Source organism: Mobula birostris, chromosome 9 (assembly GCF_030028105.1).
Source record: "Mobula birostris isolate sMobBir1 chromosome 9, sMobBir1.hap1, whole genome shotgun sequence".
Classification (NCBI taxonomy): Eukaryota; Metazoa; Chordata; class Chondrichthyes; order Myliobatiformes; family Myliobatidae; genus Mobula; species Mobula birostris.
This window is the reverse complement of record NC_092378.1, coordinates 135,977,815-136,121,993: the sequence shown is the minus strand read 5'-3', so window position 1 is coordinate 136,121,993 and position 144,179 is coordinate 135,977,815. Positions and strand designations below refer to the sequence as shown.

Below are 144,179 nucleotides of genomic sequence, written 5' to 3'. Positions count from 1 at the left end.
TTAGTCCACCTTTGGTCCCCACCTGGCACTCAGCTCTCACCTGTGGCTCCCCGTAGCTGTTTGCATGCGACAGCGCCACACCCCAGGCAACGGCTTCGACAAGCCGGCTAAACCAGGTGAGGGTAGCCGACGGGTCTCAAACCCTCGGTGAGATAGGGAGTTGTCTATCCCAGCATGTGAAGACAGACTCCAGCGGATTGAGCGGACGAGACCAATGGAAGGTCCAACGGTCAAGAAGGTGGTCTCTGCAAACGTCGTGGAACGTGTAGAGCAGGACAAGACACAGAAAACGTCCTGGTCATCCACTGCGCCTAGTCCCATCTCCAGCCATCTCGACTCTGTCTTGCCACTGGATCCAGATGGGAATTGGGAAGAGAGAGTGAGGCTGACGCTGCGCAACTCTCCCTCAAATCCAAATCATGCGCTGGTCTCGACACCATCTGGTGTCGAAGTCCTCATCGACATCGACGATGGACGAACAACATCTATTTTATCAAATAAATAAAAAATTCAAAAAGCAGCATGTCGAAATGGAGGCTCAGACACAGTGGTGGACAGAAAGAAAGAAATATTTACAATAAATCCCAGGGACTGCCAGGTGACGTACTGTTCCTCATAAACACGAGAGAGATTCTGCATATGCAAGAAATCTAGTGTAACGCACACAAAATGCTGGTGGAACTCAGCAGGTCAGGCAGCATCTATGGAGAGGAATAAAGTAGCTGATGATTTGGGCCAAGACTCTTCACTATTCCTCCTGCTTACATTGGGCATTGTTGGTCTAATATAGGAGGCCAAAGACAGAGGGCAGAACGGGAGACAGGCAGATAATTCCAATGATAGATGCTGGGTGCTCAAGGTTACCTTCACTGCCAAACAGAGCTGGAGTGGGTAGTTTATCTCACAAGGAAAGGTTTGACGGTCTTCTATCCACTAGAATTCTGAAGAGCAAGTGGCGGAAGAACAGTTCCCTGAACTGTAGTGAGGATTTTGTTAATGTAAATGTAGAATGGGTGTGGCCTTCATCACAGAACTGTCTCAAGATGTAGACAGCACTATCTATTAGTATACAAATCTTTCTTTGACCCTACCGAAGCCTTAACAAGTTCAATTGAGAAGGACTGTGAAGCATCATTCTTAAAGTCATTTACCTGCAGAAATCCATAAGACCATAGGACATAGGAGCAGCATTAGGCCACTTGGCCCATTGAGTCTGCTCTGCCATTTCATCATGGCTGATCCATTTTCCCTCACAGCCCCAGTCTCCTGTCCTATTCGTAGATCCTTTCATGACCTGACCAATCAAGAATGTTTCGAGCTCTGCCTTAAATATACCTAATGACTAGACCTCCACTGCCGCTTTTAGCAACAAGTTCCACAGATTCAGCACTCTCTGGCTAAAGAAGTTCCTCCTCATCTCCATTCTAAAAGGGTGCCCTCTATTCTGAGGCTGTGTCCTCTGGTAAAAATTCATTTTCATCTTACATCCGCTGCCGGAGGACATGCAAGTTGTGGGTTCACCACAGACCACTGTCAGCAAGGTTGCATCATTACCCTAACACTTCTCTCAGTCTTTCTCAGCCCATTGCCATACCTGATGTCCAACAAGCTTCCCTTTGGAGTGAAGATAACATGCAGCACAAATAGGGAAGCTATTTGATCCAGGTCACCTCCGTTCCACGTCAAGGTATCTCAGTTATTAAGTTGCATGTTGATGATTCTTGTACATGGGTATATTGAGAGGTCAAACTCCAAGATACCGCTACTTATTGAAATATACATAGGAACGGGCCTTACGTTTAATGTTGGCAGAGTAATGGTCATCTCCAAACAGCTTCTTCTGTCAGCACGGCCCTCTGACAGTAAAAGTCCAGCGGAAACTATGGACTGTTTCTTGCCTATCAGTAGCCATATGTCAGCAAAGGCAGGTGTCATTGATGAAATTCAGCATCACCCACAGTTCACAGGACTGTCCGATGTAAAGAGTGGACCCGAAATCTAGCACAAAGCCCACAGTCTACAAGGTGGGAGTGATCCCTTGCCTCCTGTAGAACTCTGAGGCCTGGGCGATCTAGAGCAAGTACCTCAAATCAATCAAATCATTGGAGGGTTACTTGGTCTCTTCTCATTTATACTATGAGGGAGGAGGTACAGGAGACTGAAGACCTACACTCAATGTTTTAGGAACACCTCCTTCCTCTCTGGGCCAGCTGGTGGTGTAGTGGCATCAGTGCCGGACTTCAGAGCGAAGGCTCCTGAGTTCGAATCCAGCCGGCTCCCTTGCACGCTTTCCATCCATCCTGGGTTGAGCGTCGAGCTAGCAACTCGGCCTCGTAAAAATAAGAAAGCCTGATAAAAAAAAAGGCCGTCATGACAGCATTTTGATGACTCCACTTGGAGTTAAGGGAGTTAACTCGGAGTTAACTTCTTCTTCTTCCTTACTCTCTGGCATCAGATTGATATACAATCCATAATCACTACCTTGCTATTCCTCTTTTGCATTACCTAATTATTTGAATAATAACTCATAGCTATTTATGTATTTTGCTGTCACAAAACAACATAGTTCATGACATATACTAGTGATAATAAGTGTAATTATGAAGTTTGTCTTGTAAAGTCCTGCAAAATCACAGTACAATCAATGGTAGGTGTGTCTAAAACTAGAGGGTGTAGGTTTTCAGATGAGAGGGAGTAGTTTTAAAGAGGATCCTCAAGGTAAATTTTTCATTCAGTGAATAGTTTGTATCTGGAATGAGCTGCCAGAGGAAGTAGTGGAGAGAAGAGTGATGGACATCTTCAACACTTCATTCATCCAGGCTGTTGTCCCCACAAATCAGCCACTATCATTCCTACACCAAAAAAATCAGGACTCTGCACCTTCAGAGCTAAACGACTACCACAAGTGGCACTGATGCCAATCATCCTGAAGTGCTTTGCACGGCTGATAACGGCACATATCAAAAACTCAATTCTTGCCACTTTGGACACTTTCCAATCCGTTTACCAATAGAACCGCTCTTCGACAGATGTCGGAGCATCAGCCAGGCACCTGGCTTTGACACCTAGAAAACAAGGACACTCATGTCAGAATGCTGTCATAAGTTTCTGGATATCAGTTTCACATTCAACACTTTGTCACACGGACGCTGGTGAACAAACTCCTTCTCTTTGGTCTAAGTACACCACAGTGCAACAGGGTGCTGGGCTTCCTGATGAACAGACCTCAGACAGTCAGGATGCACAACCACTCCTTCCTCCCCATCATCCTCAACACGGTGCCCCCAGGGATGTGTACTGAGCCCATTGCTGTACGTTCTGCGCAGACAAACACCCAAGTAATCACATTGTCAAGTTCGCCAATGACACCACAGTGGTGGGACTCATCACTAACAATGATGAGACGGCCTACAGAGAAGAGGTGGTCGAGGCCTGGCGCCAGGCAAATAACCTCTCCCTCAATGTCAACAAGACAAAGGAGATGGTTATCGACTTCAGGAGAACTTACACCATTCACGCCCCTCTTTACATTGGCGACACAGCAGTGGAAATTGCGAGCAGCTTCAAAATCGGGGAGCGCACCTCTCATGGGTCCAGAGCACATTCTACACCATCAGGAAAGCTCACCAATGCCTCTACTTTCTGAGAAGGCTGAAGAGAGCTGGACTATGCACATCTATACTCACCTCATTCTACAGATGCACAGCAGGAAGCATCCTAACAAGCTGCATCACTGCTTGGCACAGAAACTGCACTACAATGGACAGGAAGACCCTACGACAAGTAGCCAAAACTTTCCAGTGCATCACTGGCACCAGCCTACTGATATGAAGAACAAACCTGTATACACAGAAAGTTGGTGGAAGAGGGTCAGTAACATCATGAAGGATCCCACCCAACCTGCTCATGGACTGTTTGTCCCACTCCCATCAGGAAGAAGGTTACATAGCATCCACACAAAGACCATCAGAATCAGAAGCAGTTGCTTTCCCCAAGCAGCAAGGCCGATCTCCAGCCACTAACCCACCCCTCCACACCCCAACCTCCACTACTTTATCATTTCCTGCCATTCACCCTATGAACTCCTGTGAGTAGTATCACTTTATGAACATACAACCAATGTATACAAGCCATATAATGTATTTATATGCATTCTGCTTTTTAGTTCTTATTGTTGTTCCTTATCTTATTGTGTGTCGTTTTTTTGTGCTGCATTTGATAGTGGCTACTTTTTATAGCCACTGTAACAATTACAGTGGCTATAAAAAGTATTTAGCCCCCTTGGAAGTTTTCATGTTTTACAACATTGAATCACAATGGATTTAATTTGGCCTTTTTGACACTGAAAACTCTTTCATGTCAAAATGAAAACAAATTTCTACAAATTGGTCTAACTTCATTACAATTATCAAACACAAAATAAATGATTGCATAATTACTCACCACCTTCAAGTCAGTATTTAGTAGATGCACCTTTGGCAGCAATTACAGCCTCGAGTCTGTGTGGATAGGCTTTGCACATCTGGATACAGGAATTTTTCCCCATTCTTCTTTACAAAACTGTTCAAGATCTGTTAGATGGGAATTGTGAGTGAACAGCCTTTTTCAAGTCCAGCCACAAATTTTACATTGGATCGAGGTCTGGTCTCTGACTTAGCCACTCCAGGACATTAACTTTGTTGTTTTTAAGCCATTCCCATGCAGCTTTCTCCCAGAGAGAATTGCCAACAACTGGGCACTGAGGATATCACCTTGACTGGTGATGAAATGTCTGCAAGCTAATTGCCCAGCTCGGTGAACGCTGCAACATCAAATGACATTAAACAATCTTGAATCTTGAATATTGAACATTGAAGAGGCATCTGAAATTACTTGAAATGAGTAAGGCATAGACGAATATGGAATTAATGCAGGCAAATGGGATTAGTACAGATAGGTATGATAGTCAACATAGACATGATGGGCCAAAGGGCCTGAACTACACTGTAGAACTTTATGACTCTATATGTGAAACAATGTTTCCCAGGTCAACATCCTCAGTGATAAGATCCTAATTACTCTCAGTCAATTTAGAAAGGCAGTCCTTGGCAGTCATATAGATGATACTCCCAAGAAAGGAATTCCATTCAAGTGCTTTCATGGCAAGGTATTAATTAAAAGCCTGAGAAAATAACTTAGGGATATTTTGAAAACTCCCCATTTACGGGTGAGAAACACTGACAATGGAGAGAGATTGGGAATGGCACTGAGGGCCTCAAGTCAGTTTGAAATGATGGCAACAACACCCAGAATACATGACAGAATGATCATCGCACCTCCCAACTCAATGTGTGGCAGTGTGTGTCAATCTCAATTTGACCTCATCTGCCAGCTTAGAATGCACAGGGCTGGTGCAGAAACAAGTTACCTTTGGCAGATTCAGGCAGAATCCCAAAGTAAGGTAGAAAGAAAATGTCAAACAAGAGAAAATCTGCAGATGCTGGAAATCCAAGCCATACACACAAATTGCTGGAGGAACTCAGCAGACCAGGCAGCAGCTATGGAAAAGAGTACAATCGACGTTTCAAGCAGAAAGCAGCTTCCTTTCCTCCACCATCAACGTTGCTCTCAGCCACATCTCTTCCACTTCGCGCATGTCTACCCTCACCCCATCCTCCCGCCACCCCACCATGGATAGGGTTCCTCTTGTCCTCTTGTCCCAGCCTCTGCATCCAGCACATAATTCTCCATAACTTCCACTATCTCCAGCAGGATCCCACCACCAGGTACATCCTTCCTTCCGCCCACTTTCTGCTTTCCACAGGGATCGCTCCCTATGCGACTCTCGTGTCTGTTCATCCCTCCCCACTGATCTCCCTCCTGGCACTTACTCTTGCAAGCGGAACAAGTGCTACACCTGCTCCTACACCTCCCCCCTCACTACCATTCAGGGTCCCAAACAGTCCTTCCAGGTGATGCAACACTTCACCTGTGAGTCTGTTGGGCTCATCTACTGTGTCTGGTGCTCCCAGTGTGGCCTCCTGTATATCAGTGAGATCTGACGCAGATTAGGAGACCGCTTCATCTGAGCACCTACACTCTGTCCACCAGAAGAAGCAGGATCTCCCAGTGGCCACCCATTTTAATTCCACTTCCCAATCCCATTTGACATGTCAGTCCATGACCTTGTGTACTGTCGCAATGAGGCCACACTCATGTTGGAGGAACAACACCTTTTATTCCATCTGGGTAACCTCCAACCTGATGGCATGAACATTGATTTTTTGAACTTCTAGTAATGCCCCCCTTCACCATTCCCCATCCCCGTTCTCCTTTCTCACATTATTTCCTTACCTGCCCTTACCTCCCTCTGGTGCTCCTCCCCTTCTCCTTCTTCCATGGCCTTCTGTCCTCTCCTATCAGATTCCCCCTTCTCCAGCCCTGTATCTCTTTCACCAAACAACTTCCCCGCTCTTTACTTCACCCCCACCTATGATCTTGTGGCTTTCCTCCCCTTGTCCCACTTTCTTACTCTGACGCCTCATCTTTTTTTTTCCAGTCTTGATGAAGGGTCTCGGCCTGAAACGTCAACTAGACTCTTTTCCATAGATGTTGCCTGGTCTACTGAGTTCCTCCAGTATTTTGTGTGTGTTGCTGAGAAAGAAAGTGCTATTAGTTTGACGTGAAATGTACAGTTTATGAACTTAATGGGACTAATCTATCTCATACTTTATTAGTAGGTGTGGTAAGCTATTTGCTTCAAGAAAGCAGCACATCATAAGAATCAGGTTACATTAATAATCTGTCAGATTTCATTCTGTTCATTTTTTGATTTCTGCAAGTGTAATCTTATCCAAACAACATATTCTTTTATTTTTAATAAACAGTCAACTCTGACTGATAAGCCATTTAATGAAATAAAACCCATGTTGCATCATCTGATCTCTGATTTCAGTTTACAGAAGTCAGTGCACTCTCAAAAAGGCCACTCTGCCCATTCTTCTTGTGCTAGGATTGTGGAAGATTGATCCCATTCACCCAGTTCCCCTAAATTTTCCCACTGTCTTGTAAGTGTTTCCTTCTCATGTCTTTTACCACTGAAGTTGTCTCCATTTCTCATTAGGGAGTATGTACCATGAAACCCCAGCTCCTTGTCCAACAGAGACAGGTGGGATCACAAACTCAAGAAGGTCTGCAGATGCTGGAAATCCAAAGCAACACATACAAAATGCTGAGGAACTCAGCAGGTCAGGCAGTATCTATGGGAAAGAGTAAATAGTTTACGTTTCGGACTGAGACCCTTCAACAGGACTAAGAAGGAAGAGTATAGGTAGGATATAATGTTTAAACAATGAGTTTTGAGTGTGATTTCATCTCTGTTTGTTACCAGTGCTGCACAACTTTAACTGAGAAGGCAGAATCATCATGTGATGATAAACTATATCAATGGAGTTTGAACTGTATGATAGTTTAACATGATCTAGCATGGTATTGAATTACCATTGATTTAAAACACTGTAACAAAGTTTGATCCATTGTGGATACAATCAATTAACTTACGTCCAAAACTTTGCCACATCTTTTGTTTGCTGTCGGTGTTTTCACTGAGGTGAAACGCAGCATTGGTCAGATGCAGAACCTGCCTTGGCAAGCAGGCATAATCACCCCTTCAGAGAGACCCCCTTTGTCCTCTTCTCCCCTCCTCTACCTTCTCCATAACTTAAAACTAACCTGCTTTCTCTCTCTCTCCAATTGTGATAAAGATTTCTCAACTTTAAAAGTTGATTCTGTTATAAGTTCAATGTAGTCAGGAATGGAATAAGCTGTATGGATGACATGCAAAACAAAATCTTATCACATAATCTTCATACATATAACACACACAAAATGCTGAAGTAACTCAGCAGGTGAAGCATCATCAGTGGAATGGAATAAACTGTTGACATTTCAGGCGGAAACCCTTGCTTTCCAGTCCTGATGAAGGATCTTAGCCTGGTACACCAACTGTTCATTCCTTTCTGTGGATGCTGCCCGACCTCCTTGAGCTCCTCCAGCATTTTCTGTGTGTGACTCTGGATTTCCACCATCTGCAGAATCTCTTGTGTTCATGCTCTTCAACAAAGTGACAACAATGTCTGTAAGGAGTTTTATGTCCTCCACGTGACCCTGTGCGTTGCCTCTGGGTTGTCCAGTTTCCCCCCATAGTCCAAGGAGGTACCAGTTGGTAGGCATATTGGCCATTGTAAATTGTCCCGTGATCAGTCTAGGGTTAAATTGGGGGTTGCTGGATGGTGTGGCTCAAAGAGCCGGAAGTGTCTGTTCTGAGCTGCTAAGGGTTTCCATCATTAAAGATCAAAGGCTGCCATTTAATTTGTCTTTCACTTCAGTGCCACCGGAATTCACGCCAAAGTCACCCAAATGTACAAAATCACAAGTTATTCTCCCACTTTAAGGATCAGAATGAGGGGAGGAAATGACGAAAGGAAGAGAGCTTTCTGACAAAGATCAACTCTGGTTTTGTATGGTGTCCTTCTCAGCCTTAGACCAGCCCTTTACTACAACTGGGCATGAACGCCCTGCCACTGACACCCGCCATTGTGCACATTATTTAACGGTCTTGGCTGCCTGAAAACAATCAAAACCATGAGCGCAGCAAAAGTAGTTAAACCCTTCTACGTGATAAGTCCATACAAAATGCTGGAGGAAGTCAGGCAGCATCTCTGGAGGGAAATAAGCAGTCAACCTTTTGCGCCGAAACCTTTCATCAGGACTGGAGAGGAAGGGGGAACAGGCCAGCAAGAGTAGGTCAATAGTCAGTAGTTCAATTTAATATCAGGGAATGTATACAATTCTTGCTCTTCACAGACATCCACAGAAACAGAAGAGTATTCTAAAGAATGAGTGACAGTAAGAAAGATTAGAACCCCAAAGCCCCCTTCTTCCCCCAACACACACCAGTAGCAGCAAAGCATCAACTCTCCCCCTCCCCAACTTACTTCAGTAAAAGGCATCATCACCCCCCACCCGTCAAGCAAGCAATAGCAAAGCCTGCAGGAGAGACCATGATCTGCAGAACAACAAAAACTACTCATTTACCCAACAATTCCACATATTACATATCACAGGCTCTCTCTCTCCCTAATAAAGGGGAGAAGGAGTACATGCTGGCAAGTTATAGGTGAAACCCAGTGAGAGCGAAAGGGAATGGGAATGGGAATTAAAAATGTTTGGGCACCAGGAAGTTCCTCCTTTGGCAGATGGAATGGAGGTTCTCAACAAAGCGGTCCACCAATTTACGACAGGTCTCACCAATGTAGAGGAGGCCACATCAGGAGCACCGGACACAATAGACAACCCCAGCAGATTCACAGGTGAAGTGTGGCCTCACTTGGAAGGACCGTTTGGGGTCCTGAATGGAGGTGAACGGGCTGGTGTCGCAATTTGGCCGCTTGCAGGGATAATTGCTGGGAGGGATGAGTGGACAAGGGAATCATGGAAGGAACAATCCCCACGGAAAACGGAGAGGGTGGGGGAGGTTAAGATATGTTTGGTGGTAGGATCCCTTTGGAGATGCCAGAAGTTGTGGAAGCTCATGGGGGTAGTAGGTAAGGACAAGATGGGGTGAGTGTGGATGTTCAGGAAATAGAGGAGATGTGGGTGAGGACAGCTTCAATGGTGGAGTAAAGAAAACCCAGTTCCTTAAAGGAGGAGGACACCCCTGACATCCTGGAAGGGAAAGCAACATCCTGCAAACAGATGTGGCAGAGATGAAGGAACTGAGAAAAGGGAACAGCATTTTTACAGGAGATGGGGTGGGAAAAGGTATAGTGGAGATAACCATGGGAATTGGTAAGTTTATATAAGATGTCAGTTGATAGTTTGTCTCAAGAGATTGAGACAGAGAGATCGAGAAAGTGGAGGGAGGTGTCCAACATGGACTGAGTGAATTCAAGGACAGAGTGGAAGTAAGAGGCAAAGTTGATGAAATTGACGAGCTCAGCATAATTACATGAAGCAGCACCAATGAAGTCATCGATGTAATGGAGGAAAGTTTGGGGAGTATTATTGGGGAAGGCTTGAACATGGACTGTTCTACGTCAGGCATATCTCAGACCTATGTGGATGGAAACTGGCTGGTTATTGAAAAAGACGTGGAGAGCTTTAAGGCTTTCTTGATGAAGGATGGAAGTGTATAGGGACTCCACGCACCCTTCTACCCACCCATGAGAACAGTGTTACACCTCCAGGATAGGCCCCCAGTCTCCAGGCTTCAGCCATTGGGCCTCAACTTCCAGACTTCTGACTGACCTTTGGGCTTCGATCTTTGACATTGACCCCTGGACTAGCTGACGACAGGACTCCAATCTAGAGATTTGAACTCTAGGCACACTGATTCACCAGTGCTTGTGCCTCTTGCTCGCGTGAACAACTGATCCCAGAAACTACCGACTTGGGGCAGCCCAACATCCATGGTTGTCCCTCATCACCCTTCCATGTGGCTGGCCTTCGAGCCCATAGCAGAGCAGCAATGCCCACATCGCTGCCCTTCTGGTGCAGTGCAGAGGCCTAGACGGTGGATGCCCTTCAGCACCCGTCCATGCTGCTGGACTTTGAATGCAGAGCAGGGCCCCAGATGTCAACTGTTTATTTCCCTCCATAGATGGAGTTTCTTTGCCAAGTTTCTTGCTGACTTGCCAAGTTTCCCCAGCACATTGTGTGCATTGTTCAAGATTTCCAGCATCTGCAGAACCTCTTGTGTCAGTGTACTTGCAGCATTTTCTGTTTTTGTTTCAGACTTGGTGGCCTGTTTGGATATCTGCACACGCTCCCCCGTAATCTGTTTGCAGAATGGTTTCCAGCGAGGGAATGCAATTAGCTTGTGCCAGGTTGCACTGAGCATAATGAGCATTCCTCCAGATTGCGTATTGGTAAACTTAGACATAAAGTTGTTTATGCATTTAGGAATTTATCTCACATTTGTTTCTAATGTTGGCAAATCTTGTGGAATGTCAGAAAACAGTGCTTGGCTGAACAGTGCAGCGAATGATGTAGTGGAACAACTAAATACAAACAAAATATTTGGAGAAGCTTTCAAACACTTAAAAATATTAATTGATTGCATCCACAATAAGTCAAATTTTGTTAAACTATTTCTTCTATTGTTAATTTAACACCATGCCAGATTGTGGTGAGTTACCATGAGATGCAAGATCCGATACTTGTCAGTGCAGTCTACCTTACACAATACGTTCTCCTGCAACTTATAACCATATAACAATTACAGCACGGAAACAGGCCATCTCGGCCCTTCTAGTCCGTGCCGAACTCTTACTCTCACCTAGTCCCACCGACCTGCACTTACCCCATAACCCTCCATTCCTTTCCTGTCCATATAGTTGTCCAATTTAACTTTAAACGACAACATCAAACCTGCCTCAACCTCTTCTGCTGGAAGCTCGTTCCACACAGCTACCACTCTCTGAGTAAAGAAGTTCCCCCTCATGTTACCCCTAAACTTTTGCCCTTTAACTCTCAACTCGTGTTCTCTTGTTTGAATCTCCCCAACTCTCAATGGAAAAAGCCTATCCACGTCAACTCTATCTATCCCCCTCATAATTTTAAATACCTCTATCAAGTCCCCCCTCAACCTTCTACACTCCAACTTCTGATTGTTCAGATTGTTTCTGGATCTTTTTCCAGAAGTTGCTGGTGAACGGGGTACTGCACCACTGTGGATTCCAGTCCATTAGATCCTATGTATTCCACAGCTTCACCCTATGAGCTCTAGTTCAGGCCATTTCTTGGCCAGTATCAGTCATCCATCTGTGATGGTAGTCCAGCTCATTTTCTTTTCTTTCTAGGGCACATCCTCTTGCTCTGCATTACACAGTCCTTTTGTCAATGTTCTTTCCCTCTAACTGCTCCTATTGACTCATGGTTTAGAGCTTATCCTCAGGGTCACCCTATCAGTGACACCCCCCCCCCACACACACACACAGATTTACAAGTTTCTTTTTGTCTCATTTTAAGTTCTGATGAAGAGTCTCCGATCAAAAACATTGACCCAGTTTCTCTTCCCACAGATGCTGCCTGGCCTGCTGAGCACTTCCAGCAGCACACACAAAATGCTTGAGTAACTCAGCAAGTCAGGTAGCATCGGGGAGTAAACAGTCGACATTCGGGGCCCCAAATATGTGTTGCTCAAGATTTCCAGCATCTGCCAATCTCTTGCGTCGAGTATTTCCAGCGTTTTCTATTTTTGTTTAAGACTCTGTCGCCTGCTTGGAATCTGCTCACGCTACCCTGTAACCTGTTGCCAGTATGTATTCTGGAAAAACTCAAGTCGATGGGCAACAAAGGTAAAAGATTCCAAGGGTTGAATAGATCCCTCGAATAAAGGAATTTGTTTGTGGTTGTTGGAGATCATTATCCCTGCCCCAGGACAACATTGTTCCTCAGGGCAATGTGGCATGCATCAATGACCTTCTTCCTTCCATTACATCAGGAGCAGGGATGTTCATTAATGCTTGCACGATGCTCAGTTCCATTCACAGCTCCCCACCAAATGTAGCAGCCCATGCCTGCATGCAAAGGAACAGGCAACATTAATGCTTGGTTAATGCAGTAGGCACCATTTCCATCAATTAACCAAGGCAAGGGCATTATCATGGCCCACTATCAGAGGGGGCCACCACTGGGGCCAGATGAAATGAATACAAAAGTAGGAAGGTTACACTACTGATATAAGGCACTGGTGAGACTTTATCTAAGGTATTGGGTCCTTACTTAAGTAATGGTATAAATAGGTTGAAGCGGTTCAGAGAAGGTTTACTAGACTATTACCTGAAGTAAGAACAAACTGCTGGAGGAACTCAGCAGGTCATCCTCTAGCACATGACTTGTGTCCGCAGGTTCTAGCATCTGCAGCCTTTTGTGTCTCTATAATACCTTGAATAGATGGATTGTCAATTGAAAAATAAGCTTTGACAAACTAAGCATATCCTTGGGGATTAAAGGAGTGAGTGGGGACTTGATTGAAACATATAGGATCTCAAGGGACATTGTGGATGTGGAAAGGATTTTCCCCTTTTGTGGGAGAATTTAAAGTCAGGGGTCACTATTTGAAGTGTTGTTGTTGTTGTTGTTGTTTGTCCTTCGTAGTCGAAGATGACCATGGCTTCAAAGTCAAATGGGAGATTGGTGGCTGTGGGTCCGGAGGTGACTGATGAGGCCAATCCGGGCCCTGAAGGCTCGCCCACATGTGGGACACAAGTGGGTGGGTGCTGTCGTGGCAGTGGATGCTGCTCGGGCCTTGCGCACAGCACGCTTTCGTTGCGCCTCGATGATGCGCCTGACTTCAGCTGCACGGGCTCCCGTGGTGATCTTGCTGCGCCAAGCTGGACGGTCGAGGGCAAGTGTCTCCCATGTGTTGATGTTTTGAGAGACGCTTTCAGGCAGTCTTTGTAACGTTTCTTCTGCCCCCCAACTGAGCGCTTGCCCTGACACAGTTCCCTGTACAGCAGCTGCTTAGGCAATCGGCTGTCTGGCATTCTGACCACATGTCCAGCCCACCTGGCTTGGGCTTTCAGCAGGAGGGTGTAGATGCTGCAGAGCCCAGCTCGTTCCAGGATTTCCGTGTCGGGGACTTTGTCCTGCCACCTGATGTGGAGGAGTCTGCGGAGACAGCTCAGGTGAAAATGGTTGAGCTGTTTGGCGTGTCAATGTTGAGGTGACATATTTTCTCCCAGGTATTCGAGAGAGTTCAGAACACGTTTCCTTGGAGGGTTGTGGAACCAGAGCTTTTGAATAGTCTAAAGGCAGAGGTAGGTGGATAAGCTTAGGGTTACTGTGGATAGACAGGAATGTGAAGGTTATAGTCAGTTCTGTAGATACAGAAGCTTGAAGGCACACACTCAACGATTCAGGAACAGCTTCTTCCCCTCTGACAACCAATTTCTGGATGGACATTGAACCCATGAATGCCATCTCGTTACTTTTTTATTTCCTAATTTCTTGCGCTACTTATTTAATTTAACTGTTTAATGTACAGTGTATAAATATACTGTAATTCAGCTTTTTACTATGTATTGTATTGTACTGCTGCCACAAAGTTAACAAATTTCACAATATGTGCCAGTGATATTAAACCTGATGCTGATCTGATTCAACCATGATCTTATTTAATAGTGGTGGCTTGAGGGCTCATTATACATGTTAATGCTTTGCCTTTATACAAATAATGGACCTCTGGTTTGTATGTTCTCTGCTTCCTGCCATAATATTACAGGGCATACGTATATAGAAGTGAATTTCCTTTTCACCAGGTTTACCAATTACCTGCCCATAAACAACCAGGTAAATTTTTCCACACTGCTCTTAAACACTTTCTTCACACAAGCCCCTTTGCTGCATTGATTTGATGTTTTACACTTCTCTTTCCTTCTGTACTTTAATCGTGAGTTAAATTCTGGGTGAGTTTCTATACAGCATGGTGGAACCAATGGAGAATGAGATTGGGCTTTTCAGACACCTTCCCTTGTACCAGTATGTACTGTACCTCCAGGACTGAGACAGGCATGAATTTTTTCTATCCACAAATCAGCATGTCATGAAGAGAGATGCATCTTGTTTGCTTTACTTGAAGATTTGTAGATTAATTGCAAAAGCTGGCAAATTGAGGAAAAGGAATGAAGATAAAGAGACAAATAAAAGGGCTATTGGCACGAGGGACTCTACCGACACCAATGTGGTGAACAATTACGAGGGAAGATAATCTGCATCGGATTCACCCATCTCTTGTGCAGAACTTAGATTGGGTCTATGCCATTTCCAATATATAACTCAACATTCCCAATAAGGAAATGTTGAGACATAAGGGAAAGACCTTCATGTGGACTATAAAAGGCAAATGGTAGGCGAGGAGTGGGAAGACAGGGCAGGTGATCCCTAGGCTGGGAGTAGACACTGCTAGCCCTTAAACATGAACTTCAGATGAGCACTCTGACTGCACTGGTACTGTAAATATGAATACAAACATTCTTCAGACATATAGGAAAACAGATTATTATCTGAATGGTGGCCGATTAGGAAAAGGGGAGGTGCAACAAGACCTGGGTGTCATTATACACCAGTCATTGAAAGTGGGCATGCAGGTACAGCAGGCGGTGAAAAAGGCGAATGGTATGCTGGCATTTATGGCCAGAGGATTCGAGTACAGGAGCAGGGAGGTACTACTGCAGTTGTACAAGGCCTTCGTGAGACCACACCTGGAGTATTGTGTGCAGTTTTGGTCCCCTAGTCTGAGGAAAGACATCCTTGCCATAGAGGGAGTACAAAGAAGGTTCACCAGATTGATTCCTGAGATGGCAGGACTTTCATATGAAGAAAGACTGGATGAACTGGGCTTGTACTCGTTGGAATTTAGAAGATTGAGGGGGGACCTGATTGAAACGTATAAAATCCTAAAGGGATTGGATAGGCTAGATGCAGGAAGATTGTTCCCGATGCTGAGGGAAGTCCAGAACGAGGGGTCACAGTTTGAGGATAAAGGGGAAGCCTTTTAGGACCGAGATTAGGAAAAACTTCTTCACACAGAGAGTGGTGAATCTGTGGAATTCTCTGCCACAGGAAACAGTTGAGGCCAGTTCATTGGCTATATTTAAGAGGGAGTTAGATATGGCCCTTGTGGCTACGGGGATCAGGGGGTATGGAGGGAAGGCTGGTGCAGGGTTCTGAGTTGGATGATCAGCCATGATCATAATAAATGGCGGTGCAGGCTCGAAGGGCCGAATGGCCTACTCCTGCACCTATTTTCTATGTTTCTATATACAAGAGAGTCTTCTAGGACTAGGAGCACTTGTGAGAACCGGGGAGGCTCTGAGCCATGTACTTCCCTCGGGCTAGTGATCCTGAAATTATCCTTGAGAGGAAGTCAGGTGAACAACAGGCATGTGACTGAAACTGACTATCTACAGAAATGTGGTCTCATTATTTACCCTCTAGCTGGGTAAATGATGGGGCAGAGCAGTGATACAACCCTGCTGCTCTGAAACAGCTCCCTTACTCACAAAACAACTCTGCTTCCTCTTTGCAACTCGGCCAGTAAATCATTTATCTCTTAATCAGTAGATTATGGGTCCAAACTTCGCTCCAGGGGCTTGAGTAAGTCAAGTCTAAACTGATTCTTCAGTCGAGCAATGAGCCCAGTGTAATCCAGGATAAAGATGTTTTGAAGATACGGCAATAACGAGCACCAGCTATAAAGAGACAGTATCAGCAGAGACGAGTGTCCAAGATCTGAGCTGTGTAACTGGGAATTAGTTCTGTTAAATCGTATCAAGCGATTTGGTGAGTTAAAACACTTTTACTGTTCTGAATGTATAATTTGTGTGTGAAATATGTTCAGTAGTGTTGTAACTGAGAAATGTTCAGAAATTACAATGTGATATAGAAGTAGAAAATAAATGCGCGAAAGAACTTACAGATTGTGATCCTGTTGTATACAGGTCAGTTTTTTAATGTAAGTATCGCGAATCGACTTTCCATGGACGGCCCACTATTTCATCCAACGAACCAAGAAACAAGATGGCAGGCCACCCAAGATCAAACAACCAGCACAGGAGCGAAATGTTTCAAGACATAGAGGATTTAATACGGTCGGATGTATATTTCTCATTCGAAGGATCTGAATTTGACTTTCTGGAAGAACTGATTATTTTTGCAAAGACTTTGATAAGAGACTGACTGAGATTTACTTTGTTTAAAGGTTCTGATGTTGAAGGTTTGTCGTGAAAGGAGTTAAGCTGTGTATTTACATAGTTTTGGGGTTGAATTTGATTTGTAGACATACTCATCAGAACTGAAACTGAATTTAACTATAATACGTAAGAATAGGAATTCAATTAGTTTTCTAAATAGGGATAAATAAAAAGGAAAGGTTCATCTGTAAACCTTTAAATAGGGAATACCACTAGATCTAATTAGTCATAGAGAAATTGGAGTAGTAAAGGTTATTCTAATGAATTTCACTGATTCTAACTAAAAAGAAATTTGGGTTTTGTGGTTATCTGAGATTTGGAACCTAAGACAGAATGTTGGAATTTTGAATTGTTCTTACTCAGGTAAATATCTTGTATATATTGCTATTTTTTATAAACAAAACTCTCTTCCACTTTCTACTGCGTCCGGTACTCCCAATGTGGCCTTCTATATATTGGCGAGACCCGACGCAGACTGGGAGACCGCTTTGCTGAACACCTACGCTCTGTCCGCCAGAGGAAGCAGGATCTCCCAGTGGCCACACATTTTAACTCCACATCCCATTCCCATTCTGACATGTCTATCCACGGCCTCCTCTACTGTAAAGACGAAGCCACACTCAGGTTGGAGGAACAACACCTTATATTCCGTCTGGGTAGCCTCCAACCTGATGGCATGAACACTGACTTCTCTAACTTCCACTAATGCCCCATCTCCCCCTCGTACCCCATCCGTTATTTATTTTTATACACACATTCTTTCTCTCACTCTCCTTTTTCTCCCTCTGTCCCTCTCACTATACCCCTTGCCCATCCTCTGGGTTCCCCACCCCCTTGTCTTTCTTCCCGGACCTCCTGTCCCATGATCTTCTCGTATCCCCTTTGCCTATCACCTGTCCAGCTCTTGGCTCCATCCCTCCCCCTCCTGTCTTCTCCTATCATTTTGGATCTCCCCCTCCCCCTCCCACTTTCAAATCTCTTACTAACTCTTCCTTCAGTTAGTCCTGACGCAGAGTCTCGGCCTGAAACGTCGACTGCACCTCTTCCTAGAGATGCTGCCTGGCCTGCTGCATTCACCAGCAACTTTGATGTGTGTTGCTTGAATTTCCAGCATCTGCAGAATTCCTGTTGTTTTTTTCCAGAAGTGTGTGTTTTTAATTCACTGTCTCCTTCTGATACCTAGAGCTTCTTCTGATGGCTCACTGGCGCCTAGTGTAGCACTATGTAAGTAGATTTTCTCATAAAGAGTCCAGCGACCAGTCACACAGGATAAGACGAGCACTACCCAGGTGTTACATCATTCTGTTACTGATTTTGTCTTTCAGATCAAATGGACAGAAGGCCTTGCTGTCCTTTCAGGTGAGGTAAACAGAAGGATTATTTTAATAACTGATGTGATCATTATCATATTGTTTGTGTGAGCTTGCTGTAGTCAAATTTCAAGATGAACTTCTTACATTTCAACATGAAATGTATTCACATGTATTCCTTTGGATGGGAGTTGCTTTGTGATTTTCTGTAATGGATGTGAAAGGTGCAATAAAATTATCTTCCTTTCTTCCTCATTCATTGAAATGGCTCAGATTCCCTGTAAAAGGTTGCCAAGCAGTTATGATTCAATTGAACTGAGCTAGAACCACACAAAGAGGGTTGTCAAAAATTGTACGGGGAACGTAGTCTTATATCATGGGTGATGCACCCTAATGATAAGGCTAAAGAAATTACAGTAACACTGGTCCACTGTGCTCCATTCCTTCATTTTCACTAAGCTCCAGACACAATCATGGGTCCAACAATTATTTGCTAGGCAGAGGCAGAAGACATTCGGAATGAAGATGTTGTAATTAGAAGAGTTAGGTTCAAAGAACTTATCTCAAGCAGATACTATCACAATATCATAGAATTGTACAGTAGAGAACTGGCCCTTTCATTCTATACTGATTATGATGCTTATCTGCACTAATCCCATCTGCCTGCTTTAGTCTTGCACCCTTCTATTTCTTTTATTAGCTACAGGACTGTGCAAAATTCTTAGGCACATATATATAGCTAGGATGCCTAAGACTTTGGACACTGCTGTATTTGTCAATGTGGAGCAGACAACCAGTTTGTAAATCTGGCAGGAGCAAAGCATGTTGGGAAGGGCAAGGGTAGAGCACTGCAGGAGGGGTGTGGGACAGGTGGCAGAGAAAGAGTGCCAGGGGCAGAGAGTGGAGGGGATGGGGAGGCACGGATGCAGACTCATCCAGCCCTGAGCCCTGAGAGACCAGACAAGACAATTTGATTCCAAACAATTGGTTTATTGTTATGGAATTTCTCTTCCTGCACTCTCCCCTCTCCCTTCCCCTTTTCCCATTCCCCTCTCCCTGTCCCCTTCTACTCTCAGTCCACAATAGAGACTCAGGAAATTAGTTTTTTTTGTGGTAGAGAAGTACAGTGCAATATATAAAATTACAGCAGTACTGTGCAAAAGTCTTAGGCACCCTAGCTACATGTGCCTAAGACTTTTGCACAGAACTGTAAGCACATGCCTTCCTCTGGCTGTTTATTCTAGATAACCACTAACAACCATGAAAAACATACCCTACAAACCCCCTTTACATTTCTCCACTGTCATCTTAAATCTGTAGCCCCTAGTCCTAGACAACTCTGGCTCTCTAACCTGTCTACACCTATCATAATTTAGAAAACTCCACAAATTACCTCTCAACCTCCTTCTATCCATACCAATATGTTACCTATTATACCATGAGCTTTTATTTTCTGCGATGACTTTTGGTGCAGCACCTTATAAAATGCCTTCTGGAAGTAAAGAGTATAGTACATGCAACAGTCCCCTTTATGCAAAACACATATTATATCTTCAGATGGGTCAAACACAATTACCCTTCCACAAAACCATGATGACCTTGATAATCTGGAGATTTTCTAAGTGACCCATGGATAATGCCTTTAGTATTAGCTTGTAACAGGTTTCTAATGATAGCTGGTTACTTATTGTATTTGCTGAGATACAGCACAGAATCGGTCCTTCCAGCCCTTCAAGCGACAACCCCGGATTTAACCCTCGGACAACTTGCAATGAGCAATTCTTCTACTAACCGGAACTTCTTTGGACTGTGGGAGGAAACCTGGGCAACTGGAGGAAACCCATCTGTTCACAGGGAGAACGTACAAACTCCTTACAGGCAGCAGAGGGAAATAAACCCAGGTTGTTGATACTGTAAAGTATTGCGCTACGCTATTATGCGTCCTGCATAGTTATTGTTGCAACCTAGAGAACAAAGCAATGTGCATGCATAGCAAGAACCCGCAAAGAGCAATGTGGTAATGAAAATAAATCTATTTATTAATGTTAATGGAAGAACAAGTATTGGTCAATATACTGAAGAGAAATGACCATGCTTCTTCGAGACACTGACTTTGGATCTTTCATATCAGAGCGAGTAATTAAGGTCTCAAGTTCCTGGGTGTTAACATCTCTAAAGGTCAATCTTGGGCTCAACATATTGATGCAATTACAAAGAAGGCACATCACCAGTTATATTTCATTTGGAGTTTGAGGGGATTCGGTACGTCACAAAAGACTCCAGCAAATTTCTACAGATGTGCTGATTGCATCCGTCTGGTATGGAGGGGCCACTGCACAGGATTGGAAAAATCTACGGAGGATTGCAGGCTCAGCCAGCTTCATTACGAGCAGCTCCCTAGCTTCGAGGACATCTTCAAAAGAGGATGCCTTAAAAAGGTGCTATCCATCACTCAGGACCCCCATCACCCAGGTTGTGGCTCTTCTCATTGCTACCATCTGGGAGGAGGTACAGGAGCCTGAAGAAACACACTCAACATTTTAAAAACAGCTTCTTCCCCTCTGCTATCGGGTTAATTAGCCAACCCTCACTGCAGGAAGGACGTGGAAACCATAGAAAGGGTGCAGAGGAGATTTACAAGGATGTTGCCTGGATTGGGGAGCATACCTTATGAGGATAGGTTGAGTGAACTCGGCCTTTTCTCCTTGGAGCGACGGAGGATGAGAGGTGGCGAGGTGTATAAGATGATGAGAGGCATTGATCGTGTGGATAGTCAGAGGCTTTTTCCCAGGGCTGAAATGGCTAGCACGAGAGGGCGCAGTTTTAAGGTGCTTGGAAGTAGGCGCAGAGGAGATGTCAGGGGTAAGTTTTTTACGCAGAGAGTGGTAAGTGCGTGGAATGGGCTGCCGGCGGTGGTGGTGGAGGTGGAAACAATAGGGTCTTTTAAGAGACTCCTGGGTAGATACATGGAGCTTGGAAAAATAGAGGGTTATTGGTAAGCCTAGATAGTTGGCACAGCTTTGTGGGCCAAAGGGCCTGTATTGTGCTGTAGGTTTTCTATGTTTCTATGTTTACTACCCCACTATTTATGTTCTCTACTTGCTCTACTTAATTAACTTATTTTGTAATATTCTGTATATAATATCTATATATATATATATATATACAGTAAATAAATTAATTATTACTTAAATATATAAAATAAGTACATACTGCATAAATATTTTCTTATTGTAATTGATAGCTTTTTAATTATTGCTGCTGCTAAACAACAAATTTCACGTCTGATTCTGATCCAACCTGAAAGAAATTTCCTCTGACATTGACTTAGATTTTAGTGCTCAAGTGTCTGGAGTGAGATCTTAACCGCAACCGTCTGAGCCGAAGGTGACACACAAACACCATAATAGGACCCATAATATTAGGTTCTGCAATTGAACTGCAGCCAGTATGAATGGAGTAAGATGCAAGGTTATACTTAGAGATATCCAAGGTAATTTTAGCATTAGTGCACTTGGACAGGGAGAAGCAGAAATCATCATACTAGCTGCCTGGTATCAACAACATGAAGTATGAGGTACATTTATATTCTAGAGCTGAGACGCTCTAACATCAGTTATAAGATCCCCTCGCTCTGATTCGCCGGCTGGTGGCGCAGTGACATCAGCGCTGGACTCCGGAGCGAAGGTTCCTGAGTTCGAACCCAGTCGGGCCACTCCCAGGCACGCTTTCCGTCCGTGCCAGGTTGAGTGTCGAGCTCACAACTCGGCCTCGTAAAAGCAGGATGTGGGGGACCACTCACAGAATCTTTCCTCCAAGACAACCACCTGAAAAGTTGTCGCCAAGGCTCTGGCAGAGTATGGCACACAAAAAAAATCTCTGACTCAGGTTCTCCCATGTGTAGATTGGGCACATGCTGAGTCAAACCTAGATATATGTAAAGTTGTTCCTCCTATCAGCGCAATACATCAGACTGATTTAATGCATGACTTGTGGATTGGCTTGGGTTGCATCCAATCATTTCAATTTGGCCAGGAAAATTTGGATGTAGTCGGAGTCAGTCATGAGCCAATTATAATACTCTCTGCTGTCCACCTCCTCATAATTCACAAGTTTTATTGCCATGTTTCCATGATAGAACTCAGCATGATCACCAGATTGAGACGTTCATATAGTCATTTAATAAGCACTAACAATGTGTGAACAGCATACAAATTATTTCATTGTTGAGTGGCAATATAACTCCAGAAAATTTCACTGCTATTCAAGAAATTAATTTATGTTACACTCCTCAAAAAAGTGAAAATAACTTTTGTGCTAGGATAGTCAATTTGTGAAAGAGCTAATTCCAATTAATAAGCTCCAGACTTTTTCCTACAAGAATTAGTGTGCCCTAGTACTGTTTCTCTCGCATTCACTGTGGCCAAGTGACTTCATCTGTTGTGCAACATACAAATTAACTCATCGTGAGGTTTTCAATTATGCTTGTTTGAATGATGGCAATGCTGTTTCCTTACAGAAAAACCTAGCTTTTGCTAGCACTGAAGACTTGGGGTGAGTAGTACTTAAAGGGTTGGTCACATCTTCCCTGCAATCCTAGGCATATTGCTACATAACTCTTTCTCAATAATACAAGGGTGTCCCTTTACCTCAGAATACAAGGATGTCAGAGATGAGGGGGAACCTCTTTAGCCAGGGGATGGTGATTCTGTGGAATTCCAACTCCGGAGGCCAAGTCATTGGTGTATTTAAAGCAGAGGCTGATGGGTTCTTGACTAGTAAGGGCATCAAAGGTTACAGGGAGAAGGCAGAAAAATGGGGTTCAGAGTGATAATGAATCAGCCATCATTGGATGGTGGTGCAGCCTCAATGGACAGAGTTGCCCGATTCTGCTCCTATGTCTTATGCTCCTACAGTCAACAAACCTCAAGCTGACAGATCCAAACTGGGACAACAGCACTCAGTAATTTCAGCAAGTTACCCCTCAGTAACTAAGTGGCCAGAAGAAACCCTGTGGTTCCGTGTTCGTGAGATCAGAAATGAATGGAAAACCCAAGAAAGACTTCTGACAACAGAGATTTATGGCAGCCAGATGTTGGGGCGGTACATGAAAGGACATGAGAGCTCTCCGTCAATACTTCGGGAAGCCGCGCAAAGCCCTTTCCAGATGTGATTGTAGAATGTAGAAGCAGCTATACTTCAGTAGGAGCTCGAGGTGACTTGGTATGTCACCAAAGGCTCTATAAAATTTCTACAGCTGTATCTTGGTGAGCATCCTGACTGGATGCATTATCATCTGGTGTGGAGGCACCAATGAACTCAAGGGTTGTAGAATCAGCCAGCTCCATCATGAACACTGCCTCCTCACCATTGAGGACATCTCTAAAAAGCAGCATCTGTCACTAAGAAGCTTTCACCATTCAGGACATGCACTCTTCTCATTACTGCTGTAAGAGAAGAGGTACAGGAACCTGAAGATGCACACTCAATGTTTTAGGGACAGCTTCTTCCCTGCCCCCTGAGATTTCTGAACATTTCATGAACCCATGAACACAACCTCATTACTTTGATCTGTTTTTGCACGTTATTTATTTACTTGTTTATTTATTTATTTCATATTTCTTATTGTAATATATATTTTTTTGTATTGCATTTGTACTGCAGCTGCACAACCACAAATTTCAAGACATTTGTCAGTGATAATACACCTGAATCTGATTCTGACGTTAACATAAATGGAAGGTACCCTAGTTTGCCGGTAGATCTTTTTTAGCTATCTGACATGCAGGAGGAGCCACGAGGTTCCATGTTTGGTGAGGGAAGGTTTCAGAGTGAAGGTGCCACTACTTACCTTTTGGCAGGTGTTTGCGTTTTGCTGGACAAACCTCAAGCAGTAAGTGAACAGTGTCTGCACTGCGTTCACCATGGAACTGAGGGTCACTCACACTCTCAGATACTTTGCCTTGGCGTCCTTACAGGCAGTTGCTGCTGAGATTTGCCGCTTATCATTTGGTCACCCCCTTTATTACAGAAATCAATAAAGAATCTACCATCAAAGCGAGAAAACTTTGTTTTTTTGATAAATGTCCTCTTATATTCACAACTGGAAGGTGAATTTTACTGCAGTGAGGGGTCCCAGAAGTCTAGGGCTGTCTTACCTTACCTATACCACCCTGGTAACTTTGTACCAGATTAAGCTTTACCCAACTCTTTAAGTAACACTCACCTTGAGTTGCTTACAAATTTTGGTAGGCTACTTCGACCGCAGCAAAATTGCACCATCCTAGTCCTATTATTGAAGTATGTATAGTACTCAGTCATTTCCAACCCACCTCACTCGCCGACGTGGTGCTGGCTGTACTACAAGGTGAAGAGAGATGCTACTAAGGACAGTGTTGAAGCACAGCTACAACGCCTCAACCATTCAGTTCTTGAACCAAGCTACACATCCCTAATCACCACCTCGGTAAAACATCTCGGCACTTTGCACCACAATGGTCTTTGCTTTTGCTTCTTGTATTAATTGAGTTCTTTCTTGTATAATTTACATTTAATTTATGCATTTCTTGTGAATCCACTGACTGTGATGTTATGTGTTTGTGAGGGTGTTGCAAGAGAGATCTTCACTGCATTTGTGGATACGACAATCAACTCTACTTTGGCTGACTGATGCATAAAATTTGATCCCTATTGCACACCGTTGCTGAAAAAGAATTGTTTTGTAAGATTTTTTTTAAACTGATGCTAAAAAGTTTTGCATTTTTATTACTTAGAGCTTTTTAAAAGAGTGTTAAAGAAGTCACTAGTAGCATTTAATTACAAAAATGGTGCAGATTAATTTCTATAATCTGATTTCCCTGGAACATAGGAGTATTAGGGGAGATTTGATGTACAAAGTTATGAGGAGAATAGATAAGGTAAAGGTAAGCAGGCTTTTTCCACTGAGGTTGGGTGAGTCTAGAAATAGAAGTCATAAGTTAAGGGGGAAATATTTAAGGGGAACCTGAGGCTGAATTTCTTCACTCAAAGGGTCATGAGTTGCCAACAGGAGTTATGGATGTGGGTTTGATATCAACATTTAAGAGAGATTGCATAAGTACATGGATGGGAGGGGTATTGAAGGCTGTACGGATTGATGAGACTAGGCAGTATAACAGCTTGGCATGAACTAGATAGGCTGAAGGGACTGTGGAGGTTTATGACTTAATGACTGTGATTTCTTGTATTGCCTAGGCAATTCTAGATTGATTAATATCGTACAAATTATTCTCAGGGTGTTAAAATCACTCCAAGAGCAATAAAGGCCTGGTTACACTATTATTTACTGCAGAAGAATGGGGTGTGAATTTTAATTAACTGGGATTGACAAATGTGTTTATCAGAACCGTTTGTGGGTTTACAATGAGTCATAGGCTGCACCCACTTGTGCTTTATGAAAAAAAAATCTTGTTCTGCCCTATGAATGCAGCCAAATGAACATCTTGTAGCCTAACATGTTTGTTTGGGTTTGTATTGATCTTCACCAATCTGGCAGGTGGAATGCATCTGGTGCTGAGGGGACGTGTATGTTTAGGAATACACACCTCATTCCTAAAAATGGGCCATCCATGTCACATTTCTCAGTTGCCCTGAATAACAATTCTACAGTTCTTCTGGAAAGATATGAAGCCTTTTTATTTTGCTATCTTTAGCCACAAATCTGCACAAAAGAACCAGGTCTTCATTATATTGTACTTTATTTTAATTAAATTATCATGTATTATAAAGTTACCAGATTTCGCAACATATGCCAATAATATTAAACCTGATTCTGATTCTTATATCATGGATATGTCCATGACAATAAACTTGAAATAAAGTTGAACAAGGAAAACAGGTCTCGACTGTTGACCAAGAAAATCAGTCTGTAACTAAAACAGGTACATGATACTAGATCTCAGAATACAGCCATGGATAAGAACAGGGCAGTGTATCACAGGCAGTCAGATTAAAAGTAAGTTCTGAAAGCACCATCTCTAAAAGGAAACTGAGTAAGTCTGGAAGGCCTCATTGTAGTTGCCAACTTTATAGATGGTATTGTTCCCATACAGAATAGAGGTGTAGCTGCACATTATCCCAATAAAGGATTTCATGTTGTTAAACAGGTGTCAAAAATCTCTCTGTGTATAATTTATAGGAAGAATTTTACACTTACAATCATCTATAGTTCTATGGCCTCTGAAAAGCAAAAGAACTGCAGATGCCAGAAACCTGAAACAAAACGGAAAATGCTGAGTCAAACAGCATCTGTGGAGAGAGATAACAAGCTGATTGTGAGATAAATTGTGTTTATCCGCACTGAAGATGGAAAGAAACAAGCATGTTTTAATTGACAAAGTAGGGTAGGGTGGACAGAACAAAGGGAACAACTGAAACCAGGTGGAGATGTGGCACAATTATCTTCAGTTCCATCCAAGAAAGAAAAATGAACTTTTTTAATGATAACTGATCTCTCCAGAGGAAATTAAATGAAAAGTCAATTAATTGACAGAATCATGAGATGTAGACCATAGCAGTTGTTGAAAAAGACGGATGCAAATACTCAGTAGATCAGGTAGTATCTGTGGAGAGAGAAAAACTGAGTTTCTGTTACAGGTGGATGATATTACACCAGAACAGGCCAGTTTTGACACAATGAGGAATGGTTGATTTTCTAAAAGTGTTGAATTCAACACTGTGAGCAATCTGTGGAGTCCTCGGAAGATGAGATACAGTACTGTTCCTCAAGTTTCATTGAAATAATGTTGGACACAAAAGGCAAGGAGATCAGATTGGGAGAGGAGCAGAGAATTAGAATGAAATATAATTGGCAGCACAAGGAAACCATTGATGTTCTTCACAGAGGTGTTCTTCAAAGGAGTTCTCAACTTGAGTTGTGATTTTCCAATGTAGAAGCGATCACCTTGTGAACATTGAATGCAAAACAACTAAATTGGGAACACAGAAACCAGAAAGTCTACGTACACTGATCTCACTGGATGCTGCCTGGTTGGACTCTGCAGAACTTTGCAAAGTACTAGTGTTTCAAACTGATTTGTTTTCATGGATTAGATGATGTTTTACAGTGAAGGAAATGAGTTTTCTGTCCCATTCACTGCTCCCAAAGAAAAGAAAATATCTGGGGTAATTTTAATCTGATTCAATGGATTGGAATCCCAAGGGAGTAGCAGTAACACTGACATTACACCCCCCTCAATATTAACCTCACTGCCCAGTAACACTGGGTGGATTTAACCTGAACCGTAAAACTTCATGATAAGTAGTTAGGTTAAAGTCATTCCTAATAACTGAAGGCTTTTGACAAGTTTCTAAAGACCAATTAAGAAGAAAGAGTTTTTCTCATCATTTAGCTAGTTGCTGTTTAATTTGAGTTTGAATGATTAGCAGGAGGATAGTCGCTAAAACCAGCATTAACAGAAGGATGACCAAGCTGCTTTACACTTGAGAATTGACATCAGAAAGCACAATGATCCATGGTGATAGGATGAGGATTCTTGTCTATGAGTCCCCCACCCCACGCCCAGCCTTATCCGCATCATTGGTGGAAAGTGGTGATTATATACTGAGTGGAGGTCTGCACTCCTTTTTATTCTGGCTTCTGCTACTTTCCTTTCCTGATCTGATGAAGGGTCCCAGCATTGTTATTCCTCTCCGCACCTTGTGGTGCATCGGGCGGCAACCTTGCCATTTCTTCTGAATTTTGTCTGTTTTTACGAGGCCGAGCTGCTAGCTCAATGCTCAACTCAGCACGGATGGAAAGCGTGCAAGGAGCCGGCCGGATTTGAACCTGGGACCACTCACCTTGAAGTCCGGTGCTGATGCCACGATACCACCGGCTGGCAGCCTGAAACATTGACTGTTTATTACCCTCCATAGATACTGCCTGACCTGTTCCTTCAGGAACTTGTGTGTGTTGCTCAAGATTCCCAGCATCTGCAGGTCTTCTTGTGTCTCTGATTACATGTGTTTTTTGCCCAGTGCAATAACAATAACACATTAGTTATCCAGGACAATTCTCCCGTACTTCTCAAAAACTCATAGTGTTACTAGTGATCTCAAAGCAGGCCACACATTCTCCCTTGATCACAGTTTGCACTCTGTATACACTGTGAGTGTGTGGTGCGTGGCCAAGTGGTTAGGGCGTTGGTCTAGCTATCTGAAGGTCGTGGGTTCGAGCCTCGGCTTGGGGCAGCTTGTGTATCCTTGAACAAGGCACTTAACCACACAATGCTCCAGTCTACCCAGCTGAGAATGGGTACCGGCAAAAATGCTGGGGGTTAACCTCATGATAGACTGGCATCCTATCCGGGGGTGGGGGAGGGGATGAATCTTGTACTCTCAGTCGCCTCACGCCACGGAAGCCGGCATAAGCACCGCTTGAAGGGCCACAAGGCTCGTGGCAGACCTTTAATCTCCAACACACTATGAGTATCATAACCACAGATTCAGCAGCGCAGCAGAAACGGTAATTGTGCTCATGAATATGCACATGTCAGCTAGTTATTATTTCATTGTGATAGCATTTAACTCCACTCATTCTGTCGTAGTATTTGTCGAGGCTTGGACACAGCAATGCCTGCCTGCATTCTGCCTTGCCTGAGAAATTAGACTGTCGAGTCAACTGACTCTGAAGACTAGCGGTATTCGTTTTATTCTTAGTTGTGCTGTTCAGCAGCAGTGTAGGCTTCATCTTCCATTTGAGAGTTTTAGTTAATGGCCCGTTTTCTTTTACCATTAACACTGTTCGCATTAAAGTCTGTGATCTATCAACCTACTTCAGTGTCTTTCACTCCACACTTGGGTCATATCTGAACCTGGTGACGGTAAGTGTATCTGGGAGATAGCACAGAGGTATTATGTACATAGAATGAGGTGTGGGATATCTGTGCATGAGCAGAGTATGAAGTGGAGTAGATATGTGTGATGATTTGTGCTGTGTAGATATCGTGTCTGTAACTGGGAGATAACACAGAGGTTATATGTGCATGGAATGAGGTGTGGCATATCTGTGTATGAGTAGAGGATGAAATGGAGGAAATATGTGAGATACTATGTGTGTGGTATGAGCCTCAGTGTCTTTCATTCGCTCACCATGGTATGGAAGGATAGCTCATGAATTAAATGAACAAGCCTACTTTAATTAACAAAAGACTTACATTGTACAATGCAGGACGTTTGACAATGGCCTTCTCTACGGAGAGAGAAAAAAACAAGGAACTGAGGAGACTCATTGGGTCAGGCAGCAAGTGTGGGGGCAGCGAGATGGTCAACATCTCAGTTCAAGACCCTGCATCAGAACCCAAAACACTGGCCATCCCTCCGCCTTCACAGATGCTGCCTGACCCACTCAGTTCCTCTAGCCATTTAGGTATGTTATTTCCTCCAGGCTCCAGCATCTGCTGCCCCTTGTGCCTTCTCTACAGAGACAGCCAGACTTTCTGGCAACGGTACGGCAAAAATCTGCAGTTCTGGAAATATGAAATAGTGAAAATACTCAATAGGTCAGTCAGCATCCACAGTAAGAGTAAAAGAGTTAACCCTTCCTTTCATCAGAGTGACTTTCAGCAAGTTCTATACAGTACACTGTTCACACAGAGAGCAGGTGAACAGATGGTCACATGTTACAGTTCTTAAAGGGACACACACAAAATATATAACACCAGAGAGCATGCAGGTACGCGTGAGCGTGTGTTGTAGAATGAAGGAAGAGAGGTTCTAAAGGTAATTGTGTGGTCCTTGCTCAGACTGAGGACCACACCCATCAAAATCAGTTCAATGGACAGCTGTGAACAGGAATCAGGAAGTGCCAGTCTGATTGATGTGAGCCCCTGAAATGGGCTAAATCACACGTTCCTGAGGAACATTTGCCTTGTCGGAAACACAAAACAATACGTAGGAGACTGCAGGGATAAAACGAAAAGGAAATTAACCAGTCCAACAGTGCCAACAGGTTTTTATTCGCTTATCCTTGAGGAGGAGACTTCGTTGTACTCGGGGTTGTACATTTTGTGGATGGTATTTTAGAAAGAGAAAAACTACATCTTGAGTATATCATTCATATGATATCATTCCAATGGTTTCAACAGAACTGGCAGCAAGTCAGATATAAAGAGAAATTGTGTAAATTCTGCCTGTTCATTCTACCAGCAAAAGCCTTTGCCTAATCTAGAGTTTCCAGCACTTCTCGGATCGTGTTTAGCTTCCAGAGATTCACTTTGCACACAAGTTATTCATCAGGTTAAATGATAGCTGCTCTCAAGCTGCCAAACAGTAAAATGCAAATTGCATCTGTCGCAGAGATGATAGGATCTTGTACTGATGCTGCTGTGAACTGCCTGTGTCAGTCATCTTTCCTCCTCCTTGATGACTCATAAGAGCAGTCCACTCAACCAGTTAAGCCCGTTCCATTATCCAGTCAGATCCTGGGTAATCGGTATCTTAACGTCATTAACTGCTGTGGTTCCCTAACTCTCAGTACACTTGCCCAAAAACAACCTGTCAATCTTGTTTTTGAAACTTTTAACTGATCCTGCAGTTTACCAGTTTTAATCAGAGTTCCCTACTCCCCTTTTGCTTCTAAACATCATGACTTATTGGGATAATGCCCGATATCCTCCGCCTATCAGAAGAAATAGTTCCTCTCTATTTGCTGTAGTCAATCCCATGATCTTAAACAACTCCCAATTAATTGTTCTCCCGCATTAGATAATATTGGGCATTTATGGATGAAGAAGGCTCGGCCTACATTTTACAAAATACACTGACCGCTCTCTGTTCATTATAACCCAAGCAGCTTTATCTTGCTCCACTGGTTCTTCCAAAAACCTAACACACATACAGAACCGAGGAATGCAAGGTGTGAGCAATTGAAGGGCAACACCCATACATAACTACCTGCGCGGTTTCTGAGTCCTTTAAAAGAATAGAACCGCTGTACCCTGCCACGCACGTCATAAAAGGCGACTAAGGACGGCTGAGCATAGGGTTAGCAGCCCTATCCTGTAAAAATAATTACAGTATTGCTACAGAAACGTTGGCAGCATCAGAACCAATCCAGCCAGTCTTGGGAGTGGCAGAGCCTCTTTTGGAGAGACGCGTTATGTGGAGAAGTGAAAGCCGAATGGAAGCTCCTTCACCGAAAAACCTACTGTCAACCAAGGAGACCTTCAGAATTGGCATCTGGAATGTGAGGACCATGTATAAACCTGAAAAAACCCGACAAGTTGCAGAAGAATTTCAGAACTATAAATTAGATATTTTGGGACTCTGTGAAACTAGATGGACAAATTCAGGGCAAGAACAACTCACTTCAGGGGAAACTATCATCTATTCAGGACACATGGAAGAGGATGCACCGCACACTGAGGGAGTAGGATTAATGTTATCAATACAAGCAAAGGGATCACTTTTGGCTTGGGAAACATCAGGACCCAGGATCATGTGGGCATCCTTTCGCACCAGTAATAGGAGAATAAGGCTAAGTATTGTGTTAGCCTATGCCCCTACAAATGACAAGGACACCATTGTCAAGGAAGATTTCTACAACAGACTGCAAGTGCTCCTGGAGAAGCTGAAAAGAGACATCACCATCCTCATGGGAGATTTTAATGCTAAAATTGGAAATGACAACACAGGATTTGAAGAAATTATGGGGCAGCATGGACTTGGAGGCAGAAATGAAAACGGAGAGCTATTTGTAGACTTCTGTGCATTCAATGAAATGGTAATCGGTGGCAGCATATTCCCTCACAAGCAGATCCACAAGGCAACATGGATTTCACCAGATGGTCGAACAAAAAACCAGATGATCCATACAGGATGTCAGAGTGTTCAGAGGTGCTGACGTGGCATCAGATCATCACCTTGTTATTGGTCAGCTTCAACTCAAACTTAAAAGGAGCTATGCTGCAACAAGCAAAATGAAAAGCTATGCAACACAACTTCTGAAGGACCAGGAGAAAAGACAACAATTCAACTTCGTATTGCAGAACAGATTTCAAGCCTTGGAAAACCTAAATGAAGAATCAGGTGTTGAGGGGATCTGGGAACAAGCCAAAGCTGTCTGGATCAGTACATGTGAAGAAGTTCTAGGTAAGAATGTACCATGGATTTCTGCTGAAACACTCAGAAAAATAGAGCAAAGAAAAGTAAAAAAGGATGCATTTAACAAAAGCAAAACAGGAGCGTCAAAGACTGTTGCACAGAAAAACTATGCAGAAGCAAAAAAAGAAGTGAAAGCAAGCATCAGAATGGACAAAATAAACTATATTGAAGACCTAGCAAAAGAAGCAGAGCAGGAAGCATCAAACGGGAACATGAATGGACTGTACGACACAACCAAGAAACTATCTGGCAAATTTCAACCAGTGGAAAGACCAATTAAGGATAAAGAAGGACAGGTTCTGACAGGAGTTAAGGACCAGACTAAAAGATGGGCCGAACATTTTGAACAGCTCCTAAACAGACCATCACCACCAGAACCACTTGTCATCCCACAAGCAGAGAACGACCTAGAGATAGAGAGTGGCACTCCTACCAAAGAGGAGATCAGAATGGCAATCAATCTCCTAAAGGATGGTAAAGCTGCAGGACCTGATGGTATACCTCCAGAGGCACTCAAGAGCAGTATAGACATATCTACTGAAATGATGCACAACATCATAAAAAAGGTCTGGGAAGCAGAAGAAGTACCTAAGGACTGGAGAACAGGACATCTAGTTAAAATCCCTGAGAAAGGAGATCTCCAGGAATGCAAAAACTACAGAGGGATAATGTTGCTTTCAGTGCCAGGGGAAGTTCTGAGCAGAATCATTTTAGAGAGATTGAAAAATGCAGTGGATGAGAAGCTTAGAGATGAACAAGCAGGGTTTCGACAAAACCGGTCTTGCACTGACCAGATTATTACTCTTAGGATCATCATTGAACAGTCGCTGGAATGGAACTCATCACTGTACATTAATTTTGTAGCTTATGAAAAAGCATTTGACAGCCTGGACAGAGAGTCATTGTGGATATTAATGAGGCACTTTGGGATTCCAGAGAAGTTAACTAACTTGGTAAAGAAGATCTATGAAGATATGGAATGCAGAGTAATCCATATCGGTCAGTTGTCAGATACTTTCAAGGTGAACACTGGGGTAGTACAGGGATGCTTACTGTCCCCCTTTCTCTTCCTGCTGGCGGTGGACTGGATTATGAAGCAAGCAACAGAGGGCAAGAAGAATGGAATACAGTGGACATTGTTCAGACAGCTGGATGATCTTGACTTTGCTGATGATTTGGCACTGCTGTCACACAGCCATGCCCAGATGCAAAAGAAAACAGATCTTCTAGATTCCACATCGCAGAAAATAGGGCTACACATTCATGTAGGGAAATCAAAATTACTAAAAGTAAATCCAAGAAACAACACAGTTATCCTGACAAATGCTCCTCTAGAAGAAGTTAAGTCATTTGTCTATCTGGGAAGCATTGTCAACAAGGAAAGAGGTACAGATGAGGATGTAAGGTCCAGGATCCAAAAAGCCAGAGGGACCTTCATAATGCTACATCCAGTTTGGACGGCAAAAGAACTAAGGTTAAGAACCAAATTGAGAATCTTCAACTCAAATGTCAAATCTGTCCTCTTATATGGCTCTGAAGCTTGGATACTGACATCAGAAGTAATCAGAAAACTCCAGGCCTTCATCAACAAATGCTTGCGGCAGATTTTGAGGCTAACAGGGACAGACAATGTGAACAATAAAGAATTATTACAAAGGACCAACCGGACACCAATTGAGACAGAGATCAAGAGAAGAAAGTGGTGCTGGATAGGAGACACGCTGAGGAAGCCCCCGAACAGTATCACCAGACAAGCTCTCACATGGAATCCTCATGGCAGTCAAAGTCAAGGTAGGCCCAAGCCCACATGGAAGAGGGAAATGTTAGCCGAAATCAAGAGAGTGAATATGACACTGCCACAGCTGGCGAGACGTGCACAAGACAGGGTGACCTGGAATGAGGTTGTTGATGACCTATGCTCACTGTGAATTGAAAGGCAGAAGAAGAAGAAGAAGAAGAGAAGAAGAAGAAGGGGAGGTGCAAAGGCTTTCGGTACACCTCTACCCACCCAGTATCACGGTCCGGTCCATGGACTCCTCATTCCAGTAATTTCCTTTTCCCCGTGGTCCACCAGGTGCCTTGATTAAGGCACCTGTTTCTCATCTGAGCCTGCAGCGTAAAAGCTACTTGGGGCTGGACTGTCACCTGAATAAATGCAGCTGTGCCCAACTTGGGTCCCTGTTCATTGTAGACTCTAAGTGGCTTTGGTGCTCCAGGTTGATTTGTGGATTTGGTCATTTTCGTGTCCAGCTGAGTGGCCAGCCGTTTGCTGCCACTCCAAGCCAAAGGTACAAATTCTGCCATTTCCATGGCCAGCTGAGATTTGCTGGCCGGTGGCTGCTTCTCCGAGCCGAGATTCGAATGGACTGTTGTGGTTTGGATTTCATCGTCTCGTATCCAGCTGAGTAGGTAGGCCGTTTGCTGCTACTTGAATGGACTGTCGTTGTTTTGCCGTCTCATATCCAGCTGAGTAGGCAGGCCATTTGCCGTAACTCGAGTGGACTGACATTGTTTTGTCATCTTGAATCCAGCTCAGTAGCCAGACTGTGTCCGAGTCCAAGCGCAAGTCCATCTTCCGAGTCCAAGCCCAAGTCCATCTTCCGAGTCCAAGCCCAAGTCCATCTTCCGAGTCCAAGCCCAAGTCCATCTTCCGAGTCCAAGCCCAAGTCCATCTTCCGAGTCCAAGCCCAAGTCCATCTTCCGAGTCCAAGCCCAAGTCCATCTTCCGAGTCCAAGTTCAAGTCCAAGCCCTGGCTCCTTATTTGTTCAAGTCCACGTCCAGGTTCCAAGTTCGAATCCAGGTTCCATGTCCGAGTCCAAACCTGAGTCCTAGTCCTGGCTCCTTGTCTGAGCCCGGGTCCTAGACCTAGTCCTGGCTCCTTGCCCAAGCCCAAGTCCAACTCCAGGCTCCGTGTCCAAGCCGAAGTCCAAGTCCAGGTCCTACCGATTTGTTATCCAACGTTCATGTCCATGTTGGCTTTTTATCCCCGTTCCTTGGCCTTCTTAATAACCATCAATAAATAAATTTCTGTTTATTCTGCCTCTGTGTCTGTGTCCTGCGCTTGGGTTCACTCCTATCCCCTGCTCATTGCAACACCCAGCTCTTTGCTGTGTTTGCTGGATGTTACACCAAGGTTGAAACATGCATGTAAGGAAGGAATTTGTCTTTCTAGAGTACAGACAGATGTGGCAGCCAAGGTCCCAAAGAGGTTTCCATAGAGGGAATTAAATAACAGATTTAAAATTTTAAGCTTACACTTACTTTACTTTCCTCCAAAAAGTCCACAACCTTGCCGTTGGGTTTGGAGGCTTGCCTCCTTCAATGACCTGGAGATCTATAGTGGCTGGAGTCTGGGCTTTATGCTTTTGCTTTTGGTAGGGTCACCCCTGCCAAACAGGTCAGCGGGTAGAGGACAGGCTAAGGGTGGTCCACTGGTCCTCCAGGTTTGGGGGTTCATCTCAGGGTTAACAACTCTGACTGGTGAAACGAAATTGCAATGAACAATCCTTCTACGTCTGCATGCAATGGTGTTTTTCATTCTCCACCTGGGTCTTGCATGACTGACAGCAGTGAAAACCAAAAGGAAGCTGCTGTCATGATGAAGGAAGCCCTGAACACCGCCTGAGATGCAGGACCTTCGTTGTAGCACTAAATACCAGTGGCATAACGGGCAGGAAGCAAGTTACTTTGCTTTAGAGCTTCTCATCACCGTGCTGATCCAGAAAGGTTTGGCCAAGTTTAGACGATTAAAGCAATGTCTAGACTGTGGTTTGATTGTCACTTTCTTCTGTTGCTCACAGATACACAATATATGATGTGCTGCTAGTCAGATATCCAAATGCTTTTATAAAAGTGGTAAATGCCGAAAACAACCAGCAGGTCAAGCAGCATCTGTGGAGAGAGAACTATTATCTAGTAATTTTCCAGGTTGAAGACCCTTGTCAGACAGTTCAACGTGAAAAAATGACTGTTTTAATTTCCAGTGTTGTTTCTTGGCCTGCTAAATGTTTCCAATATATTCAGTTTTAATTTATGTGTGTTTTAAAAAAAAATATTATAGACAATTCAAAGCAACTTTGTACAAAAGGGATAAAGATATTAACCAGATTCACAGCAGGTAAAATGATAAACCGAATATGTCAATTGCTGCTCATAGCAGCCTGTTCATCCTGCAGTGAATGGTCTTCTAGCTATTTTACATGTTTTCCACCCATCACAAACACACCAGGAGGGAAGACTGGATTTTGTGAAAACATTTGCATAATCAAACAAATCTCTGGTGTTCTGCAGGTTTGGCCCCACCCAAAAACTGCTGCTGGGGGTGGAATCCACCTCTTTCCTCGCCCACTGCTGGAATGCTCCGAGTCTCTGGTGTGCCAATTGCCATGAAAGGGAATCCAAACTCAGTTCAGTCACCTGGCTTAAATCAATGTAAAGAAGATGATTTAAAAAAGACCTCTGCCAATATCATTATGCTGGAATGTGAAAAACTCACTACAGAGTTGCTTTCCTCCTGGGGTGTCTACAATTATAAACTGGTTTGTGTAAAAAAACACCAACTTTTTATGGGTTGAGGAGGGGCGAGACCTCTAAAATAAACTAATAACTGCTAACTGCAGCCATTGCCATTTTACTGACAATGTCCTGATAATACAAGCCTCACAATTCATAGCTGCTTGAACGTAACTCGACCTTTGAGCTCTTGCTTTAGAGAAAGACACTGTGTCAGCTTAGGAAAGAAGTAGGGTCAAAGAAAAGTAGCACAGAAACAGTCCTTTGGCCCATCCTAGTCCATGCCGAAACCATTTAAATTGCCTACTCCCATTGACCTGCACAGGGACCAGAGCCCTCCATATCCCTACCGTCCATGCATCTATCAAAAATAGTCATAGAAAAGTATAGCACAGAAACAGGCAATTTTTTGTTAAACCAAATTTTTTTGCATTGTTTTCAGTACTCAACTGCTTTTGGGGGGGGGGGGCATACTTATTTCAAGGCAGTCGATATAGTTTGATCTTTCTTCTCTAAATGTGTGACGGTGGATTATTTAAGGCCCGCAAGACTAAAACCACTGAAGATGCCGAGGTCTATTTAATTTAAAGATTGCAGTCTAACTGGGGGCATTGCCGAGGAGTTAGGTGATAGTTCACTTCAGTTGTATTGAAATGGCTGAGGCATTTTTAAGGGGTAAAGCAGCATCATCAGATGTTAGCTTGAATGCAGAATTGCAAATTCTTTGAAAGAGCAATGCAAAGATCTGGTGCAAGACACTCTGGATTTGTGCTATAAGCTATGGTGTCATGAATTAGGTAGATGATGGAAGTCTTGGCTTCACTCAGCTTGCACCAAAGGACAAAGGAAAGAAGTGGTCAGGGTGGTCCATGTTCACCTTGAAGTACAATCCCATAAATAGCAGCGCACTTGCACCAGAAAATTAATGACCTTCCCACCATAGTTCTTAAGACCCTAGTAAAGACAAATTCAGACACCCAGATCATAGCTTCTGAAACTTCTTTGTGGACACAGCTGAATAAGAAAACACATGGCTAAATATAAAACCCAGTAAGTCTGAGCCATAGATGCAAAAATAAGGCAATTAAAATAGTTTTTAAATAAGGACATAATTTCAAGAGAACTGAATAAATTAACAGTGGGTTATCCACTAATATCATTTTTATAGAATCACATTACATAATTCAGTATTTCTGTGAATACTCAGACTTAATGCTTGAAGTCCAAAGAGATTAATTCCTTTTAATAAAAGTATACTATGAACTCATTGTTATTCAGTATCTATTTTATACAGTACAATATATCTCCATCTAAGTTAACAACATATTTGTAGCATTAGTGATCCGTGAATGAAAAAATAAATTAAACTAAATTCCTTCTGTTATATGTTGTAACTCCAAAACATGAAACCAATCGAAATACAGTAATAACAGAGCTGCGAATAACGTATCCAACTCGTTTTTACTTTAATCAAGGTGCACACAGCTGACATGGTGGTGTGATGACATATACCATTCACATACTTTTACATATAACCCATAATGAATTATTTAAATGAACAAGAATGTAATACATTTACAATATCTCTCAAATGTTACTGAAATATTAAATAGACAACACTCCTCCCTGCTGAGCTATAGACTCCATCTCAATATAGAATGCATCTCAACAGTATACTATGTTACTATAGAGACATCCACAATATAGTAAATTTTAAATTGTCCCATTCAGACCTAAAGATTTAATCGCTGTGGAGGATTACTTACTCTTGTGGGATAATGTCTTCCTGACAAAGGGGGCGGAGGTGGGGGGGGGGGGGGGTCACTCTGCTTGGCAGGTGAGACGCGACTGTAAAACTTTCTCAGGTTCTGGTGCCTCTTCCATGGTGGTTGTAGGAATTGACTCTGGGTCTGCAAGCGTTCATTCCGACAGCCCTGGACACCATTCTTCTCCGATCTCCAAGATGTTCCATCAACGCTACGTTTCCCTGCAGCGGTAAGGAAACATGATGAAAGGCTATGGGACTTTCATCTCCTTCACTCTCAGCACGTGACATGACTGCACCTAGACCATAAGGCACAGTGAAGCTTCAGTGGACAATGTAAATCATAGTGTGTGATTACAATGTCTGCCAACACTATTTTGTTTGCCTTTATGAAATCCATCTCCCACTGCTTTGACCATTGGCATTTCTTCCCTATGAGTAATAATGAGTTCAAGGCATGGAGCACAGTATCCAGTTTTGGCCGAAACCTGTTATAGTAATTGACAAATCCTAAAAAAAGAAGACAACTGTCACATGTCCTTTGGCTTGGAGCGTCCTCCACTGCTTCTTAACACTATCTTGAGATTTTGGAGATGTTCTTTGTCATCCTTACCGAAACAATCATCTCATCCAGGTAACATTGATTACCCAGACAGCCTTCCCGATCTGACTTATTGCTTTCTGCCAGGATGCAGATGCAAATGTTACTCCTGTTACAGTGATAAAGCCCTTTATGAGTGTTCATGGTGAGAAAAACTTTGGACATTTCCATCTCCATCTGTAGGTAGGCCTCAACTAAGCCCATTTTGCTGACGTTTTTTTCTCTAGAAAAGTGTGTGAAAATATCATCTATCCTAGGAAGAAAGTATCGGTCTACTTTCCATACTGGGTTGATGTTGACCTTAAGATCACCACCGATCCAGACAGACCCATTCTTCTTGGCTACTGGGACCACTGGCATTGCCCATGTACTCCACTCAACCTTGGAAACAATTCCTTCAGTCTCCATGTGATCTAGCTCACTGTCTACTTTATCACAGATGGCATAAGGAACCAGACAGGCTATGCAAAACTAGGTTGTGACCTATGTTCCTTCTAAGCTGTGCGTGTGTGTGCACGCACACACGTTTTTCAACCAATGCACAAAGGAAATTAATGTGTGCACGAAAGGTTAGTTACCTAAAATAACATAGTAATTAATAATTATACTTATTGAAAATAATCTCTTAGCTAAATGTTTCTGTTAACTAGTTGGTTTTTCAAATACCACAATGCACATCATTGATTCACTTCATTTCGCGCGAGGCAAAATTAACAAGATAAGAAAGCAGTATCTGGGAGACGATGTTTCGTGTAGTGACAAAGTTAAAGTTTTGCTAAGCCAACAACGTGAAGAAAACGTCACAGTAGATACAAGTTTGCGGTTGACTTTTATAAATAGCTTTTGTGTTCTTTTAGAAGAAAGGTTTCCTGAAGATGAGGTACAAGAATGATCAGCTTTTGATTTCTCTGCAATTGCAGATTGTGACTTCACATTTGGCGGTGAACAAGTTAATGCCTTATATCTAAAACATCGTAATTTTCTAGCTGAAAATACTGTAATAGTTAGACAGTTTAATGATCTCAAATTTTCCATGCAAGAAAAAATTAAATTCAAACTGATTTCAAACTTTGCTCAAATGGTAGCATTTGTATTTCAAAACAGTTTTGCGACCTTGCACAGTTGATGGACATTGGGGGAACCTTTCTTGCGGCTGGTGCAGACTGTGAGCGAGGTTTTAGCCTAATGAATCAACTCAAAAACAAGCTGAGAAACCGTTTAGGTGAATGTCATTTCGATATGTTAATGAGAATCAAAAGCTATCAATTGGATGGAAGTTCTATTAGTCGAGATAGAGTTTACAAAGAATGGGTAAATGCCAAAGACAGGAGAGAGAAAAAAAACTGAGTGACTTAAATATGTATGTTATTTTGTGCAGTTTTATGTCAAATATTTTGTAAACCTACATAGACTGTACCATGTGTGCATTCAGTGCGCACATACTTTTGTCACAGGAAAAAAATTTGCACAACATAAAATTTTTGCGCACACTGACTACTAAAAATTAGAGGGAATATTGGTTGTGACATTTTCATTTAACACTATTTTATCATTGATATGTTTGAGTTTTCCAATGCCATCCTTGAACACTGTTGTGGCATTATCCAGTACATTTTGTAATTTGCTTTCAGTTGACTCCATTAAAGGTGATGTGGTATGCAAATAGCAGATGGATCTCCAATCAAGTTGTAGTTGTCTCAGCCAATCACATCACCACAATGCTGGTTCTCCTGTTTTTACCACATGCAAGCCCAATATGGCTTGTTGGTTGTTGTATTTTTCAGTTACGCATGTCATTCCCACAGGAGTTATATTTTCTCCTGTGTAAGTTCTTCATTGGATATCTGCAGACTTCAGTTAGTTCAGTATCTTTGAAATGCCACTCAAACTCACTTGTGGAATGACTGAAAAAGCAGTGCCAGTGTCATTTCTATTTTAATTAATATGCCATTCAGTTCTGGTCTAAGCCATATTGCTTGACTGTTAACAACAGGAATTCTGCAGCTGCTGGAAATTCAAGCAACACACATCAAAGTTGCTGGTGAACACAGCAGGCCAGGCAGCATCTCTAGGAAGAGGTACGGTCGACGTTTCAGGCCGAGACCTTTCGTCAGGACTCATTAACGAGACCTGACGAAGGGTCTCGGCCTGAAACGTCAACCGTACCTCTTCCTAGAGATGCTGCCTGGCCTGCTGCGTTCACCAGCAACTTTGATGTGTGTTGCTTGACTGTTGTTAGTTTTCACACTGTAAATCTCAAGCTACTCAGTCCTGGGTCACTCTCATCATTACCAGATTTTTCATGAACAGCATGCAAGTTAGTGCTCTTTTTGACACTATAACTTGACTTTTTACCTTTTTCTCTTCCCTATGCAATCCATTTATTTTTGTCTGCCCAATATGCTCTTTGTACACATTTTCTGCAAGTTTTGCCTTTAAATCTGCATTGGTCCAGTGTATGTTTGCCCTGACATAATGATTACATAGTTTGTTCAGCAAGGCAGGTTTTTGTTTAGATGTTGCAATTTTGTTTACGCATGTTCTCACTCCTGGCTGTAACTCAACTGCATCTCTGCCTGCTGCTTCCATTGATAACAGCAATTTCAGCTGCTCTTTTAAATGTATGCTGTGCTTCAGTTAGGAGCCATATTTGAATGCTTTCTTGTAAGATTCAGCAAACTAAGTGATCTCTCAGTGCATCATTAAGCCCATCACTGAACAGACAATGCTCAGACAACTTTTTCAATTCAGCCACATAAGCTGAAATGCAGTCCCCTTCCTTTTGATTCTGCTTATGAAACCTAAAATGTTCTGCAATCAACAACGGCTTCGATTCTAAATGTTCCTGTATTACTTTCGTGATATCATCAAAGCTCATTTTGACTGGTTTGGTTGAAACAGTCAAACTTTTAAGCAAACTGTATGCCTTTAAGCCAATTGCACTCAGCAAAGCTGGAACTCGTTTCTCTTTAGCTGTTTTATTTCCTTTAAAATACTGCTCAATTTGCTCAGTATACAAAATCCACTTATTTCTTATGGAATCAAATACTGTATGTCTATCTTTCCAATGTTGCCAGCCATTTCTGCTCATTTCTATTTATGTTCATTATCACCCAGTACTCTTTATGAATGGCTTATGAACCCGTGAATTGTCCATTTTCTGCATTTTTTAACTGAACCATGTTCTCTCTATCCCATCCAAAGAGACACTGCTTTTTTAAAACTCGAACGTCACACTGCACTTTCTTTAAAGCTAGTATGTCTCACTACACTTCAACAAAGGTTGGTAGTCATCTCAGATTCATTTCAAAATTACCTCGTCCCCACTGTTTCATTTTGTAACTCCAAAACATGAAACTAATGAAAATAAAGCACGGAGCCAGGAATAATGTGTCTAACTTTGTTTTTACAAGTATGGACATCTGTTGTGGTGCCATGATGAGGTGTGCCAATCACGTACTTACTTTTAGAGATTACATGTAATTAATTATGTAAAAGAACAAGAATGCTTAATCAAATAATATATTTACAACATTACTCAAATATTACTGAAATATTAAATACACAATACCCACCACAAGTTAATACACCTTTTTGGGACTTTTGATATATCCCAGCACACATCGAATGCACAACAGAACTTTGCAGTCTCCTGCATGAGTCCATTTCCTCCAATCCCATGAGCAACCTCATTAAGAGAAAACTCAAATCTAATCCAATAATGGTTGTCTTATTGTAAACTCATTCATTGAAAGAAGGATTCACTGCAAAGGGCCTATTGTGTAGGCCCAATTTCCCTCAGTATGGATTGCAAGACTCCTAAGTTATTAAAGCAATTGCAGGTAATGATAGCCTATTTCTCAGGGGGCAGTGGATATACAGAATGAGCTACCAAAGGAAGTAACAGAGGTGAGTACAGTTACAATATTTAAAAGACATTTGGACAGGTACATGGATGGGAAAGGTTTAGAAGGAAATGGACCCATTGTAGGAACTGCTTCTAGCTCAGGATGACGCCCTAGTCGGTGTCAACAAGTTGGATCAAAGAGCCTGTTTCTGTGCTCTATTACTCTACGGTGAACTGCCGGGGTTATTATGACAATCCAGGAATTTCCAATACTATCTCTCATTCAGATTTGAGCTCATGTTGCCAGATCTTTGGATTGCTAGTAAATGTTGCTGGAAATCTATAAAGAACAGAAAACGCTGGAAACTCTAGGCAGGTTAAGCAGCATCTCTGGAAAAGGAAATGGGTTGTGGTCCCTTCATCAGAAAGAGAAAGGGAAAAACAATTACTTAGCTTTCAGTCATTAAAAAAAAAGGTTGGAGGAAAAATGGCTGGAACAAAGAGAATGTCACTGGTAAGCCAACACCAAAGGACAGTTCGAGTCAGGTAATGCATTTTGTCTTTATTATGTTTTAATAGTGGGGATGTGGGACAATCCCAGCAGGCCAGGATATACAAATGGGAAGAGAAAAACTGAGTCAAAATCATAGATGCCTGGCTGGTGGAAATGGACAGTTCTGATACAGACACAAAGAAAGAATGATCCTTTGCATTACAGGCCAGTAAACTGTATTGAATGAATCAGATTCAGAATCAGATTTTTTAACACCAGCATGTGACGTGAAACTTATTAACTTAGCAGCAGCAGTTCAAAGCAATACATAACATAGAAGAAAAAAAACACAAAATAAAATACAGGTAATAATAATAAATAAAAAAGTAAATCAATTACATATATTGAATAGATTTTTTTTAAACATGCAAAAACAGAAATACTGTAGACTAAAAAAAAGTGAGGTAGTGTCCAAAGATTCAAAGTCCATTTAGGAATCAGATGACAGAGGGGAAGAAGCTGTTCCTGAATCACTGAGTGTGTGCCTTCAGGCTTCTATACCTCCTACCTGATGGTAACAGTGAGAAAAGGGCATGCCCTGGGTGCTGGAGGTCCTTAATAACAGACGCTGCCTTTCTGAGACACTGATCCCTAAAGACGTCCTGGGTACTTTGTAGGCTAGTGCCCAAGATGGAGCTGACTAGATTTACAACCTTAAACACAAAATAATCTGCAGATGCTGGGGTCAAAGCAACACTCACAACACGCTGGAGGAACTCAGCAGGTCAGGTAGCATCCGTGGAAAAGATCGGTTGACGTTTCGGGCCAGAACCCTTCGTCAGGACTGAAGAGGGAAGGGGCAGAGGCCCTATAAAGAAGGTGGGGGGAGGGTGGGAAGGAGAAGGCTGGTAGGTTCCAGGTGAAAAACCAGTCAGGGGAAAGATAAAGGGGTGGGGGAGGGGAAGCAGGGAGGGGATAGGCAGGAAAGGTGAAGAAAGAATATGTGAAAACACAATGGGTAGTCCCTATAAAGAAGGTGGGGGGAGGGCGGGAAGGAGAAGGCTGGTAGGTTCCAGGTGAACAATTCCCTCCCCCTCCCTTCCCCTATCCCTATGTCACTCTGTCCCCTCCCCTAGCTGCCTATCACCTCCCTCATGGTTCTGCCTCCTTCTACTACCCATTGTGTTTTCCCCTATTCTTTCTTCACTTTTCCTGCCTATCACCTCCCTGCTTCCCCTCCCCCACCCCTTTATCTTTCCCCTTACTGGTTTTTCACCTGGAACCTACCAGCCTTCTCCTTCCCACCCTCCCCCACCTTCTTTATAGGGCCTCTGCCCCTTCCCTCTACAGTCCTGACGAAGGGTTCCGGCCCGAAACGTCGACCGATCTTTTCCACGGATGCTGCCCAATCAGCTGAGTTCCTCCAGCGTGTTGTGAGTGTAGATTTACGACCTTCTGCAGCTTCTTTCGGTCCTGTGCAGTAGCCCCTCCATACCAGACAGTGATGCAGCCTGTCAGAATGCCCTCCATGGTACAACTATATAAGTTTTTGAGTGTATTTGTTGACATGCCAAATCTCTTCAAACTCCTAATGAAGTAGAGCCGCTGCCTTGCCGCCTTTATAACTACATTGATATGTTGGGACCAGGTTAGATCCTCGGAGATCTTGACACCGAGGAACTTGAAGCTGCTCACTCTCTCCACTTCTGATCCCTCTGAGGATTGGTATGTGTTCCTTCGTCTTACCCTTCCGGAAGTCCACAATCAGCTCTTTTGTCTTACTGACGTTGAGTGCCAGGTTATTGCTGTGGCACCATTTCATTAGTTGTCATATCTCACTCCTGTATTCCCCCTCGTCACCACCTGAGATTCTACCAACAATGGTTGTATCGTCAGCAAATTTATAGATGGTATTTGAGCTATGCCTAGCCACACAGTCATGTCTATATAGAGAGTAAAGCAGTGGGCTAAGCACACACCCCTGAGGTGCACCAATGTGATTGTCAGCGAGGAGGATATGTTATCACCATTCCGCACAGACTGTGGTCTTCTCGTTAGGAAGTCGAGGATCCAATTGCAGAGGGAGGTACAGAGGCCCAGGTTCTGCAACTTCTCACTCAGGATTGTGGGAATAATGGTATTAAATGGTGAGCTATAGTCGATGAACAACATCCTGACATAGGTGTTCGTGTTGTCCAGGTGGTCTAAAGCCGTGTGGAGAGCCATTGAGATTGCATCTGCCGTTGACCTAGTGACAAAAGGCAAATTGCAATGGATTCAGGTCCTTGCTGAGGCAGGAGTTCAGTCTGGTCATGACCAACCTCTCAAAGCATTTCATTACTGTCGATGTGAGTGCTACAGGGTGATAGTCATTAAGGCAGCCCACGTTATTCTTCTTAGACATTGGCATAATTGTTGTCTTTTTGAAGCAAGTGGGAACTTCCGCCTGCAGCAGTGAGAGGTTGAAAATGTCCTTGAATACTCCCGCTAGTTGGTTGGCACAGGTTTTCAGAGCCTTACCAGGTACTCCGTCGGGACCTTCTGCCTTGTGAGGGTTCACTCTCTTTAAAGACAGCCTAACATCGGCCTCTGAGACAGAGATCACAGGGTCATCAGGTGCAGCAGGAATCTTCACAGCTGTAGTTGTGTTCTCCCTTTCAAAGCGGGCATAGAAGTGTTGAGTTCATCTGGTAGTGAAACAGTGGTTCTTTGTATTATCAGTCCAATAGCTGCATTGCTATAGAACTTTTCTTTTAGTTGAAGTCAAACAAACTAACAAACAAAATAAAATGTGTTATGTTACAAGGTCTCATTGGAGAACTTCTCTTCTTTAATCATTAAGGTTAATTATTAATGAGTTGTGGTTTTCAAACTAACAAAACAGTCCTAATTCTCTCAGAAAGCAGAGTGTGATTTAAGAGCAACAAACCCAACTTTAATGCTGATGTTAAAAATGATAACTGTTCCATAGAGCCTGCAGCATGTTTTTGCAGATATTAGCCATGATCTGAAAGCTGGGCTGATCAAATTTTCATTGTTCTGCTGAGGGCGATCAAAATGTGTCCACTTTCACCCACAAGGAAGCAGCAGCAATAAACATTGATTCCTAATTCCACATAACAGAGTACATTCTTGTATCAGCCAGTTGTCTGGAGTATCTGTTTCCATTTTTCACAATATTTTCCAAAGGATTCAAAATGGTCAAATGCTCAAGTGTAAAGGAAAATGAAATAGTTGTTACTCCAGATCTGGTGCAGCACCAACAAAAAACACTATAAGATAAAGAACACAATAAAAAACACTATAAATATAAACACATATGATAGCACATATGTATAGATTTACTGTATGTCCAGAAATTGACTCTCGCTGCAAGAGAAAATCTGCAGATGCTGGAAATCCAAAGCCACCCACATAAAATGCTGGAGGAACTCAGCAGGCCAGGCAGCATCTAGGGAAAAGAGTACACAGTCGATGTTTCCAGCCGAGACACTTCATCAGGACTGGAGAAAAAGAGGGGAAGTCAGAATAAGAAGGTGGGGGGAGGGGAGGAAGAAGTACAAGGTGGTAGGAGATAGGTGAAACCAGGAGAGGAGGAGGGGGTGAGGTAAAGAGCTGGGAAGTTGATTGGTGAAAGTGATAATGGGCTGGAGAAGGGAGAATCTGATAGGAGAGGACAGAGGACCACGAAAGAAAGAGAAGAGGGAGGTGATGGGCAGGTAAGGAGATAAGATGAGAGAGGGAAACAGGAATGGGGAATGGAGAAGGAGGGGTGGAATTACTGGACGTTTGAGGATTTGATGTCGTGCCATCAGGTTGGAGGCTACTCAGACAGAACATAAGGCACTGCTCCTCCAACCTGAGTGCGGCCCCATTGTGGCAGTGGAGGAGACCTTGGACAGACACGTTGCTATGGGAATGGGAAGTAGAATTAAAATGGGTGGCCACCAGGAGATCCCACCTTTTCTGGTGGATGGAGCATAGTTGCTCGGCAGAGCGGTCTCCCAATCCACATCAGGTCTCGCCGATATACAGGAGGCCACACCAGGAGCACCGGATAAAGTAGATGGCCCCAACAGACTCACGGGTGAAGTGTCGACTCACCTGGAAGGATTGTTTGAGGCCCTGAACAGTAGTGAGGGAGGAGGTGTAGGGGCAAGTGTGGCATTTGTTCCACTTGCAAGAATAAGTACTAGGAGAGAGATCAGTGGGGAGGGACGAGTGGACAAGGGAGTCATGTAGGGAGCGATCCCTGTGCAAAGTGGAAAGTGAGGGGTAGGGAGAGATGAGTTTGGTGTGGGGTTTCATTGGAGAATGCAGAAGTTATGGAGAATTGTGTGCTGGATGCAGAGACTAGTGGGACATTAGGTGAGGATGAGAGGAACCCTATCCCTAGTGTGACGGTGGGAGGATGAGGTGAGGACTGATGTGTGCAAAATGGAAGAGATGAGGGTGAGGACAGTGTTGATGGTGGAGGAAGGAAAGCCCCTTTCTTTGAAGATGGAGTATATCTCAGTAACTGAGAGAAAAGGGCAGCATTTTTACAAGTGACAGGGTGGGAAAAAGAATAGTCCAGATAGCTATGAGAGTCAGTGGTTTTATAAAAAATATCAGTAGATAGACTGTCTCCAGAGATGGAGACAGAGAGATCGAGAAAGGGGGTGGAGGTGTTGGAAATGGACCATGTAAGTTGGAGGCAACGTTGATGAAGTTGACGAGCTCCACCTGTGTGCAGGAAGCAGCACCAATGCAGACATTGATGCAGCCTAGGAAGAGTTGGTAAGCAATGCTGCTGTAGGCTTGTTCCACAGAGCCAAGGAAAAGGCAGACAGAGCCGGGATCCATGCCAGCGCCCATGGCTACCCCTCTGGTCTGAAGGAAGAAGGAGGAGCTGAAGAATAAATTATTGAGGGTGAGGAGCAGTTCTACCAGACTACTACCGCAAAGTCTCTTCGAGGGATGTCTATTCCGAAGAAATTCAAATCTTCCCTTCGATGGGAGTTCGGTGAAAATCTCTCTCATTGCTCCCCCTCTGTGATCTCCGACTCTTCGACCATGTGCTCACTCAGACCCACTACCACAGCCATATCCCCTTCCTGGAAACCTCCATATGGCTTCCAGGTCCATTTTCAGACTTCTCGATTCAGACTCACAGAGGGCTCTCCTCCATCTGGCGGAACTGCTACAAGGTTGACTCTGACAGGAAATGATAAAGTAGTGATGGTGGGGAAGGGGGGTGGTTTAGTTGTTGGAGGTGTCAATCAGCCCTACTGCTTGGGGAAAGTAACTTTTTTTGAGTCTAGTGGTCATGAAATAGATGCTACGTAGCCTCCTCCCTGATGGGGGTTAGACAGACAATCCATGATATCCTTCATGATGTTACTGGCCCTTTCTTGGCACCTTTCCATATACATGTCCCTGCTGGCAGGCAGGCTGGTGCCAGTGATATGTTGGGTAGTTTTGCCTACCCGCTGTAGAGCCTTGCTGTCCACTGCAGTGCAGTTTCCGTACCACGCAGTGATGTAGCATGTTATGATGCTGTCCACCACACATCTGGTGAAGATGAGTTTGTTTTGATCTGGATGCATCGCACAACACTCCTTGGGTCTCTGAGAACTCACTACAAAGGGAGCACATGAGCCTTTTTCCAAACTGGAAAATGGCTAGATAAATCAAAGCCCTTCCTGGCTATAAATTCAACAATAACCTGAAAGGCTGGAAATAATTAACAGGTCAAGCAATATATATCTGTAGAGAAAGAAATATAGCTAATATTAAAGGTCAGCGGTGTTTCAAACAGAGGAATATTTGTCACTGTTTTTGAGCTCTAATGATTTCCTTTGGCATGTTACCTGAAGAAAGTATAGGTGGGAAATCTTTCTCAAGTGGTCATAGAGTGATAAAGCCATAGAATTACACAGCACAGAAACAAAACCTTTAGTTCACTAGGCCTATACCCATACCACCATGCAGTAGTACCTACATGAAGCCTGTTTTCCTTTCATATCCCTATCACTGCTGCATCCCCACCCCAGCTCCCGATTCTCTTCCCGCCTTCCTACATTAAAGGTGTTTAGAATAACCACTTAACCCAACAGCTGGTAAGTCTTTGGCACATGAGAAGAAACCGCTGCACACAGGGGAAACCACGTGGCCACAGGGAGAGCATGCCAACTCCACAACGACAGCTGCAGGGCTAGGGGTTAAACCCAGCTCTCTGGGACCATGAGGCAGCAACACCATCTGCTATGGCGCTGTAGCTCTTTATTGTACCAACCTAACAACTGCAGGGAGGTGAGCACAGGGGTGATCCACGCTCTTGCAAATGTGCCCAACTCCATAAATGCTCTCAAGACTCTCGTCTTGGAACAATAAAAAGAGTCCTCTAATGTCTGCCTTCTCGCATACAGGAAACACGGTATGTTGTTTCGTTAAAAGGTTTGATCTTTACTCTGTGTGGAGTTTGCACGTCCTCCCTGTGTGTTCTAGTTTCAACACGTTTGCCATAGACTTGTTGGTTATAGGTTAGAATCATAGAGCACTACCACACAGCAACAGGCCCTTTGGCCCATCTAGTCTGTGCTGACCTATTATTCAACCTACAACTACCATAGCCCTCTATACACTATCTGTCCATATATTTACCCAAACTTATAGAGTCAAAGGCTAATAGGCACCTACGTATACTAGGTGTATTCACAATAGCCAATAGTTAATTCGCTACTATTTCAGCCCAATGAGCCTGGGATACACCACCCTGCAACCCACCTATTTAATCCTAGCCTAATCACAGGACAGTTTACAATGATTAATTAACCTACTAACTGATAGGTCTTTGGACAGTGGGAGGAGACCAGAGGAAATACGCACATTCACCGGGAGGAATATACAAATCCCTTATAGACAGCGGCAGGATTGAACTCTGATGCCCCGCGCTGAAATAGCATCGTGCTCACGTCGACACGACCACCGCACCCCACAGCAGGTGTTGCTGCTGTACAGGTGCAGGTGAAAGCAGTTGCTATCATTGGCCTGGCCTGACCAAACAGTGGTAATGGCTGAAGACTTCTCAGTCGGGGTGGAATGTGCAAATGATACCCAGTGAGGGTATATAGAACATAGAAAGCCTACAGCACAATACAGGCCCTTTGGCCCACAAAGCTGTGCCGCACATGTTCTTACCTTAAAATTTACCTGGGGTTACCCATAGCCCTCTATTTTTATATAGTGGCTATCCATGTAAGGTCAGACAAAGAGATGGGCTTCTGTGAAAATCTAAGCTCTCAATCTATAAAGCAAAGGACAATAATTCACAGAAAAGGTCTTCATATAATGATTCATATACTTCCAATTGAGTAGAATAACATTTTGGGACCAAAAGAAAATATTGTAATAATATATTTGCATTAGAAGAGATTGCACTCTGCAGTGACCCATAAGATGACCGGATAAGAAGTTTTGGTATCAGATGAAGGGTGTTGAGCCTAATACCATGAAAACATTTGTATCTATTGTATTTATTGCTATGCATGGTACTTTAGGAATGACTTCCCCAACTCTGCTACGCCCTTACAAGCAAATAGTATTCAAGATTCCTCTGTTGCTCATCAAGAATGTAATCTCTCCAGTTTAAGATGAATCTACTAATTCTATCCCAGTTCATGGCTGTAGGATTCTGTACCTCCATATGGTCACAGTCTCAAAATGTGGGGTCAGCCATTCAGTACAAAGAGAAGAAACTTCTTCATGCGCAGGGCAGTGGGATATTTGGAGGCTCAGTCACTGAGTATGTTGTGAGTGGTTTTGGACCCCTTGTCTAAGGAAGCGTGTGCAGGCATTGGCGAGGGTCCAAAAGAGATTTGTGACAATAAAAGAGCTAACTTATCAGGTTTAGATGAACGGTCGGTGGGGGTGGGTGGGGGAGGACTCTTACTGAAACCTATCAAATGTCGAAAGGCCTAGATAGAGTGGACGTGGAGTGTTGTTTCCTATAGTGGGGGAGCCCAGGACCAGAGGGCACAAGCCCAGAATAGGAGGTTGTCTCTTTAGAACAGAGATGAGGAGAAATTTCTTCGGCTAGAGGAATCTGTGGAATTCATTAACACAAATGGCTATGGAGGCCAAGTTATTGGGTATATTTAAAGCAGAGGTTGATAGATTCTTGATTAATAAGGGTGTCAAATCATGGGGGAAGGCAAGAGAATGGGGTTGAGAAAAATGATAAATTAGCTATGATGGAATGGCGGAGCAGACTCGATGGGCCAAATAGACTAATTCTGCTCCTATGACTTATGCTTGTATGGTCTCAAGTTCAAGGCAGAGATTGTTAGATATTTGGATACAAGGGGGATCAAGGGATAAGGAATTGGTGAGGGGAAGTGACACTGAGGAAAAAGGTCAGCGACAGTTTAGTTGAATGACAGAGCAGGCATAAAAGGTAAAATGGCCAGGTTCTATTTCTAATGGCCAGCTTTTTTTTAAGTACTGACATAACTTGCTTCTCTTTTTCCAAAGATGAACGTGAAATAGAGACATTTGTCATCCAGGAACTGATTAGTTCCATTAGATAAGGCAGTTCTGATTTGACTAGCTTGATGAAGCTGCTCAGTGATGTCTGCAAAGCAGATCTCTATTCAGTTCATTGACTGTGGTCTGGTTCTGACCTTCTCTTGCTCTGGTTGCCCCATTGTCCAGAATTCCATCATCTGCTCCATTGGTGGGGTTATGTGAAGATAAGTGCACCGGACGCGTACAACTGTGTAGAATTTGGTGTCAGTAGTTTTAGATATATTTATAGGGCAATGTCATGTAAGATTGGATGCGAGTGTGCACTACCTGGGGAAGGCCATACCACGTCTGCAAGTCAAAATGAAAATAACAACTGTCTGAAAATAAATGTCAAAAAGTAACTCTCAGTGAGAATGATTCGGGAGCCTAAATGTCATGGGTATCATAGGTGAGTGAATTTAATAATGGGATGAAGAGAGACAGCAATGTATACAGCTTAGAGTACAACAGTAAGATACAAAAAAAATTCATGTATGAACTGAGTAGGAAAATGGATTTCAGTGTAGGAAAGTATGCGGTAATCACTCTGGCTCCAAGAGATTATAACCAAGCACTTTGTAAATAATAGAAATTTAGTATCAGTGATTATGGAAAGAAGTGTGGGGCCTGTGGACATAAATTATTAACATGTCATGAACAGGTGTAGAAAATACTCAGAAAGGTTAAGGTAATGTAATGATAGACCGTAAAGTATGGATTGGAATGTAATTACCCGGGAGTTACGCTACAGTTAAGTAGAGTTTTAAAGCATAAGACATAGGAGCAGAATTAGGCCATTCGGCCCATTAAGTCTGCTCCACCATTCCATCATGGCTGATTTATTAACCCTCTCAACCCCATTCTCCTGCCTTTTTCCCATAACCTTTGATGCCCTTACTAATTAAGGATCTATCAACCTCTGCTTTAAATATACCCAAAGACTTGGCCTCCACAGGCATCTGCGGCAATGAATTCCACAGATTCACCACCCCCAGTTAAAGAAATTCCTTTTCATCTCTGTTCTAAATAAACGTCCTTGTAATTTGAGGTTGTGTCCTCTGCTCCTAGATTCCCCTACTATAGGAAGCATTCTCTCCACCTACAGTATTCTCTATCTAGACCTTTCAATATTCAATAGGTAACTGATAGATCTGACGGTACCCAGATCACTGTGTGCATTTCTGGGTATCACACTGTGGGAAGGATCAATTAGTCCTGAAGGGAGTCTAATTTGAAGGAGTTGATTTCCTGAAGTTTAGATACTCAGTGGATGACTTGATTGAGGTTATTAACTTTAATCACAGGGAACTCAGAGAGGATGGAAAGAAACTACTTCTGTAGGTTGGAGGATCCAGGACTTGGGAACAAAGCACAAGAATTAAAGCCAGAACCGAGAGGAGTAAAGTTAGGCAACATTATTGCACACAAATGTGGAAAAGAGTTTAAGTCTCTTCCCCAATGACGTTTGGTCAATTGGTAATTCTACTTCTTTGATTGACAGCTTTTATTACAGAAATACACCGCAATTGCCAATGGCAGGAGTTGAAACGCAGTTCAAGATGGTCCCGTTGAGTGGTGGTATAGGCTGAGAGCCCTAAGAAAAGTTGGAAGTGAAACAAGTTGCAGAAAACTAGGGAAGGGGCAGAAGGCTTCCATGATAAATCATGAAATAAAAACATTATCACTGTTTGCTTGTATTCCTTCCCCTTCCCCTTCCCCCAGGTTCTTATAAACACTAGAGATTTCACAGATGCTGGATATCCAGAGTAACACACACAAAATGCTGGAGGAACTCAGCAGGCCAGGCAGCACCTATGGAGAGCAATAAAGAGTCAACATTCCTACAGGACCCCTATCTTCTTATTTCGGCTTCTGCCTCCTTCCTTTTCAGTCCTTTCATATCCAGTCCAGTATTTTGAAAGGCTATCTTATTCATAATAAGAGTTAGGCTGTGATCAACCGCTGTAGGGAAAGATTATGTCCTGTTTACCCATTCTGTTGGAAGTTACACATAGTTTTGTGTATTGCTCTGTAAAGGCTGTCAGAGATGACTTCACCACATCAGACGTGGTCAGACCTGGCAGGTGATGGAAGTCACAGAACTTCGCAGTCACCTCATTCCCACCGTTCCCTCAGTTCATTGGTACTTTGAGCACAGTGGAGACCTGTTCAGTTCCAGCTGGCCCTGTCTCTTCATGGCATCACCTGGAAAGACGATGGAGGCAAGTAATCAAAAGAAATGAAAGGAAGAGGGCAAATGATTTGCTCATGAGAGAGAATAAAACTTTACTGTCATACTGAGGGTCTGATTGGTGCAAATTGGCTGCAACTTCTCAACACCTAGAAGAATGGACTGTTTTATCAAGAATAGTGAACACCCGAGACAATCCTAACTCCTTTGTGTAAACTGGCCAAATTTCTAATAATTAATAATAATGTATCATATTAACTAGCAGCTAGAAGAATGAATGCAGCAAAACCAGACCTATAAATGGTAACAGGAACTCCAGGAAGTCGACACCATATAACCTGCCTACCACTTGTTTGAATATATTATAAAAATGACTTCTAAAGCTAGACTTTGCAAACACTATACTGATTCCTTCTTTTACAGGGACATTTTAGTAAGCACACAACTCTATAATGTGAAATGAAGCAGCAGATTTTACATGAAGCTAGATTACATGGTCATTTTGTACTGGAGGCACGAAAGAGTGCAGATTTTGTGCTGTTTAGCATATCTTCCATCTCTGCACTTCTTGCAAATATTGTCATCAATATCAGAATCAGGTTTAATATTACTGAAATATGTTGTGAAGTTAGTTGTTTTGCAGTAGCAGTACAGTACAATAGGTAAAAATACTATAAATTACAATAAGAAATGCAATAAAAATTAAATTAAATGCAAACAATTCAAGCTGTTGCGTATACTGCAGACAAACATTTTACTGTTGGATCTGCATTTGCAGCTACAATATGAACAGCAACTACAACACTAATAAATCATTATTTTAGGAAATGTCCCAAGACTAAAGACCCAAAGATGAGGCAAATAGAAATTAAAAGGTCCTTGGTAAAGTAAGTTTGGAGAGAGTTTCTTCAGAGAGGGTCATGAAGGAATTTGATATCATCCATGAACTGACAACAAAAACATATTCATTATTCTTTTAACTCGTTTGTTGTTTCTAGGACCTTCTGGGAAGAAAATGGTTGCCTTATTTGCCTAACAAAGTAAGAGTACACTTCCAAATGGCTATAAAGCTTTTTAAAAATTCTAAGACTATGAAATACACAGTTTATAAATACACATTATTTTTGTTATCAACACACCTCATAAGTTTAAACAATGTTACTTAATTCTGCATTGGCTATTTCTACTCTTTTGAATGAATTGAATTGACTTTATTTCTTACATCCTTCACGTACATGAGTAAAAATCTTTATGTCTCCGTCTAAATATGCAATGTGCAATCATAGTATTTTATAATAATTTATAATAAATAGAACAGTCAATGTAACATAGAATACACTCAAATCAGCGTGAGTTCATCAATCTGATGACCTGGTGGAAGAAGCTGTCTTGGAGTGTGTTGGTCCTGGCTTTTATGCTGCGGTACTGTTTCCCGGATGGTAGCAGCTGGAATAGATTGTGGCTGGGGTGACTCAGGTCCCCAATGATCCTGTGGGCCCTTTTAACACCTGTCTGTGTAAAAGTCCTGAATCATGGGAAGTTCACAACTACAGATGTGCTGGGCTGTCCCCACCACTCTCTGCAGAGTCTTGCGATTAAGGAGGTATAAAGTCAAGTCAATTCAATTCAATTTTATGGGAAAGGATTTAAACTTTCTGAATCATACTTGATGTGTTACGTCTATGACATACTTCTATGAACTTCCTCTGTCCCGGCCATGACCGTTGTTAAAATAGACCATTCACCACAGGTCTCGTGTCTAACCTACAGGTGACAAAGAATGTGCAGGATTTTTAATATAAAAGAAATTTCCAAAACAATTCATGGATCTTTTATCATTAACTGGCGCGTGCCAAAGGCAATATATTGCAAGGATTGACTAAAAGCTGAGGCAAAGCACAGGGTTTTAAGGATGTTAAAAGGGAGAAGAATGGAGCAAAAGGATTACAATGCCGTGCTGTAGGTCAAAACGGCTAAAGGCATGGCTGCATTAGTAGGATCCATGGAGGAAGAAATTCATAAGGTAGGACAAAGGGCACAGGAATACTGAGAGATGTGGTGTTGTGGGAATTTTGGAATGCAAGGCAACCATAATTGTATTGGTAAACAGTGAAAGTTCTTCAGTTTGGTACAATTGGGAGTTGGCAGATTTTCTCAACTATCGAATGTTATTATTAATATCTCAATATTCATATAATTCAACCTTTTTTGACGTTACACTGTAGTCAGAATCAGAATCAAGTTTATTATCAGTGCCTTATTTGACCTTCGATTTGTTCTCCTTCCCCTCCCCCCACCTTCTTATTCTGGCTTTTTCCCTGCCCCTTTCCTATCCTATCCTGCTGAATGGTCATGGCCTGAAATGTCTACTGTCTATTCACCTCCACAGATGCTGCCTGACCTGCTGAGTTCCTCCAGCATGTTGTATTTCCAGCAAGAGAATCTCTTGTGTTCATGATGAGAAATTTGTTGTTTTGCAGCAGCGGTATGGTGAAAAGACACAAACTCACTACAAATTACAAAATAAATAAACAGTGGAAAAAAGAGGGAATAATGAGGTGTTTCTGGGTTCACAGAGCTTTCAGAAGTCTCATGACAGAAGGGAAGAAGCTGGTCCTGAATATGCATTAAAGTACATTGTTTGGTGACCCAGGGGATGTTTAAAGGGAAGGTGGCGACTGGGGCCCTGATGAGTGGAAAGATACTGTGGTAATCATCACCTGCTGTTTATGGTCTGCAGTTTTACTGACAGAAGCATGGATACAGACTGCCTGAAGCAGGACTGGCAGTGGATTAGTCCTGGAGGAGTAAGTATCTCTGTGAATGGTGGCACCATGAAACTGGAAGTTTATCACGGTGTATCAAGTGAGATTTTACTTGTTTACATGGAAGTTAAAAGCCTTTGGTGTTATTTATAGAATTTTGAATTTTCTGATAGTTCGCTTTATTATGAAATGTTCCAAAATGGCTTCAGCCTTCATACCACTATGATCACTTCACAGAAGTCATTGAGTGAAGGGTCAGGAGAGATTTGGGTTACAAAGGCGTCATAGGTATCCACTTTATTGGACTAAAGGGTTTCATAGACTTATAGGACGGACTGCAATTTAACTTACGTAAAATATTTGGAAATTTACTTTCTCCATTTCAAATGAGTCAACAAATAAGCGCTTCAAGCTGGAGTTAATTTTGCCTGTAGAGCGAAGATTTACTCTCCTATTAAAAGGCGGGATCGCGGACTGTCAATCAAGGCAGGTTGCCTGGCAACAATGGAATCAAGTAGAGAGGCAACCAATTGGAAAAAAGTGTAATGCATGGCGCGCCAATGAGATGAAGGGCTGGTCGGCAAGGTGGGCGGGCCCGGGGCTGCAGGTCTTGTCAATCACTCGCTGTAAGGTTTGGGGAGGCGGAGGTCGACTCGACAGGTGAGATCGCGGATCGCTCACCTGGCGCACTGTTTTTGGTGCTCCTAACAGGGACGGGCGCGCTGTCTTAAGCAGCTCCGGATAGTTTTCAAAAACAACCATCCCGAGATCGTGGAGGATAAGAATTTAACGTCGTGAAATCAACTTATCTTTGGAAAAGGCAAGATGTTTAAAAAGAAATCTAGAAACATAACACCGCCCACCAAGTAAGTGATTCACTATTTGCACAAATGCATTTTAGTTATTGCTATATTCAGCGCATACCATATTTATATACTGATGTAGTTCATAATTTTTTAAATGTTTTCAATAATGTTTTTAGTTCTACGGCTGGTTTCCTTTAAGACCGACCCCATACGAATAGTAGTTAGATGTTGGACACAAAAGTCTCGAATTAGTATAATATCCCACTTAATGATCGTTCGCTGTTGCTGCCCTGTGTAAATGCTGGTTATTGATCAGACTACTGAACTAATGAATTCTTATATAGGTTCCAAATTTCTCAGTACGACTACGACCGTCTTCAAAGGGATTAATTAAAGTTTCCAATAATATTCACTTTTATTTCAAATTTTATAAATCACGTTTTTTCTGTATGGAAGTTGCCTGATTGAATATGGGTTTCATGCATCCTTTAAACTCCAAAGGGTGCGGCCACGTTGAAAACTTTTTCAGGAAGCCTAATTTATGGGCGCATTCAAGGCTGTGTGTCTCAGCTTAAAAAAACACCGTCTGAACTGTAATTACCCTTAGCCCCGAGTATTAATTGTTATCCGTCTCTCCCTGCACTTGAAGGAGACCACAGAAACGATGTTGCTCCGCTGTCCGGTTAGTGTACGTGGACTTCATATCCAAGTAGACGCGTGGATTGATCCAGGATTGCCTAGTGAACTAGTAATGTGTTTTTGCAGGTAGATAAATTCGCCTGAGCTGTCAAAATTCTAATACCTTGTAGTGGGTGGGGTTCACTGTTCAAGGCTACACCACACCAAACGATTAACTAAATAAACGTAGCACAGAAATTTAATTCTAGAATCAAACTCCCAACTTCAGTGCTCGCTCTCCGCTGCCAGATGAGTAATTGGATTTAATATCACACTCACTAAATCTTCGCTGATAACTAATCTGATTCAAGTGAAACCAATGAAACCGGTATGTTTACAACTGAATAGATGAATATATAAATTCCGATAGGAATGATTTTTGACCCCACCCTCTGCAGGTGTGACCTGGATTTGAGAACCACCATCACCATTGCTATGTTGTTGGTCAGAATACACTGCATTCAGAGTTCATGTCCATAAAACCAGGAAGTTTGATCCTTTTAAGATTTTATATGTGTGTGTGTGTGTGTGTGTGTGTGTGTGTGTGTGTATTTTTTTCATTCTGTGGGCAAACAGTTAAAGTGCACTTGTTGGATGAGCTCCTCGTTGAGATGAGGGGCTCGACTCGTTTGTGCTTTTGGGAAAAGGGGCAGGAACAATGTACATTGGTAATTTAAAACAAAATGTGTTAAGTGCATTCCATGTAAACACAAGGGATCCTGCAGATGCTGGAAGTCCAGGGTAACACACCCAAAGTGCTCCAGGAACTCAGCAGGTCAGGCAGCATTTATAGGGAGAAATAAAGAGTTGATGTTTCAGGCCAAGACCCTTCATCAGGACTGGAAAAGAAATTTGGGGCTGGGGGGTGGTGGTTGGAAGGAATACCAGATGGAAGGTGATAGGTAAACCCAGGTGCTATCCACCTTCTTATTCTGGTTTTGTCCACCTTCCTTTCAAGTCCTGATGAAGGGTCACCGTCCAAAACGCCTACTCTTAATTCCTCTCCATAGATGGCTTCTGACCTGCTGAGTTCCTCCTCCAGCATTTCGTGTATGCTGCATGTCCGTTTCCATCAGAAAAGTATGTAGTTAATGTCTGGGTGGATCCTTTCACTGAACAGGTTCTTTGTTGCTCTTCTAGTTCCAGCTTCTTTGTTCATCGGTAAATTTAATTGTTTCTACCTTTGGCAGTCATGCCTTCAGCTGCTAAGATCCCAAATTCTGGAATTCCCTGCCCCCCCCAAATGCTTCTGCCTCCCTTTTCTTCTTCAAGTGTTCCTTAGAGGTGTTTCTTTGATAAAGCTTTTGACCCCCCCCCCCCGCCTGCCCACCTTAAGTTCTTTATTTGTGAAACTTCAGAGAAAGGCCTTCAGTTGTTTTGATGCACCGAGGTTGTTAATTGGAAATTATATGATGAATTCTCTCTAAATGCCATAAACACTGACTACTTCCAGCATTCTTTGTTTTTATTTTCATTATTAATAGAAATTGTGTTGCTCTAACAGAGAGGACCCCTTTCTTTTTCTTTTTCTCCCTCTATCCCTCTCACTATACCCCCTGCCCACCCTCTGGGTTTTCCCCTCCTCCCCCTTTTCCTTCTCCCTGGGCCTCCTGTCCCATGATCCTCTCGTATCCCTTTTACCAATCACCTGTCCAGCTCTTGGCTCCATCCCTCCCCGTCCTGTCTTCTCCTATCATTTTGGATCTCCCCCTCCCCCTCCCACTTTCCAATCTCTTACTCACTGTTCCTTCAGTTAGTCCTGACGAAGGGTCTCGGCCTGAAACGTCGACTGCACCTCTTCCTACAGATGCTGCCTGGCCTGCTGCATTCACCAGCAACTTTGATGTGTGTTGTGAAATTCCAGCATCTGCAGATTTCCTTGTGTTTGAAGACCCCTTTCTGTATTCTTGAGAGCAAAACTATTTGTTGATTTATGATCTAACCAACTTTTATGTGGTGCATAGTTCTAGGTGTATCCCACAGAACAGCACAACAATTGTAGATATGAAAGATTTTGTCTCCTTCTGCATGAGGTTTCAGCAGCTCAATAACTTGCTAAGTTAATTTCTTAGGAAGTCTGTTGAAAGGCCGAGATAGAGTGGACGTAGAGAGGATGTTTCCTATAGCGAGGGACCAGAGGGCACAGCCACAGAATAGAAGGACATCCCTTTAGAACAGATGTTAGAAGGAAATTTCATTAGCCAGAGGGTGGTGAATCTGTGGAATTCATTGCCACAGATGGCTGTGGAGGCCAGGTCATTGGATATATTTAAAGCGGATCTTGATAAGGTATTGATTAGTAAGGGTGTCAAAGGTTACGGAGAAAAGGCAGGAGAATGAGGTTGAGAGGAATAATGAATCAGCCATGATGAGAAGGTGGAGTGGACTCAACGGGCCAAGTGGACTAATTCTGCTCTGGTGTCTTATCGTCTCCTGGTCTTACGAAAGTGTATAAATGCTGAAGGCTATTTGAACTTAAGCACCTTGAGACAGGTTGCTGTGTTGAATGTGTTAAATAAATCCAAGCTGTTATCAAGGGTAAAAGATAAGACAATCAGCACTGGACTTTAGAAGATAAACTGTATTTTAGGATTATACTGAATTTTCTTGAGAATGTTACACAACCAATAGGCAAAAGCAAAGCAGTGAATCTTACCCATTTGGATTTCAGGATGGATTTGACAATTTGTTTTATTATTGTCTGATTGATTGACTATGAGAGGAATGACAAAATATTCTGTCTGAAATGACGAAGCACGTTGATCTTTTGCAGTCTGGATACCACTCACCAACACAATTTCTCCTTACCATCTTTAAAAAGGACTTGGAGAAATAGAATACTGCCCACAGGATCCAGATTTGGGAAAGGCACCACACTTGGACAAAAGTCAAACATATTGCCATGTATGCCATGATTCCAATTTATTTAAGCCTATCATCCCTGCTGGGGCACAGGCCACTGGCAGCAGCTCAGTGGATCAGTCTTTCAAGTTGTCCCCAGGTGTAGCCCATCTTGGTGTATCCTTCCTGTCCCAGGGATGAGGTCTTTGTGCTTCTGTTGGTGTTTTCATAACTCTGGGTTATCACGGGATGGGGTTGCTGGCCCTGTGCCCAGGGGTCTCCTCCTTTTGTAGCCAGGCTTGGGGCAGTCCATGATTCTAAGGGACCTAGAAAATCTCAAGGCTGCAATACAGATGGAATTCATAACAGTTCAGTGTTAATCAAGTTCGCATAAAACATTGGAATGTGGTGCACATGCATTAGAGTAAAGGAGCAAAAAGGGATCAACTTTTGGTGAATGGATCATCAAAATTATTGATTTGGTTATTAAGAGAAGCTATTAATTCTAAACTGTACAATATGTATAAATACAGAATCAGTCAATTCGTAGCACGGTAATCTTTTCAATTATTCAAAAATGTCATGTCGGGGACCAGTGGGACTGGACAAATTCTGTTGCATTTACAGAATTTTTAATAGTGTTTTGAGGATTAAATTCTGTTTTGACTTGGCGATCTGTATGTGGAATACAAAGGCTGTAAACAGTGAATGTAGAGGAATGTTACCAGGTGTCTCCAGCTTTGTAAAGCTTCACAGGTTAGGCAGCATTCTCAATGCAGGCCTCAAGTACTGACACTGGTGCCAAGCCTTTCTCCAAAAATCAAAACCCAGCTTAACAAACTAATGCCACCATACAAATCTCTGACTTGATCTTTCTACATCTGTTGTATTATGCAAACCATACCGATAATTTGATAGGCAATGTGCAACATACAGTATATGGGATGTAATTTTCTACAAAAGTTGTGATTGCACTGGGCTTTCATATTAACACACAGGCAAAATGTTCTAAAGAAATTATAAAGAAAATCAATATTACATAAATATTTAACAGTATGGTAGTGAGTTGTAAGCTAATTATTTTTAGCATTTGAATTATTTAGTATTATCATTAACTTTAATCCCTAATGGCCAGATTTCATTGTTCGGACTATTCTGATTTTGATTGATGGCCCAGTTAATGGAATCTTTAATGGCTTTGCCCAGAACTTGATGGGCAAATTATTTTACCATTCCAATTAATAATGACACATTTAACCTAGTGGAAAATGCAAAAATCATCGATCACAGTTCTTAAGCTCGTTAAAGGAAAGTAAACTTTATAATTGCATCTTGCAAAGCTTTTCTAAACCCATTTTACAGACAATGAGGTGCACTCAGTGGCCAATTTTTTAGGTACAGGGGTGGAATCTGGTGAGATCTTCTGCTGAGGTAGCCCATCCACTTCAAGGTTTGACGTGTTCTGCATTCAGAGATACTTTTCTGCTCTTCTCCACACCACTGTTGTAGCATGTGATTATTTGAGTTACCATCAGTTTGAACCAGTTTGGCCATTCTCTTCTGACCTTTCTGATTAACATGACACTTTCACCCACAGAATTGCCACTCTGTTTTTTTTTGTTTTTCACATCATTCTCTGTAAACTCCAGAGCAGGGCTTCCCAACCTGGGGCCCATGGACCTCTAGCTTAATGGTACTGGTCCATGGCACAAAAAAAGAGGTTGAGAACCCCTGCCCTGGAGACCATTGTTCATGAAAATCCCAGAGCAGCAGTTTCCGAGAAGCTGAAACCACCCTGTCTGACACCAACAATCATTCCACAGGCAAAATCACTTGGATCACATTTCTTCCCCATTCTGATATTTGCATTGAGTTGCTGCCACATGATCAGCTGACTAGATATTTGCATTAATGAGCAGGGGTACAGGTGTCTCTAATAGTGTGGCCACTTTATGGGTTGAATGCTGTAATTTAACAGAAGTAAAAATTCATCCCTGCTTTGGATGGGAATAGTATGTCTGACCAGTCTTTTATTGGCAAGGATGAATTTATAAGTAAAAGTGTCTCATCTTTGATTTGGCCTCTCCAAATTCTATGGACATTGCAACATGTTTATTGGAGAGGAAGTGATTAACGAAACATGGGTTGTAGTTTCATGCCCCTTGCAAAGATTTGAATGATCTAGGTTAGCAGCCCAATGCAAGAGTGCTGCTCTAGTCAGAGGTGCTGTAGTTTGGATGAGCAATTAAACTAAAGCCTCACCTACTCTTTAAAGGAGATGAGAAAGATCCCAGGCAACTATTTTGAAGGATTAAATAGAAAGTATTCCTGGTATTATACTTGACCAACCTCACTAAAATGCTAAGCTGGTTGTTATTGCTATATTTAGAATCTGGGGTAATACAAATTTCTTGCCTTCACTTCAAATACTTATCCTATGGTCTATCTGACTGCTTCATAAAGCACTATATAAACAAATGTTCTTCCTGTTTTTACTCTGTTTATATGGCATAGAGCATAGAATAGTACAGCACAGCACAGTACAGGCCCTTCGGCCCACAATGTTGTGCCGACCCTCAAACCCTGCCTCCCATACCCCCCCCCACCTTAAATTCCTCCATATACCTGTCTAGTAGTCTCTTAAATTTCACTAGTGTATCTGCCTCCACCACTGACTCAGGCAGTGCATTCCACGCACCAACCACTCTCTGGGTAAAAAAACCTTCCTCTAATATTCCCCTTGAACTTCCCACCCCTTACCTTATATATTTACACAGTGGTCGTAATACATTACCTTTAAGCTAAGAGAAAATCTGAAAAATTTATAAAAATGCAGAAGCTAATGATGAGACAGAAAGTTCTGGGAAAGTGCAGCAGGTTAAGCAGCAAATCTGGAGAGGAAAAAAAGCAGAAGTTAATGTTTCTGGTCAAAGGTCATTCATCAGAACTAAGACATGTTCCACCTGAAAAATTATCTCTGATTCTCCTTCCACTTGCTGAGTTTTTCCAACATTTCTGTTTTTTATAATCTCTCAACCTATATGAATCCTTAATCCTATGTAATGTCACTGGTGCTCCTCACATGGAGGGAGACACTATGATATCTCCTCCAGGTCATTTTGAGTCACTCCACAAACTGGCACTTCCTGGTGTGAGTTATGCTTGTGTTGATGAAGAACCTGCACAAGGAAATTTACTATTCTTGAATATCAAGTAACTCAGTTAGCAGTTCTAGACCATATTCCTGCCTCATTCAGCCATGGAAATTTACAGTTCAGTAGAGGCTCACCTACTACCCACACTATGTGCAAGAAGAGATAGTGAAGCTTTTCCCACATTCCTGCCCTTGATGTCTAACTTTGCAGATCCTAGTCTTCCTTGTTCATCTTGGTATTCTTTAAATGTTGTGAACAGTTCTGCCTCTGCCACTCTCAGCCAGTGAGTTCCAGGTGCCACAGCTCTTTGAAAGGACATTTTCCCTCTACTGATTAGTAGTCATCGTAGCATAACGGTTAGAGTAACACTTTACAGTGCCAACTGTAAGATCAGAGTTCAATTCCCGCTACTGTCTGTAAGGAGTTTATATCTTCTCCTTGTGACTACATGGGTTTCCTCCAAGTCCTTTGGTGTTTTTTGCCAGATTCCAAAGACATATGAGTTATGTTAGTAAATTGTGGGCATGCTATGCGGGCACGGGAAGCACGGCGACACTTGCAGGCGGCCCCCAGCACATCCACAACGCAAAAGGATGCATTTCAATGTATCTGCGACAACTAAAGCTTATCTTTACCTTTGAGTGTCTTAAGTCTAAGATCCCTCTTATTTGACGTCTCTGCTAAGTCCTTGTAGACGACCTATACTTAAACATTCTTTGCTTAAATTTCACTTCAGCTACTTTTGTTTCAATGACTCCTCAATACTAAACTTCTCCATCCTTGTGTAACATCTTTGTGATCTACAAATGTACTTCTGCAGTGCTGTCACCTCTTTCCAACACAAGACTCTAGCTGTGGCCACATTTATAAAGTAGTCACGCAGGATTTTGACCCGAAACATCAACATTTCCTTTCCTTCCACAGGTTTTTGGCGACTTGCTGAGTTCCTCCAGCAGCCGGTTTGTTGCCCCATATTCCAGCATCTATAATCTCTTGTTTTCCTCTAGCTGTGGCCCAACTCTTTCATTGTACCATTTCAGTACGTTAGTTTCCCGTCTGCTTTTGAACTTAAATTCAGTAGGATCAGTGAACCTGCTTAAACATGTTCCTGACAGTTTTTATTTAATTGCTGTTTCTGTTATGTTAAGCTATACTATAATGTTATAACAGTGTTAATACCTATAGGATCTAATTTCATTTGTCAAAAGCTTGCACCAACCTATCAGCCTGAAGATTACCTATATCATCAGTAAAATACTAAAGGCTTTTGTGCATTGTGGGATCTTGTAAATTTAGCAGCAGCAACTATCTTTTCAATAACATAGAACCATAGAAACTACAGCACAGAAACAGGCCCTTTGGCCCTTCTTGGCTGTGCCGATGAGGGGGAATAAAAGCTATTTCTCTGGGTTTATTTTAATTTTCTTTATCATGGTTCCTTTTGATCTTAAAATGGTCAGACTTGGTTTTCAAGGTCTCTGATGTTTTCTGAAAACCCTCCGTGGGCTCACTGCTTCCAAACATTGAAACGTCTTGCTGTTCTAGAACCATCTAAGCATTCAGCAGTTCAGACTGTTTGCAAATTACGGATTTTCACTGCTCCATCACCAATGCCCTAGCCTTTAGTCAGCTGCCATTGCCCTATATGACTATCACAAACATGAGAAAATCAAGGGTTTCAAAGGTACATTTAATGTCAGAAAAATGTATACAATATACATCCTGAAATGCTTTTTTGTCACAATCATCCACGAGAAACAGAGGAGTGCCCCCAAAGAATGAATGACAGTTAAATGTTAGTACCCCACGGCAACCCCCCTCCAGCTCACCTCCCTCCTGCACGTAAGCGGCAGCAATCAACGATCCCCCGCTCCCCCCACCAGTTTAAAAAAAAACATTGGTACCCACCACCGAGCACTTAAGCATGCAGCATAGCAACAGTAAAGATACAGACTTGCAGTACCCCAAAGACCACTCGTTCACCCAGTATTTGGCATACCACAGGCTTTCTCTCTCTTTTCACAGAGAGAGGGGAGACATAACAAACAACTCACTGATTTACAATGTTAAAAATCTATTGTGTCGCTTTTTCCAGGCTCTGTGCCCAAAGATCTCGGGTCTCTGGGCACACAGCCAGAGAGCTTCCGCCTCCCACGATATACTGATTTCCTGCCGAGACACCGACCTTCGGTCCGCCCGTCTCCAAAATCACGAGATCCTGGAGCTCCGAAGGTGAGCTAATCTCTTAGGCCGCATCTTTGGTGTATCAAATAACAGCCAGTCGTGAAACCCAGAGAGCTGGTTCCATTCCTGCAAAAACTGAAGTCAGTGTGTAACTCCAGTTCAGGGTTTTCAAAAGAGCCCCGAAAGGGAAAAATAGAGATATTAAAGATGGAAGTAGAGCTGTTTCTGAAGATGCAAGGGGAGTTGCTGTAGGGCGCCATTGTCTCCTCCTAAGCTGCTCCTCCAAATGCTGTAAATCCAAAGCAACACACAGACACACACAATGCTGGAGAAACTCTGTAGGCCAGGCAGCATGTATAGAAAAGAGTAAATAGTCCACATTTTGGTCCTGATGAAGGATCCTGGCCTGAAACATACATCTGCTGTGAACGCCTGGCCTGTTGGGTTCCTATAGCATTTTGTGTGTGTTGCCTCACATACAGGAATTCCCTTCCAGAATCTCTCAATGTCTTTCCTCCTTTGAGACACTTGTTAAATCAAGCCTAGTGTTTTAATATCTACCAATGTGACTTAAAACATGACACAACATACTAAAATGACTAATTTTCCCCTTCACTTTCTTCCTGGCAATTCGATGGGGTCACAGTTCCTGCACTAGACTTAGCATGGTGCAAGGATCCAAGAACTAATTCCAATATGGAAATGCAAAGGAAACTAAACATGAGGGAACCTCACTAGCAGCTCCCCACAGGGTAGTAGACTGTTGAAAAGTAAATGGTGTCCAGTGATGGTTTGGTTGGGATTTTCATCTTTGGTCACACAAGCACAGAATCTCTGAACCAGGTGAAATTTACCAGCAAGGTCTGAGTCCTCAATTGTCTTTTAACTGAGACGCACCCACACCACACCCAAAGCCAGAAAGTTTAGCAAAGTGAAAAACAAACTTGTATCTCTGTGGGTCACACAGCACCTGTAGAGGAGAATGGAATTGTTGACATATTGGGTCACAACCCTGCATCAGAACGCCTAACCTCAGCCCAAAATGTTGCCAGTTTCTTCTCCTTCACATATGCTGTTTGACCTGCTGAGTTCTTCCAGCAGTTTGTATTTTTTTTTGCTCAAGATTCCAGCATCTGGAATCTCTTGTCTCCACGCTCTGCAAAGACTACCTGACTGAGTCCAGTAGCCAAGGACTAATGATCTGTAAACCAGGAGATTCTGCAGAAGCTGGAAATCTTCAGCAACGCACACAAATTGCAGGAGGAACTCGGCAAGTCAGTCAGCATCTGTGAGGGGAATAAGCCGCTAATGATTTGAGTTGAGCCCCTTCATCGGGACTGGAAAGGGAGGAGACATAAATGAAAATAAGAAGTTGGGGCTAGCAAAAGGAGTACAAACTGGCAGGTGATACATGAGACCAGGTCAGGAGGAATGGGCTCTCCTTCTCCCTTCTTCTCTCTTTTTCTATTGCCTATTCTGGTTACCCTCTCATCTTTGTTTTTCTCCTCACCTGCCTATCACCTCCCCTTGGTTCCTCTCCTCCTTCCCTTTCTTCCATGGTTCACTGTCTGTTCCTATCAGATTCTTCCTTCTTCAGCCCTTTACCTCTTCCACCTATCAGCTCCCAGCTTCTTACTTCATCCCACCCTCACCTGGTCTCATCTATCACCTGCCACCTTGTACTCCTCCATCTTTTCCCACCTTCGTATCCTGGCTTCTTCCTCCTTCCTTTCTAGTCCTGATGAAAGTCTGAAATGTCAACTGTTCATTCCCTTCCATGGATACTGCCTGATCTGGTGAGTTCCTCCAGCACTGTGTGTTATTCAATTATCTGTGCATCTGTATAGCTGTCAATATTGGCTTATTCTCCCTTCCTTTCCATTTCTGATTAAGGATCTCAGCCCAAAACATTGACTATTCATTAATAACTGCTCTTGGCCCATCATTGAAATGTTCTCACAACCAATGCACTCACTTTCATGGACTCTTCATCTCATGTTCTCGATATTTATTGCTTATTTAATTATTTAGTATTTCTTTTTTGTATTTGCACAGTTTGTTGCCCTCTGAATGCTTAGTCAGACAATTCAGAAATGGGCCTGTGAGTTAGAAATGAGTCATTTCAGTTATGATATTTCCATAAGACCATAAGACAAAGGAGCAGAAGTAGGCCATTCGGCCCATCGAGTCTGCTCTGCCATTTTATCATGAGCTGATCCATTTTCTCCTATTTAGTCCCACTCCCCTGCCTTCTCACCATAACCTTTGATGCCCTGGCTACTCAGATACCTATCAATCTCTGCCTTAAATACACCCAATGACTTGGCCTCCACTGCCGCCCGTGACAACAAATTCCATAGATTCACCACCCTCTAGCTAAAAAAATTTCTTCGCATTTCTGTTCTGAAAGGGCGCCCTTCAATCCTTGTCATGCCCTCTCGTACTAGATTCCCCCATCATGGGAAACAACTTTGCCACATCCACTCTGTCTATGCCTTTTAACATTCGAAATGTTTCTATGAGGTCTCCCCTCATTCTTCGAAACTCCAAGGAATACAGTCCAAGAGCGGACAAACGTTCCTCATATGTTAACCCTCTCATTCCTGGAATCATTCTAGTGAATCTTCTCTGTACCCTCTCCAACGTCAGCACATCCTTTCTTAAATAAGGAGACCAAAACTGCCCACAGTACTCCAAGTGAGGTCTCACCAGTGCCTTATAGAGCCTCAACATCACATCCCTGCTCCTATACTCTATTCCTCTAGAAATGAATGCCAACATTGCATTCGCCTTCTTCGCTACTGACTCAACCTGGAGGTTAACTTTAAGGGTATCCTGTACGAGGACTCCCAAGTCCCGTTGCATCTCAGAACTTTGAATTTTTTTCCCCACTTAAATAATAGTCTGCCCGTTTATTTTTTCTGCCAAAGTGCATAACCATACACTTTCCAACATTGTACTTCATTTGCCACTTCTCTGCCCATTCTTCCAATCTATCCAAGTCTCTCTGCAGACTCTCCGTTTCCTCAGCACTACCGGCCCCTCCACCTATCTTCGTATCGTCAGCAAACTTAGCCACAAAGCCATCTATTCCATAATCTAAATCGTTGATGTACAATGTAAAAAGAAGCGGCCCCAACACTGATCCCTGCGGAACACCACTGGTAACTGGCATCCAACCAGAATAGGATCCCTTTATTCCCACTCTCTGTTTCCTGCCAATCAGCCAACGCTCCATCCACGTATGTAACTTTCCTGTAATTCCATGGGCTCTTATCTTGTTAAGTAGCCTCATGTGTGGCACCTTGTCAAAGGCCTTCTGAATGCTGGTTGAACTCAAGTTGGATGGTCTTTCATTGATTCTGTAATGGTTATTATTCTATAGATTTATTGACTGTGCCCACAAAAAAAATGAATCTCCGGGATGTATATGGTGATATATATTTACTTTGAACTTTGAATGTTATTCGCTTCCATAGATGCCACTTGAGTTGATGATGTGTGGAGTGACTCGGTCACAGACACGCACATCTCATTTGTGAAACCATGGCGCTCAGATCAAATTTCTGGCAGCCTCTTTTGCATGAGAAGCAGGAGGATAGTTACTTTGCTGCACCTGCCACACCTGCTCGTTGCTGCTGAGCCGTCGATGCTGGTTTTATCATAGAATAACTCTTTACACCTACACCCATTGCCTCAGTTCCCTGAATGTCTCGAGAGCAGATCTAGTATTGCAATCAGTCCTAAAGCTTACAGTACAGGTGGGGAAAAAATAAAAGCAATTTAAAACTGTGCCATATTGCACTTTGAGTTTCATCAGAATAATAGTGCAATTAATTGTTTTAATGCAAAGATCGCAATTTACCAATTTTATTTTAAAGTCCATCAGCTGTTGCTGGAGTATTTGACTTTACTCTCGCTCCTGGAGCAAACATAATTCCACCTGTCTATTGTTTCAGACAGATAATATAATTCTGGCCTTTTAACAAGGGAGGAGCCGCATTGATAACCATGCGAGGAATGCTCTGGGTGTGTCTTGCACAGCATATTAAAGCTGGATGTTGAAACCAATCTAACTTGAGTGAATGGTTTAACTCTTTGAGAACTGGAATTCCAAGTATGCCGTTGAATGGACAGGTGAATAATGGGGAGTGGAATGTCATTGGCTAGCTTAACTAGTTGGGTAAATAGAAACACCTAATGCCACACACCTGGTGAAAGTTGACTGCCAGCCTTCCATTCTAATAGGGAGAAGATCACAACAAATCGCTGAACACGAAGCAATCTCCCGCAGCTCTGTCAGACTGTAATTTGTGCAGGTTGGCCATTGCACCTCCTGCACCACAGTAGTGCACACAAAGACAAGGAACACGACTGGCTGCAGTGAGCCCTGGATTGATCTGCCAGAGATGCGAAATGCTGTCGCTCAGTCGTCCAGGGTACGGGAGGAGCAGGGTAAACACAGCGACAACCACTCATAGTACCTGCGGACATCATCTACACTGACGTCCCTGCAGGCATCAAGATCTGCTCGTAGACCATGCTCCTCATTCAGGCTCTGCATCCTCAGTGTTCACCTGTGCCAGGACCACAAGGGGGACTATAGGCAGTGGGCAGTGCCTTCCCCACTGGTGTGATTGCTCCTCAGAGGCACCTAGCGACCTCAGCAGATTGAGGGGCAGATCTAACAATGCTGTTTGCAAAGCATTCAATAACATGACGTGTGTCAGTGCTAATAAGGCTGATTCTGATTCTGAACTCCAGGCTCGAAGGACACCGAGACCTTCTCCTTTCTGCCCTGCCTAATGGGCTGGTGTTCTGGGGAAACTCTGATGCTCCCAGTACAGCAGGTACCGTCCCATGTGTAGTTGGGATTGGAGAGCGAGTCACTGAGCTACAGGTGAAGATGGTCCACCTGGAATGGATTCCAACACCTGCAACCCCTTTCCCTGTTACCCCCCACACCAAGGTGCACCCCATGCCCAAAATCAGTCAGGGGGCGGTTACCCAAACGATGGGCACTTTCGCCAGCCACAGGAGCCTCGGAACTCAGCAGAGTTAGACCTGGAAGTGCAGGCTTTCTCTCCCTCTTACTTATCCACAAACTGATGGATTGTGTGTGGCTGCTGGGTGATCGAGAATTGGCTGAATAGAAATCCAAAACTTCACCTGACAATAGTTACTTCAAGAAATTGTTGTAAAAGATGAAGCTAGCTTCTGATTTCTGGTGATGCCCAAAGTGTCAAGTGCAACGGAGCCTTTAGTGTATGCTTTATGTGCTTGAAGGTCTTTCCACCAACAATGGAGGAACTTCAGAGGTCACAGAGCAAGGGGCTGGGTGGTGGGGTGGAGGGGGGGTGTTAGATCCACAGGTGGGCAGGAATTGAAACAATGAAGGAAAGGATTATGCTGCTTTGCATGCTAGTCTTCAAGAATCCTGAGAAAGATGTGAGTGAATGTAGACCCCCAACACTCTGTGGACCTCCCTGGCTTTGTCACGTTGTCGTCTCTCCTGATCAGGACCCATTAACGTACCTACAGAATATAGGCAGCTCTTAAATATGGCTGGGCCCACAGGACTCTCAAGGGACAGAAAGACTGTGCACTCTAGACATGACCGCTAATTGCCTTGAAGCCATTTACTTGGCTTGAGCTGATGGACACAAGTGGCCTGTGTAGAAAATTCCCTTTGATTCTGGTTCTCTGGAGCAACTGGGCCTTGAAGGGAAGCAGCCAGTGACTATACTTACCCTCTTTCTCTTTGTACTGCCCCAGGAAATGAAAGTTTTATTGCCTTCACCAACTCCGATGCAGTGGTTGGAGTTGAAACATCCTGATAAGATCCATATTGCATAAGATTTTGGGTCTGATGATTGCCATGATCACCTGCACTCACTATTCAGACCACACACGGAGAGCGGACAGGGTACCACACATTGGCTGGCACCGTGTCCTAGCAACGAGAGATAGGGAGTGGTGTGGAAAGAGTGCAGGAGGAAACAACAAAATCTGCAGCGTAAGTGTGTATGCATTGAATTAAAGTAGAATATTAACCACACACTTAGTAAAGGATTGATTAATTCTTATGGTCTGTGGGTGGTGAACTTTATGGTGAAAGGTTTATCCTCAACAGACGGCAACAGGAAGAGTTCATGAGCAGTTCAACTGTGGTTGTATCCAGTAATATTTAACCCTCGTGTGCTGAGGGAAAAAAATGGCATGGCAATTTTTTTCAATAGTTAGGAGCAATTAGTGCTTCCAAATATTGTTTATAGTAAATGAGGCTTCCTGCTTTAATGAGTTTTGAAGGAGGTTAATCCATCAGATAGACTCAATGATTTAAATACCATTTGAGTGAACTGTGGAAGGACTAGAATGGCCAGAAAGTGAGTTTCATGTTGAAATACAACTTGGATGGGGAGTGTGGATTAGTCAGGCAGGATAAATATGATTGTGGATCAACTTTAACCCATCGATAAACTGATAAGGCAGACCTAATGCTAATTTTCCAAGCCGCTCGATATTTCCTCTCCATTGATGTGAGGAACATTGGGTGAAGTGGGAAAATGGAATGTTATCCTGTCCAGTCATCTGAAGGTTTCACACTCAGCAGGACTGATTAGAATCAGAATCAGGTTTGTTATTACTGACTATGTGGTGAAATTTGTAGTTTTGCAGCAGCAGTACAGTGCAATACATAAAATATACTATAAATTATAGTGATGTTTGTGTGTATGTATATATGAATGAAATTAAGTAGTGCAAACAGAGTTCATAGGTTGATTGTCAGTTGAGAAATCTGATGGCAGAAGGGAAGAAGCTGTTTCTAAAACACTGAGTGTACCTTTGTGCTCAGGTAGCTCTTTGGTGAGAAGGGAGCATGTCCTGGGGGATGGTGGTGGTCCTTAATGATGAATGCTGCCTTCTTTGAGGGATTGAAGATGTCCTCGATAGTGGGGAGGCTAGTGCCCATGATGGAGCTGGCTGAGTTTACAACTCTGCAGCTTTTTCCAATCCTGTGCAGTGGCCCCTCCGTACCAGATGGTGATGCAAATTGACTGATTTAAAGTGCTTCCCTGCAATACATGACAGAGCTAAGCTTTTTTTTTTATTTTGGCCTTTTGACCTCATCCCATGCCAATGTCCAAAGTGAGAATCTTCCAGTTTGTGAAGTGAATGAGTTTGTAGCTAGTCAGGCAATTTGGATTAAATATCGCTCCCTAAAGGTCAAAAGCAGATGAAGCAATCTGTGCCATTGTCTCGTTCCAGAGAAAGCTGTGGTTAGTGAATGCATCCATCAAATTCTTAGTAGCTTTCAACCTGAGCACTTGCCAAGTCCATAAAAGAAAACATTTTTGCTGCTGGATGCAATGCAATTGCTGAGCACAACAACATTTTCATTTCTTATTTATGTTTTCCTAGCAGTTTTAAAGGCTATATTCATTAAAACTGTATTCCAAATATTCCATTTACCATTGAATGGGCACGTGGCCAAGTGGTTAAGGCACTAGTCTAGTGATCTGAAGGTCGCTAGTTTGAGCCTCAGCTGTGGCAGCGTGTTTGTGTCCTTGAGCAAGGCACTTAATCACACATTGCTCTAGTGTCTGTGCGAGGAGTGGCGCCCCACTCAGACTTCCAATCTGCACCTTGTAAGGCATGAAAATGCCCGACGCAGGCCTCTCATGGTCCAAGTCGACATTCCCTTCCTCCCTCCCCTACCATTGAATGGAAGGGTTCTAGATAACTGGACGGGTGGATAGAAAGCTGCAAATACAGAGCACGGAAGCAGATCATTTGGCCCAATGGCTCTATGCTGGTCTTTATGTTCCACTCTCCTCCCATTTTCCCCAATCTAAACCATTCAGCATTGCACTCCATTCTGTTTTTCTTGATTCTCTTCACCCTGCTCTTCAATAAACTGAAAACAATTCAGCTCAAGGACTCCTTGTGGTAGAGAGCTGCACATTCTGACCAGTCTTTGGGTAAGGATGTTTGTCAGGTAATTATTCCATTCTCTGACTTGTATTCTCTCTGGGTTTTTTTTTGTTTATTTTCTTGCCCTGTAAGTGCGTCTTTCTCCTAGAAAACCCACTTAATCTCTCCTGCCCCCCAGGTCAGAGAAGCTGACCTTGTTGATGATCTTATGACAGTGGTGCCTGGTTATGTTACTCTCCACAAAAGAAAGGGCTCGGTGACTATTTTACACAACCCATAGGAAACCAACTGAAGAGTACTTAAGACAGAGCAACTCAACTTTTTTTCCACTCTGTGAGGATCTCATTTCTGCTCTTCAAGGCTAATCTTCAACAGTCTGCAAAACTGAGGCTCTACTATATCAGTAGGATACTGATGGCATGGAGATGGTCTGATTCATGGAATCGGAGACATTCACAGCACAGGAGGAGACAATCTACCCATTGTAATCTTGTCACCTGAAGAAGCTGATACAGATTAATGCTATTTTCAAGCTCCCTCTCAGTTTTCAGTCCTGTGGCTCGTGCAGTTTCGAGTGCTGATCCAGGCAATTCTTAAATGGACCAAGGTTCTCTGCCTTCACCACTGATCAGAATCAGGCTTTTTTTATCACTGACATATGTCATGAAATTTGTTGTATTTGTAGCAGCAATACAATGCAGCACATTGAAAAATTGGTATAAGTTACAAATAAAACAAATAGTGTGAAGCAGAAGTGTGAGATAGTGCTCCTGAACCATTCGGAAATCTGGTGGTGGAGGGGAAGAAGCTGATCGTAGAACATTAAGTGTGGGTCTTTAGGCTCCCCTTCCCTGATGGTGCAAACAAGAGGATGGCATGTCCTAGATGGTGAGGGTCCTTAATGATGGATGGTGCCACATTCTGGAGAAACATAGAATATAGGTGCAGGAGTAGGCCATTTGGCCCTTCGAGCCTGCACCGCCATTCAGTATGATCATGGCTGATCATCCAACTCAGAACCCTGTACCTGCCTTCTCTCCATACCCCCGATCCCTTTAGCTACAAGGGCCTTATCTAACTCCCTCTTAAATATAGCCAATAAACTGGCCTCAACTGTTTCCTGTGGCAGAGAATTCCACAGATTCACCACTCTCTGTGTGAAGAAGTTTTTCCTAATCTCGGTCCTAAAAGGCTTCCCCTTTATCCTCAAACTGTGACCCCTCCTTCTGGACTTCCCCAACATCAGGATGGAGGCGACTGAGTCCCAAACATCTACCACACCACTAATAGAGAAAACAAAATCCATAATTCTACCTGTCTCTTAAACCCATAACCTTAAATCTAAACTAACGTCCTGTTAGCCTTGCCCCCATGAAAACTGCACCTCACACCGAAGATGCCGCTTTCCCCACTGGAGCCAGGAAAGAGCAAGGGTCCTCCCTCATCTTCAGCAAGGAACATCTCAGCTTCTGCTGACCTCAGCAGGAGAGATTAAGTGGGTTTTCTAGGAGAAAGGGGTCCCCTTCAGGGCAAGAAAAGAAACCAAAAAAAAGTCTACAGAGAAAAATTACCTAGACTGACATAAGGAAACCAATGATTTGGATATACCAGGGTAGCCATACAATATTTTATAAGATTTCACAGCCATAACACAAGATGGAAACAATGTGCTACCATATTCCATTGTAACCATTTGGGAGTGACTAATCCAAAGGTATTGTCGTCATGGTGATCACCAATCATGTACTTCAGTAAAGCTTGGAATTGGCTTCATGGCTTGATCTTCATGAGTGATAATATTGTTGAGGTTACATTGGATGCTCTCTCTGCAGATGGCTTTAATTATTTTTAAAGCTTTATTAAAATGGAATTGTTCCTCCATAAACTTGAGTCAAACAATAGATTGGTTTAGTTACTTCTGCAATGCAGATAGGATTGAGAAATAAAAATTGGCTGGCATTGCTGTTTGGCCCAAGGGTGATTTAACTGGAATGACAGGCTGATCGGAAAAAGCAAACAGTACAATGCCTCTTTGCTGTACCACAGCACCACTTGCTATTGGAACACAGTGCATTAGCACAAAGGCAACTTGTTTGCCAAATGACCATCGAATGATTGACTTAGAACTTTTAAACAAAAGGTTGTAGTAAAAGTAGAACAAGTTTGTTCCTGAACAAATATTCCTGTGGGAGGAAGGCTGACTAAAATTTATCAAAATTATTTTACTAAAACTAGTGAAGAAACATCAACTCCCATCTAGTCAGACTTGTTTTTATTTAGCGCCTTTCAACACCTCCCAGTACCACAAAGTACTTTGCAGTCAGAATCAAAATTAGGTTTAACATCACCGGCATATGTCGTGAATCCAATAAGATGCTTTTGAACCATGGTCAGTGTTGTAGCATTAGACATGAGACAGCTGCTTTGTGCACAGCAAGATCCAATAAGCAAAGTCGTTAGACTGGTCAGATGTGAAATGTTAGAAGGCCAGGTATATGTGAGGAAGGAATCAAATTCTCCCAGTCTGCATATTAGTACTAGCCTTGTCATTTGTTCTCTCCACCCTTTTCCTCTTCTTTGCAACTTTATTCCTACTTCTCTCAGTTCCTATGAAAGATTATTGACCTGAAATGTGACTCTGTTTATTGCCACAAATGCTGCCTCACCTGTGGGTCAATTCCAATGTTGCTGTTTTATTTCTGATTTCTATCATCTGCAGTATTTTGTTGCTTCCCGAACCAGATTGTAGGTCTCCTTGTGTCCTTGATGAATGTCAGCCATCTCAGCAGAAAAGTCCCATTGCTGTTTGAATTATTACCATTGAACCTTTTACAACTACTTGAGTGAGCTGATAGGACTTAATTTAAGATAAAACCTACAGAAATATTTCTGAAATGGAGAATTCCCAAGAGTGTTTCACTCCATCCACACTGCGTTAGACTCTAGGCCTAGACTTTAATGTTCAAATTTCTGAAGTAGGGCTTGAACTCTCAAACTTCAGATCATAGGTCTGACTACCGTCAATCAAAACCACAGGTGACATTGAATTCAGGGACAGCAACTCCAGCTGGATATTAAAAGTTCTGTCATCGCAGTGCCATTGATTTCCCGGTGGGGTACACCCAAATTTACCATCGGGTGAGAAAGTGGCAGAGGCTTTGCTGGCACACACAAAATGCTGGGGGAACTCAGCAGGTCAGGCAGCATCTATGGCAATGAATAAACAGTTGGCGTTTCGGGCCGAGACTCTTCTTCAGGAAGGGAAGGGGAAGACACCAAAATAAAAACCAGGCTGGACAGTTCCTGACAAATGTTGCAGTATATACTGTATGCAGTATATTTTGTGTATATATAAGAGAATACATTCTTCAAGGTTGTTGGCTCTGGCAGAACCTGGAGATGGGTCTATAGTTCCTGGTGAATCCAGAGTAGTATTGAAAGTTGGCAATCTCAGGAAATGGCATGGGGGTGCCCACAAAGACCCCTGAGAAGGTGAAGCAAGAAAGAGTTGATTATTGCAGACTGATGCTAGATCAGACGGTATCTGCTCTAATCTGTCACAAAGGTAAATCTCAATTCTGCGTTGTACACCATGACCAGATGTGCCAGGTTCTCTTTCCATCATGCAGGTAGAGACTTAATCCTGAGCTGATAGTGGAGCGCATCTGCTGATGCTCAGTTCTAAACCCTGATTTAGAAATATTACCAATGCAGTGTGACTAGTGGGGTAACGACAAGCAATCTGCTGTCTTCTGCCATCACAATGGACCACGCCACCGTTCTGACATAAATTCAGGAAACGTTCATGAGATGGTTCTTTTACTGGGGCCAGAGCTGGGGTAGCGTAGTGGTTGGTGCCACACTTTATAGTACAGGCCATCCAGGTTCAATTCCTGCCACTGCCTGTAAGGAATTTGTACGTTCTTCCTGTGACAGTATGTGTTTTCTCCAGGTGTTCCTGTTTCCTCCCACCGTCCAAAGATGTACCGCCTGGTAGGTTTTGTCATTGTAAATTGTCCTGTGGTTAGGACTAGGATTAAATCAGAGGATTGCTGGGCAGTGAGGCTCAAAAGGGTCAGAAGGTCCTATTCGGCACTGTATATCAATAAATACACCGACTGGGAATGTTTTAGCAGATACATTTTCAAAGCATCTCAACAGTGGAGGAAATTTGTTCACAGCAAATAAATCTAAACAAGTGTCCTTGGTGAAAAATAATGCCACGGTGCTCCTCTTGCGGTTTTCCTTGAGAGCATGCAATTGATTGAACCAGCTTTATCGAAGTGTATGTTGGTAACTCTTTGACAGGGCCAGATACTGGACCTTTACAGTCTGCGATAAAACCCTGCCAATTTCCAACGCCACAGCTCGGGCCAAACAGGACAGACAGTTCAGCCTATTAATTATCTGTCCATCAATCTGAATTAAAGAAATCAATTGAACATCTACTTCTCTAACTTCCAGTAATTTCTCTCCTTCCCTCCTCCTCTCTTTTTCCATTCCCCATTCTGGTTACCCTCTCACCCCTTATCTTTGTACCTGCCCAACACATCTCTCTGGTTCCCCCTCCTCCTTCCCTTTCTTCCATGGTCCACTGTCCTCTCTTATTAGATGCCTCTTTCTTCAGTACTTCTTCCACCTATTACATCTGTTACTTCATCCCCCCCACCTGTCTCACCTGTCACCTGCCAGTTTGAGCTTCGCCCCTCCCCCTCCTTATTCTGTCTTCTGCCCCCTTCCACTCTAGTCCTGATGGAAGGTCTCGGCCTGAAACGTCAGCCGTTCATTCCCTTCCGTAGATGCTGCCTGATCCTCCAGCACTTTGTGTTGCTAATTATCCCTAATTGCCCACCAGAAGGTGGTGGCGGCTTGGGCAGATGGACTGCATATGTGTGGTGACCTAGAGATCCAGTATTTGACTAGAAGAGTTAGTGATGTAGTTCCAGGTCAGATTACACAGGAGGTATTGGTGTTCCATGTAGTTTCAGTCCAGTGTGAAAGAGGTTTTGGGTTTCTTAAGAATTTCTCTTATCCCATTGATGATAGCTGTGAATAGGCTGGTCATGATTGGCTGGATTGGATTTGTGCTGCCCTAGTCATTTTCCACCTTAACAGCTAGATAACAGGACCGAAGGTGCTTTGGAACAGCCTGGCTAGAGGTGCAGGGGCATTATGGTTGGATTGTATCTGCACTCACAGTTTATACTGAGACATTTCTTGTGGTTGAAGATCAGCTTGGGTAGGATTCTGAGACGGATCAGTATTTCTGGCTAGAGGTAGTTGCAAAGGCTATTGCACTCGCCATAATGGATGCTGCTCTCATTCCAGGAGTCTCCTCAAACCACCCCCCACCCCACCCCCCAGAAGCTGTTCAGTACTCTGCCACCATGCATGGTAGCATGCTTCTGAATTGCTAAGCTTGGATTGTTCTATCAGGTGTGGGATCATTATCCAATTGTAGCCCAGTCTTGTTTTCCTCCCTGGTTCAGGGCTGGTTCCAATCCTGGAGTGAAGGGTACACCAGGTCATGAAATGAAATAAAACTAGAACAAGGAGCAGAGCAGCACAAGATCAGGCTCTTTGGCCCACCGTGCTGGTAATGATGCCAATTTAGACTAATCCCATAATTATGTAGGCTGCATCACTCCCTGCCTGTTCACATGTCTAAGTGCCTCTTAAATGTCACCATTTTATCCACTTCCAGCACCTCCCTTGGCAGAATATTGCAAACACATACCATTCTGTGTAAACAAATACTTATGTTACAAATCTCCTTTAAGCTTTCTCCCTCCCAGCTTAAAGCTGTGCTCCCTATTATTTGACTCTGACTATCTGCCTGGTTTCTCATAATTTTATATAATTCCGTCAAGTTGCTCTCAAACTTCGATACTCGAGAGAAAACATTTCAAGTTTGTACAACCTCTCCTTATACCTAATACACTTCACTCGAGGCAACATTCTAGTGACCACCATCTGCTCCCTCTCTGAAGCCTTCACATCATTCCCGTAGTATGGTGACCAGAACTGCACGAGGTATTCTAAGTGTGGCCTTCCCAAAGTTTTATGCAATTACAACGCTCCAGCTTCTTGTACTCAGTGCCCTGACTGATGAAGACAAGCATGCTACAGTATACACTTTCTTTACCCCCTGTCCGCTGGTGTCGCCACTTTCAGAGAGCTATAAACGTTCCTCTGCTCCTCAATGTCTTGCCATTTAATCTATACTTCCCTCTTGCATTTGTTCACCCAGGGTGCATCACCTCAAACTCCATTTGGCATTTCTGTACACAAGTTTCGAACTGATGTATATCCCGCAGTGTCTTCTGACCACCTTTCTTACTATCCATAACTCCAACAACTTTCATGTCTGCTGCAAACCAAGATGGAGGTCTGTGTCATGCAGTCGCAGGCCCCTGCCCCTCCCTACTCTTTGCCATGAAGCTTTCTCAGTTTGGGGACAGGATGTGGGCTGAAAGATGAGATTCAGGCAGTGTAGCCATGTCGGGCTGAAGAGAGTTAACCCACGGCCTCTTTCTGCTCCTTTGTCTAATGGACACCAGTTATGGCATAAATCCATGATATTTACCACAAGGTAAATGGAAAATGCTTTCATTACTCAGCAGGTCAAGCAGTGTTCATAGTCCAAGTCCTTTCTGATCAAAATCATTGACCTGCCATATTACCTCTGTTTTTCTCTTCGTGCATGTTGCCTGATCCTCTGAGAATTTTTAGCATCTTCTTTTTAAGAATCAGAATTCCAGCATCTGCAGCACTTTGCTTTCAATGCCATTTTGGAGTCAGTCACGTTGGTGAAACATTGGTGTCTTAAGGTGATCAGAGACCAGATAAGGACTGTAGATTTCCTTCCCTGAAGCAGCTGGGTCTCCACATCCACTATAGTCATCGTCAGTGATTCTAGATATTTCTAAACCTTAGATTTATTTGGCTAGAATTTGTTCAGGTTATCATTTCTTCAGGCCAGCTCTCTGAATTATTTGTCCTGAAAGATAATCACAGCACTATTTAAACGAACGTTCAATATACATTGTGTAATTAAAATATTAGCTGCTCAAACAATATTGATGTTGACAAAGGAGAAGCTGTATGGCTATTTCATTTAATAATACTTTGCAATGAGCAGTTAAACAGCAAAGAAGTGGAACCTTTGTAAATTAAGGTTTACAACTTCATAACAATACTCCACTCAGATGATTATGGATTACCTTCCCAGAAAAGAAGTGAGTATTTCTCTTTACTCCACACTTAATTCCCACCATTCAGTCAAGAACAACCTTGGCAAGCTGTCATTCCATACTATAAGCCTCCAGAAGATCCTCCATATTTTCTGGCCAAGAAAGGTCTCCAACCGTGCCGTACTCCTTCAGTGCCACCAAGAGCACATGACCATGAACATCATGAGGAAGTGTTGGAGATGGTTTGGGCGTATGATGAGAAGAGAGGCCAACACCGTCATTGAGACAGCACTTCATTGGACCCCTAAAGGGCAGAGTAAATGCAGGAGACCAAAGACAACTTGGCACCTTACCAAAGAGGCAGGAATAAGGCCCTTGAACCACACCTGGGGCACGATAGAGAATATGGCCAAGGATAAGCAGAGATCGAGGCCTTCATTGCTGCCCTAAATGCCAATAGTGTAACAGGCAGTACCTATTCAGTCAATTATAGTTACAGTATATAGGAAAACTGCAATATGCAGTTAAAGGATCATTGCACTTTCCATTTTTAATTGTAATGTGAATAATCCAAACCAGGAGTTCCCAATCTGGGGTCCATGAAACCCTGGCTTTGTGGTATTGGTCCATGTCATGAAAGGGGTTGGGAAACCCTTGATCTAAACTGATAGAATATTTTACAGAGTGTTAAGGCAGATGTGGATGTTCAAATGGAACTTTATCCTCTGACAATGTTTGTATTTATTGTTGGTTATCTGAAGTTCTAAATGTACTGTAGTTTTGGGATTAAGGGAGCTAGGGCTTTACTCTTTGGAGAGAAGGAAGATGAGAGGAGACATGATAGAGGTGTACAAAATAATAAGAGGAATAGATAGAGTGGGTAGCCATCGCCTCTTCCCCAGGGCACCACTGCTCAATACAAGAGGACATGGCTTTAAGGTAAGGGGTGGGAATTTCAAGGGGGATATTAGAGGAAGGTTTTTTACTCAGAGAGTGGTTGGTGCGTGGAATGCACTGCCTGAGTCAGTGGTGGAGGCAGATGCACTAGTGAAGTTTAAGAGACTACTAGACAGGTATATGGAGGAACTTAAGGTGGGGGGTTACATGGGAGGCAGGGTTTGAGGGTCGGCACAACATTGTGGGCCGAAGGGCCTGTAATGTGCTGTACTATTCTATGTTCTATGGGAGATGAAAGTATGAAAACGTTACCTGAAAAGGTTTGTTCAAAGGAAGCCCATTATAAGTGAAAGACAGAGGTTAGGAAGAAAATAAAATTATAAAGATTTCTCAATGCCTGAAGTATGTAGCTTCAGCATGGGAAACCTGGACATAGATCGTGGAGTTATTGTCAGTTCACTAAGGAACAGAGGAACATTGGGTACAAGTCTATAGCTCCCTGACAGTGGTGACACAAGTGAACAGGGGATAAAGAATGTCTATAACATGTTTGCCTTCATTAGTTGCTGCTCATGGACAGTGCTAAATCTACCATCAGAGCTTGATCATTTCCAGGAAACAGTCAAGTCAATTTTATTGTCATGTGCACAGGTACAGGATGCTACAGTTACATTGAAAAACACGCTTTCAGAAGCATCACAGGCGTGTAAGTTTAGACAGCATGCAAAACATAAATTATATATAAACCATTGTGTTATGTGTTAGCTTTCAGGAACTATATGTCCTTGTGGGATTTGGTTGCAGAACGTATAACCACCCACCTTTTGGCTTGCCAGCCTATTAAGTTAGGAAATCAAATAACACATGTTCAATAAAGTTACCTTAGTAATATCTACCTGCACAAATTTAGTACCAGCACTTTAAAAAGTTCATAAATCTGAACGATTAGGTTGTTTATAACCTTTTTTTCCCCGTCAAATCTCAGTTGTCTAATATAAGATATTTGTTGCCAAACAACAAAACAATTCAAGAGACTCTGCTTGATTCTTTGGCTTAGTTTTCCTCAGTCCCCCATAAACACAACATCCAAAATGCATGATAGCTGCAGTTCAACAAAACTTTGACTTGACAATAAAGTTCCACAGTACTCTCTTTTGTTACTGTTTTTCAAAGATTGGGCATGGACAGCATTGAAATTCATATTCAGATTTATTTATTTATCACATGTGTATCGAAGCATACAGTAAAATGTGTTGTTTGACTTACCAGCAAAATCTAAGGATATGCTGGTGCCAGCCCACAGGTGTTGCCGGGTGCCAGTGTAGTACGTCCAGAATGCTCGGCAGGAGATCACAGAACATAAGCAAATGTCAGATTAAATTCAACTTTTGAATTCAACATTACCAATGAAGTGCAGCACTTTTTTTTTGATATAAACTGTACGACCTTGTCATTGTCTTCTAAAAATATTGCCCTTACTGTCTGTCTTGTTATTGTCTACTTGTTCTGTAGCTGTTACACTTCATTCTGCTCTCTTCCTGTTTTATGTTGTGCTACCTCAATGTACTTAGTAATGAACTGATACGTATGAATAGTTTGCAAGACAATCTTCTCACTCTCCCTTGGGACAATAGTAATAACCAATTCTAAGTCCATTTCCACTTGGCTTCTTTCCATCTTGCTGACATGCCATAGTTGGCTCAATGCAGGAAGCCAAGCTTTTTGGAGCTGGCTTTAAAATGGAGGAATTTAGGGAGTTTTAGCTGATATTAAAAGATGTACTGAGTACGCAAGTTTTGGGGTGCTGTGGCAGCGTAGCAGTTAGCACGATGCTATGACAACTCGGGGCGTTTTGGAGTTCAGCTGCGGTACCGTTTTGTAAGGGGTGTCTGTACGTCCTCTCTGTGGATTGTGTGGGTTTTCTCTGGGTCCTCTGCATTCTTCCCACAGTTCACAAGTGGGTTAATTGGTCATTGTAAATTGTTAGGGTTAATCGGGTTTACTGGGGTGACGTACCCCGCACTGTCCCTATAAATAATAAAGAATAAATTCAGACTGAGAGAAAAAGGTGAAGGTTCAGTACAGTGCAAGCTGTTGACCAGTCTACAATAAACTTGAAACTTTGAAGTATTGAAATGCTAAAAGCAGGTTCTAATAAGAGTTATGCAATTATCCTTAAAAAGTACGGCAGATTCAGTACAGAGAGATCATACCCATATCGCGATCTCTAGAGTCTTCAGGGCTAATTCAGTACCTATGTTGTTGCTCATATGTCACCAAGGATACAGTTATAATTTCCATCTGTCCTGACAATGTTTTTAAAACCTTTCTCTGCAGTTCAGGCCAGGTCCAACTGCCGGCTGAGATTAAATTATTGCTCAAGTGTCCTGGTTGCTAGCTCTTGCATTTTACCCAGGAATTTCCTGATTTCATTTTAAACATTGGGGACACCTGCTTGAAGACTTGTATTACTGTATTGAAAATTTATGTTACGGTTTTGAATCTATCAACAAGGGCTGAATTATGATGTAATTAATCAGAATGCAATGGATGTTGAATCAGTCCCATTGTGAACTGAAGACTTTGCACTTGAGATTCCAGTGGTAAAGTGCAATAGGTTGTACAGTGTACTATGTACAGGGCTTTGGATCAGCATGACAGCTCTGTAGCAACGCATCAATAAAGCTATTGTGAGTGTGTCATCGTCAAGCTGTGAACTGCTGAAATATGTTAAAGAGGTAGAAGGAAATTAAATGAAAATGAGAAGGTATTGGAGTCCAGTATAAGGAATTGTGCAGGCTTTTGGTATGTCATAGAACCAGCATAGAAAGTCATTTGGCCCAGTGAATCCATACTGTGTATGGAGCACCCACTAATCCTGTCCTATTCTATTTTATCCTCCCTACATCCCCTGGGTTCTGGAGGCATCCAGTAGTCTTGCGAGACCATGGATCTGCGCCTGGTTCCAGGGAGCAGGCCTGGGCAAGGTTGTATGGAAGACCGGCAGTTGCCCATGCTGCAGGTCTCCCCTCTCCACGACACTGATGTTGTCCAAGGGAAGGGCAAGGGCCGATACAGCTTGTCACCAGTGTCATCGCAGAAGTTGCCAGAATGAGGTTGAAGGCAATGTTCGGACTGCCTTGGGGACTCCAGCTCCAGATTTGTCCCGGGGTTTACTCACGAAACCTTTCCCATGAGTGGGTATGGCCGCAAGGCAGCGGAGGTTTGAAATCAAAGCTTTCCCTCTCTTAAATGGACTACCTTCCCAGGCTGACGAGCTCCATCTACTGAAGAAATTTACATTGGTCAAATAACTTGCCAACCTGAACATCTTCAGGATGTGGGAGGAAGGTGGAGCACCCAGAACAAACTTAGATGGCCAAAGGGAGAATGTGCAAAGGGGTGGACGGCAGCAGAGGTCAGGACTGAGCCCGGTTCCACTGGAGCAGTGAAGCAGTGACTTGACTGGTCCACCACTGATTTCCTTACCTCAGGCAGGAAAGACTTGTCTAAGACAGCCTTGCATCGATTCACTAGATTGATTCCTGAAAAGAGGTGGCCCTGTGAGGAGAGATCGATGAAGGCCGGCCTCTAAATGACTGGAGTTTAGAACCGGCCACATTGGAACATGTGAGATCTAGAATGGGACTGAGTGGAGGTGGATGATGAAAAGTTAATTCCACAAACTGGAGAGATTAGGACTATAGAGGGCACAGATGCAGAATAAGAGGTTGCACCTTGCTGGATTCAGATGAGCTTATCAGCTGTCTTTCAATTCATTCTCAATATCATCCATAGGAATGGAAAATAGTAGTCAAGCTGATGTCTACCCCAAGTTTTAAATTAATAATAAAGGTTACCATGGAGATACGTAAATAATGGAATCTGTTTTCTCTTGAGAATAATCTCTCATTGTTGGGATTAAAAGAACATAAATGTTTGAAATTCCCAGCCACAGTCGTCTGTCATTGGTGTTTTCAAAGCAGATTGGTTGATTGATTTTATTTTACCTGCTAAGGGTTTGGGGATTTGGGGATAGGATGGGGAAGTGCAGGAGCAGTTGTGATATTATGAAAGGAGCAAAGACAAGGGCCCCCGTAGTTTAGACCTGCTTCAGTTTCTTGTATTCTGTGACCAGATAAGATTATATGACGGCGTATAGGGTTTAGCAGCCCAGTAGTTAGGAAGTCTGTTATGTTGGTGTTAAGTGCAATTATCCACAGAAATCTATTACCATATGTTTAATAACTTTCATGAAATAATGTAAATGTGAGCTGAGCCTTTTGGTCAGAGCTCTACAAATTATATAAAATCTGTAATTTCATTTGTTTTTCTTAATTCAAGAATAGATTTTCTACTTGTTTCATTACTTATTGGCTAGAAATAATATACCAGAAGCTTCACTGTAAGCTCCTCATAGACAGCATCGACTGTTCGGTTTCAATCTGGTTTCTGGAGCCTTGGGGTGAGAGCTCCACTAGCTGTGTCATTGTGCTACTCCATGAGTAAACACTGAGTCAACACTGAGTCTTAAAGGTGGAGTCAAATGCCAAGGGAAAGGCAAGAAAAGTTTGTTTGGTTGTATCGTGGGGGAGGGGGGGGTGTGCAGTAAAAGAGCAGGAGTGATGTTCCAAAGTCTGGCAGTGGTACAAAGGTAACGTGACCTGAGTCTGGACATCAAATGTGTTCAAATCTGCTGTTCAAATGTGTTCAAATCAGTTTAATACAATGTTTCGCTCACCTTTTACAGAAAGGAGCCTTCGAAGCTCACACAGCTGATCGAGCGGCTACAAAAGAATGCAGATACAGTGGAGAAGAACATCTACCAGATTGAGGAAAGCCTTCTGCAGGTGAGTCTTGAATTGGGTGGAAACACGCAGTTGCTTGAATAACCAGCTTGCTTGTTTCCTAAACGCTCCTGTCTCGGTTTTCACAGGTCACACCCAGTTTGTCACCCTCATCTGGGTGTGTGTGCATCCATTTGCTTTTTTTCACCATCTATCATAATCAGGCTGTGGGCGAACCCTGATGAAGCTCTGCACTACGTTATGTTGTTTCTAAACTGGGAGCTGCCCGAAGAGTAGTGCATGTCGTGATAAAAATTTTTCCATGCTTTTCCACTGAACCACTTACTAGAATCAAATCAAAACTCAGGAATGAGTCACCCAGTAACCTGTAGATGACAATAGAACTGATTAAAAGAAAACTCTTAATATAACTTGAATAGGAAATAGCTGAATGCAAATTCCAACCACTTCACAACATGATTCTTAACAATCTGACTGTGTATTGGGTACTTGGGAATGTGAGTAAAACTCTGGGGTTGCTAATTGACACTAACTTGTTTATTCAGTTGAATAAACGTAAAAGTGGCTGGTTAACGGAGAATTTCCTCTATCTCTGCAAAAAGAAGTAGACCCACCATGTATTTTAAATGGCTTATGAATGTGTATGAAGTATCTCACAAAATAAGTGTTGGTGTAATGGCTTTGTGTTTGTGCTGAAGAATGTCTGACCCACTGAAAACACTCAACAAATCCCAGCAATCTATCTGTTTAGTCGATGCTTCCCCTTTCTGCTCTTGAATGCTCTCTGCTTCAACCACTCCACATAGTTGTGCTTCCACATTATCTGCATTCGATAAAAGAGAAAATCCTCAAAAAAAAACTTGTGTTTTTCATATGCTCCTCTATGGACTTGTCTACTTTAGAATGTAGAACAATAAAGCACAGGAAACAGGCCCTTTAGCCCACAATAATGTGTCAAATCAATTAAATTAGTAATCAGATAGCTACTCTTCTGCTTACATAATGTCCATATCCTTCCATTTTCCTCACATTCATGTGCCTATCTGAAAGCATCTAATGTTTCTTTCTCCACCACCACATCAAGCAGTACATTCCAGGCCCCCACTATTCTCTGCATTAAAAAAAAACACTTGCCTCTCACATCTCCTTTGAAACTACCTCTTCTCACCTTAACTGCATGCCCTCTGGTATTAGACATTTCAACTCCTGGAAAAAGATGTTGTCTGTCTACTCTATCTACGCCTCTCATAATCTCATCAACCTCTATCAGATCTCCCCTCAGCCACTGCTGCTCCAGAGAAAACACCTTACTAAAATCCATGCATTCAACATTCAGAGCTCTACCTTCATCAACCACCCACAACACCACGTCAAAAGACTCAATCAAGATAGTAGACACGACTTGCTCCACCCAAAACCATGCTGGTTCTCCCTAATTAAGCCATGGTTTTCCAAATGCTCAAAAATCCTGTCACTAAGAATTTTCTCCAGTAACTTCCCTACCACTTATGCGAGACTCACTGGTCTGTAGTTTGCACGACTATCCCTGGTTCCCCTTTTGAACAATGGAACTACACTAGCTACTTGCCGAGACATCGTGTGTGGTTAGAGAGGACACAAAGACTTTGGCAAGGCCCCAACAATCTCTTCTCTTGCCTCTCTCTATAACCTGGGGTATATCCTGTCAGGCCCTGGGGACTTATCCACCTTAAAGCTCTTTAAGAGACCCAACACTACCTCCTCATAGCCCTGAAATACCCTAGCATATATACTTAGCCCTCATCTCCCTATCCTCCACATCCTTTTTCTTGGTAAATACTGATGTTATGCACTCATTAAGGACCTCACTCACATCCTCCACATCCAAGCAAATGTTCCTCGAGTGGTCCTACCTACTTCCTAGTTATCCTCTTGCTCTTGATGTATGTATAGAAATACTTGGGATTCTCTTTAATCCTACTTGGCCCCACTTGACTTTCCTAACTCCTTCCTTAAATTCTTTTCTGGCATCTTAATGATCCTCAAGGGCTCTGTTTGATTCCAGTGTTCTAAATTTTACATGGTTTTCCTTATTCTTCCTGACCAGATTCATCACCTGTGTTGACATTCGAGGTTCTCTTACATTGCCATCCTAGTCCATCCTTATTGGAACATACCTGTCCTGTACTCTGTGCAGTTGGCCTTTCAGCGCCCTCCACCTGGCAGATGTAGACTTGCCCAAAAACAGCTGTTCCCAAAAAACACTCCCTAGTTTCTGCCCAATGCTCTCTTAATTTGCTCTGCTTCAATTTAATACTCTCCCGCATCCTTGTATATAGCTATCTTAAGGAGTTGTTGTCACTGTTCTCTATTCGTTCACTCACTAAAAGGTCAGTCACCTGGCCAGGCTCAATCACCAACAGCAGGTCCAATACAACCCCCCTCCTCTTGTTGGACTATTTACATATTGAGTTAAATAACCCTCTTAAATGCACCTCACAAATTCTGCCCCATCTAAACGTCTTGCACTCAAAGTCCCGTTTGTTCAAATAATCTCATCATATTACTTTGGAATTTTAATTACCTCATTTGTGCAGTTATGTCTCCTCTAGGGCTTTACCTTTGTGTGGAAAATAAAAACCGCCTGTTTGGCCTTCACCTGATTATTCAACCCTCTCATATCTGGGGACATCCTCATAGTTCCTTCTCTCTAATACTTCAGTATCCTTTTAAGTGGTCAGAATCAGTTCCGCAAAAATAAACTTGGTGTGATTTAATCAATACACTAAGTATTAATTAGAACATTCTTGGAGTACAGTAAACGTCATGAAAAACTGTTTTCTTCAAATTAATAGCATTTTGACCACTAACATCTGGGATGGTTTAGTAGCATCTTTCCGGCTGCAACCAGACACAGTTGCAATGTCAGTTACTCCAGTTTGGCTCTGCTCTGGGAAGAGGGAAACAGTTTTTCCAAAATTATATTTGACCTTCAGTCTCTGGTTAAAGAGTTCCTATCTGTTCAATTCTAACAAGAACAAAACAAAAAGCTAAATACAACTGAGTGGTATGTAATTGCTCTGGAAGAAGGCCATCATATTTGCCACCCTTCAGTCATGTGATTTGCCTTTCCTTGACACAGGCAGCAACGACAGCCACAAACTTTTTTCGCTTTATCTGTGCAGGATCTGGATGGCCAATCACTGTTCCTATTTTATATGATCCTTGGCTGCAATCGATCAAACCTGAGCTTTTAGGGGTTGATGTATATCATTTACAACTTCCCCGCTTTCTTCTCTGTCCATTATTGGTGTTTCTACAGCCTCTGGCAATGAAGCCTGAGATAAAATGCTCTTTCAGTATCTCCATCACTCCCTCAGTCCCCTCAGTTAATCCATCTCAAAGATTTACAATTGGCCCTTTCTTCACCCTGATGAAACTCTTAATATTAATGTGCCTTTGTTTTGGACAACACTTCATTTCTTGTCCTTCAATCCTCTGCCCAGTGGCCTCCATCTACTAGGTCTACTCACTATCAGTCAAAGAACTTCTGGGGGAAAGGTCAAGGTTCATTACACACAATCACAGCATTGCACTGGAGAAGGAGTACTACTGCATTGGATTAAAAAAATTCTCAATTTTATTCAGTCCGTCTTCATTGTATTAGGAATAAGAAACTTCAAAAGGATCTCACAAAAATGAAGTTTTACTTAAAGGCTTCACTTTCAGAATTTCATTTCCTTGTAATGGGAAATTGTAGACTCAAACATCCTAGTGATTTCTAAATCTGACTTCCTTCTCTCTTGGTGAAGAAATAATGAACGGGGTTCTCAAGGATATGAAAAAGTAATTTGAATAAGTGTATTTCTTTTTTCAATCTTTCTAGGATGTCAGACGCATAGAGGAAGGGAAAAATGTGTTATTCCAAGAGAACACTGCTAAATTGATGGATAGTTCGGATGAAATACTAGAAGAACTTCAGACAGATGCACAGACTGCCCTCATTGAGAAGCATCCCCAGTGTGATATGATCATAGCAGAGTAAGTGTTTATCCCCAAAAATAATAGAGATCTAGAAGATTGGGTGGGGGGCACTGACACTTTGTTACAGTATTTTACAGTGAAGATTAAAGTGAGGAGCAGTCACACAGTTTCTGAATGTTGTCTGCTGTGTTCATTTCTTTCCTCATGATAATTATACAGAATATACAGCTGATATCACCTTCCATAGAACTTTGGGGTTCTAACATTTAACTGTCATTCATTCTTTGGGGCACTCCTCTGCTTTCGTGGATGTTTGCGAAGAAAAAGCATTTCAGGATGTATATTGTATACATTTCTCTGACATTAAATGTACCTTTTGAAACCTTTGAACCATATAACTTCAACGCCATAACCTGCTCCTGTTTACTGTAGAGGAAGTCCACGTTGCATTTGTTGAGAAGAATGGCATTTTTTTTGTTTGGAAGGGGGCCAATTCTTGGTGGGCCATGGTTTTAAAGAAGCTAACCAACAGCAAATTAGCAAATGGTGGATTGGTTGGAAGGCTGGAGATCCATTCTGGTAATTCACCTCCTTGGTCAAGGTAGCTTATAATATCTAATAGGAATAAAGTTGAGGATTAAGTAATTGATACCAGAATTGTTTTCTTTTGGTACTTGCACAGTTTATCTGTCATTGTTTGTGTGTTGTTTTTCATTGATTCTATTGCATTTCTTTTTTTTCTACTGTGAATACCTGCAAGAATCTCAGTAGTATATAGTGGCATGTTTGTACTTTGATAATTAATTTCCTTTGAACTTTGAAAATATCAAAGTGCAAGACTCTTGGTAACTGAATGAATTTTCTTTTCAGTATCAAGCAGTTGCAAGAAAGAATCAAGAAGCTGCGACTGGAACACAAGAAGGTTTACAATCTGAGCCGGCCAGATGGAGTTCCGACAATCGATTGGTCCAAACTGATTGAGGAGAAGCAGGTAATAAAAGCACCATATTTCAAATAAAAAGAAAGACTCTTACTTGTGTTTCATGATGTCCCAACATACACGCACAATGCTGGATGATGCTGCCTGATCTGCTGAGTTCTTCTGGCATGTAGAGAGTGCAGAGATTGACAAGGATGTTGCCTGGATGGGAGAAGGCACCTTATGAGAATAGGTTGAGTGAACTTGGCCTTTTCTCCTTGGAGCGATGAAGGATTAGAAGTATATAAGATAATAAGGGCCACTGATTGTGTGGATAGCTAGAGGTTTTTTTTTCCCAGGGCTGAAATGGCTAACATGAGGGGGCACAGTTTTAAGTTGCTTGGAAATGGGTACCAGGAGGATTATAGGGGTAAGTTTCTCACACAGAGAGTGGTGGGTGCGTGGAATGCACTGCCGGCAGCAGTGGTGGAAGCAGACACAATAGGGTCCTTTAAGAGCCTCAGATAGGTACATGGAGCTTAGAAAAATAGAGGGCTGTGCACTAGGGAAATTCTAGGCAGTTTCTAGAGTAGGTTACATGGTCGGCACAACATTGTGGGCCAAAGGGGCTGTAATGTGCTCTAGATTTCTATGTTTCTATGTTCATTTTTCACGTGTTACTCTAGATTTCAGTCATCTGCGGAACCTCTGTTGTCTTCGTGATGTCCCAGTATACCTTACAGGTCATGAAGTAATTTTGAAGTGCAATCCCTGATGTGAGAAGTGTTGCACCCAATTTGTCTAGAGCAAGGTTCCATCAAAGCAGCAATGACTGATAATTGTGTATCTTTACAGAACTGATGATTCAAGGATAAATATTGTACAAGGCACCAAATGCATATGCTCTGTTCTTTTTGCCATGAGATATTTTGCATCCAGATGAGAGCTCAGGCTATATCTTGTGTAACACCTCAGAAAAAGGCAATATTTCTGACAGAGCAGCACTACTTCAGTGCTACGACAGTCTGCTAGCATTGATTCTTTAACACTCCGTTCCATGCCCTTGGACTTGAAGCTTTTGACCCAAGTGACGCTGTCACCTGTTTAACCACGATGTTAAAAATTTCTGGGGCAGTTTTTTTGGGTTAGGACATACAGCATAATATTAACTGCAGCAACTAATTTCGGCCACTAATCTTTGGACCTGAACTTGGACTGTAGATTAAATTTAAAATGTGGCTCTGGACAATAGGTTCCTAGAGCTGTTAATTGAGAAACCAGACAATGGGAGTTAACATTCATTTGGTTGACTGGAGTGTCAGTGTGAAGAAGGAGGTGTGAAAGTTGTATGTAATTCAAAGGAAGCATTGTAGGTTGTAGATATAGAATTGTCCTTTGATCTTTAGCATATAAATGTCACGTAATGTTAGGTTGAGCAAGCCTCTTCTACGGAAAGGGTCTCAATATGATGCCTGCTGTGTCTCATTTTGTCGAATAAAAGACCACTTCATATCTATCAGCCGTGTCTCTCCGGTGATTTTGTCCACACTACGACATTCCGAGAGTAGAAAGTAGCGCTGTGAATCAGATCAGTGACCACTGGGCAGAAGGGAGGTCTTGGACTTCCTGAAGAACTTTAATCTCACATTCCACGTTGTGGGCCCGTGTACGTTTAGTATCTACAAATAAGAATGTAGGAACTTGAGGGAATCATGGTAGGAACTGGTACCCCTTACATCCACTTTATCACTTGGTTAGGTTATGTTTGATTCTCTATCATCATAGAGAGATACAGCATAGAAAGAAACCCTTCAGAGCACACAGTACGTACCGACCAGCAAGCACTCATTTTACACTAACCATTCCCAACTCATCTTTTCCTTCCCACATCCCTTTTAGCTTTGCCCAGATTTACCGACACACTAGGGACAATTAATCCATTAATCCATATGTTTTTGGAATGCAGGTGGAAACTAGGAGAAAGTCGCGGAGTCACAGGGAGGTCATGCAAGTTTCACACAGAGGTTAAAGTTTCTGCCAAAGATCCTTGGCCACATTGTTCTTTGCATTGCAATATTTATTGTTATTATGTAGGCTGAAAAGTGCCCTTTGATGTCACGAAAGAGAGTGGAAGGTGCTATATAAATGCAAGCCTTCCTTAATTACTCTGGATTTTATTATGAGTCATGAGGAACGGTTTTTGCCATTCATTTTGGATAGGGTTGATCAGAGACTTTCCTCAGCCTCATCGGCAGGGGTTCTGAGCATTTGAATTGCTCTTTGCTGGGGAATTGGTAGTGCCTGTCACCAGAGAGGTTCATCTACCAGTCAGCATGGGTGAAACCCACTGAGTCATACAGACTGCAAAGCTGGAAGTAGAAAAACAAGAATTATAAATTACATTTAAATCATTGTACATGATGCAGAGTAAAGGCTGGGGCATGTGTAGTGGATGAAGGGAAAATATTAAATAGATAAATGTACATGCTTCCTTACTACAACATGGAGGAAGCCATTTCCCCATTAAATCTTTGCCAACTCCAGCAGAATAATCTTGTGCCCCCTCTCCTTGGTTCTCCAGAGCCCTGAAGCACATTCTCTCCCGCATGTCCATCAACTCCCCTTTGCTTCTTTTCTCACTTAGACCAGTTCATCTTCCAGCACAGATGTGGGAGGAGAGCAAACATCTGGACACAGAGTGAAGGTGTAAGCACTGCATAGACAGCATCTGAGGTCAGGACTGAACCCAAGTCGCTGGAGCTGTAGTACACAGCAAACTGTTGTATCACTCAACAGCAACATCCCCCTGAATGGATGAGATGCCATTCTTCTAAACACTTCCAGAGCCAGAAAAATCTTTCTCCCAGCAGCAGTTTTCGAACATGCTGAAAAATAATTGGTTAGGTTTGGTCCCACTAACTATGTTTTTCCATTGGTCTTCAGTGCCAGTTAATAGGGAACTGTCTGAATCACATCCCCACGGTAATTCCTGTGCTGATTAAAATGGAGGATGGCAATGGCATTGACTGCAGATGAGTAAGGTATCATTATAAACAGATGTTGGATCAATACAGTCGACCATGGTCAGGCAGTTGGCAAAAGTTGCTGTCAACTTTGCCTTGTATTATTGGGAACTTTGCTAGTACCTCAATATCTGGGTCAATATCTCAAAGCAACATTGTTCTGCCTGTGGAGATTATGGTCTCTAATGAATGCAAAATTTCCTCCTGTGAATTTTTCCTGCGTCTGTTTCCTCCTTCAGACAGAGCTGAACAACCAGGGCTTTGGAAATGAATTGCCTTTTGTCGATCAACAATTGGAACACCACCAGCTCTTCACTAAAGAGGTTGAAACGATTGGGGATCACATCCAGAAGAATGGAAATCAGGTAAAGAAAGCAATCAGCAAGTGTGACGCTTCCTTACAGCTGTGAGAGGGAAACTTGCAGGTCAGGGAATGTTAACATAGAGTCGTATGTCAAAGGAGCTGACCCTTCAGCAAATGATTTTGTGCTGGACAGATTAGTAATGAAATGCCTAACAAAAACCTTCTGTTGCACTAATTGTGTCCATTGAATGTTGTACAATCTGAATAACTATTCAGAGAGCAGCGTTGTTTGTGCTATTTTAAATCTTTGCATCTAATTGTGATCCTTCAAGGATGCAGCATGGATGTTGAGAAACAATTGCTTCAAGACAGTCGATTCATGGGAAGTCATCACAGCTCAGAATTCAGCTGTTGAGTAACCATCAACCCTATGAACTTCACTGTCATAATTTCTCCTGTAAACTGAGATTCACAGTGGAATGGTTCCCCATTGAAAGTTTATGTTGTGAGGGATAAGGGGATTGTAAAGGGTCTATCTTTGAATGAAATCCTCTGTTATAAAAATATATTGTACTATCTGTTAAAACACCCTCTTCCATCCTTTCAACAGGATTACGTCAGTGGCATCCAGTTGAAGTACAACAAACTTCTGGTGAGTATGAAGACATGTTGTTCTAAACGGTATCAACCCAAAATCTTTCATATACTTAGATTGGCTTGACAGTATTAACTAATATTCGAGCTCCAATATTGACAACATCAGGAGAGAGTTGACTCTGCTAATCCATTGTTAAAACTATAAGAGAGCATCTTGTTACAAAATGGGACAGCCCGTAAAAATGCTGCTATGCGTAAAGGTCAATGTCTATTTGGTTTGATCCATGCAGGGAGGAACACAGCAGCGGCAAAAGGACCTGTCAAGCCTCCGCGACTACATGCAGAGCTGCACCAATGAGCTGTACTGGATGGACACCCAGGAGGAGGACCGACTGCGTTACGACTGGAGTGACCAGAACCTGGACTACAAAAACCGCCACCGTCAGTACGAGGTGACGTCAACTGCAAACCTTCACTCATGATCTGGGGGGGCACTTGACATGGTGGTGTCAGATATGGTGATGTTGTGATCCAGAGGTTCTTTGGAAGTTAAGAATGAGGCATAAAACTTGGTTCTGGCGGTTAATTAGATGTAACAAGAAAAAAGGAAGTAAAAGAACAAAGACGTCTTAGACTAAAATCTACCTCAGACGAGAGATAATAAGAGATTCCAATGATAAGGAATTTTTTATTTAGGCATCCATTAGTCTCATGAGACCATGGATTTGCACCTTGTAAGGTTTCCAGTGCGTAGGCCTGGGCAAGGTTGTATGGAAGACCAGCAGTTGCCCATTCTGCAAGTCTCCCCTCTCCACGACACTGATGTTGTCCAAGGAAAGGGCATTATGACCCATACAGCTTCGCATCGGTGTTGTCGCAAAGCAATGTGTGGTTAAGTGCCTTGCTCAAGGACACACAGGCTGCCTCAGCCAAGGCTCGAAATAGCGATCTTCAAATCATTAGACAAATGCTTTAACCACTTGGCCACGTGCCAACACAAGGAATAACCTAGAAAATAATCAGATTCAGTGGTGGCTGCAGAAAAACTTCCAGAAAAATACAGAATCAGCTATTACTGAAATTTCACTGAACATTTATACACATACAAGTAATCATATTAAAATTATAAGCAAGCACAGGAAAGTTAAACTGCAAAGAAATAATTCTATACTCTAGTCTGCCAATGGAAGTATTGAAAGTGCAGTGGGTTCTGGTTAACTGGGACACCTCAGGACCAGTACATCTGGCCCAATTAAGTGACTGCCCCAATCAGCCGAAATTTCATGGAAATAGTTTAAAAAGGTACAAAAAGGACAAACTGAGTAACAATTTATGTATTTAAATGAAATGCAGAACAAATTAGAACACTGTCAATACTACTGCAGTACTATAAACCAGCCGTATTCTTTTGATTGACCTAAAGTGAGCAAAATCAATGCGGACTCCTAGTGTCGATAATGGACTGCTTTCATACAATGCATATTAACAATTGTATCCTCTAAATCTTCATTTTTCATTGTAACAGTCAAAATCTTCATAGTTTCTAACTTGTTGATCTAGTGAAGTTGTTTGATTTTCTCTAAGCCTGACTGCTTGAAGCCACAGTGAGCAAACTTGCTGCTTATTTCTCGCCAGCTCTCAGCGACAAAAATCACTGCTTTTTGAACACAAACACAAGCAACTGACGCTGCTTAGAAACTCTTTGCTCTAAGCATGGTGTAGAGCCTAATGGCCACGCAAGTGCACACGACTGATGCTAGATAGGAACTGTTCAGCAACAGTCTCCCGCCCCAATTAATCAGAGTGTCCCAAATAAACGAAGGGAATCCCAGCAGTTTCCTCAATTAGTTTTTGTTCTTCAGAAGTTCTCCCAAATGAGCAGCTGTCCTGATTAACTAATGGCACAGGTAACCAGAATGCACGGTATTCACACTATGTTACTGTGTGGGAGTTTCTGGGTTTATTCCTAGGAATGATGAAAGAACAGGAATATGCACACAATTACCACCGTATTAGCTACAAGAATGGAACCTGCTGTGGTGCTGCTGTAGCCCATCAGTGTTGTAACACGTGGTTAGTTGAGTTACTGTCACCTTCCTGTCAGCTTGATCCAGTCTGGCCATTCTCCTCTGACCTCTCTCATTACCAAGTCATTGTCGCCCAAAGAATGGCTGCTCACCAAATTTTTTTTTTTTTTTCACACCGTTCTCTGTAAACTGAGAGACTGTTGGGCATGAAAATCCCAGGAGATCAGAAGTTTCTGAGATACTCAAACCACCCCATCAGGCACCAGCAATCATTCCATGGTCAAAGTTACTTGGATCATACTTCTCCACCATTCTGATGCTTGATCTAAACAGCAACTGAACCTCTTGACCATGACTGCATGCTTTTATATATTGAGTTGCTGCCACGTGATTGGCTGATTAGCTAATAAAATGGCTGCAGTGTGTATCCAGACCAGGGTGTCATGTGACCTTGCAAGAGCACAGTTTTGATCTCCATTCTACTAAAAGAGATTCCATCTGCAGAGGGAGTGTCACAAAGGTTCACCTGACTAATTCCTGAGATGGCGAGACTGTTGCATCAGGAGAGATTGGGTAAACTACATCTGTATTCAGAAAAATGAGTTCTCATTAAAACATGCAAACCACTGACGGGGTTCAGCATGCTGGATGCAGGGAAGATGTTTTCACTGTGGAATCTAGAACTTGGGGTCAGAGTCTGAAAAGGTGGGGGAGAGACATTTAAGACTGAGATAAGAAATTTCTTCAGTCAGGAAGTGGTCAATGTGTAGAATTCTTTATCACACAGGCTGTGGAAAATAAATTCCTAAATATATTTAAGAAGGAGATTTCTGGCCATTAAAGGCATCAAGGGTTATGAGGACTGAAATGTACTATCAAGACAAAGGATCGGCCATGAATTGCAGAGCAAGTTCAAGGGCTGAATTTTACGACCTCAATATACTGATATGATGAAATGATAAATTTACCCAGCAGCAAGCTACTACCCACCTACCTTCCCTCACACTCACCTACTCCTTTCCCTCCCATCCTCCACCCACCTGCCTTCCTCCTCACCTGGCTTCATCTATCACAGGGGCTCCCAACTCTTTTATATGCCATGGACCCTACTATTAACCGAGGGGTTCATGGACATCAGGTTAAGATGCCCCCGATCTATGACCTTTTAGCTTGTACTCTTTTCCTACCTCACACGTGATTATTCTGGGTTCTTCCTCATTCTTTTTCAGTCCTGATAAAGGGTATCAGCTCAAAGCGTCAACTCTTTATTCCTTTTCATAGATGCTGCCTGACCTGCTGAGTTCCTCCAGCATTTTGGGTGGGTTTCCAGTATCTGCTGAATCTCTTGTGTTTGTAACCATGAATTTACCTCTGCCGGCGTGGTGCAAATCTTATGCTGTACCTCTCGGGTCTAGAAAGGGGTGGGTGGTAGAGGGGAGATCGGCAGCAAACCTGAGACTTTGCTTGCCTCTTGCAGAGTTTTGTGAACCGACACTTGGAAGCTAAAGAAGCAGCTGTTTCCAAACTCCACGATGAAGGCAACAATCTGCTACAGATAAACCACCCAGGAAGGAATGCTGTTGAGGTAACTAGAACGTAGAGCCCAAACTTATAGCAGAATGATTGTGATGCAGCCTGTCAGAATGCACTCCACCATAAACTGTAGATATACAGTCAGTATCTTCAAGGAAGAAGACAAATGGAATGATGGTAAGGAGTCTTTCTGCGGTCTGTCACATGGAATGTAAAAACAACGCTCCTGTTCCAACACCTCCTCCCACTTGTTCCTATGTCTTCCAGTCTATGCCCTTATGGCGTGAGCTCCAAACCACAGTCAGCTCATTCACTGAGCACTGCATCCATCACGGGGTGCCACTGTAGCATAGCGGTTAGCGCGACGCTATTACAGCTTGGGGCGTGGAGTTCGGCATTCAGTTCTGGTGTCATCCCTAAGAAAGTTTATATTGTTATGAATCAGCAGCAGTGAATGTACAACTGAGTCAAGTTTTATAAATAAACAACGATTTTTATTAACTTCTACTCAGAAACGTAGAAAAGTAAACAAACGAGCAAAACCGGAAGTTAACCATTATGCGGCTATCTCGAACAAACAATCGAACTTAGAAATAGCTCTTAATGAGTTCTCATTCAAGCACAGTCTTAAAGTAGTAAGTTGAAAAGTCCTAGTGATTTTTACAGTCTTTAAGGAGAGATTTTACTGCAGCAACAATTCCTCCGAAGAAAATGACGAATCTGCTGATCACAGTCCAGCAATGCCTTGTCAAAGGAGTCACGCCGAATATAAAGTGCCTCAAAGTAACTGACCTTTTCCCTGGAAGGTGGACATTGCACCAAACCTCCTAACTTTTGCAGGGGTTTAACTCCAACGTGCATGCCACAATTTCCCGGACGATTCTGATTCCAAACAGTCGATCCAAAACACCGAATGTCGTTAACTTTACTCAATCTTTTGGGTTCCTGTACATTGGTAAGGTATTCCCTCTCCAATACTAGACTGTAAAAGTAAAACAACTGTGCAACAAACTAAAACTGGTAGTGATTGGCGAAACTGCTGGCAACAACGTGTTTGCACCGTTAAATAGAAATTTAAAAACTGCGTCACAGTGGCGGGCTTTGTTTAAATACCATGCCATCACACGACGTAACATCACTCCACGGTCAAAGACAATTACATCATCCCACTCACAAGACCATTACATCATCCCACTGTCCCGTGTTCAAACTGTGGGCATGTAACAGTATGCTCTTCCCACATGTGCGTGGGTTTCCTTCAGGTGCTCTGGTTTCCGCCCGTGACCCAAGGCATGCTGATTAGTTGGTTAATTGGTCACTGTAAATCATCGTGTGATTAGGCCAGGGTTAAGTTGGTGGTGAGGTGCTGAGTGGCGTGTCTCAGTGGGCCAGAAGGGACAGTCTTGTGCTGTATCTCTAAATAAATAAAAATCAATTATGAACCAATAGTGGTTCACAAAGTGTAACACTCTATCATACTACACTGCCCTCCAACAATAAAAATCCACAGTGAGACCACAGAAACTAAGACCACAAGACACAGGAGCAGAATTGGGCCAACTGGCCTATCAAACCTGCTCCAACATTTAATGATGGTTGATTTATTATCCCTCTTAACCCCATTAACATATCTTCTCCCCTTAAAGTTTGACACCCTTATTAATCAAGAACCTATCAACCTGTGCTTTAAATATACCCGATGATCTGGCTGCCACAAATGGCTGTGGCAGCAAATTCCACAGATTCACCAACCTCCAGCTAAAGAAATTCCTCCTCATCTCTGTTCCAAAGGGGCATCCTTGTACTCTGAGGCTGTGCCCTCTGGTCCAAGTCCCTCCCACTATTAGAAACACCTTCTCCATGTCTACTCTATCTAGGCCTTCATTGAAAGGTTTCAATGAAACCCCTCCTCATTCTTCAAAACTCCAGTGAATACAGGCCTGGAGCTCCTCACATGTTAACACTTCAATTCCCGGGATCATTTTTGGGAACCTTCTGTGGATCATCTCCAATACCAACATATCCCTTCTTAGATAAAGGGCCAATAACTGCTCACAAAGTGGCCTTATAACGCCTCATGTTTTCCATATCTTGGGAATCACCCAGGCAAGCAGTAACAATGAAATTCACTTTTCCATTCAGTGAGCCACAGCTGTCTAAAGAGGTACATTAGAAGGTCACACTTGCTAAATGGAATCATGGTCAACCGAGCAGCTGTTGATCACTGCCCTTTTTTTGTGCTTCTGAGATTTGGCCTGCCTATAGTAGGCACTTCAAAGCATTGGGAAAACACAAGCAAAACTATTTCCATGCTGTCCTCAAATCCAGTGTCTGTTCCTTGGCCAATACCCCCAGCACAGAGGCCAAAGTAACACTCAACAGATCATGTCATCCACAAGTTCCAAGCTCCAGGGTGTCAACATCTCTGAAGATCTATTCTGGGCCTCACTTACCGATGCAATTACAAAGAAGGCACTCCTTTCATTCGGAGTTTAAGGAGACTTGGTTTGTCACCAAGGACTTGCAAATTTCTTCAGATGTACCGTGGAGAGCATTCCAACTGGTTGCATCACCGTCTGGTGTGGAGGGGCCACTGCTCAGGGTTGGAAAAAGGTGCAGAGGGAATATAACTTACAGTATTTTTTACGCAAAGCGACAAATTTCATGTCATACTGAAGGTGAGTGATGATAAACCTGATCCTGGTTCTGACGTGATTCCCTCTCCGAGCTCTGTCACAGCAGCAGATCACCAGGAGGGAGGGTAGGCTTAATGAATGTCCTTCGGGTTTGTTTTGGAAGAACACAAGTTCCTCGCCAACGTGAGGGAATCGCTGCCCATCGCCACCCAGGGTGGAGCAGGAACATTCCAGGAAGCGCTGAGCTGCTAGTCTTTTCACTGGGAGCGTTCAGAAGCCCAGCAGAAGGAACCCAGTGCTGTGCATCTGCCCACCACCTAAAGCTCAGAGTCTGCAGGTCTCACGTCAACCTCATCAGCCCCTTCAGATCCCCCAGAACAGAGAAAAACTGAATCATTCTCCATCCTAAGGGACCACCTGAGAAGTAGAAGACAGTTTACCTGAAATACCAGTGCAAGTGACATGAATTCCTTGTGCTCATATGAAGAGCTTTCATCCTATTGCTCTCATTTCTCTAATATGTCAGAACCAAGTTTATTACCACTGTCTTATATAATGTGAAATTTGTCATTCTGTAGCAATAATACACAAGACCATAAGCCCATAAGACATAGGAGCAGAATTAGGCCACCTGGCCCATCAAGTCTGCTCCGCCATTCAATCATGGGTGATCCTTTTTTTTTTTCTCTCTCCTCCTCAAACCCAGTCCCCAGCCTTGGCCCATAACCTTCCGTGCCATGTCCAATCAAGAACCTATCAATCTCTGCCTTAAATACACCCAGTAACCTGGCCTTCACAGCTGCATGTGGAAACAAATCCCACAAATTCACCACCCTTTGGCTAAAGAAATCTCTCCGTATCTCTGTTTTGAAAGGGTGCCCCTCTATCCTGAGGCTGTGCCCCCTTGACCTAGACTCTCTCACCATGGGAAACATCCTTTCCACATCCACTCTGTCTAGGCCTTTCAATGTTCGAGAGATTTCAATGAGATCCCCCCGCCCTCCCATCCTTCTGAATTCCAGTGAGTACAGACCCAGAGCCATCAAACATTCCTTGCATGATAAACCTTTTCTTTCCTGGAATCATTCTTGTGAACCACCTCTGGACCCTCTCCAATGCCGGCACATCTTTTCTAAAATGGGGGCCCCAAAACTCACAATACTCAAGGTGAGGCCTCACCAGTGCCTTATAAAGCCTCAGCATCACATCCTTGCTCTTACAGTGCAAAGATAATATTAATGTCCGCTTGTGTGTTGCTTAATACAATGAGGGAATGTTCATGGGTTCATGGACCATTCGGAAATCTGATGCCGGTTAGGAAGATATTCCTGAATCATTGAGTGTGAGCCTTCAGCCTCTTCCCTGATGGTTGTAACAAGTACACAATTTTTTACAATTGAAAGACCAATATTTTGTGCTGCAGTGAATCTTCATCTTTTAAAAATTGGAGCAATGTTACTTCTGCTGTAAACAATTCCAAGATTAGCTTTAATTAGTGCACCTACATCAAACATGCAGTGAAATGCGTCATTTGTGACAAATCAAATCAAATCAAATCAGTGAGGATTGTGCTGGGCAGCCTGCAAGAGTCAGTACACTCCGGCGCCAGCACAGCGTCCCCACGACTCGTCAATCATAGAGATTTCAGGGGGAAAAAATAGATCTTTTAGATTTGCTTCGACAATAATTCTGATGCTGATGCCACGGTTATGGCTCTCTCTCAGGCCCACATGGAAGCTGTGCATGCAGATTGGAAGGAATACCTCAACCTGCTGATTTGTGAGGAGAATCATCTCAAAAACATGGACGACTACCACAAGGTAAGAGGGAGCCGTGGAATCAGTCTGGCCGTCATAGTGGGCTTGTGCGGACCCGGATCTCAGTTTGTCTTTTTCTTGGTTTGATGCGTGAGGGAATTGAAATGCTTCCTGTCATACGTTTATTGCTTATTACATGTGACTGGGGCTTTGCACACTGCATGCTCCTGTTATACTATCAGCTGACATCCACAATGGTAATGAGAACCTAGAGATTTAATTGCACAGCCTAAACATGAAGCACACGATACAGCAGAGTTTTATTTGACTTGGAGTATGCAACTTTTCTTTGGGGTCCTGAGTGTTTGAGACTCTAACATGTGGAAGTGTTCAGCCAAGTGTAGTAACATCAATGTCTTTGTGCACATGAAGCCAGAGGGGAATGCACACACAGCAGGAACCCTCACATAGAAGGTATGATGTGGCTGCCTTTGGGGAAACACAGAGGAACCTACCAGAGCAGGAGCCAGCCCATTGTGTCTGGACATGGGAGAAGGGATTTGTGTAGATGTTACATAGTTTGCACTCTCCACTGAGACTGGAAACTTTCTATAAACTTTATTTACAGTTACTGGCAACTTATTTAAAAATAACATATCTTTGATTTAATTCATTCCTTGTGTATCAAGAATACCTCACTAGAAATTGATTAAATCAGAGTATTTGGCAGGGGATTAGAGAAACGAATAAAGAATACTAATGTGCTTAGGGTCTGAGCTTCATTTGTTGAAACCAATGGTTGCCACGGTAGCGTGGCAGTTAGCACACTATTACAGCTTGAGGCATTGGAGTTCCAGGGCCCTCTGTAAGACGTTTGTACATCCTTCCTTTGAGTGTGTGTGGATTTTCTCTGGTTGTACTAGTTTCCTCCCACAGTCTAAAGATGTACCAGTTAGTTGGTTATTGTAAATTGTCCTGTGATTAGGCTAGGACTTAAAAGGTGGCATTGCTGAGTGGTGGGGCTCACCGCACCAGAAGAGCCTGTTGTGCACTCTACCTCTAAAACAATAGAACAAGCACTCTCCTGCAATGAAATTTAATTTCAAGCTACTGGTCAGGAAAATATAGATTATGTAAGTGATCTCCTCAATCAAAAACATGCCTTTTGGACAAGAGACATTTCTTCGTAGTTGTCCTGTGATATATAAGCACCATTGTTCCAAATTGTCTCACGTACAGTTGCTTTCTTCAGAAATTGAAATCTTTCCCACCTAGCCATCAAGCTTCCTGTTTGGATAACCTTAAGTACCGCAAGAAACTGCCTTTAAAGCTCTCAGCTTTTGATTGTTGCTGGCTAGCTGGTTACTCTTAAGTTTGCTGGTGAACTTGAGACAAGACACACTTGGAGGAAAAGCAGAATTCACCCCTGTCCACAGGCAGTAATCATGCATGGTAGTCTTACTTTGCAGTGAGCCTTACTTTTAGCAAATATGTCTTTGATTTAATTCCATGAAAAATGACAATGTTTCCTCAGCCTAAAAATCGAACAGATAGGATTTTGCTGTGTGTAGTTATGGAATTAAGGATGAATATTGAAGAAATGATCTAATTAAATGACTGCTTAGGCTTGAGGGCCCTAGTTTTAATTTTCACCTCATAGAAGGCTGGGTCTAACCTTGCTAAGTCACTTACTTGCATCAGAGTGTGGAAAGCCTTGGTCAGTAAACAAGGATGCAGCCATAAGCCTTTTATTAAACCTATAAATAAATCACCGTTATTGCTTGTTATAGGGGCTCTCCACAAATCTGGGGAATGTCACTCAGGTTGTTAAAACGACAGCTGATTTCTGAATCTCCCTGTTGAAGTGCAACCAGCTGGAACAATAATTTTTGTTGATTTAAAAAAAAAACAATTTGATTGTAAGGGATTTTTCTTTACCTCAGATATGTCAAAAGTTGAGTTTATTGTTATGAGCGCAAGTACATGTATGCATAAATGCATCTTAAAAATACTTGCAGCAGTGTCACAGGTACATAGCCTTAGATACACAACATTTACAAGAAAAACATAAGTAACCTATAAAATATACACAAGTTTTACAAGAAAACACAATTAGAACAAAAAGCAAAGTCCATTGGAATCTGCTAAGATAAAGGACAGCTTGAGCGTCAATGTTAACACAGATGAACAACACCTCAAAAAAAAATTAAGAAGTAAATTTATTGTTGAACTACATGTATCAATATACTACCTTGAGATTTATTTTTTTCCAGGAAAAAATGCAATAGAATTTACAAAAAAAACCTACATAACCACCTGAAGTCTGATAAACAGCCAATGTGCAAAAAAAAGACAGTGTGCAAATAAAATAATAATACTGAGAATAATGAGTTGTAAAAAGCTTTTGTATGTGGTTCATGAGTCAAATGGTTCTGAACTGTTCCTGAACTTGCTGTTGTGGGACCTAAGGTACCTCCTGCCCAATGGTAGTAGCGAGAAGCTGGCATGGACAGGGTGGTGGGAGGGAGTCTGGTGTTCTTTGACGGATGCTGCTTTGTTGTGGCATTGATTCTTGTAAATGCATTCAATGATGGGGAGGGCTGTGCCTGAAACCCCTTTTTACTGCGTGTCTGTGGGAGTGCGGCTCGTTGGCCCCTTGCTAACTGCCACTGGACTCCCCGCCCTTTCTCCATCTAAGGTTTGTATGACTTTGGTCCCGTCAAACCCATGAGGTTAGGATGTCTTTCCCACCCAAACCCCGGTTTACGTGAATGCCGTGTGATTTACTGGCCCCGGGCAATCACCCTTCGGCAAGAAATAACAGATCGTACGCCGCATACAATTATAAAGAAAGTATACTTGTGTGTTAACTTAACCAATGATTTATTAAAGAAAGAAAATAAAACAAAAAAACACGTAAGTTGGACCACATCTTGAACCTGTCTGTAACTCTCACACTAGACCCTCTGAAAGCACACACCACCATTTGAATGTCACTTGAAATCCATCTCGAGCAAACAGGCTGTCCCACGGGCGTATTGGTCCTTCCTCCTTGGAGTCATTCATCTGCACAAAGCTCATTGTGGACCAGGGACGGCACCCTCAGCCATCTTCCCTCCCGCCTTCTCCCAGCTCCCGCCAGAAAGACCTTGATCCACACCAGTGTTCTCCAGGACCTTCTCCCAATTCCACCATCCTGACTGGCTGACACCGCATTCCTAAGCCGAACAATAAAGCCCCTTATCTTAGCTCAAACCCAAACAGGCTGGAAGCAGAACAGGCTGCTCTTATAGAACTGCTGAAATGAAACACCTACGACATAACAGTAAAAATCATAACCAGGGCATTAAACACCAACCCCATGATCCCATCAACGCCCACCCAAATTCTACCACTCACCTATGCTCCAAAGGCAATTTACGGTGGCCAGTTACCTAGACATCTTTGGAAGGCACTGTAGTATAGCGGTTGGAGTGACTCTGTTATAGTGCCAGCACCTGGGTTCAATTCTGCCTCTGTAAGGAGTTTGTGTGTTCTCCCCACAACCGCTTAGGCTTCCTTTGAGTGTTCTGCTTCCTCCCATGTTCCAAAGACGTATGGGTTAGTAGGTTAATTGTTTGCCTGGTGTAATTGCGGGCTCACTGGGCCCTAAGGACCCGTTACCATGTAGTATCTCCAAATAACAAATCTCTAGGATGTGGGAGGGAACTGGAGCACCTGGGGAAACCCACATCACCACGGGGAAAATGTACGTTTGAACAGATGGCAACAGAGGTCAGGATTGAACCCACATCACTAGACCAGTGAGGCAGCAGTTCCACTAGATGCATCACTGTGCCACCCATTTTCAGCTGACTGATGGACCAGTGAGCTTGAATCTGATGATATGAAAAGACATATAGGAGAAGTATTGGGCTATTAGCCCCATCCATCTGCTCTACTTTTCCATCATGGCTGATTCATTAACCCTTTCAACCAGATTCTCTTGCATTCTCCCTGTAACTTTTAGAAGCCCTTACTAATCAAGAACCTAATCAACCTCCACTTTAAATATACCCAATGACTTGACCTCCACTGTCATCTGTGGCAATCGATTTTGTACGGATTCACTACCCTCCAGCTGAAAAGAAAATCCTCCTCACCTCTGTTCTTAAGAGACATTTTTTTCCTCTGAGGCTGTGCCCTCTGAACCTCAACTGCCCCACGATAAGAAATATAGTCTCTACATCCACCCTGACTAGGCCTTTCAATATTTGATAAGTTTCAATGAGATTTCCCCCACCCCCATTCTTCTAAACTCCAGTGAATACAAGCCCAAAGCATCAAATGCTCCTCATATGTTAATCTTTTCACTCCTAGGACCATTCTCATGAACTTCCTTGGACCCTCTCCAATGCCAGCACACCCTTTCTTAGATAAGAGGCCCCAAACTACTGACAATGCTTCAAAAACTGATAAAGCTTTAGCAATACATCCACTAAACACAGCATTATACTTTGGAAGTTGGTGGTACTCCAGCAAATTGAACACACGCATGTTAGTCACCGGCAAATTGTGCAGCGTGGGGAAGGTTGTGTATCACTGCACCTTGACCCCAGTACTTGAGGAAACAATGAGCTGTCAAAGCCTGTCATGAAATGCATTGTGCCAGTCATTCACTGTACATAGGTCACGCCTTTACCACACCCCACAGAAAAAGGAAGTTCTAATTTTAGGAAAACACCTTCCTTGAGTTTAAAATGCAGTGTAGCTTTTTCCCCAACAAGCTTGAGGCATCTAAGATCTGCTGATAGGTTAATTTGCTTCTGGTAGATGAATCCGCTTCTGGTAGATGAATCAATATGAACTGACGGCCACGTGAAAGAGAATAAGGATCAAGGGTATGGGGGAACTGAGAGTAGTGGGATTGCTCTGCTGAGAGCCAGCGAGTGAGCTGAACGGACTTGTGCCTCGTAACTAAATCAATCATCAAAATCAGTTGAACATACAAATGCTATTTATTCCATTAATAACAAACTTGTTATTCTGAGAAATGTTCAGGAAACATAAAAACACAGATGTCAGGAATTTATGTCTTATAAAGTATATGTTGGATTCTGCCAAAGTCTATTTTAATTTGATAAAGACACTGGTGTACAAATCATATTGGTATATAACTTCCTTGCATCTGTTTGGCTTTGTAAACTTTTGCATGAAAAAAACACACTAAGCAGACTAATAGTTGTTTTTCACAGATCTATAAACTCGGGTTCTTCCACCTGCCCGATTAGTCTAAGTACCAGTGTTGGCTGAACTGAGAGGAAGAGTTCCAAAGTAAGTGAGATCAGAACAGGGAAGTAGACTGCCAGCAAGTCCAGAAAGGAGTGGTGAAAGGGGGGAGCAAATAAAATTCATCTGAAGCACGCCTATAATACACAGTTGTTGTTTTCTCCCATTTCTCACAAATTAAAGTGACATTTTAAACAAAGCAATCCAGGTAACACACAAGTGCCATTACAAAGAAACAGTACTTCCTTAGTTTGTGAAGATTTGGCATATCATCTGAAATTTTGACAACCTGGCATGGAAAAACCAGTGCCCTTAAGTGAGAAAGCCAACAAAAAGTTGTGGATACAGCCCGGTCCACCGTGGGTAAAGCCTTCCCCACCACTGAGCACATCTCCATGGAGCATTGTTGCAGGAAAGCAGCATCTATCATCAGAGACATCCATCATCCAGGTCATGCTCTCTTCTCGCCGCTGCCATCAGAAAAAAGGACAGGAACCTCAGGACCCATATCACGAGGTTCAGGACCAGTTATTACCCCACAATCATCAGGCTCTTGAACCAGAGGGGATAACGTCACTCGCCTCATCACTGAAGTGTTCCACAGTCTATGGACTCACTTTCACAGACTCTTTATCACAGTTTCTTGATATTTATTGATTATTATTATTGCAGTTTTTTCCTCATTTTGTATTTGAACAGTTTGTTGTCTTCTGCACATTGGTTGTTGTCCATCCTGTTGGGAGCAGTCTTCAGTCACCTTCACACATTGCACCCACCAAAGTCCTTGAAGGATCAGCTTCTCCTCTCCTCTGATCCAGTGGTACATTCTGTCATTTCTTCAAACCCTCCCATCCAATTCCTCCTTTGCTATCCAATCACAAACAAGAAAAATCCTGCAGGTGCTGGAAATCCAAGCAACACACACAAAATGCTGGAGGAACGCGGCAGGCCAGGCAGAATCCTTTCCATAGATGCTGCCTGGCCTGCTGCGACCCTCCAGCATTTTGTGTGTGTTCCTTCTTTGCTATTCCAGTCTGATATTCTTCTCCCTTCCAGACTGCTTCAAGCTTCTACTTCTCTGCGAATTGCAGCCTTCATATTCTTGCTGTCATCCTTTCATTGAAAGAATCCAAAATGTTGATAGTTAAAATAATTTCTAGAATCTCCTTAAAATGCAGCTCAACTTCCTCCTTTCAGAACTTTCTCCTTAAGGCCTGAAGCGCATTATCTTTTTGTGTCTGAAATAAGTGCAAGATTATTAAGCACATAGCCAGAGACTGAAGTAACTGCTTGCCTTTGAGAGTCAGAGGTTTGTGAACACTCATTGCCTTCCCTTGCCTCTTTCTGTATTTTCTATGCATAGATGTAGCATCCAATCCAGAGGTAGGTTGGTTACTGTATATCACAGCTCTGATATGTTCAGTTAATATGTGATGAAGATGATTTTAGGATGACCCACGAACAATAAGCTCTTTTCTTTGCCTGCAGATTAAGAACCTGCCTTTTCTTGTTCTTTTACCTGGAATATATTCAGAATTGATTTTAATCTCTCTAAATGTTAAGACAACAAAGCAGCCCACTGTCTGTACAAATGTGCAATCACTTTTAATGTTATCTTTTAAATACTTTAGTTTTACAAAGACTCGAAGGATATGCAGGAACTTCTGAAAAAAATTGACAATGACCTGGACTTGAAGTACAATCCAGATTTCAAAGATGAATTCCAGCTTCAAACTTTGCTCCAAGACCTCCAAGTAAGTAGAAGTGTTGGTGATGCAGAAGCAGATTTTGAATCCCTCCTCTTTGCCTTTCTCTCATGGTCCCTCCCCCTGTCCTATCAGATGCCTTCTCCTTCCACCCTTTACGTTTTCCACCTATCAGCTCCCAGCTTCTCACTTCCCTCCCCCCACCCACCTCCCCACTTACCTTGTCCCTCACCTAGTTTCACCTTCTAGCTTGTGGCATCTTCCCCCTTTCTTCCCAGTCCTGATGAAGGGCCTCAGCCTGAAACATAGACTTTTTAATTCCTTTCCACAGATGCTGCCTGACCTGCTGAGTTTCTCCCAGCATTTTGTGTGTGCTGCTTTTTAATCATTCACATTTTGAGAGATGCAAACTCAGCTAATATCAAAAGAGATATGTTAAACACTATTATTTTCTCTTTGAGAAATACCAGGAACACAGCTGAACCTAATCTGTTGTGTGCTGCGTTTCTGACAGGGACAGTACTCAGTCAGCCCTGTCTCCCAAGGGAATGTAGGGTGACTTCTGGAAACTGATTCAGAGCAATGGCCGAAAGTGTAGACATGGTCCTCGTTTCACTAAAAGGAGTACAGCCTGGTTTTCTGTTTCCTTTTACATATGAACATAAGATGTCAAGGCCATTCAGCCCTTTCTACTCTGCCTTTCAATGGCTGTTTTTTTTTTACATGGCGCCGCTCTCATCAACCTGCACTGGGACCAGAGGCAGCCTTATCCTTACTATCCATGTACCTATCCAAACTTTTCTTAAAATCGAGCATGCATGGACCACTTGTTCATTCCACACACTCACGGCTCTGAGTGAAGAAGTTTCCCCTCATGTTCCCTTTAAACTTCTCACCTTTCACTCTTAACCCATGACCTCTGGTTGTAGTCCCACCCAACCCTCAGTGGAAAAAGCCTGCTTGCAGTTACCTTATTCATAGCCTTCATAAGATCCTGCATCCTGATAGTTATTAAGACTTTTGAGCCTTGATAATTCAAGCATGAAGGAAGCTTTTAAATAAGTTTACTTTAATGTTTCCAATTCTAAGTCCTTTAATTTTTAATTCATTTTTCAATGTATAGAATTGCAGTTTTTTTTTAATAATGTATTACGAATAAACTCTTCTCAGACTTCCAGCTGGGTACAGATGTCAATTATAGCCAACATTTCAATGACAAATACTGCCATCTTCTTCAGGGATGAATTAATTAATTGAATGTGTATTTAAAATCTCTTAAGAATTAATTCTGGGCTCTGATGTGAGTCAGAGCTCCAAAGTTTGCTTTGCCCTCTACCAAAGACATTTTGTAATCCCTCATTTGGGGCCTTCAGGCCCAGCAGCTCCCCTCCAGGCTGCCAACAGCTTGTTGGATGAGCCTTTCACATCTAATCCAGGTGAACACGAGGGCTCCAGCAAGATCCAGTGTTTTATTTGTGCAGTCTTGTTTAATCAATGTTCTAGTTGAAATCTGCAGGAGGGGGCAACATAGTGGCCTCACAAGTAGAGCTTCAGCCAGAGACCCAGATTCAATCCTGACTTCATCTGTGGGGAATTTCGACCTTCTTCCTCATGAGCTACCTCTGAACACTCTAGTTTCCTCCCCCATCCCATAGGTCGTGGGTCGGTAGGGTAATTGCTACTGTAAATTGTCTCTAGAGTGAAAGTGACCGGTAGAATCTGGGAGCGTTGACAAGGATGTAGGATTAGTATAAATGGACTCAGTAGGCCGGAAAGCCTTTTTTCTGTTCTCTGTGATGTCACACTACACTTAATGTTGCTTTGTGCTTTGCCTGCTTCAGGATCAAGACCGAGCATTGGACAAGTACAATGATGCAGTGAAAACCCTGAAGAATCGCAGCTACCAGGTGCTGCCTCTCAAGTACCGCCGTGCCAGCCCTTCCAAGCCTGTCCCAGTGGAGGCTCTCTGTGACTTTGTTGCAGAAGAGGTAGGATACCTCGACTCGATTTATGTCCTCTCTGACTTAACTTAGTAGAAAATCTCACAATGCCAATTGATTGCTGAATGAGCTTTCCTTTATAGTTTAAAAATTTAATTACATTCCAGCACAAATGATGTGTTTCCACCCTATTGAGAACATTAATTTTTCAGCTAGGTTTCGTTCTTTTTTTTTGGAGAACTAAATCAGTTGATTTATTTAAGGTGCAAAATCCAGATTAAGCTACACCATGTTATAATTCGAACAACAGACAATTTAGTATACCTTGAGCTACACATCTACTAATTATGGCTTGTACTGCATTTTTTTTAAATGTGAGGGAAATCAATTTGATTTCCGTAGCCAACATGATGTAATGCATCTTCTTCCCAATGGTGTGCTTTCATTTTAATGTGAAAATAGCGTCAAAATGACAGTTAGCTAATTGCTTCTCATGAAATTACAAAGGTGCAGTTAATTTGCTTCTCATGAAATTACAAAGGTGCAGTTAATTTGTCCATTTTATCCACATCAGCCGAACAAGCTACCCACTCACTCCCAGTTCACAACCTAATCTCATTTTCCAGCTCTTGGTAGGTTGTTTGTAGTTACAGTAAGTCAGGTGAATGACAGGTCTCAGTAAGTGTGTTATGAGTTTCTGCTTGCTATAAACTTCCACCTAGTGATTTCTAGACACCCTGCACCTTCAGGGTTAAAAAAGAGAACACAATTCTGTAACACTTTTTCCCCCTAATCCTCCTCCAAAACCACAAACAGGTGGAAAACTACCGGTTTAGTGCAGATGAAGGGGGTGGCACGGTAGCATAGTGGTTAGCACAACGCTTTGCGATACTGGCGACCTGGGTTCAATTCCCACTGCTGCCTGTAAGGAGTTTGTACATTCTCCCCATGACTGTATGGGTTCCTCCAGGTGCTCCAGTTTCCTCCCATGGTCCAAAAATGTACCATCTGGTATAGGTCATTGTAAATTGTTCTGTAATAGGTCTGGGACTAAATCGGGTGATTGCTGGTTGGTGGGCCTATTCTGCACTGTATCTCAAAAAGCAGATATGTAGATAGATTAGTGCAGACAGGTAGAAGGGGCAGTAGGGACATTAGGGGCCGAAGGGCCTGTGTCTGGGCTGCGTGACTCTAATTCCTTTGAATCGACACCTCTAGTATTTAACCCCCACCCCCCACCCCCATTGAAAAGGGAAATTATTCTCATCCACTCAGCTAAACATTTTATAAATTTAAATGCATTGGTCATTTAGATTCAGCTTGAAGCTAGTCTGGAATTAAAGTAGAAAAGTGATTACATCAGATTATACTTTTCCTTGATAGAAGTCCATTCTGTCTGAAAAATGGCAAATTCACTCTCTGCCACACTAAAGAACTGATCTGAAGTGATAATGAGATCAAGATTCAAGAAGCCCTCATAAATAAGGACGGTTTCAGCCCAGAATTGATTTTTGCCATTTCTCTGTTTCACAACAAATGATTGAAAGTCGCTGATTCTATTGCAGTATTCTCAAGTTTCCCTCTTGAAAATGACCTCTAACTGTTCTCAATAACTCGGTTATGTAAGCCTCTCCAGGGAAATGTGTTCAGACAAAACTATTTCCACCTGCTCCCCTGGGTGTACTCCACTGTCCAAAGCTATAATCACAAAGTACTATCTAACTGGGAGTATCAAAAATCTCTACCAGGCAGAAATTTGAAAACCAGATTGTTTGTTTGTTAGGCTATGATGCTGACTGTGGAATAATACTTTGCTATCACTGTCAGGTGTGCCTAGCTCTAATATTACAAGAGCAAACGTCTTGGGATTGTTACTGAAATCAATCTTTCAGTGCTGTCAAATCTGCCCCACTTAAATTATGAGATGGATTTGATGGGAAGAAACAGTTGGAAAGTTTGCCAGAAGATGCAAATGAAACAAGAAGTTAGGTATTGATTCTCCAAGACCATACAGTAAAGCGTGGTGAGCTTGGCCCGGTTACCCGACCCTGCAAGATACAAATGCCACCTGCTCAGGTCACCAGGAGGGATAAAATACAACTTTAGTCTTGAGGGGAGGGATTCAGGAACCTTGAAATAACTGGGTTATTCAGTCCCTCCCGCCTGATCTGTACTTGTCTTGGCTCTGTATTCTTTATATCTTCTCAATCAAAATCAACTTTTATGGGTTTTTTTGTGAGACAATGATCTTCAGAAACATTGTTTTGTTTGATCAGTCGAATGAAAAGTAATGTCTATGTAATAGGCAGAGATAGGAGATGAAAGAGACCCTAGTGCTGTGTTATGTAAACTGCTGGAGACACTTGGTAGGTGTAACAGCAGCTGTAGAGGAAGAATGGTGGTCAAATATTTTGGTTTGAGACCCTGCATTAGCACCCAAAATGTTGATCACCCCTCTGCCTGCTGAGTTCTTCCAATAATTTTCTTTGCTCCAGGCCACAGCTTCTATAGTCCCATGTATCTCCATTGCTACTTTAAACTGATGTGAGCAAATCTTTCTTGCATTTTCCTCTGGCAGACAGACATTCAGCGTGGAGAGAAGTATACACTGCTCAAGAACATCAATGGGACACACTGGGAGGTGTCTAATCCGGCTGGTCAGAAGCAGAAGGCCCCTGCTGTTTGCTTCATAATCCCCCCAACTGATCCTGAGGCAATAGCAGTCGGAGATGAGTAAGTCTGTAAACCATCCTATTTGAGTATAATTGTTAAGCTGATGAATCACTGACCCAGAGATTCAAACTGGAACCCAACCATGGCAACTGGTGAATTTAAATTCATGTAATTAAGTATGAAATAAAAATAAGAATTACTATAAGACCATTAGTTGTAAAGACCTATCTGCTGTTCTGAAATCTGTTACTCTGATCTGCTGTAAATATGACTCCAGCCCAACAACCGGGTAGACTCCTAGCTACCTCTTGATTTCAAGAGCAACTGGAGATGCTTTCATCTTATATGCTCCATGAATATATTTTTAAAAATCCAGAAGGTTTAGAAAGAGGTTCTTAATATCATTTCTGTGCAGTGTGCTTGAACTTCTGTGATCTCAGTATTACCCAGCAAAGGCGGTCAAATTGATCTGCAGAGAAGATGGTGAAAAGTCTTATGTTTATTGAATGGATTTGTGAACGTACCATTTGCTTCAAAACAAAATCAGCTATTTATTTAAAAAGGGATTGATCGGTACTTGAGGACCAATTTTTGGCCGTTTTCATATTAAAAATTATTTGGAAATGAGCCCAAAATGGTTAGTCCAAAATTTCCTGCTTCAGCACCCATTGGCTGATATACAGTGTGTGACCATTAACATCTCTGTGAGAGGTGCAATTGGCATGGATACTCTGAATTGCCAGATACTGTACTCTTCTTTAACAGAAAACATTTGTTACAGACTTCTGTTATAATCAGGCCAACCGTAAAACAAATGAGTTAATTATCTGTTTCGTTTCCATCTTTCTGTGAGGCTGCCCAGGAGGGCAGAACAGCACCGTGCCTCCGTGGCAATGATTAGCTGGTATTGACCAACATTTGATACTGAAGTCAGCCTCAAGGTAGCGACCAGAGCGAATTTAGTCATTAGCTTGGACATTTCAAATTTCAAAGTAAATTTATTATCGAAGTATGTAGGTGCTACCATATACAACCTGGAAATTCATTTTCTTACAGATATTTATACTTTATTGTCGCCAAACAATTGATACTAGAGCGTACAATCATCACAGCGATATTTGATTCTGCTCTTCGTTCTCCCTGGAGTACAAATCGATAATAAATATTAAAAATTTAAATTATAAATCATAAATAGAAAAGGGAAAGTAAGGTAGTGCAAAAAAAACCGAGAGGCAGGTCCGGATATTTGGAGGGTACGGCCCAGATCCAGGTCAGGATCCGTTCAGCAGTCTTATCACAGTTGGAAAGAAGCTGTTCCCAAATCTGGCCATACGAGTCTTCAAGCTCCTGAGACTTCTCCCGGAGGGAAGAGGGACAAAAAGTGTGTTGGCTGGGTGGGTCATGTTCTTGATTATCCTGGCAGCACTGCTCTGACAGCATGCGGTGTAAAGTGAGTCCAAGGATGAAAGATTGGTTTGTGTGATGTGCTGGGCTGTGTTCACGATCTTCTGCAGCTTCTTCCAGTCTTGGACAGGACAACTTCCATACCAGGTTGTGAGGAAAAAAATAGAATTTTGTGAAAAAAAATTGTAATCTAAGTCAGACGAACAGCTAGTGTGCAAAAGAAGATAGATTGTGCAAGTAAAATTAATAGGTCATAAAATCAGTTTTGAGTTGAAGTGAGTGAAATTATCCACGCTGGTTCAGGAGCATGGTGGTTGTAGGGTAATAACTGTCCCTGAACCTGGCTGTGCGGGACCTAAGGCTCCTGTGGCTCCTGCCTGAAAGTAGTAGTGTGTAGAGGGCATGGTCTTCGATAAGTGATGCTGCTTTCTTTTGGCAATGCCCCATGTAACTGCTACGGTGTACACTTGGACTGCGTTCAATGCTCTATCTGACAGCCAACTGAAAATGAAGATTAAGATGTTCTTAAAATGGTTTCCCTTCTGTGTGAGTGCAGACCCACTAGAATCTGATTTATTATCGCTGTCTTATATGATGTTTTGCAGCAGCAGTATGTTGCAAAGACATAAAATTACTGTCAGCTACAAAAGAAATAAATAATGCAGGAAAAAGCGATAATGAGGAAGCGTTGTTGAGTTCTGGGACCATCCATGGCAGATGGGAAGAAGCTGTTTCCGAATCAATGAGTGTGGCTCTTTGGCCTCCTGTACCACCTAGTAATGAGAAGCGGGCACGTCCCAGATGGTGAGGGTGCTTCTGCCCTGAGGTGCCACCTCTTGGAGACGAGATCTCTCAATGAATTCCTCCTCGGTTCAGGATCACTTGGAGATGAGAAATCCCAGGACACTGATCAAAGTTTATGGATAGGAATGGGGAAATGGGCATTAATCTTTGGTTACCAGGTTTAAATTGGCTCTGTGTTATTCAACTCCATTCTTCAGTTTCCCGAGCACAAGCACCAGCAAATCTCAACCAGCAGTTTAGGGTGAGCGACCAGAGGCGAGCTTCTCTCCCGTGGTGTTTTCATTGGTTTAAACTTATAAATTTCCTTCCCCGGTGATTTTGTGAATCAGACACTTCTCATTGTTCGCTCTTCTCCAACCAGAATCACTAATCAGTACAACGCAGTCAAGCTGAAGAGCAGTACAGCCAAGAACATTGTCCAGAGACGTTTGAACGAGTTGAAACATGTCAACACACCAGGTCTGTTTTTATGGTAGTGATTTGTGGATAAGTAGAAGCAACTTACAAAGAGTTGTGGTTATTTAAGCAAACAAGAGAAAATCTGCAGATGCTGGAAATCCAAGCAAGGCACAAAATGCTGAAGGGTCCTGCCGAAGGGTCTCGGCCCAAAATGTCGACTGTACACTTTTCCATAGGTGATGCCTGGCCTGCTGGGTTCCTCCAGCATTTTGTGTGGGGTATTTAAACAATTTGTTTTTCTCTTAAATAATCCCTTTATACTAACATAGGCATGAAGTAGTTGTAAGTTAGCAATGCTGCATGTAATGTGCTTTCTCCTGCCTAAATGTGGAAAAATATCCTTTTTAAAACCAGTTGTTCACACACCGCAGTAGATTTTAAATCAGTTAGATATAAACATTGGCCTAATTCTCCTTTTCTATTGGAGCAAATGTTCTGGTTTTGCAAAGATTTATTGCAGAAGCCAAAGGCTTTCATCTCCGTTTAGTTGGGAATGGGATACCTAACCAGCTAAAAATACAGGATACTCTACTCTTTTTATCTTAATTGCAGTTGAATAAACACATTGCAGATGTACATAAGCATTCCTTGACATTGAGGTTTCAGCACTAGATTCTTTAAAATGCTGGAAATGTTAGTTACAGTAGCAACTATTAGCCTTTGTCTAAATGCACAGTGTTACAAGACATATACAAAAGTAATTGGCTTGTTATGAATCTGAACTGAGGTTGATAATCTTTTTCTTGCTCTTTCACAGCACCAAAGACCTCTGTGGCTCCTGTGTCAAGTAAGTAACTTTTCCTTATTACACCTGCTGGTTGAGTATAGTCCTGTTAATCATGTGTTTCTCTTTAGCTTTTATGTCACCACTAAGAGGGGGTCAGGAACTACACTGTAGCACAATAGAGGAATGTGAGTAGAGATGGAGAAGTGCAGAGATCTTTGATGGTTGTAGGGCAAGAATATGTTTTGGATACAAGACAGGTCAAAGCCAGGAAGGAACTTGAGAACAAGGGTACCAGTTTTAAAAGAAAGGTTTAAGTGGAATCGGAGTCTCTGCATAATGGTAGGCAGAATGATGGGTGTTCATGTTGATTTAGCTGGAATGCATGCAGCGGGTCATGCATAAAATCTACAGCACATTACAGGCCCTCCAGCCCACAATGTTGTGCTGACCATGCAACCTACTGTACTGCTCTCATGGAGAACCTACTCTCGTGGAAGGCGATAGATGGAAAGCTGGCCAGAACTAGTGGTAAATCTAATCAGAAAGTGATAAAAGTATAGATGACAGATATCCCACCCTGCAAAAACTCATTTCAGGGAGGTAGCACCATCAATTTGCGGGAGACTTCCGGGAGAGGTGGGATGTCTGCGATAGAGTAGCTCCTTAGCAGCTGGCCAGCTAGTTTAAATAACATTAGCTATGCTAATGAACGAATGACACCTGTTAAACTCACCTCAACATGTCTTTTACAGTCTTAACCCACCATGGGCAATAGAAAACAGTGCAGCCAGCAACACTGTCATTATTTTGACCCCTATTAGGCAGGGGTACACTTTAGTGTAGTCTAGGGTGACGTACGTTTTATATTTTCTTTTTTTGGAACACTGTAACTCCGACCTTTTTTGGAACTCTCTTGCTCTCTCCCGCTTGCTTTCTCGCTCTCTCGCGCGTGCGCTCTCTTGCTCTCTCGTGGTCACTTTCACTCGTGCTCGCTCCCTCACGCTTGCTTTCTTGCTCTTGCGCTCGCTCTCTCGCTCTTGCGCATTCTCTCACGCTCGCTCTCAAAAAAAATCAATTTCTGGGCCATTGTATATAATTTGCGGACATCAGGGAGCCACTATTAATTTGCGGGAGACTCCCGGAACTTCTGGGAGAGGTGGGATGTCTGAGATGAGGGGGTGATCAGGAGACAGGCTCAGACAACTGAAAAGGTAGCTAAGATTATGGACGTGGAAGTGACATTGGAAGTCAGAGTTGGGTTCAAATTGGAGAGTGTCAGTGTCAGAGTTTGGTGTTCTCACTGGGGACTGAAGAGAGTGGTTTTTATTACCCAAAGCATAATTGAAAGAGATTGTGCTTGAGTTATTTTAATACTTGTGACATTCTAATGCTTACCTGTTAAAAGGATTTCAGTCTGGGAAGATAGATCCTTATTTCCATGATGACAGCCATATTGTGTATGCAGTAATTTCTGGCTTGTGCCTTGAAATGGCTGACTTTGGATGAATTCCTTTGATGGATGAAAATGGAAATTATCTCACACAAAATGCTGGAGGAATTTAGCAATCCGGGCAGCATCTGTGGAGAGAAATTTTTAAAAAGTGGACATTTCAGGCTGAGACCTTTCATCAGGACTGGAAAGGACAGGGGCAGAAGCCAGAATAAGAAGGTGGGGGAAGGAGAAGGAGCGCAAGGAGGTGGCTGATGGGTGAAGCCATGTGAGGGGGTAGGTGCATGGGTGGAGGAGGGATGGGGGATAAAGTGAGAATCTGGGGGGTGATAGGTGGACAAGGTAAAGGGCTAATGAAGAAGGAATTTAATAGGAGAGGAGAGTGGAACATTGGAGAAAGGAAAGAAGGAAGGGAACCAGGGGAAGGTGATGTATAGGAGAAAGGAAGGGGTAAGAGGGGAGCCAGAATGGGGAATGAAAAAAGAGAGAAAGGGAAGGGAGGGGTAGAAATTACTGGATGTTAAAGAAGTTAATATTCATGCCGTCGGGTTGGAAGCTACCCAGGCAAAATGTGAGATATTTCTTCTCCAACTGGAGTGGCCTTGTCATGGCGGTAGAGGAGATTATGGACCAACATGTCTGAATGGGAAGTAGGATTAAAATGTGCGGCCACTGGGAAATCTTGCCTGATGCGAAGGTGCATCTACATATTTCTCGTGTTTCTGCAATTGTCCCAATTCAGTTAAGCTTGGCTTCCTGTCAGCCTTTAGGGTGTTTCTGCAGCTAGGGCCAGAGTATACTGCTGTACTGCTTTAGTGATTGAAGTAGGGCTTGTGGTTAGAAATGATTCATCAACTAGGAGAGCCAAATTTTAAAAATAACAAATTAATTCACTCATCAACATGATGAAAATACTTTGTTGCTACTAAAGTGCAAACTATATTGCTTTTTATTTTTGTCTTTTGTCATTTAAGTGGATTATTGTTAAATTCTATTAGGATTTAAGAAAAGTAGACTGGAAGTGATTCTTTATTCTGTACTGTCACCTTCTGGTGCTGAACTCCTTGAACACAAGGTAATCCATATAAAAACTTTATTTCAGTTGGGTCTTTGCCACCTTTACCTTTCACTCCTACTGAACATGCTGGCCTTGAACTCCCTTTTAAAAGGTTTCCACTTGCCAGCTGCCTTTTCATCCATAAATATATCTTCCCTATCTACTTTTGCCAGGTTCTGTTTTCTGCTCTTGAAATCAGCCTTCCCACATTTAAATTCTTTAACTTGAGGACCAACCTTGTCTCTTTCCATTAACTACCTTGAAACTTACAGAATTAAGGTGACTGTTCACGTGGTGTTCTCCCTCTGAGAACTCTACCACTTGTCCATTTTGATTTCCTACTACAAGGTTGAGTACTGCTCTGTCCCTAGTAGGGCCATCTTGTTTCGAAAGATTTTCTTGGGCGCACTTAACAAATTCCGCACCATTTAAACCCCATGCACTCAGTCAATCCCAGTCAACAATGGGAAAGTAAAAATGCCCCATTACTATAACTTTTTTTGCTATTACACCAGCAAGAAATTAACTGGCATCAAAATTAAATACTTTGGGATTAGCGTTGTCACTGATATGTACATTGAAACATGAAAGTATAGAATGAAAATGTCGTTAGCATCACAGATGTGCTGGAGACAGCCCGCAAGTGTCACCATGCTCCCAATGCCAACATAGAATGTCCAGAACTTACTATCCCTAACTAGTATGTCTTTGGAAAGCGAAGGAAAACAAATCACCCAGAGGAAGCCCATGGTGAGAATATACAAACTTTTTCAGAGACAATGGAAATTCAACCCTGATTCTACTCTAGCACTGTAAAGTCTTGCTCTAACTGCTATATTATTGTGTTGCCCCAGGATGGTAAAATGTGATTTTTGTCTATAAGATTTGAAATGGGCTGCATTGTATTAGGGAAGGAGAAAGGAACTGGGAGACGCCATGTAAGTTCCACACTGTAACCTTCCTTTCTCTGTGGTCAGACACCCAGGACCAGCAATGTCTGAAACTGCTTACTGACTTGGATAAAATACAGAACAATGTCATCAGTCAGGAGAAGGCTATCCAATCCTGCACCCGGCCTCCTCTTGAGCAGGGAAAGCCTATCCAGGACATCAAGGACCGAATTCAGGATCTGAAGGTATATCCAGCCTCTCTGTTTATAGAGCTTTAAGCTACCCTATGTGTTGCCGCGTGGCCAAGTGGTTAAGGCTTTCGTCTAGTGATTTGAAGGGCGCTAGTTCGAGCCTTGGCTGAGGCAACGTGTGTATCCTTGAGCAAGGCACTTAACCACAGATTGCTCTGCAACGACACCATTGCCAAGCTGTGTGGGTCGTAATGCCCTTCCCTTGGACAACATCGGTGGTGTGGAGAGGGGAGACTTGCAGCATGGGCAACTGCTGGTCTTCCATACAACCTTGCCCAGGCCTGCACCCTGGAAACCTTCCAAGGCACAAATCCATAGTCTCATGAGGCTAACAGATGCCTATTATTATTAAGCTACCTTAAGATGCCTCAAAGCACTTCACACCATTAAAGTGTGGTGTTGCAGGAAAGCCCAGCTGCCACTTTGTACAAAGGATCCGTAAGTAGATCCGAGATAACTGATTACCTGTTTTGCCGCTAGCTGAGAGTTAGTCGTCACCCTGGGCATCCAGAGCATGGTACGATCTTGTGCATCTGCCTGAAAGGGCAGACATGACTCTGGTTTCACATAACATTCAACGAACAGCACTTCCAGCAATGTAGCACTGAACTATCTGCCCAGACACGGCATTTCAGTCCTGGAGTACAGCTTGTACCTGCTATCTTCCAGTGTGTCAGCAAGTGAGCTGAGACAGATTCAGATAGCTCTGCATGTTCTGAGGAGACCTTCAAACCAATTTCTAAATTGTGGACAATTTTTGCTGTTCATGGACGGCCTGCAACGGCATTTGCAGCACTTGATATTAGTGCCCCAGTGTTGTAATGTGGCAATTTTAAAAGATGGAGGAGTAGAGAGTGGTCTAGGGAGAATGAGGACAAGAACATGAGCAAGTTGGAGCAGGAATTGGCTCCAAGGCTTCTCAAGCCTGCCTTACTGTTCAATATGACTGTGGCCTCTCTATGCTGGCCTTAGTTCCTATAACCTTCAATTCCTGATAGCATTCCCCTTGGGCAAGATTCTGAACTCAGCCAAAGAAAACACACTTACCTAATGCAAATATTAAATTTTACCTTCACCTTGCATGCCTCCAGAAATGTGAACTGTTGTGACGTCCATTTGATGTTAAGATCCCAAAATGTAGTGCTGTTTTTTTATTTAAAGTGAGTTTCTTACTTGCTCAGGTTACATTGATGTTAAGTCTGATGACTGAGGGGTTATTTCTCTATCAAAAGTTAGCATGGAAGTTGTATTAAAAGATTTGCATATTCCTTCATAATGCCTTCTGTTAAGTGGAGACAAAGCTCATTGCTCTGTCTTTGCTTATTGTTGAAGGTCTGGAATGAGCCACCTTTAACCCAAATCCACTTGGTACTAAGTATTAGTACCAAGTAACCCAAATCCACTTGGTAAAGGCAATTAAATGTATGGAGGAGCTTGACTTGTTTTTTTGTAATTGCTTTAAGTGGATAGACACTTTGGAAATATGAGCAATATTAAATTTACTCTTTTAAAATGCTCTTTTCTCCAGAACATCAACGGTTCAATCGGTCAAATTGAAATAGCAAAGATGTCAAAAGAAAGAGAGTGCCAGAATTTCCTCTCACAGAACCCGCAAGTAGCCGGAGCACCTCAGCTTCGCGACAAGCTGGAGGACACAAACAAGAAGTTTGACCAAGTTAGCCTCCTGCTCAACAGCTCCGAAGAGAAGTAAGTACTACCGGCTCAGTGCTGAAAACACAGGGCGTCAGCGGGCCCAGCAGTATCTGTGGGAGGGGTGGTGCAGGTCAGCTTGTTTGCATCATGGATTGTGCCGGGCATCCCTCGAGTGTTGCTATGCTTCTGGTGCCAACATAGTAGCGTACCCACAACTTACTAACCCTAAGCCATGCTACTTTGGAATTTGGGGGGGAAACCCACGTGGTCATAGGCAGAACATACAAACTCCTTTCAGACAGTTGTGGGAGTCGAACCTGGCACTAGAAAGCATTACGCCAACCGCTATGTTACCATGCTGCATGGAGGTAGAAAGTAGCTGGTATATACAGAGGAGAGCGGTGGGGAGAAACGGGTAGTGTTAGGTGGACTGAGGGGTGACGGACAGAAGAAGCCAGGCAGGGGAGGAAGAGAGATGGGGATGGGAGCCAGTGGCAGTGGGGTGAAGGTAGAAGCAGATAAGGATTTTTAAAAAAGGCAGATTGCATGAGGTAGGGAAATAAATAGTTGGAGACAGTTGCTGGAGAATGATAAGCAGAGACGTACAGGGTACAAGTGCTGGAACATGGACCTATTTTTGTGTTGGTGCCACCTCTGATTATTGTGCTTCCTGTTCAGTCGTTAAATAGATTCTTCCATCGTAGTAGACCTATTCATTTAGATAAACAGACACTGGCTTGTGGTGAATAACCAGCCTGTTTTCCAACTATTCCTTTTTAAAATATCATGACAAAAATTGCTCAAGGTCTCCTTGCTCAGTTTTCTTGCTGCAAAAGATATTACATACAGATGTGTGATAGTAAGCTTCCAGCTTCCATAATAGCATGCCCAATATTGTACCAATCCTGGTATAAGTCAACAAATGGTGTCTTTCACATGCTTATGGAAGGGGAAGATCCCTGGGAGCAAGATTAGAGTTGGAGACCTGTTACCCTGTCACACTAAACATAGAACTGTACAGTACAGGAACAGGCCCCACAGCTCACAATGCGCATGTTGACTATGATGTCAATTGAAACTACTTGTCTGCCTGTGTGTTGTCTATATCCCTCCATCCCCAGCCTACACATGTGCATGTTAAGATTCCTTTTAAACAATATCATCGTAACTCCGTTCTGTCGTCCATTGTGTCATTTTGCCATGAGGATGAATGTTGAATTAATTCCGATACATTGTACAGTCTTGGCTTTTGTTTGCTAACGTACCTGTTGCAGGTTTATGTTTTGTGATGCGATCGTTAGTCCAGTGACCACACTAACATGTGATTCCTCACAGGGCTCAGGCTGTTAACAGCCTGGAGAATTCCCTGCAGAAAGGCAGGAACATGCTGTCAGAGTTTGAAAACAAGCTGATGAAGGATCAAACGATTCCAGACAGCAACTGGGGGCTGGACTCCAAGAAGCAAGAACTCGAAGTGAGTGAAGTGCCTGAGGGTTCAATAACAAAAGTGGTGTGGTCTGGTCAACCTTCTCCATCAGGGAGCTGAAAAAGTTCCTGATGAAGGGTCTCAGCCCAAAGTGTCGACTCTCGGCTGTTTATTCCTCTCCACGGATGCTGCCTGACCTGCTGAGTTCCTCCAGAAGAGTGTGTGTGTGTGTGAGAGAGAGACAGAGAGAGACACAGACAGATTGACTGACTCTGACTCTGGATTTCCAACACCTGCAGAATCTCTTGTGTTGGTGTCTGAACACTAAGAAGGAGTCTTTCCAATCTCTGAATCCACAATGCCATTAATTGCTTGTTATTCCTTTATTTAATCTCAAAGGGTTCTTCTCAGAAGAAGTCACTACTCTAAATCGACACGCACACACTTCAGTGTCCCAACTCTATGCTGTTGCCCTTTCCTGTTCTTTGTTCTCTTTCTCTCATATAACCCATTCAGTAAAATTGTTAAGAGGCAAAAGAGACTGTAGATGCAGGAACTGGGAGCAGTGAGCAAACTGCGGGAGGGATTCAGCAGGATGAGTGGTATCTGTGGGTGAAAAATCCATTGCGAGATTTCTGGTCAAGATTCTACATCGGGACTGCTTGAAGGTTGTTAATCCTCTCCTGCAGAAGATTTCAATAGATTGTCATTCATTTTCTTCAATATTCCAAATTTCCCACTCCAGGCAACACCTAATCATGGTGTAAATTTGGCCAGGTTGTCAGGTGTATTTAAGGCAGAGATCGATAGGTTCTTGATTGGACATGGCATCAAAGGTTACGGGGAGAAGGCTGGGAACTGGGGTTGAGGAGAAGATTTAAAAAAAAGGATCAGCCATGATTGAATGGTGGAGCAGACTCGATGGGCCAGAGGGCCTAATTCTGCTCCTGTGTCTTATGGTCTTACAGTCTAAATTTGTGTTTTCTGGTTTGTACCGGCCCATCCAAGTTTTAAAAAAAACACCTGGCTTACGTACAGCAAGTGTTTGGGAAAATGGCGAGATGGGTTTGCCAGCTGCTATAGGGCTGTAGACATCTTCTTCTGATCCAGCTTGTGAGCAGTCCAGGTTCAAGGTCAACTTCATTGTCATAGACAAGAATGCCATGAAATGCCACATAGCTTATAAATGCTACAAAAATGAGCACTTTAACACCAGAAGCACAGTCAAGGACAAACATAGCACAGTACATTATAAATGTGACAAACATACGATGGGCTGCAAATGTCCTCCGAGTTACAAATATCTCTGAGAATGGAACCTTGCCGTCCCTCCTAACAGCTTTCCCACCTCCGGAGTATGATTTCATTTCCACCACCTTGTTCTGTATAAGTTCTCTTAACTACTCCATCTGTGTGTGGCTTATGTAACTAAATCTCTCATCCTTCTGCAAGCTCAGTCCAATGTAATTGTGTCAAACCTGGCTGTTATCTGCTTTCCCAAGGTTTAGTGCTCTACAGAACACAGAAAAGTACTGTGCAGGAACAGGCCCTTTGGCCTACGTTGTCTGTGTGGAACACTGCGGCAAGTTAAACCAAATCTCTCCTGCCTGCACTTGATCCATAATCCTTCAATCTCTGCATATTTATGTCTTTCTAAATACCTCAATGTACAGTACTTTGCCAAAGTCTTAGGCATATACTTTATATAGCTAGGGTCCGAAAGACCTATTGCACTTGACAATGTGGACCGGAGGGCAAGTATGTAAGTCTGGCGGGAGCAAAGGATGTTGGGAATGGTGAGGGTTGTGTGCCACGTGTGGGATGTGGGACAGGTGGCAGAGAAGGAGCCCCAGGGACCGGGGGTGGGGGGGGGGTGGATGGTAGCGTGTGTGCAGACACACCCAGGTCTGAGACACCAGGCAAAGTCATTTGATTCCAAACAAAAGGTTTATTGAACATTACAGAAGGTGGCTTACTGCTCCCTCCCCTCTCCTTTCTCTTTTCTCCTTTCCCCTTTTCCCATCCGTGATTCCCCTCTCCCTGCCCCCTTCCCACTCTCAGTCCACAACAGAGACCCATATCAGAATCAGGTTTATCTTCACTCGCATTTCTCATGAAATTTGTTTGTTTATTTTGCAGCACTACAGTGCAATACAATAAATTTCTACAGTACTGTGCAAAGGTGCTGAATTTATTTCCACCATTACCCATCCATCACGATTCATGCACCACACCACTCTGTAAAACAAAAAATAATTTTCCCTGCACATCTGCTTTAAACTCCATCCTTTTCACATTAAATGCTTCTGTGGCTATGATATCGCTTTTAGATTAAAATTGGTAAGAAAACTGATGGCAATAAAGCCACGTGGTGATCTTTCTTTGCAGTTTAATTTGTTTTCAATCGTTCTTTTATTTTACTGTGAAAAAGGCCTTGCGCTCTGAGCTGAAATCCAAGAAACCGGTCCTTCAAGAAGCGGAGCAGAATCTGAATTCTGTGAAGAGAGCCTGCAACGTTCTGGCGGACAACTTTCAGGAGCACTGCCCAGATGTCGAGCGGCAGGACACTGAGGTGAAGAAACTCAACCAACGCTATGACAACCTCAACAAGCAAATGGACAGACGGTTGGTTTCTGATTTTTCTTCAGAGCCATTCTGTATGTTAATAATCAAGTGCTCTTCTTTTGAAAGGTGGAACTTGCATTGAAAGAGCACCTTCAAAGTTCAAAGTAAATTTATCATCATGTACAACCCTGAGATTCATTTTCTTGCAGGCATACTCAGTAAACCCAATAATGGAATCAATGAAAGACTCCACCCAACAGGGCGGACAACCAGTGTGCAAAAGACAACAAACTGTGCAAGCAACAAAAGAAAAAAGTAATAATAAACCAATAAGCAATAAATATTGAGAACATGAGATGAGGAGTCCTTGAAAATGAGTCTGTAAGTTATGGGAGCGGTTCAGTGATTGGGCAAGTGAAGTTGAGTGAAGTTATCACCACCAGGCTCTTGAACCAGAGGGGAGGGTCCTGAGGCTCCCATACCTTCTTCCTAATGGCAGCAGTGAGAAGAGAGCATGGCCTGGATGATGAGTATCTCTGCTGATGGATGCTGCTTTCCTGCGACAACGCTCCATATCGATGTGCACGGTGGTGGGGAGGACTTTTCCCATGATGGACTGGGCCATATCCACTACCGTTCAAGAGCATTGGTGTTTCCATTCCAGGCTGTGATGCAGCCAGTCAATATACTCTCCACCACACATCTATAGAAGTTTGTCCAAGTTTTAGAAGTCATGCCAAATTTTTGCAAACTTCTAAGGAAGTAATGATGCTGTCGTGCTTTCTTCATAATTACACTTACATGCTGGGCCCAGGACAGGTCCTCTGAAATAATAACACTGAGGAATTTAAAGCTGCTGAGCCTCTCCGCCTCTGCTCTTGCGATGAGGACTGGCTCAGGGACATGCAGTTTCCTCCTCCTCAGATCAATAATCGGCTCCTTGGTCTTGCTGACATTGAGGAAGAGGTTGTTGTCGCCACACTCACACCACCAGGTTAAGGAACAGTTACTACCCCTCGACCATCTGGCTTTTGAACCAAAGGGGATAACTTCACTCAACTTCAGTTGCCCCATCACTGAAATGTTCCCACAACCTATGAGCTCCCTTTCAAGGATTCTTCATCTCATGTTCTCAATATTTATTTATAATTATTATTTCTTTCTTTTTGTATTTGCACAGTTTGTTGGCTTTTGCACACTGGTTGAATGCCCAAGTTGGTGTGGCCTTTAATTTATTTTCATAGAAAAGGAGGGCTATGGGTAATTTCTAAAGTAAGTATATGTTCAGCACAGTGTTGTAGGCCAAAGGGCCTGTATTGTGCTATAGGTTTTCTATGTTTCTATTATGATTATTATTCTATTCTGGATTTATTGAATATGCCCACAAGAAAATGAATCTTTGGGTTGTATATGGTGACATACATGTTCTTTGATAATAAATTTACTTTGAATTTTGAGTGTGCTGTGTTCTCTCAGTATATCAGAGTGAGAGCCAAAGGCAAGAAACTGGAAAGATTAAAATGATGAGAACTCGGTAGATTAGACAGTGGAGAGAAATTGAGGTTTCATTTAAAGTTGATGACTTCAGAGGAGTCTAAGGCAGGCTCTGATAGAAACATATAAAATTATTAGGGTCATTGACAGGAGCAGAGGTATCTAAAAACTGGAGGGCATCGACCTAGGGTAAGAGATAAGACTTTTAGAGGAGATCTTTTCTCACAAAGAAGATGGTTAGAGTGTGGAATGGACTCCCTGACGGGGTGGAGGAGACATTTATTCTTACAGCATTTAAGCAGAGAATTTGAGTTGTCAGTGCATAGAAGGCTACAGATCAGGTGCTGGTAAATGGGTTGAGCGTAGATGGGTTTTAATGGTCAGCAAAGGCACGAGGGGCTGAAGGGCCCTTCACCGTGCTGTATGACACTAGGATCTTGCACCTGAATCCTACATCACCACTGGCCTGTCCTGCTCTAACAACATAGATGCTACCACCAAGAAAGCTTGTCAATGTTTCCTTTGACCTTCACCAATTTTTATTGATGCACCATAGAAAATATTCCATATCTGCGCGTCAAGGCATGGCACTTCAATTGCTCTGCACGTGACCACAAGAAACTGCAGGACACTGCATACACAAATCAGCACATCAGAACTAGTCTCCCCTCCATGGACTTTGTCAATACTTCTCAGTAAGGCAGTCAGCATAATCAAAGTCCCCACCACCCTAGACATTCTCTCTTCTATTGGGTAAATACTATAAGGCTCAAAGACAGCTTCTACCCCACTGTGTAAGACGATTGAATAGTTCCCTAATATGATAAGATAGACCCCTAACCTCACAATCTACCTCATTGTGATCTTGCACCTTATTGTTTACCTGCACTGCATTTTCCCTGTAGCTGTCTCACTTTAATCTGCATTGTTATTATTTTACCTTGTTCTACCTCGATGCACTGTGTAAGGATTTGATCTGTATGAACGGTATGTGAGACAAGCTTTTCACTGTATCTCAATACACTTAACAATTTACAGAAAATAAATCCAATCCTAATCTTCAAATGAATTAACACAGGCGCATTTGGCATTCTTAAACCTTTACTGGTATTCCCTACCAGAGAATGAACACCTCATTAATGACAATGTATTTTTTAATGTGAAAACCCTTGAATAATTGCTCTACTTCAGGATATTTTAAGAGTGTGACATGAGGTATCTTTTGATTCCATTTCACTCATGGGTTACAATCTAATTAAGCAGAGGAAGCATTGTTATTTGTTGTCCTGCCCTCACTTTATCATTTTATCCATAAGGCAAGCTGCAAGCATGACCTAATTAAATTAACAGGCTGATATTTGTTTCGGTTGTGAAGAAATATGCTATTTGAGAGCTAACATGTACAGGCCTATAGTTGCAATCTTCAAATAACACTTGTGTTGATTAATTTACTTCTGAAATGTTAGTGGACTCATTGTTGGAATTTGGTTTAAATTGTTAAAGTGCCATGCTCTTTAATAATAATAACTTATTTATGGGGTACTTTTCTTACAAAACAATGTAGTTAAAGTGCATTACGATGGTATAAAGTGCAAACATGTAAATAAGAGACAAAATGATGTTAATCGAAAGCAAGGTTATAGAATTAGGTTTAACATATTTAACAAATTACTTGAGAGATAATGAATATAAGAAACATAGGACTGAAATCCTTTAATTTTCTGTCCCATTTACAGGATTGATAATCTGGAAAAGGCCAAGGCTGCATATTCCAGTTTTCGGAATCGTAGTGATGCTCTGGACAGCTGGCTCTCCAACATACCAAACTATGAACCACGGGAAACTGACAGTGCCAAAACCATCGATAATAAGCTGAGGAACCAAATGGTACCAAGTTCCATAAAAAACATCTCTGCACATGTATTAGAGTAAAATATTTTTAAAGATGTTAATTATTTTTAAAAGATATTTCAAGATATTATCAATTATTTTGACTTTTTTTTAAAAAAGCAGAACTGAAATGGTTTCTCAGTAGAAGATACAGTATCCGCAGCTACGCATTTACAGAGTTTTTTCCTCAGTAGATGAGGTGGTGATGAGGGAAAGGAGGCTCATGTATTTGGGACACAAGAATTTTTGGCTTGATACATGTATTGAAGAAATTACTAAATTGCTCTAAAGCTTATTCATAAACTGATCCATGAAATTGCGTTGACTCTGCCAGTCAGAATAACAGATTTGTTCATTTTGCTCTTGAACACAAACCAAAGCTATATGGAACATAGTACTGCACTGGTCAGATCATTTGGCCTGTAATGTTGCACTGATCTTGATGCCAATTTGTATTAAATGTCCTCCTCTTGTGTATTATCCATGTTGCTCCATGCCCTTCATTTCTATTTGAAAGGATCTTAAGCCCCACCAAACGACCTGCTTCCACTACTACCTCAAGTAATCTATTCCAGGCACAAGTTGTCTCTATACACTACTTGTCCAAGTTGTTTCTCTCGGGACAGTTATGTGTATGAAATACTGAAAACAATATTTGTATGTCTATATTTTGGGGTCCAATAAATCACTGTTTGATCACACTGGCCCAGTTGTTTCTATGGATCCAGAAGTCAGTTTTCCAGATGAAAATGGAGCTGATTTTAATTATCAGTTGGCTCAAAAATGCAGATGGCCTAGATTCCAAATTCTAATGGCACTCTGGTTGGAGTTGCTCCAGAGGTTGTTTTGTGCCTCTTGTCCGGCTTATTAAAGGAGAAACTATTAGCTGCAAAAGCCACATTTTCTCACAGCAGTCCTCTGCATAGCACTTTCCAATAAATGTCTGTACCGAAACCTGCCTGGGGGTAAGGTGGACATCGGACATCAGACATCCAACATCCAACTTCAGCACAGTGGAAGAACTTCCACTAATTAGTCATCTTCAAGTTCTGGAGCTGCATGTTGATGATCCATCAAATCATCAACTATTTGACTCAGGACCTCATGCGATAGACTTTGGACTTTGCTGAAGCATCACAAGATTGAAAATCACCCCCATACCACGAGACCCATTCCCTCTAGTATCAATCACGCCAATTGTCTTCCTGAAGGAATACCTTTTATTTCTCCTGAATGTGTCGGGTCAGGAAATAGTTACGTGAAATTAGATCCATCATAATTTCACAACAGATCTTTAGTTTTGGGAAACTTGATAAAACTTATATAAGTATAGTTTTAATGCATTGGTTGGATGGAAGATTAGAGAATTTGTTTCTATTAGTTATCTTTTCTTTCATCCAACACTGAGTTTTAATGTAAATCTTTTCTTACTGGTTAGGCAGTCTGTTTATTAACCCAGCAAATCATTTATAAGAGTTACATGGTTGTCATAGTATTGACCTTAAATTTTATTCTCTCTTTTGAAACAGCGTGTCTTAAATGACATTACCAGTAAAGAGCCAGATTTGGCGAAAGCAACAAACAATGCACAGCAATATCAGGAGGCAGCCAAGGTAAGAAATTAAGTGACGAGATTCTGGTTCAGTAAGCACAGAAATGTCAGCTAGATGAGGACGGCGGGGGACAAACAATAGACTTGTTTGTAATGGGTCCATTATATTGGAAGGTTAGATAACTTTATGATCTGAAGGCTATTTACTAAATTTAGAATAAGAGACATGATTGCATTTTTAAGTTGGAAATGTTAATTGTCAAAGAGCACAGCTGTCCTTGTAAACAATTCTCTGAAAGCTAACAGCGGGCACGAAGGGAACAAATGATATGTTAAACCTTATTATGAGAGGAAGTAAGTATATCAATAAAGAGATCCACTGAAATTATACAGGGTCTTGGGTAAAACCTCAACTTGAGTATTATGAATAGTTTTGGTCTTCGTACCTAACAAAGGATATGCTTGCCGTAGAGGTAGGGCAACAAGAATTCACTAATTGATTCCTCTGGGATGGCAGGTTTGCTCTATGAGAGATGCAAGGCCTATATTTGGTCAAGTTTAGAAAAAGGAGAGCTGACTTCATTACAACTTAAAAAAGAAATCTAACAAAATGTTTGTTCCTCTGGATTTCCAGCACCTGCACAGTTTCTTGTGTGGATGTTTACCTTGGCTTGAGGAGTCCAGGATCAGGAGTCTCAGGCTCAGAATGGGATGCTGGCCATTTATTGTATAACTGAAATTGTGGGAAGTTTCTCCACTCAAAGTGTGGTGTAGCTTTGGAATTGTCTGTGCTGGAGTGATGGAAAATGACAGCGAGGCAGAAGTTCAGGCATAATCTTGATGAATGTTTCAGCAAGCTCAAAGGTCTAGAAAGCATACGCCTGCCCCTAGTATCTTATACATGTGGAACTACCAGAGGAATTACGGATTTAATTCAGGTTGATATTTCTAGAATACAAAAGGCAGAAACTATGGGGGAATTTGTTGGCACAGCCCGTTTTCGTGGGTGATTAACTCTTAACCACAGGATTGGCTGGAAGAGAAAGCTTTTTGTGACCATAAGTGTTGTAGTGCAGGAATTGTGTCAGGACGTGTATGGACACCTACAATTTGCATCTGGTTTTTCTCTCCCTGGTAAAGTAATTTTAATTTAAATGTAGTAAAGCTCTGATAATCCAGTATCCTTGGGACTTTGGTTCTGGATTGGCAGATTTTCAGTTATTACTCCATTTTAATATCCAACAAATGTTTAATTCACTTTATTTTTAAGATGTTGCATAGTGATGTAATGAAATCAATAAAAGGAGAGTGAAAAATGGGGCTCCTGGCTCTGTTTAAAGGGAGCATCCAAACAAGGGCCTTAGGGAGTTTATAGGTCCCCAGGAAATGGGACCTTGATAGACCAGGAGTTAAATTGTCGGGATCTCCTCACAGCTGGATGGTAGATTATCAGAGTTTTACTACACACAAAAGAATACCTTCACCTTTATTCCCCTTCTGTTTATCTGTCATTGTTTCTTACATGTTCTGATCTCAGGATTATGAACTTGAAGCCGAGATGTTTAAATCACTGATCCAGCCAGACAGAGCACAATCCTCCAAAAAAGCAAAATTCACTTCGCCGGCTGATAAAGTTAAGGACGAGGTAATTATTTTATGATGTTACTCTGTGTAATGAAAATACAGAGCCGAGACAGGCTTTATTTTAACAACTGGAGATATAAACAGGACAATTCAGCTCATGCAAAGCAACTGAAGTTATTTAACGGTTACCAATCTAAATACTCTAAATATTGCAGTGTAACTAGTAAGAAATAAATTTCAAAAATCTTTCAATTAAACAAACATGTTTCATATACATGGAAACATTCACACAAAATAAAAGTCTAGAAATCCTTCTCAGTCAATAATACTAGGATCAAGACAATGTGGTCCACTCTGAAATTTCCCCAATTTTTTTGTTTTCACTTCAGTTAACAGAACCTAACAGCAGGTTGCTCCTGGCACCATTGTAGACTTAGGAAATGTGACTGAGGTCATTTTTTTTGTTCCTGTTAATTTACACTAGGTTGCACTGATTATATCTGCTGTTGTTCATTTAGTAGGTTGCCACTTTACTACTTCTCCAAGTTCAGAATCATCTGCAAATCTGCATTGAGTTTGATTCCAAGTCAATTAGAAACCAAGGCAATGAATCCATTGCTGAACCATGGGATCCTCCATTCAGTCCTCCCCATGACTGCAATTTGATGCAGGGCTTTAATGTGAAACTCGGACAGTTCCTTTTTCCTCCACAGATGTTGCTTGACATGCTAAGTTCCTCCAGCAAATTGTATGTTGCAACTTGATAACTGCCCTTTATTTTTCATTATAATAATGAATTCTACAACACTAATTGGTTAGTTGCCTTTTTAAAAAAAAAAATGATGAGGTTATCCTCTTTAATGGCCTCTGCATATCCAAGGCTGCTTAAACAGTCCATGAGTTGCCTTCTGAAGCCACCATTCTACAGTGGGAAACATGACTGCCTGATTACACACTGATGGCACCCATGCAATAATCTGATAAAGTAATATTGGTTGAAAGATGCTTGTTGGCTGGTATACTAAAGTAATATTGGTTGAAAGATGCTTGTTGGCTGGTATACTAAAGTAATAGTAGCCCAAGAAATAGTGGATGCATTAGTGATAATTTTTCAAAACGCGTTAGATTCTGGACTAGTTCCTGAGGATTGGAGGGTGGCTAATGTAACTCCACTTTTTAAAAAAGGAGGGAGAGAGAAACCGGGGAATTATAGACCGGTTAGCCTAATGTCGGTGGTGGGGAAACTGCTGGAGTCAGTTATCAAGGATGTGATAACAGCACATTTGGAAAGCGGTGAAATGATCGGACAAAGTCAGCATGGATTTGTGAAAGGAAAATCATGTCTGACGAATCTCATAGAATTTTTTGAGGATGTAACTAGTAGAGTGGATAGGGGAGAACCAGTGGATGTGGTATATTTGGATTTTCAAAAGGCTTTTGACAAGGTCCCACACAGGAGATTAGTGTGCAAACTTAAAGCACACGGTATTGGGGGTAAGGTATTGGTGTGGGTGGAGAATTGGTTAGCAGACAGGAAGCAAAGAGTGGGAATAAACGGGACCTTTTCAGAATGGCAGGTGGTGACTAGTGGGGTACTGCAAGGCTCAGTGCTGGGACCTCAGTTGTTTACAATATATATTAATGACTTGGATGAGGGAATTAAATGCAGCATCTCCAAGTTTGCGGATGACACGAAGCTGGGCGGCAGTGTTAGCTGTGAGGAGGATGCTAAGAGGATGCAGGGTGACTTGGATAGGTTGGGTGAGTGGGCAATTTCATGGCAGATGCAATTTAATGTGGATAAATGTGAAGTTATCCACTTTGGTGGCAAAAATAGGAAAACAGATTATTATCTGAATGGTGGCCGATTAGGAAAAGGGGAGGTGCAACGAGACCTGGGTGTCATTATACACCAGTCATTGAAAGTGGGCATGCAGGTACAGCAGGCGGTGAAAAAGGCGAATGGTATGCTGGCATTTATAGCGAGAGGATTCGAGTACAGGAGCAGGGAGGTACTACTGCAGTTGTACAAGGCCTTGGTGAGACCACACCTGGAGTATTGTGTGCAGTTTTGGTCCCCTAATCTGAGGAAAGACATCCTTGCCATAGAGGGAGTACAAAGAAGGTTCACCAGATTGATTCCTGGGATGGCAGGACTTTCGTATGAAGAAAGACTGGATGAACTGGGCTTGTACTCGTTGGAATTTAGAAGATTGAGGGGGGATCTGATTGAAACATATAAGATCCTAAAGGGATTGGACAGGCTAGATGCAGGAAGATTATTCCCGATGTTGGGGAAGTCCAGAACGAGGGGCCACAGTTTGAGGATAGAGGGGAAGCCTTTTAGGACCGAGATTAGGAAAAACTTCTTCACACAGAGAGTGGTGAATCTGTGGAATTCTCTGCCACAGGAAACAGTTGAGGCCAGTTCATTGGCTATATTTAAGAGGGAGTTAGATATGGCCCTTGTGGCTATGGGGGTCAGGGGGTATGGAGGGAAGGCTGGGGCGGGGTTCTGAGTTGGATGATCAGCCATGATCATAATGAATGGTGGTGCAAGCTTGAAGGGCCAAATGGCCTACTCCTGCACCTATTTTCTATGTTTCTAATGTGATAACATGAACAGTGTGCAGTATTGCTGGATAGCTGTAGATGTGTTTATTTTGGCTTGTTCTACAAGGTCACAGCTTGATATAAATAGTACAATTAACCATTATGTCCAGCAAAGAAGTACTAAATATTCAGAAAATGTACAGGTAAATATTTATTTGTTGGTCTCAAGAAAACTACCTAGTTTAAAGTCCTGATGAAGGGTCTCAGCCTGAAATAATTGACTCTTTATTGCTTTCCCTAGATGTTGCCTAAACAGCTGGCTTCCTCTGGTGTTCTGTGTGTGTTACTTTAAATACAATTATCACTTTCCCCTATGAAGACATATTGCTGAAACTCCCAGCCAGTTTTGAAAATGGATTATTTTACCAGATTTGCATAGTTCCATTAAGAATTTTGTTCTGTTCATTGAAATGGAATCCAACCTATAGTCCCTAAGATTTAACCTAAATGTCTAAGAGATAATTATTGCCCCATTTATTTTAAATAAATATCGAATGACCTTTTAACAGCCAGCATTCTGACCAGTCGTCTTCCAGATTGAAACTTGCACACTGCAATAAAGTTGCGTCTGATGATCTGGAATGTAGACTTGACTTTCTGTACCTGACTATTCAGAAAATGTCATGCTGTCTCCTCACAGGAAACCGCTCTGGCCACTAAATTTGCAACAGTGAGTGCTGTCAACTATCAACGGATGCAGAACCTGGAGTTTGCGCAAACCCTTTTGAAACAGGTAATCGTCGGTCTTGATCGCTTTCACTATGAAAGGATAAATGCAAAGAGCAAACGTTGGACGGTGAAAATCCACAGTTCCTATCAGATATTGATAATTGAAACTAAAATAAGGCTGAGGATTAATTAAATGTTTACCAGAAGGTCTTTTCAGTGCATTTCAGCAATAACTGTCGTGGTGATTAATACTTGATCACATAGAATTCTAGAACTGCTCAACAGATCAAGCAACTAGAAGGGGAGAGAAATGGACTCGTCGGTAGCATAGTGGTTAGGACAACGCTATTACAGCTCAGGATGTCAGAGTTCAATTCTGGCACCGCCTGTAGGAGTTTGTTTGTTCTCCCCGTGACTGCACAGGTTTCCTCCTCCTGTCCAAGAGCTTACCTTAATTGGTCATTGTAAATTGTCCTGTGATTAGGCTAGAGTTAAGTAGGTGGGTTGCTGGTGGTGTGGCTCGAAGGGCCAGAAGAGCCAGTTCCATGCTGTATCTCTAAATTTTAAAAAAAATAACATTAGTTAATACCAGTGAGCTCTCATGAAAGGTCATTAATTTGCAACTTTAACTCTGGTTCTGTCTCCATGGACGTTGCCTAATATGTTAAGCATTTCCAGCACTTCATATTTTGATTTTACTTTTTCAGCATCTGCATTCGTTAGTCTTTATGTGTCTAAGTATCTAATAATTGATCAAATGCTTAATTGGCAACATCATAAGATGGTCCTTTGAGTCTATTAGACTGAGTTACAAAACAAATACATCCTAACAGTAAAACAAAAATGGCTTATCTTCCCTCTGTAATGCAGCAACCGGAGATGCAAGTAATCCAGCAACAAGTTCAATCACAGAACTATGCAGCAGCACCTAGCAACAGGTTGGAAAGACAACTGAATGATGAGTTGCAGCACAGGGAAGGAGTGGAGAAAGAAATCAAGAAAGTACAGGAAGAAATTGCAGTCCTGGAGAGTCAGCAACTCAAGGGATCGTTCCAGAAGAAAGAGGTTGTCAAGAAGGTCCCTGACCCACAGCTAGATGAAGAGATGCATAGGGTTCGGGAGTCATTAGCAGATGAGCAGTTGCAAAAGAAAACTCTGGAGAATGAACTAGAGATCTTGCAGCGCAAGTTGCTTTCGCTGGAGAAAATGAAAAAAGACCCTGCAAAGCAATATGTGGTCAAGGAAGTTCTTCGAATTGAACAAGATAAGGATCAGGAAAATGAGATACTGAGGCTCAGGGAGGAGCTTGAGGAGATTAAGAGGCAAAAATTGGCAAAGGAGAATGACATCCTGCTGCTTCAGAAACGTCTCCGTGACTTGACCGAAGAGAAGAATAAGGAACATGAGAAAATCACAGAACAGGAAGTGTTCACGCTAAAAAATGACCCTGAGCTGGAAGTAGAGTTTCACCGCCTGCAGGACAACAAACAACATGAAAGTCTCTTGAGGCAACACAAGGAGGAGGAGCTAAGGGCCCTTCAGGAGAAGCTGAAACGACTGCAGAGAGAAAAAGACAAGGAGGAGGAGAAAGTGACTGTGAAGGAAGTCGTCAAGTTGGAGAAGGATGCAAATTTGGAGAAGGAGGTTATAAATCTTCGCCGTCGACATGAAGATGAGATGGCCAAAAAGCGATCACACGAGCGAGAAATTAGTGAGCTTATGAAAAAGATCAAAAAACTTGAAGAGGAAAAGTCTAAACCAGTAATCCAGGAAAAGGTGCGGGAGATTGTCAGGCCTGATCCCAATGCTGAAAACCAGGTAGCCACCTTGAGAACTGATCTCCTTGAGCAGCAGCGAAGATACAGTGATGCAGAATTACAGCTGAAGAGCATTCATGATGAAATCTCTCTCCTGAAAGATAGGGGTCCAAAGATTGAGATAAAAGACAACATAAAGGAAGTCATTAGGTACAAGCCAGATCCTGAAACTGAGCAGGAGTTGGAGAGGTTAAGGGATGAGGTAGTGGATAAATCTCGACAAGTGGATAGAACCAAAGTTGAGATAAAGCAGCTTGAAAGAGAGATTGAGATGCTAAAGAACAGTAAGCCCCAGGTTCAAATTAAAGAAGTTATTAATGAGGTTATTCAGTACCGAGAAAATCCAAATACCAGGGAAGAGCTAAATCTCCTCAAAACCAAGCTGGAGGAAGAACAGCAGAAGCAATTAGAGCAAGAGAGGGAGCGAGCAATACACGAAGAGAACATCCAACTGAAGAAGAAGGATCTGGCTCAAGTGAGAGAAAAAGTGGTGCAGCAGGAGGTTGTGAAGCTAGAGCAAGATCCAACGTTGAAGGCAGAGTGTGGTTCAATGGCAAATGAGATTGAGCAAGAAAGAAGGCAGAAGGAAAATCTGAAAGCCCAGATCCAAACGTTACAACTACGAAAAGCTGACTTGGAAGAGCAGCTGCAAGAACTTGAAGCAGAGAGGGAGGCTCGGCGCAACGCTGAGCTGGAAGTCAAGAGGCTGAAGGTGAAGCTCAGTGACCTTGAGGAGAAAGAAAAAGAGGTAAGAGATAAAGTCCTGGTGAAACACAAGGTTGTTCTGAAGCAGGATCCTCAACAAGAAAAAGAAGTTTCACTGCTTAAACTGCATGTAGAGGAAGAAAAGGCAAATCGAAATGAACTTGAAAATACCCTTCAAGACCTGAAACTCAAACAGATAGAGCTTGAAACAAAGAAAGTCAAGGAAAAGAATATCTATACCGAGAAAGTTCAGGTAGAACGTGATCCTGAGACAGAATTAGAAGTTGAGCGCCTTCGGAAAAATTTGGAAGAGGAAGGAAAACTGAAGCAAAACTTGCAGAATGAACTCGATCATCTGAAGGCTAGGCTGTCAGACACCGAGTTCAAGGATATGAAGTCTTTGAAAGACTTGGAGCATCTGAAAGATGAGCATACAAATCTACAGAGGGAGAAACAAAACCTGCTAAATGAACGTCAGAGGCTGCATTCTGACATCCAGGTAACCGTTCAGCAAACCCGAGAAGTCCAGTCAGAGAAGTCGATACCAGGCTCTGGCAATGTGGATCTTCTGGAGGCTCGATTCACATCCCTACAGAAAGAGTTGGATGATCTGAGGAAATCAAGCACATCCAAAGATGCTGAGATTGACAAATTGGAAAAGGAATTAGCTGCACTGAAAATAAAGAGAGAGCAGAGGGAGAACAGTTTACGACGTCACATTGTAGTAATCGATCCAGATACTGGCAAGGAAATGACTCCACAGGAAGCCTACAAACTTGGCCTCATCAACTGGGATATGTTTGTCAACCTTGAAAATCAGGAATGCGACTGGGAAGAGATGACAGTAAAAGGTCCTACAGGCACTTCTACCATCCTCCATGACCGGAAATCAGGACAAAAGTATTCGGTCGATGACGCTCTGAGAAACGGCAAGATTACTGAGAAACAGTATAAACAGTTCCTGGACAAGGAGGTCCCAATCCATGAATTTGCCGTATTATTATCAGGAAAAGATGCAGTGCCACACAATGACACAGAAAAGGTGAGTAGTTATCAGCCGATTTCATCTGCTAGTCCCAGTTCCTTTCCTCCAAACCAAGGTAAAGGTAAACAGCAGGCAATTGGAGGCATATTTGACGTAAACACAGATAGGAAAATGTCTGTCACCAATGCAGTTAACCGAAATCTGCTTGACTCCGACACAGCTCTGAGGCTTCTGGAAGCCCAGTCGGCAACTGGTGGAATTGTCTACGTTAAAGATGGCAGCCGTTACAATGTACAGAAGGCTGCAGAGCTTGGCTTGATTGATGATGGACTGACACAGAGACTTTCCAGCGCTGAGAGTGCCTACACTGGTGTCGAAGACCCCAAGACGAAGAAACTCCTGTCTGCTGCCAAGGCTGCTGAGCGAGGCTGGCTTTACCCTGAGGCTGCAGAGTGGTATCTGGAAGCACAGTACCTAACTGGAGGTCTAGTTGACCCCGTCACATCTGAAAGATGTTCGCTAAACCAGGCAATATCATCTGGTCTGATAGATGAAGATAAGGCTGAGAGACTCCAAAACGACACCACTTACCCTAAAAACATGGTGGAACCAATTAGCAAGCATCTCATTAATTACAAGGAAGCTCTGGATCTGTCGATTACTGACCAGGATACTGGGCTGCTTCTGTTACCTGTCTCCTCCAAGTCTCACTAGTGTCTTTATTTTCACATGAAAATCACAGAGTCTGCAGCATTCAATTTACCAGCCACTGAAAAGAGAAGAATATTGTCAAAGAACTCTTGTATGAAACTAGTTGAATTTATTTGGGATGTGGGTGCAACCAGAATTAAAGTCAATGTAATATAACTTCATATAACTATTACACGATTTGTTTTTCAATTTGCTATTTTCATTTCATTATCCTTTAAACTTCACTTATCTATTACATATATTTTAAAAGAAGCATAAACATAAATTATCCCATGTCACAATTCAACCTTGTGTGTAATATTCCCCAGTTATTTGGCCCTTACTGTCACTAGGGGTGCTCGACTTCTACACGTTGACTTGGTGCTATGGAAATCTATTGAGCATAGCTCTAAATCAGAAACACCATTTCACCCCCTGAGAAGGCTCTCCAATTTTTGAGAACTGGATTACTTTGATAGTTGGGGGTAGGTCTCCAACACTTGCTAGGTCCCGCCAGGAATGAAACATAAATCTTAAACAAAAATCAAGTTGACAAGCAACTTGATGTTGCAGCTCCAAAAGTATGTGCTTATTTTCCAGTCAATGTTTGAGGCCTTTTAGAAGGCCTTCAGGTTCTCAAGGCTTTTTGAGGTTGAAGCTTCGTGAGGAAGCTTTTTGTGTGTTGGGGAGTCAGGCAAAAGGTCTACTCTCAGTCCAACCTATCAAAATTTAAAAAGTTAGGATAGTTTCAGACCATGTAAATAATCCAGCTCATATTTCAATTGCCCAATATCAAGTCTTTCATCCTTTCCCTAGAATTATAGTGTCTTTTGCAGTATGTAAATTATGTAACTGAAGAAATGGAGCTTAAATGCAGAATGTTCAATGATATATCAACCTTTTCTTAAAAAAAATGCATTTTCAAAGCAGATTTCTTTTTGACAATAGTTCATTCAAAAGTTTAAACCTTCTCATCTTCCAAGAATGGCATGAGCTCCAAGACACAGTTGCCAAATGAAGAAAGTGAGCAAATGTATTCATTCTGTTTTAGGAATCAATGATGTGTTCAAATAGTGCTTGAAATGGAACAAAGCAATTCCAAAAACAATGCGAGTAACTGGATGGTCCCAAATCCCCACTTTCTGTAGGAGGGAAAACCCTGAGCTTAACTACACATGAAATAAACTCTTTTACAGTGAAGCAAAGTGTTAAGCAATTATTGTGGACTTTTATAAGATTAAGTTTGTCTGATAATCCTTTATTAACAAAATGGAACTATTTAGGAAGATAATAGATAACTGCATGAATTTGTTACATTAATGATAGTTCTTTGCTCTAGCTACAAGTTGCATTTATGGCATATTTCCTTTCAGGGATGTTTATTTATATTAGAAAAAATTAAAAAAATGTTCTGGTTATAAAATGAGTCCTTCATTTTCTTTTGTTAATAATAAAAATAATAAGTTATCAATTGAACAAAGAACCAGATATTGCAACATTCAGATGCACTGCATTGGTGTCCCTCCCCGTGTACAAATGAGAGTGCATGTTGAGTCACAGTTGTCAATTCCTGTTGGCAGTTGGACATGCAATGTGATACAAGAAAGGAGTTGAGAAGGAAAATAAATCAGCCTTGATTAAATATTGGAACAGATATGGTGGACCAAATGACTCCTGGTCTTATTAATGTATACGTTTTCATGAGAATCAGTGTGAGCCTCAAGAGCAAGGCAGCCTACAC

The 144,179-nt window shown here is 42.5% G+C and overlaps 1 protein-coding gene across 1 annotated transcript; it reads left to right on the top strand.

The window, feature by feature from the left end:
- Positions 1 to 57,547: 57,547 nt before the first annotated feature.
- ppl (periplakin) lies at positions 57,548 to 143,849 on the top strand. Its single transcript, XM_072268930.1, has 23 exons — positions 57,548 to 57,776; positions 87,350 to 87,449; positions 91,273 to 91,427; positions 92,241 to 92,361; positions 95,552 to 95,677; positions 96,227 to 96,268; positions 96,504 to 96,665; positions 99,718 to 99,825; positions 104,134 to 104,229; positions 111,066 to 111,188; positions 112,982 to 113,128; positions 115,659 to 115,813; positions 118,323 to 118,420; positions 119,178 to 119,207; positions 122,632 to 122,789; positions 124,324 to 124,502; positions 125,784 to 125,922; positions 128,306 to 128,499; positions 131,670 to 131,820; positions 133,353 to 133,436; positions 134,913 to 135,020; positions 138,213 to 138,305; positions 139,112 to 143,849. Exons 1-23 carry the CDS (start codon positions 57,736 to 57,738, stop codon positions 142,460 to 142,462), a joined length of 5,961 nt encoding a protein of 1,986 aa, XP_072125031.1. The 5' UTR covers positions 57,548 to 57,735; the 3' UTR covers positions 142,463 to 143,849.
- Positions 143,850 to 144,179: the final 330 nt, after the last annotated feature.

What these genes read in the sequence shown, in the direction of transcription:
- ppl (XM_072268930.1), top strand. Translation starts at nt 57,736, where the DNA reads ATGTTTAAAAAGAAATCTAGAAACATAACACCGCCCACCAA. An exon ending in ACCGAATTCAGGATCTGAAG is followed by an intron (nt 122,790 to 124,323) that starts GTATATCCAGCC and finishes TCTTTTCTCCAG; the next exon opens with AACATCAACGGTTCAATCGG. An exon ending in CTCAACAGCTCCGAAGAGAA is followed by an intron (nt 124,503 to 125,783) that starts GTAAGTACTACC and finishes GATTCCTCACAG; the next exon opens with GGCTCAGGCTGTTAACAGCC.